Here is a 144179-nt window from a genome sequence, read left to right on the forward strand (position 1 = left end):
GTAAGACTGCTGGAACCTCATTAAGGGTGGCCTAATTCCCTCAGACATGATGTGCTTGGCGGACACGACAACCCCTCTAGACGGTGGCACCATGTCCGGTAATAAGTACAACCCCCTCAGAAAAAGACCCTTAAATCCTAATGAAAACGAAGAAACAACAGTCAGCTTCATGTAAGAAATTCTGAAGGAAACTAAGAAACAAAAGTCAGCTTCATGCGACAAACTTGCATCTGGCGAAACATCAATAGAAGTTACTAAATTTTGACCAGCTATTCGTACTCGCTCCATAGATTTATATCACTATTAAACTATTGCTGCAATTGAAACCTCTATTCTCTTACTTTTACTTGAATTTCAAATCAAGCCGGTTGAAAGTTTCACTAATGCAGAAAAGCCAAGCTATGGTGTGCCAAAAACAGCCTTGCTGACGTAGGATCTCCACGCCACCAATATGACGCCAGTGTTAAAAAATAGTGGTGGCGCTGAGTCCTACGCCAGCACTATTATGTATACCTATGGCGTTGGATTTAACCACATGCCGGCATATCAACTATAGCTATGGTGTGTGACATAGTGTAACGACAATAATAAGATAAATCTTCTCTGGCATCGCTCATTCTCCGACGCCACTACTAGGTTTTTGGAAGCTGTACAAAAAAGGTAGCAGGGCAGCAGAAAATCGCTTCCACGGCAGCGTCATTTATTACGAATTCATATAAACACGTTTTTTCCCACATTGATTTCGACAAGATACTTGCATTAACATATACACACACGTCTTTTATTCACATGTGTACATATTAACCACACACTATATAGCTAGTTCTATCGATCATGATCACTAATTAATCATTCGCTAAACTAAACCATGCGTAAATATTACATCTTGTTCGTTCAACCATCCTTACTACTAACACGGTACTTCTCTCCTTTAGGGAATTTTTTTAAGAATAGGAAACCCTTGCATGTCCATGGTGTAGGACAGAGATCCACACCGATCTCTAATCTTGAACTCGCAGTCTCTCGTCGTGGTAGCCATCCATCACGTGAGGTACAACACATAGGGAGCTTCTGTTCTTGAACTTGATAGTAACATAGTAAGCAATATATAGTAACACATACATACTATGAGTTGAAAGTAGAATGTGTATATGAAAACGATCAAAATCACGCCATGCATTTTATAAAAATGTTGTTCTTGTTCAATGTGTGCACTAGTGGCAGGTATATATGGTGCATCATTTGGACCAGCTCCGTAAGTGCTCTTAAGCATCTCAATATGCAGGGAAAACTTGTCTTGGACAAAAGGTCTCGCATGGCAAGGGATACACTTGTCAGAATGTGAAAAAACAGAAATTGCACTCTGAAGCATAGATTATTACTGTGTAATATTTGTAGTCACTTTGAAACGTGAGGGAGAAGCCACTATTGTTGTCAAGGTGAGGATTGTCGCACATTCCCCTATATTGTGGCAACAGTAGGGGCACTCTTCCATTCTGTGCGTTCATATAATTAAAATCAGCATAAAAAATCGGCATGAGCTTTGCTAAAACCTGGACATATATATTGAGTGCCAGAAATTTGACGAAACGGAACTAAATCTACCTTTCAGCAGAACATTGTCAACTCTGTAGACATTCCCTGGAAAAATGAAACATAGCGCGAGACACTTCCCGAGAGCAACGTGTAATATCACATATATCACATATATGTAAAACAATCACACACGGAAAAAGTGGATCAATTCACAATTATAACATATATATATATACATACATACATATATATATATATATATATATATATATATATATATATATATATATATACATTAAACACATTTGCACACATGCAATGCATTTCATCAATTCACAAGTACACACAATGTGTGCATTTCATCACAAAAATATCAACACTACAACAAATCTACATGAAAATAAATTGGTACAGGGATCTTATACCGTCCAGACCGAGAGGGACGCCGGCGAAGGAGATCGGACATGATGAGTTGTGAGCGGAACGACGGGGCGGTGTGGGGGTGGCGGAGGTAGCGGCGGGACATCGTTAGCACTACGGGGGGAAAGGCAGGGTGGAGGGGGGGGGCGGCCGGCAGGTGGCAAGGTGGGGGCAAGGGGGATGGGGACGGCGGCCAGTGGCAAGGCAGGGCGACTGCGGAGGGCAGGGTGGGGTGGGGCGAACGGCGGCCGGTGGCAAGGCGGGGGCGACAGCGGAGGGCAGGCGGGGCGACGACGGAGGGCCAGGCGGGCCCTACGGCAGCGGCGTGAGATGGGGGGGTCAAATTGAATGAGTTCATTTTCACTCTCAGGGGGTAATTAAGCCTAGCTGTTCATTGTTAGTGCTGGCGCAGCTGATGTTGCCAACGCCAGCAGTACATTTTTAAAATAGGGTCGGCCACATATTTGTGGATGGCGTTTCGAGTGACGACATGCATAATACAAATATTTACAACAACACAAATATGGTACGGCTATGTGCCGTGGCTTGACTGCCGCGGTACCGCGGCAGAGTTCCACCTTGCGACAGTTGCGGCCACCGAGAGGAGGCTATGTATTGCGCCTTGGATCTTGAGAAGTTGTGCATGTAGGTGGACTGGCTGGATGGACTTCTTTCGGCTGGGGATGTTCAGAGTGAAGCTGGGGGAAACCTCGTCCAGCCATGGCTGGGGCCAGCGACATCAACGTCTGTGGGCGTTGTGACCTTCTTGAAGGGGCCCTCCTCTCTTGCACCAGTTATCAGTAAATACTGCATGGTATCAACAAAGACAAGCACATGTCCGCTTATGATTGGTGGAGAGAGGAAGAGAGAGAAAAGAAAGAAACTGTAAAGAAAGAGAAAAGGTGGTCAGCGGTGGGCTAAATTCTGTGTACCGCCCTTCTTGGACACGCGTGGGCATTTCCATATTCTCGACATATATGCCTTGGATATGAGTTTTTGCTGATAGCACAAACATATGGTGGCAAAGTAGGGGTTTCGATTGGGTGGCTCTTCTATTTCTCTCTTCTGTTCTGGCAGTGACTGAGTTGTCCACAGCGTTTGGGTACGCTATGAGTGGTCTGGTAGTAGATGCTCGTAGAAATATCCATTGTGTTATTGAGTGTCATGTTCATTTTGTTTCGAAGAGTGAATTTACATCCGTGCCATGTTTATTTCGTGCAATTCCTTGTTAGAAATCAAGCACACACAATGTGTGACAAAAAGGCAGATATAATTATCTATGATGAAATAATCAGACGATGGAAGACTTTCATCATCCATGTGTGCTATTCTATGGCGGAACTCTTTGTTTCGTAAGAGATGTGATCGCTCAGCATAGTTGTTGGAATCTGAAAATTCGTAATAGAAATGCAATCCACTATCTTATCTTATCTTATATTTACTAATTGGAGGCACCTTTCAAGTCCTCTCATTAACCCACATCATTAAAATTAATTACACCGTTGGATTGTAGAATATACGTTCATGATAAAAGTAAAACTTACGTAACACATATGGTCATGTACGTCCCATAAAAAAGCCATCTGACATGTCTAATGTTATTATGTAACAAAACAATGATCTTTTTTAAGCGAAAGCCACCATTGTTTTCTCAAAATAAAAAGGAAAGCGTCCATCTCAAACAAGAAAAGGAAAAAAAGGTGGATTGATTGGCCGTGCCTCCATCCTTAAAAACACAAACAAGAAAAGGAAAAAGAATCCAAGATTGATTGCCCATAGAAGACTCCAGCAATAATCTTATGCCAATTAAGATCTCCATGCACTCCTCAAACATGGCCGCTGCCTCCTGCAACAAGGAAAGGGAAAAAAATGACTGATTGCCCGTTAAAGACTCCAGCAATAATATTCTGCTGATTAAAATCTACGTGGACTCGTAAAACATGGCCGTTGTGTCCTCCTCCCCTTCAATCTTGCTCTCCTACTTATGGCCCCTAGCGGCTATTGTTCTCACCAAAGTCATAGCCATCAGCATGGCCATGGACGAACTACAAAGGACGCAAAAATCCAGGTGATGGAAGGGACGAGGAGATCCTCTCGCCAAGTGTCACCAGATGGGTTTTGCAATTATATTTCCCCATTTTCTCACAAATCGATCTATCATACATTCAAATATATTTTTTCTATATGCTAACTAAAAAACGAATCACTCATATTCAATATTTTTTTCAAGGGAGATTGAAATGGTAGTCTATCAACTACGGACATGGAGCTGGTCGAACTGGTGGCTAGATGACTCGGGGTGCGTGACAAGGAAAAACTTGGATCGAGTCAAGAATCAAGACTAATGTACAGCCTGGAAATCAGATTAGAAGTTGAGGAGCTGAAGAACCTAGGAAATCAGATTAGAAGTAAGTGAGATGTTAGTTTGGTATTTGTTTCTTTTGAGGAATCAGCCTAATATGCCCATAACGATATGATATTTTGGTGCCCTAATGTTTTGATGACACGATTGTGTGCAGCGCGGAAATATGAAACATATAGAATCTTAAATTATAAGCAGTCATAGCAACCTGAGAGGAATCATACAAAGCAAAGGCCCTTGGAATAATTGTAGTTGATTGCAGCATCTTGCTACATAATGATCTATCGGGACTGTCTTTTGGTCGCACTTATTTAATCCGCAGAATATAATACCAGTACACCACAACACTTCATTCCAGCAGACAGGACTAAGATTAACGTTTTTAAAATAATTCTCTATGATAGAAGTCAACTGTATTAGATTACAATGTATAATACTAAGTTATTTTTTCACACCTTTTAGCTCCTTCAGTGAGAAATTACTTTGCCAATTTTGCTTGCAGTTATCTGAATGTCTTTTGTTTGTTGCAACAAAGGCTTCGCCTCTTGCACGGCTGAGCTATCAATGAATGACTTGATCAAGGCTCCGACTATCAGATTAGATCATGAAGAAGTGTTACCCGACTATGGTTATGTGTTGTTCATTAATTTGTAGTGGCAGATTTAGGAATTATTAGGCTTTAGGCTTCACATTGTATTTACAATATTCTTAGTTTTATTAGGTTTCGCTAAGTATTAGACTTCTCTTTCTGTACTGAAGTCTTACATCCTAGGTAAAGCTCACTGATATACCGTTCTCGCTTTAATAGATCTGCACTATTATTATGTTTGTAGATGTAGCTCTCATGAGTGTATCTAAACTTGCGTTAAGTTATCCGGTGTTTATCCAGCAAGGTGTTTTACGTATGATTATATGAGCAAAGTTATGTCTATGTTGTCTAACTTCATTATGGTTCGTATTATCCTGCTATGCTGATTGGTAATAGAAGGTCGATCATCGTGATTTCAGTTCATGGTGTCATAATTTTTTTCGTTCTTTACTCAAATAACCATGAATATAAATTTTATAGCTGTGAGTTTTCATTATATCACATTATTATCCTATTCTACGTGGCTATCTAACAATGTGGTCTGGACCTGGATGGATTGTCTCTGAACTAACCACCTTACCTGTCCATTTTTGGTGTTACAATAACATCCTACCGCACATTACTTTGCCATGTACTCTCTTGGTTGGTGTTCCTGTATCCCCCTTTGCAACTTAACCAATCATGTCTACAATATTTTGCTGGGTCGACTGAATGCTTCCAGTCAAAAAATTTCACTTCTTTTAGCTATATTCGTTTGATTTATCTTAGCATTAACTCCAATCAACAATATGGTTTAAGTTCACAAATATGGGATTAACATTTAGTTTGTTACCCATTTCTAGGTAAAGGGAAAACTGTGTTGGACATATAAATGCATGTGTTTGAGGTAATCAACAAAGTGTCACTTAGTAACATATTCATTCATGTGCTCTGCTACCGACATTCTCCAAGAGGATGTATCAAATATACTCGATTTTTCAAGAAATATGCATTGTAGCAGATTTTTGATATGTTTTAGTAGAGAAAGGTAGCTCCCTTATGACGCCCGCAAAACAATGGTAATCCAAAAAATACACTTAATTGGATTCCAATATTCGAATAGATCCAACCTCCAACTGGGACTGCCGATTGTATACTATAATATGGTTGTGGACGTATACACTTTTGTACGGATTCAAAAAGTCTGATTTTCACGTTGCGATTTTTTTCTATAAATGGCCCCATAAGTTTAGTGATGAATTCATGTACAATGTTTATTCAATGACCAACTTGAGCAAATGCTTTTTTCTACCATTGCAAAGTGATGCCATGTTTTAATTTTGAATGTATTTCCTAATACACCAAAAATCATGCTACCTATACAGATTTCCATGTGTATCAAATGTTATTCGAAAACATATACTATTTTAACTTCAAAATCCCTAGCCCGTGCAGGTGCACGGGTTGTTGACTAGTGTCATATAACCAAAGTGGCCTAGCCCTGCCCGTCACTTCTATGAAATTTTCTGCACTACCAACAACGAATATCCTTGACTGCTGTGTTTGAGCTGGTGACTGGCACCAAAGAGGAGCCAGTGTTCCACATATAAATACTCCACGGTGGGTCAGTCGGACGAAAGCTCACCCCAAGGGTGTCACCGTCCATGAGCCCCTATTTATTATGCAATAGAGGTTCGTTCATGAGCTGTTTTGATTTACTTTTGCATCCTTTGTATTTATCTTTGTACTTGTTCTAAATTTTATAATACTTTCTAGGTGAAGATTATGAAGATCACTAATGCTACCTTTACTGCAACTGCGCGAGACATTAAGGAGTTCGCTTGAGTGCTCCACGGTACCAAGCTGGAGACAGTGTCCGCCCAAACTATTTTATTCCACACTTGCGGGATGATAAATAGTGGTAGCCTGTGCATAGCAAACACTTCCAGTGATCCCTCACTTGACATATCGCTATTGATTGCTCATTAGCGGTACGCTGTGGTTTCCATCAAACCCGCCACTTGTGCGCTTAGTTAAAAAGCAGCCCTATAATAGTGTACCACGGTGCAAAAAAAATCCTCTCTTGATGGTATACGTACATCTTGCTTCCCTGCGGTTGGTGGGTGGTGATCCAGTTTATTTTCTTCAAGCTTGGGAGTCATCGAGGTGCATTACCTTTCTCTCATACTCTGGCTGTTAGCAAAAATAGTGCAAGAAAACAATAAAATGAACAAAGGGAGAGAATGGGAGACCTCGGGAAGGGAATCAACACTGGGAGGGCAAGAGCAAGTCAGGAGGAGGATACTGCACGTTGAGATGCTTCGGTGAGGCACCATAACTCCTCCGACCACCATCTGCACATGAATTTTGGGGAGAAACGCTCAGACAAACCAAGCAAGCTAGCCACCTCGGGCGCCATGTGCATCCTCACCAGATCGCTTTTATTCTCAGTCTAGTGGGAGGCAAGCAGCGACATCTCTACCCACCACTCTATCGCGGCCCAGATTTTCTTGCTCAGACTGTCACTCCATGGTGTTGATGAACACCATGGACACTTAGTCAACGGAGCCGCCACCCTGTGGTAAGGTATCATACGAGGGCTTGGAGGTGGAGACTGGTTATTGTGGCCCGTCCCATCTAGAAGATCAACTTATGTAGCGAAGCCTGCTGCGCATGCAGAAGGGCCTCGACCTAGATAGTCAGGTCTGGTGCTGAGGAAGTACCTCTATCCATCCCCTGAGCCTGACTGCATAGGGGAAGCTGGGGTAGCTAGGACGGAAGGTCAGGGGTGAGATCTTAGAGCAGCTTTAGTAGTTCGACCATCTCCCCATGAACGGAAGCCCGGTTGACTCCTTTGTAAACAGAACACATTTTAGTGCACTCCGAGTCTTATTAAGAGTAGAACAGTCACGGTTCAAAAATGGCAGAGAATGATTGCAGACGCTCTTATCTCATTGGTGGGGAATTTAAATAACTATGTACCAAAGAGGAAGGAACACTGCAAGATTGATCTTCATTTACAGAGGTGTCCAGGATTTAATAATTTTGTTGTGTTAGGTACCTTCAGATTCAGCAAGTTTCTCTACTGGATGGGAACTGTACCTGTCTTGTAATAGTCACCAACTCGATGTTTAAGTGGATTAATTGCACTAGTCAACAGCTCATGCGTCTGCACGGTCTAGGGAATGGTCTATCTTAACATTATTGTGAAACTTCATATAATTTTTATCATGCATTTTTTGAAGAGAGTCCATGATATGTACAAATAAATACAACATAAATTATATTATGGTAGACTGTAATGCAGATGTTATGTTTTATACTAAAATGTTGATTTTATTAGTCTAGATTTGATACAAAATGTCAAACCCTACATAGTTTAAATGGTGTCAATTTTGCGCCCAAACTTTACAAATAGGTAGATGTACATTTATGTATTGTTCTCACTTTTAGATTAAATCTTGAAATGGATGATTCCTTGCAGGGACATTGACAACTACAACAGATTTCTGACAAATAATATCAACATTTTTGGACACATATGTTGTGTTCATGAAAACACTAATATATTTTCATTGACCGAACCTTTTTGTCCAAAATAACAAAATTAGTGTCCTCCCATGGATTACAATCTAGATTAGGCACATTTGCTCAAATTTCCCCTAGATACATTAAATAAACTTAAATTATCAGAAGTGGTGCCTACTGCTTTCGAAATATTATTCTAGACATTGTTGTTAGCTGAATATGTGTTTCATTGGGTGTAAGTTTCCTTTCTCTAAGCATGCATCGGTTTGTCTCAGTCAGTGTACATATATACCATAACTACAATGCTATTTTTCTCATGTAGATAATTTCCATTTCTTTTTTAAGGAAAAATGTAAGTATTCTTTGTATGAGGTATCTGGGACGTGGACACCTCATTTTTTAAGATCAGATTCCATTTCTAGTATGGGTCGCCCTTTTTTATGCGAAACCAATTAGTTCAGGACACCTCTCTTTTTTGCCATCAACAAAATGTAATGCACGTGGAATTATTGTTTTTGAGCTCAAGGCACGTAGATTCTGTGTAGGTTGAAATTCAAGGTGGCTTTTTTAACCTCAAAAAACATATTGTGATACTTGAGGACTCTTCCCTGTACTTGCTGTTTTAATCTGTCTTATCTATGTGCCAATTTTTCTATTAAAAATCTTATAGGGTCTTCTGATAATAGATCTTAACCATTAAATCAATTTACGTATAGTATATTTTTCCATGCACGTGGATTTTATATATGTTGAAACTGAACGTGGGTGTTTCTTCAGAGGAAAAGGTAGGTGTTGGGGACTCTTTGATGTAGGTATTTTTTTTCCACCCCAAAGGAAGGAACGTGGATTTTGTAGGTTTAAGCTTAACGTAGTTGTTGAGGACTCTTCCATGTACGTGCTGGTTTAATCTCTTTGCTGTACATGCTGTTTTTTTTTATTAAAAATCATGTAGGGTTTTTGAATATATCTTGACCATTAAATTTTTAATCTGATGGCTACATTGATCTTGATGATGTGGATTAACGTGAAGGCTCGAATGGTGCCTCGAATTAGTAAATATAAGATTCTCATCAAGGCTGATTTCTACAAGTTCATGCCAAAAGCTAAACTTTTTCCTTGAGTTAGTCTAAACACTTTCCCCTTGAAGTCAAAGCCATAACGTTTACCCTTAGAGCTAAGATGTTCATATATAAGAAATATTTCGAAGTGTAGAAGCGACATTTTGAGTCATTGCTCCCAGTTGACAAAAAAAATTATTTTTTTTCTGGCTTTTATAAGAAAATCTTAGCCAGTGCCTTGCAGAGTTTGCCATAGATTAGATCGACAGGCCCGGTGCAACAAGCCAGAGCGAGAACTAAACATGCAAGTATAAGTTAGAAGGAAGCAAGCGGCTGGTGGATGGACTGCTGGGTTAGCTAGCTACGGTACATCTGATGTATTCCGCCTGCTAGACGCAACCGTCGGATACACGCCGAAGCATAGCACACAGGAGCAAAAATTTTGCCAGGTTTGCTTCTGTACGCACCAAAGTAGTCAACGCTGGTTAGCTTGACTGATCTGGACGTAGCACACATCTCGACAAAACAAACGCGCACACACGAGAACGATCTGATGGCCAACACGTGCGTGCCGCACCGGTTTGTTTTCTTTGCATTCACCTGGTCACAGCGGTATTTACTAGGCATACCTAGCTATACCACTCCTACGTTGTGATGTTTAGGAAACCTAAACCAACACAAAGTCGTGTTTATTCCCAACATCCATGACTCATAGTATGAATTAGTACTCCTATAGGACCAAACCGCCTAACATTCAAACATGTACATATAAGATTAGATCTCTAACATCACGTGCGGAAGTTTGGAATATCTAACTGTTGATACTGACATTCCGATTCTGTCTACGAAATCCATGTAGCTACTAGCTAGTAAAGGCATTCCCGGGGACAAAGTCTAGTTCCAAATGGATTTGGCTAGCACTTTTATCAACACTTCTTTTGCTGATCATCCCTTTTTAAAATTCAATTTTATGAAGGTTCTTCCTATCTTCAAGGGATTAATTAATAAATTGCATATGGGTTTGCTTCAGAAAAAAGCATATTGCCAATTGTCAGGGGCTTTAAAACCCATTTCACTTCTTAATAGTTTAGTAAAATGGAACACTAAGATGCTGGTTGCAAGATTTCGGAACACTATTGACAATTTGTTGTATTGCTGACAATTGATATGATCACTGAATATACAGCTAAGAATCCGTGTAACAAACTACGGTTTTTCCCTATAGTGAACAAACAAACAAACTACCATTCTGAAGTTAGCTACTTCAGGGGAAGTTCTGCTTTGCAATCCGAAGGATCAATGGTTTTGATAAGAGATGGGCGATGATGATGAATGTGCTGTTAAGACCTGTAGTGTTTTTAGTGGCTGTCCGCGCAACTAGATTAATGTTAAGAGAGAGTGCGCCGATGTGATGCCCTCTCCCACCTGCAGTTTACCATTTGAGAAATTTTACCATGGTCAACACTCTCCATCGCACGCGCTATCAATCTCTCTCTCTCTCTCTCTCTCTCTCTCTCTTTCTCTCTCTCTCTCTCTCTCTCACACACACACACACACACACATACACACACACACACACTCCCCAAACTGGTCTGAGGTGAATAGTAGATATCCGGACCCGAGTGAGACAGACATCAGAGAGAGCAAAGGAAGAGGACGCCGCCAGCTCGAGGGGCCGACACGGCGGCCAGGGCTGTGCCTCGCCAGAGAGGAAATAGGTTCTGGGCGCTCGCTGGATCGAATACCGAGGACTCCGACGTTGAGGACGGCCAGAACATCGCCGGATCGGCGGTGGAGGTGCCATCTCCGCCACTGTCAGACTTCGTTTCTGAATTGCTATGGGTGGGATACTCTAAAGATGAAATCACGGGCTGCAACAACGGGATCGTGCCGGCGAGTGACAAGGCGTGGGACAGACTAGGAGACACCGACAAGGTGGATGTTCTCCAGCGTGTGGTGCATCGGCGGACTGTGCCGTCAGCGGTGCAACCCTGGAAGGCCCTCTTCCGAAGGTAAGTCTTCCGTCCCTTAACTTGGTGATTTCATCGGCACTTGGAAGACGGTGCAGCGGCGCGGGAAGAAGAACGGCAGGTGGTGGGTGAGGGAGTCCTGGATAAGGCGTTATCCGGACTGCCAGACTATGTACTTTGGCCGGACTGTTGGACTATGAAGATACAAGATAGGAGACTTCGTCCCGTGTCCGGATGGGACTTTCCTTGGCGTGGAAGGCAAGCTTAGCGATTCGGATGTAGATCTCCTCCTCTATAAACCGACTCTGTGTAACCCTAGCCCCCTTCGGTGTCTATAGTAACCGGAGGGTTTAGTCCGTAGGACTCACGATCATCAACAGTCATACCATAGGTTAGCTTCTAGGGTTTAGCCTCTCTAATCTCGTGGTAGATCAACTCTTGTAATACTCATATCATCAAGATCAATCAAGCAGGAAGTAGGGTATTACCTTCATCGAGAGGGCCTGAACCTGGGTAAACATCGTGTCCCCAGTCTCCTGTTACCATTAGCCTTAGACGCACAGTTCGGGACCCCCTACCCGAGATCCGCTGGTTTTGACACCGACATTAGTGCTCTCATTGAGAGTTCCTCTGTGTCGTCGCTACAAGGCTAGATGGTTCCTCCATCCTTCAACCACGTTGTCCTCGGTGAGACTTTTCTCCCCGGACAGATCTTCGTGTTCAGCGGCTTCGCACTGCGGGCTAATTCGCTTGGCCATCTGGAGCAGATCGATAGCTACGCCCCCGGCCATCAGGTCAGGTTTGGAAACCTAAACTACACCACCGACATGCGCGGAGACTTGATCTTCGACGGATTCGGACCTGTGTCAGGAGCGTGGAACAACCACGACGTGCAGGACCTAGATCGGCAGTCGGACATAATTCGGAACATCAAACCTGCTACCGCTCCGGACTTCGCTCCAGAGCGGGCCATGCCTTCCAAGGACGGGTGGATGGACCCTGCCCCGGAGGCCGCACACTCCTCGGCCTTGGAGCCGAACACAGACTCCTCTCCTAAAAGGATCTGTGTCTCCGGACCCCCAGACTCATCTCCGGCAGTGTGTTCTGGACCGCGCGCACTCGTGCCCATTAAGTCTAACTGGGCTCCAGTAATGGAGTTCACTGCAGCGGATATCTTTCAGCACTCACCCTTCAGAGACGTGCTAGATTCTTTAAGGTCTCTCTCCCTGTCAGGAGACTCCTGGCCGAACTATGTCCGGCTCTAGTGGGAAGATGGCGATGAAGAAATTCGTTTCCCACCCGCCACCCACTTAATAGCCACGGCCGGTGACTTGACCGACGTGCTTAACTTCGACTCCGAAGACATCGACGATATAGACGACGATGCAGGAGAAGAATAGGAACCACCGCCCACAGGGCGCTGGACTGCCACCTCTTCATACGACACATACATGGTGGATACTCCCAAAGAAACCAATGGCGATGAGGAACGGAAGATAACCCCTCGGGGAAGAAAGCAAAACAAGGGCGTCATCGGCGCGGCTCCAAGCCTCGCCACAGCAATACCGGCACTTGAGAAGAAAATCCAGATGGTGCCGAAGTGGAATACAATCCTGATCAACCCACCTCGAGCAAGATGAACAGGAACACGGGCTGGCTAGCCCAGATGAACAGGCGACAGACGGATACTTGGAGGATGATAACTATATGCCTTCCTCCGAAGATGAGGTGAGCCTCGGTGACGACGAATTCGGCATACCAGAGGATCCCATAGAGCAGGAGCGCTTCAAGTGCAGGCTTATAGCCACTGCAAGAAGCCTGAAGAAGAATCAGCAGCAGCTCCAAGCGGACCAAGACCTACTCGCAGACAGATGGACCGAAGTCCTAGAGGCCGAGGAATACAGACTCGATCCCCCGAGCAAGGGATACCCAAAGCATAAACCGCTAGAGGAAGAGGCCGAAGAGTCTGAACATCCAGCGCAAGATGAGGCTGACCGGCCACCTCGTGGCCGGGATAAAACAGGCTATCGGGCCAGACACCAGCCCGCACCCCCACGCCGGTTCACCACGGCCCGGGGGAATACGCAGGACCTGCGAGAGATATTGGAAAACAATGCAGGACAACCAAGATCGATCTATGGATCATGGGGGCGCGCTACAGCTCATGACATCGATTGTCATGCCGGATACAATACTGATAAATCCGGCCAGGCCGGACATTACCGACCAGACCCAATCGGAATACGCCGCGACATAGCCCGGCACAAAGGCACCGCACACCCCCTCTGTTTCACTGATGAAGTAATAGAACATGAATTCCCAGAAAGGTTTAAACCCGTCAACATTGAGTCATATGATGGCACAACAGACCCCGCGGTGTGGATGGAGGATTTTCTTCTCCACATTCACATGGGCCGCGGTGATGACCTACATGCCATCAAGTATCTCCCACTAAAGCTTAAAGGGCCAGCTAGACACTGGCTGAATAGCCTGCCCGCAAACTCCATTGGCAGTTGGGGAAATCTTGAGGACGCATTCCTCGACAACTTCTAGGGCACCTATGTGCGACCACCGGACGCTGATGACTTAAGTCACATTACCCAATAGCCCGAAGAGTCAGCTAGGAAATTCTAGACTCAGTTTCTCACTAAAAAGAACCAAATTGTCGACTGTCCGGACGCTGAGGCCCTGGCAGCCTTTAAGCATAATATCCGTGACGAGTGGCTTGCCCGACACCTCGGCCAAGAAAAACCGAAGACCATGGCGGCCCTCACGACACTAATGACCTGATTTTGCGCGGGTGAGGACAGTTGGCTGGCTCGCAGCAACACTGTGCCTGGAAACCCTGGTACTTCAGACATCCGTGAAAGTAACGGAAAGCCACGACGCAATAGACACAAGCGTTGAAATAATGGCGACAATGCGGAGGATACGACAGTCAATGCTGGATTCAGCAACTCCAAATACGGTCCGCGGAAGAAGCCGCTCAAAAGAAACAACCCAGGATCATCCAGTCTGGACCGCATACTCGACCGCTCGTGCCAGATTCACGGCACCCCCGATAAACCAGCCAATCACACTAACAGAGATTGATGGGTGTTCAAACAGGCCAACAAGATAAATGCCGAGAACAAGGACAAGGGGCTGCACATCGATGATGATGAGGAGCCCCGACATACGAACACTGGAGGACAGAAGAAATTCCCCAAGCAGGTCAAAACATTGGACATGATTTATGCCACTCACATCCCCAAGCGGGTGCAAAAGCGTGCACTTAGGGACGTCTATGCCATGGAGCCCGTCGCCCCAAAATTCAACCCATGGTCATCCTGCCCGATCACCTTTGATTATAGGGACCATCCCACCAGCATCCGTCACGGCGGCTCAGCCGCATTGTTCCTTGACCCAATCATCGACGGATTCCACCTCACGTGAGTCCTAATGGACGGTGGCAGCAGCCTGAACCTGCTTTATCAGGATACAATGTGCAAAATGGGCATCGATCCGTCATGGATCAAACCCACCAAAACCACCTTCAAAGGTGTAATTCCACGGGTAGAGGCCCTATGCACGGGCTTAATAACACTGGAAGTGGTCTTCGGATCTCCGGATAACTTCCGAAGCGAGGAGTTAATCTTCGATATCGTCCCTTTTCATAGTGGCTATCACTCATTACTTGGACGAACCGCGTTCGCTCGCTTCAACGCGGTACCGCACTATGCATACCTCCAGCTCAAGATGCCAGGACCTCACGGGGTCATAACAGTTAATGGAAATACATACCGCTCGCTCCGTACGGAAGAACATACTGCGGCCCTCGCGCAGAAGTACAAAGCAGCCTCCTCCGACAAAACAGTCAATCCAGCAACCACATCTCCGGACACCGTCAAGCAAGTCCGGAGTACCCCGCAACAGGACAGTCAGGCACGCCAAGAGCTCGATTAACAATCCGGCCTCCACCCCAACCCCATTCAAGCAGCGTTCGTACCACGTGTGCACAATTACGCGCTCAAAATACCATGGGCATAGATGGAGGCGAGATGACAATGCAGCCAGAGTGCGGTTCAGCCGCCAGGAGGCCCGCATACCTTTTTTTTTCCTTTTTCAGGACCCCACTTTCGGGCAACCCCTTCAGTAGAGATCGGATAACCGGACTCATTATGGAGGGGTCACCAAGGAGGCTTTTGCACACAAGGGAATACTCTGGTGGTCTTCTTCAATGATCGTTATACCTGCTCTTACATACCCGCATGTAGCCTGCCCTTGGATAGGATATGTCAAATAGTCCTATTTTTTCTGCTTAATGCATCAATTTGTACACCTACGTCTTGCCATATTGTCCAAATAAATTGGAAGTAGTACGTAGCGTCAGCTTCTTATTACTATCCTCATATTTTCTGTTGAATATTTATTCAATATTGCATCCATACGTCTTGGTACGGTCAGTTTGCCAGGGGTTTCTTATCGAGCCCCATACTATGGCAAGGAAAGTCCGAACACTTTCAACAGTGCGGCACCCCGAACTTATAGCATTATATGCATCAGCTCCGAATCATGTCTTGGGTCAATAGTGTTGGGGAACGTAGCAGAAATTCAAAATTTTCCTACGTGTCACCAAGATCTATCTATGGAGAAACCAGCAACGAGGGGAAGGAGAGTGCATCTACATACCCTTGTAGATCGCTAAGCGGAAGCGTTCAAGAGAACGGGGTTGAAGGAGTCGTACTCGTCGTGATCCAAATCACCGGAGATCCTAGTGCCGAACGGACGGCACCTCCGCGTTCAACACACGTACAGCCCGGTGGCGTCTCCCATGCCTTGATCCATAAAGGAGAGAGGGAGAGGTTGAGGAAGACTCCGTCCAGCAGCAGCACAACGGCGTGGTGGTGATGGAGGAGCATGGCAATCCTGCAGGGCTTCGCCAAGCACCGCGGGAGAGGAGGACTACTTGGGAGAGGGGGAGCGCTGCGCCAGAACTGGTGGTGCGGCTGCCCTCCCATCCCCCACATATATATAGGGGCAGGGGAGAGGGGAGCCGGCCCCCTCAGATCCAATCTGAGGAGGGGGCGACGGCCAGGGGGGTTGCCTTGCCCCCCAAGGCAAGGGGGGCGCCCCCCTTTAGGGTTTCCCCCAAGCCCTAGTTGCCTTGCGCCTTGGTGGGGGGCGCACCAGCCGACCTGGGGCTGGTCCCCTCCCACACTTGGCCCATGCAGCCCTCTGGAACAGGTGGCCCCACTTGGTGGACCCCCGGGACCCTCCCGGTGGTCCCGGTACATTACCGATAGCACCCGGAACTTTTCCGATGACCAAAACAGGACTTCCCATATATAAATCTTTACCTCCGGACCATTCCAGAACTCCTCTTGACGTCCGGGATCTCATCCGGGACTCCGAACAAAATTTGGTAACCACATACAAACTTCCTTTATAACCCTAGCATCATCGAACCTTAAGTGTGTAGACCCTACGGGTTCGGGAACCATGCAGACATGACCGAGACATTCTCCGGTCAATAACCAACAGCGGGATTTGGATACCCATGTTGGCTCCCACATGTTCCACGATGATCTCATCGGATGAACCATGATGTCAAGGAATCAATCAATCCCGTATACAATTCCCTTTCTCTAACGGTATTGTACTTGGCCGAGATTCGATCATCGGTATACCGATACCTTGTTCAATCTCGTTACCGGCAAGTCTCTTTACTCGTTCCGTAACACATCATCCCGTGATCAACCCCTTGGTCACATTGTGCACATTATGATGATGTCCTACCGAGTGGGCCCAGAGATACCTCTCCGTTACATGGAGTGACAAATCCCAGTCTCGATTCGTGCCAACCCAACAGACACTTTCGGAGATACCTGTAGTGCACCTTTATAGCCACCCAGTTACGTTGTGACGTTTGGTACACCCAAAGCATTCCTACGGTATCCGGGAGTTGCAAAATCTCATGGTATAAGGAAATGATACTTGACATTAGAAAAGCTTTAGCGAACTACACGATCTTTAGTGCTAGGCTTAGGATTGGGTCTTGTCCATCACATCATTCTCCTTATGATGTGATCCCGTTATCAACGACATCCAATGTCCATGGTCAGGAAACCGTAACCATCTATTGATCAACGAGCTAGTAAACTAGAGGCTTACTAGGGACATGGTGTTGTCTATCAATACAATTATAGCATGGATACTAAACGATTATCGTGAACAAGGAAATATAATAATAACTAATTTATTATTGCCTCTAGGGCATCTTTCCAACAAATAGTTGGGTTAGCCCGGCTCCCTTGTTTTGGTACCTTACGTTCCGTTATATCGGCTAAGGTAGCACAGGGAGAACTACTGCGATTGTGTCCCGGTTATTCCGGACGAGCACCTCAGTAGAGAATGCTGAAAACTGACCGTCATGATGTGGCGAGTGCTGGTCGCTGTCCGCGAGGTACCAAAATCCCTAAATATTTTTTCCGCTTAAGGCGAGGAATTGGCTTCGTCCGATTTACGCGTGTATAACGCCCCAGTACGGCTTTTCGAATACTAGGAGCTTCGCCGAAATTTAAAATTGTAGGCTTCTATGGTCAAGTGAGAGTTATAAAGCCGAATAGTCCGATTGCATTGTTCGCTGCGCCAAACACCTCCTTAAAGGACCAAAACTTTGGATAAAGATTGTTTGGGTCTCCACGAACACCCCAGTACTAGTTACAAGGGGGGCGGAAGCCGACGACTGGCCTACTTTCATATTTTGATAAACGACCGCAGAGAAGGTAATATTTTAAATCAAACAAAGTGTTGCATAGCACAAATAAACCCGTTCTCATATTACACGGATGACATGAGTGCATTTACTTAAAAATTATGTTCTTAGGACATTCATTCGCCACAAGACGAGCGCCTTTCATATGGTTCACATTCTGGTAAGGAATACACCCCCGCGTAATTAGCTCCATATGGTTGCATTCTGATTAATGAAGCCAAATTTCCAAATGGTTCACATTCCTTCCACAGGACAATGAAAGCAGTAGAGCGGGGTGGTCCTAGAGCTCCCCTTGGGACATCACTTTAAATAGGGCGTTGAACGTAATGAAAAACAAGGATAAGTCCAGTAAGCCGTCGTCAGCTGGTCGTGTGGCCGGCAAAGGCTTGTCCACAAAATGGTTGTCGTGCTATAACGCTGGTGGGAGAAACGAGAGAAAGACCAACTTGGAAAGCCTGTCGCGCGAGGTTCAAGAACTCAGGGCACAAGTAGCATGGATTCCGGAGATGGTCCAAGAGCAAGTGCAACACCAACTGGAAGGGGCAATCACCACCATTGTGCCTACCTTGATTGAGGGGCTGCAGGCGTGGATTGTGGGTGGCCAACAGGGGCCGCCCCTGGTTCCCAGCCTCATGGCCAGCAACTCGCACAATGCGCAGGCAGCTCCATGGGTGTCTCCGGCGGAGGCATATTGGTGTCTCCGGTGTCGGCACGGGCACTGGAGCTTATTAATGCACCCGGGTGTACGAAGAATACGCCGGTCGGCACCTCGGCGGCAAGCGGCCCCTCCGTCACTTGCACGCCCGCTGTTGGCGGTGCCTCGACATTAGCCGAGCTCGACGCCATCACGGTAACTAAGCCTCTCTCGGCCGATGACTTCATCTCCTTGCCTTTGACTGGGCATCCCCTGACACCCTACATGTTTTCGCAATGCGCCGGCGCCGATGTTCCATGCACTCTCCTGCACTTCGTGGGCGGCGAGTTGATCGATGTCGCCAAGGGCAGAATCATTCAACCGGGCAACCCCGTGTTCCACGGTAATCTGATGCCACCCACCATGTATAGGGTTCAACTGGTTCGAGTGCTGCCAGGCTGCGACGACTTGTTACCTCCATTGCGACCCGCTGGGGCCGACGGAGATGATGTGATGACCCTCAACGCCTGCTTAAGCTGGCCCCTGCTTTGGCCGAAGAGCCAGATTCGTTTGGGGGCGGGGGAAGCACCCCACAGACAACACCGCCAGTTGTGTCGGCGCCAAGCCATGGCAAGACCGCCGCAACGCTGCCGGACATGCCGGACATGCATATGGCACAGGATCCGGACATGCATATGGCACAGGATCCGGACGATGACGACGACGATGGTACATTTACCAAGGTTGATAAGTACTTTGCCGAACATGGGTACGGTGACGAATTCTTGGGGCCTCCTTCTCAAGAACCCAACCCTGTAAAAGACGACCATGATCTAGGTGGTACCAAGGAGAAACCCGATTGCAACAGGCGTCGTCTAGCGTTCAGTTCTAAGGAGACGCCTCCAGCTGCCTCCTTCACCGAGCCTCAGATAGCCGAGGTGTGAAATATTATCATCCCCAACACACTCAAGAAGGTGGTCTCTGAGCAGAACTCGATCCCATTACAGCAGCAGAAGAAGAAGGGACGGAAAAGAAAGACAAACAAGGGTGCGAGCCAGCCGGCACCGATTACGATCCGTGCTCAAGACGGGCCACCTTCACCTAAGGATATCTCGAGGAGGGTGCATGTGGCGGGTAGGCCGATGCTCAATGCTGCAACCGGTGCTATGGGGAGTATGCATGACAGTGTTCTTTCTTTGGAGAAGCGGCGTCTCTCCAAGAATGATGTGGCATACCCGGTTTTCGTGGCCAAGGTGCCAGAGGGCGAGGGCTTTGTCGATAGCGCCATCGGGGGTATGATCATCCCGCGGTTTGCTGACATCTTCGCTATGTTTAACCTTCATCTGCTGCACTACAACTTCATCGGGGGTATGATCGTCCTGCGGTTTGCTGACAACTTCGCTATGTTTAACCTTCATCCGCTGCACTACAAGTTCATTCGGCTATTTTCGCTGAGTATGGAGATGCGGATCATTAGAGACAAGACCCCGGACATCGTGATAGTCAAGATCTTGGGCAGCGCTGGGGACCGGCAAGTCGCGAGTTCATACCTCGAAGGCGTCATTCTAGCAAACCCAGATAAGGATAACTTCCTCGTACCTTACTTTCCCGAGTAAGTCACCCCCTCACCGCCCCGTAACATATGATTTCTTAGATTTTGATCGTTCTTTTTTTTCTAACATTCCGTGTTTTGTGCAGTGACACACATTGCACACTCATCCTCTTAAGCCCGCAATATTCCACGGCCACGAATTTCGACTCGGACCGTCAGTCGAAAAAAGACTACACAAATATTAAGGAAGTTCTTGATGAAGCTCTTCCTGGCTACGCCAGATCTGGAGGCACCTTCAGCAGGACAATTCGTAGGTACGGCCAGCACGTGTTCACCCACAATACGACGTTTCCCTACGTCAAGCAGCCGCCTGGCGGTCAGAAGGATGCCTACTACGCCCTCCATCACATGCGGGCGATCATACGGGACCATAATCACCTTCGGCTACCAAATAATCTCAAAGATTGGGCCGCACGCTTGTCGGCAATCCAGGACGCGGACATCAGACAAGAATTCTTTCGCATCCAGTCGGAGTTTGCGGAAATCATCCATCAAGATGTCCTTCGTACCTCGGGGCAGTTCTACCTCAGATTTCAACCATCCAATAGTGGGATAGAAACAATGCTACAAATGCAGGGCGATAACGACCGCGATTTCATGACCATCACGAAAGACGGCGGCTTCATCCTGGATTGGCTCATGTCGCATCAGACAAGAATTATTTCGCATCCAGTCGTAGTTATGAAATATCGATTGGCTCATGTTGTTATATTAAACTTTAATGAACTTGTACGTCTCTTTGGTTTGGACAGTCGTTCAACTTATATGTATTGGATGCTATTTATTAGTAGGACCATGAATCGTGCTATTAATGTGTTGTTTTTCTCTTCCGATCACTTTGTTGCATACTTATACATTGCTTATGTATTTTCTGAGAATTGCTACTAACGTTTTGTTTGGCTAGTGCATAGAGATGCCGTCGTATGTCGTGTACAAGAGTAAGGTTCCCGGAGTCTACGACGACTGGGAGGAGTGTCGGAGACAGGTTCACCGTTTCAGCGGTAACAGTTACAAAGGGTACACCACTAGGGCGGAGGCGAAAGCTAGATACGCGCGCTATTTAGCGGGAGAGAGGAGGGAGTGTTGGAGGAACCGGATGAAGACCAGGTTCATCGCGATGATGCTCATCATGATGACGGCAGCTCTCTTCTATGTGATGGTAGTTTAGATGATCGATATTGACTTGTAATGTGAAGACATACTCACTACTCGCGGTCTCGAGACTTGCAATGTTCTAACTTTGTTCGGTATTTTAAATTCGAAGACTAATATGATGAATGGTATTCGGAGACTAATCTTCTATTGTATTCGATAAATCTGCTGTTCATATGTTGTGCTGTCTATATTCTGTGCAGTAATATATTTTGTAACATGTGCAAATATCAGAAAAGAAAAAAAATCCCTAATTACTAGTGGCGCACCACTCTGCACTTTAGTGGCGCACTGGAATAAGCAAACTAGTGGCGCATCATCTACAAGTGCGCCATTAGTAAGCCAGAGCACATGGGTAAATATGCCCCCCTGGGAGGCATACTAATGGCGTACTACCTGGTGCGCCATTAGTATCTGGTATACTAATGGCACACCAGGGATGTGCCATTAGTTTTAATTACTAATAGCATGATGCTAGTGGCGCACCTGTAGTGCGCCATTAGTAGCCAAAACAGGTGCGCCACTAGCAGGCCTTTTCCTAGTAGTGATGGCAAGCAAGGAAAGATAGCAAGGCAGCAAGAACTTCGTGCCAGCAACAATATAAGTATGATAGCAATAAGAATAATTAGCATGTTATTTAGAACTATGTGGCAGCGACAATACTATGGAAGCAAGATTAACAAAACTATGGCAGGAAGAACTATTACCATGGCTGCAAGGAAAAATAGCAGGGCAGCAAGAACTTCGTGGCAGCGACAATATAAGTATGATAGCAATAAGAATAATTAGCATGTTATCTAGAACTATATGGTAGCGACAATACTACGACACCAGGAAAAACAATACTATGGCAGCAAGAATAACAACACTATGGCAGCAAGAAATATTACCTGCAACCATCAATGTATTATGGTATAAATGCTCGACCCTTTTGTCGACCACCTTTAGGTAATTCTGTTGGTCTAGAGATTCTCCGGGAAAATAAGAACTCAAGTTATGCCTAGCATGCATGCATCATCCTTGTCATAAACTCAGAAAGTGACCCAAGCTTCTGTGAATCAGCATATCAAAGTATTGCATATATTGGGCCGATTACAAATAACACCATCTTGACATCATCCCACCATTTCCTACTTATCAAACAATCATATGTGTTGTCATAATCAACCTCAAAACTCCATGAACTATTTTTCCACTTGGCAGATGTCATCCACACCTTGAATTTCTCTTGCTTATCGCAAAAGCTTTCTAGGAACCTAAAGTTAGTTCCAAACATTGTGGCATTCGGTCGCACCAACTGTCCACCTATGTGCTTCTGCATTTCAGCATGCAAAGTTGAATGATTGTACATGAATCTATAGATTCTCTTACAACTGTTGACCATTGTATTAGTCTCAGGAAAAGATCCCATCTCCTTTAGCATGAGGTTAATTGTGTGAGGCGCACATGGCTGCCATGTGATGTGTGGGAAATCGACAACAAGATCAAGACATGCTTTCTTGAAGTTAGAGCCATTGTCAGTCACAAGTTGGACAACATGTTCCTGCCCGGTGTATATGTAAGGACAAGTCTCGGATGTCCTACTCCTCACCCTGTCCATTCCCATTGTCGCGTAGGACCTCATGACATATTGATGGTCCTACTATTAGTGGTTGGGTACTCTCCGCGTGTAATAGTGATGGTGGGTTTGCATTTGCGCAAGTATTTTTCCTTTGGGTTTCCACAAGTGTTTTCCATCTCCGGAGACAAGTGTTTTTCATGCGTTGCCTTGGGGACATGGATGTCGGGGCCATTGCCCTGGGTGGTATTATGCATGGTTGGGTCTCCGGAGAGCATCACATACGCGGTGGTGGTTTTGTCCCTTTGGTGTATCGGCAAAAATGGGTGGCAGGAGTCTCTGCCTAGCTTTCTTCGGGTTGGCGGTGGCGTTGCCCAGATCCGAATCTGGAGGTCCACAACCAAGGTAACATCGAACAATATATAACCATAGAAAATAATACAATAATACATTGCACATGAGATTATCAAGGACCATAACCCGGGTAACATTGAACAATATATAACCGGAGAAAATAATACAATAATACATTGCACATGAGATTATCAAGGCCCACAACCCGGGTAACATGGAATAACTAATTAGAGGGCACCCTCTCAGGGCGGAACCTAAGCATCACTTTTGGTGGGCTGGAGCATCCTAGTTGGTGCACACAACCAACGCCACATGTCGCACTAGGCTGACAATCGAGATTTTGGTTATTTTTCTCCATGTGCTTTCTAGCATAAGTTATAGGTCGGCTAGATCAATGCGTTGAGGGAAGGCTGAAGTAGTTCTGGTTTCGGAAATCAAGGCAGTAAGGCTATGGTATCATATAATCCTCCCCCCCTTGTTTTTTTTGGCTTGTCAGTTTTTGCTTTGTATTCCCTTGGTTTTGATGGATTTTTTTTCTGAAGAAGTTGTGCTTTTCAGCGAAAAGCAGAACATATGCATCTGTGAGGAGCGCAATTGTGACTCCTGAAAAAGGAAAGGCATGGATGTGCTTCCCAAAAAGGAAAAATTCATAGTTGTGCTTCCGGAAAAGGGAAAAGTACAACATGTGCCTACCCGAGAAGCACAACCGCTCTTCCTGAAAATGGAAAATCACACGTTGTTTCCCAAAACTGAAGTTAAAAGCACAACTGTTTCAGCCATTTCCCTCCTTTTGTTGGTTTTCTTCTTTTGGGCTTTAATATTATTTTGTATTTCAATTTTTTTAGTGAAAAAAATCATCAAAACCCATTAACATAGGGTGTAGTTTTGAAGATCTCGATGCGAGAAATCCAACTGTGGAAACGGATCATGATTTGGATGCAGGGTTCAAGAGAAAAACCGTTTAAAAAAATCTAGTAATAGAGACCAAACTTCAAAGTCATCACTTGTCACCACCAGAGGAGGTGGGAGTGACCTCCACAAAGTGTACTCTCTAACTAGTGAACCTGGAGGTAACATGGTTTGATCCTGATATAACGAAAATTATTCATGTAATATCTTTTCATCAATTAAGATGTGTGGGCCCACCGATTATTAATGAAAACCACTTCATGAGGAAGCGAAAATAAGCTTTTACACATATGTAGGATAAATGATTTAAGTAACTGTACCCTCCACGGCAAACACTTTATATACCACTGCAAGTCGAGTGCACCCTTTCTATGTTTCACCGATCGTTTCAGCGTCTTTTGGTGTCACACCAATTGCTACCAGAAAAAATTGCAAGGAAAAACAGTTTCTAGAAAGCTTCCAATCGAGTGTGTTATTTGTACCCTGTGGAGTCATCTATTGACGCCCAAAATAGTGCAAACAAAATATAAGGAAAGGGAGGTTATAGCTTGAGATTAGGAGACATCAGGAGGGAAGCGCTTAGTGTTGATGGGACACAAAGTCTTACTGGTCCGAGGGCGATACCACACTGCCTCTGAAAAAACATGTCATCCTGTGCAACTTCTGGTGACACAGCAGTTCCTTGAGGGCTGTCGCGACGCAATTGGACTAGCTAAGCACGGTCGCCCTCGTTGTTGCCATGTCGTCCTGTGCACCCTCTGGTAAAACAGGGTGTCGCCCAGCCCCTCTACTTCTTGACGAGAGTATAGTGAGTGCTATTCGGACGCGTTGAGCATCCTCGTCAGCACATGTACAGGACCAATACCAAGTAGCAATATACTGGAGCCGATCGTGCATGATAGTCAGCGATGCTTAACAAGACTTCTGCTAGCTCTGCGACCTGTGTGTATGGGACCTACAAATTCAACCGGATAAGGAAGTGGTATTCGGCCGAATGGAAAAATAAAATTGGCGTCAGGCCCATATGCAATTTTTTTTGTCATTTGCTACTTTAAACATTTAGATGACTCATTATTTTTTAGTTTTTTTTGCGGGGGATTAGATGACTCATTATAGACTAGTAAAACTCCACATAAATTCCATGGAACGATTCCTTCATCATCTGCAATTAATATTTCAACTACAACTTCATTTCACAATAGTACGGACAAATATAACTTCATTTTCCATGTCGACATGAACCATAATTATAGGTTAGCATAGATAGAATCAGGATAATCATGGTCAGGAAAATCATGAATAATTAACACATCATCCAATGATAAATCTTCTATTAATGCTGTGTTTTTCTGAATTTCTGAAGTTATAGAAGTGCTTTTTATTAATTATGTTTTTGCCTTCTGTGATGTTTTACAAAATAGGTTTTTTCATAAGGTTATAATAGTCCACACCTGGAGTCACATGGTTTGCTCTTGATATAATTAAAAGAAGACAAAACCAAAAATACCCCTCGCATCGCCCACCTCTGGCCCCCTTTGACACTGAATGAGTATGGGGCGGCACCGTGCACTACGTCAGGTAGTGGCTGCGCGACTGACAGCCGGAGGAGGGTCGCGGGCAATGATTGCTAGTGACGGGACGATGTGGTGGGTTTGCGTCATTGTTGGTAGAGGAGGCCGGCGGGCGTGCATGTGATGGTTGCGTCTCAGATCTGGTGTGGCGATGACCATGACATTGTGGAAGGAGGTGCCTTCCAATCTTCCTTCCATGGTTGGTGTGCTTTGATGGACAGTCTGGCGTTCCGCATGGTTGGCTCTGTGGAAAGTATCAGGTAGGCGGTGGTGGTTATCTCCCATTGTCGTGTGGGTGACAATGGGTGTTGCGCGGGTGGCTTTGTCAGCTTTCTTCTTTTGGGAGTGGCGATGCCCAGGTCCTATTCTCGAGGTATGCTCTTACCCAGAAATCATTTGTCTCTTATTGTGGCACAGGTGAGCTACCAAGTGAAAGCTCCATGCTTTGGTGCAGATAGGAGCGGCGTCTGTTGGAGCCGCTATCGTCTTGAGGGGACCATGCGATTTGTTACATGATGGCGGCTGTATTCATCAGTGGAACAAGATGGGAGGTTGACAATGTCTTGGACAGATGTGTAGCCAAATTCAGAGACATAAACCATCCAGCAGGATGTATCACCTGTGGTATGTGTTTTGCTTCTCTTGTGCTTAAGGTGCTAGTAGTGTTGGCCTGAATGCTTCATGTGGGTAGCTTTGTCTCCTTTTATTTCGCTGCATTGTATCAATGCTATCGTCTTCTTGTGCAGCACAACACAACATACATGCCAACCAATTGGGGCTGCTATTTATTCATGTATATTTGATATACGTATCTTGATTAAATACACAAAACTGGAGGTATATATATCACAGCAAAAAATGATGCAAATAGGAAAAATCAACTAGAAGTATATGTCACAGCCGAGCCGCCTAGGACAATGTAAATATGAAAAATTTACAATGGAGGTAATAATATTGTAGAACTACAATCAGTATTGGATGTAATAGGACAACTGAGTGAATGAAATAGTCTCATCTTAATAATAATACAGTACCAATATGATCTCTCGCAAATATGAAACAGTCATACAACAACAATAATAATAACAACAACAACAACAACAACAACAACAATAATAGTAGTAGTAGTAGTAATAATAATAATAATAATAATAATAATAATAATAATAGATCTCCACTTAATAATAATAAGAGTACACCCGGAAGAAAATGCCATGTTCCAATCGGTTCACTCGGTGATTACTTTGAGCCACCTGCTGGCATAATCTTGGTCCCGGTACTACGGGTGTCCTTCAGATCTTGTACAAAGAACTTTGTCATTTCATCTTCTTGACCACCAACACATAGATACATATCTTGGACACTTTTAAGAGTCCCGGCTCCATAAATCCCTTCAAATGGAAATGCCTGAAGCATGTCCGAATCATTCACTCGTCCCTCGCGGGCGACGGGCGAACCCTAGCCCACCTCCCCTCCTCCAGACCCCTCCCCTTCCCTCACCCCTGGCATCGCCGGTGCGGTCAGCTGGGCCTGCCTGGGCGGCGCTGGCGGCGCGGGTCGGTCTTTCAACATCTGCGCGGACGGTGGCGCGAGGGCTCCCGACGACGGCGGTGCAACTCGGCCAGCGGTGGTCTGGCTCGGCGGCGTGGTAACCGTAGGCCTCAGTGTTCTTCAGCGCGGTGGCGCAGCCCGTTGGCTACGGAGCAGTGTGTTGCCAATGGCATGGCTGGCAGCCACCATTCGGCCTAGATCGAAGCCCAATCTGGGTTGGAGCGGGCCGAGTGTTCCTTTCGCGGCAACACTATTCCCTTGAGGTCAAGGTGGGCAGCGGTGGTCTCTGGGAGGTGGCGACGATGGCAGTGGGCGTGCTGTAGCACGGAGGTGAGGCTTCGCGGGCCCGTCTGGGCTTGGCTGGCCAGTAGGGGCCTGTTGTGTCCCTCGCGTTCTTGCTCTATCGGTTTCCAAGATGGCAGCGGAGGATGTTCCCTCCCGCTGGACTGCCTTGGCGTTGTACCTAGTTTTCATCGTCCCCTCCTCTTTCTTCTAGGCCTCGTGCCGGTGACCATAGTGAGGCATTGCGGAGGGCGTCGTGGTCGTGGTAGCGCAACCTGGTGGGCGGCATGTTGGGTGGAGCACTCTTCATTGGCATGGGTGGTGGTCGTGTTTTGGGGTCGGGAGAAATCCCTATCGGCTTGTCCAGCTGCGATGCAGTGTCACCTACGGGTGTGGCCGTTCCTTCCTAGAGGGCCTTGGATGTACCCCTTCCCCACTTGCCTCCACGTACCAGAAGAAACCCTAGGATCTGTCCAGGCAGCAGTGGTGTCATCGTTGCTTTCCATGTTGAAGGTGCTACTCGGTACGTTATGCTTTGGAGTGCTAGGATCGCGGTGGGACTTCTCCGGCGGGCGCAGCAGCTTCGGTTGTCTTTGTTTTTGTCGATCTTCCTGTGTTGGAATTTGTTTCTCGTTTCTTTCTCTCTTTTTTCTCTTTGGGCTTGGTTTTGCTGCAGCCTCCGCGAGCTTGTTGTATAATGTGCTTGGTCGTTGGTTTATAATATAAAGCCGGGGAAACCTTTTATCATCAAATCCCTTCAAATGCATGAAACTGCATTTCAATCCTCTCTAGTGCTGGCCTTAACACTTCTATTTGTAACTGCAAAGCTCAACTTTGGCACCTGATTCGCAAACAAGCAAAGCAACTTTAGACTCTTAAATCCTACTTGTGAAACAATGTTCACCCTAATATTAAAAATTTTATTTTCCACGAGGATGTCAACTATGTCCCTATCATCTTTCATTGCACCGATAGTAAAGGTGAGAGTAAACTATTTAGGAAGGTCTTGATGAGCTAGAAAGTATCAGTCCGAAGAACTGTCCAACGATGTTGCTTGCAGGAGCGTACATGACATCCAATGAATTAATAAAATAAGAGCATTCATGATTGATTGCAAGAGACTTCCGACCAGAATCACAGAGGTACAGAATTGCGAGCAAACGGGCTACCCCACCGACCTGAAAGGGCCGTGCCCACCGGAGCTCCGAGTGTCGTGGCCAACATGAAGGTAGCTTGCTTGGACCCGGAGTGCATGCGAGATGTTTTGGGTGGAGGCGTACTGCTGTAGCAGCGCCCATGACACGCCCGCAAGGGAGCTCCCACAGACCCCTGTGGCTCTTCAAGGCCGCGTGCCCGCGTGACTAGAGCTACGCCTGTGAGGATGGGAGCGTCAACAATGTCTTCCTCGTCCTCTCACAACAACCGCTAATCTACTTCTATCACTCCTTCTCTTCTCTGTTGCACTTCCACCGTGGCCACATCGCAGATGCTCGCATCCTCTACCACGACAACCGAATTATCGGCTTCCCATCTTCAAGGCACACGATCCCTGTGCGCTGGCATCCAGGCCGTTGTTGACCATCCTCTATGCGGCCGGCTATGTCATGGAGTGCTCCACGCACGCCGAACGACCGGGTGTGCAGGACAGCGCTGCAGTCCAGCTTCTACGACGACGTGCTCTTTAGCACACTCACCCGGCCACCGGCGATACATATTGGGTGGGGGGGGGGGGGGGGGGGGGGGAGGGTTCTTAGCCAATTTTCACTCCTGGGAAAAGCCACATGAGAAGCAACTAGGCCTTATGATTTTAGCGCGGCGATGAATCTACCAGAACCATGGACAGAAGCAACAATCCAGAAAACATGGTCAAAGCGGCACCGCCAAAAAAGGCTAGGCATCTCGTATGTGGATTGCACGGAAACATATACGCAGGCAGAGGCCAACACACATCAATCCACACGTGCCTTCCAAGTCAACGATGGCCCACATACACCATGAATAGCTAAACCCACACATGAGAAACGAAATCACGTTAAGAAAATTTATCCGAGAGTTCCGCGGCCACACAAACTTTTCTGCACGGCTTCATCCAGTGTAATACACGTGTCCGCGCTGTATACGCCCATAAGTTGATATCAACCAAGTTGTAAACTGTAAGCACGTAACCTTCGTCGAAAATAGGGGCTTTGGTAAGTGGAGCGAAAGCCTTTTTCGTTAAGCAATGTGCCGATCGATTTGGTGTTGTTTTAGATCAACTAAAATGTTTTCCACAGCCATGATGATGCCGACGGAGGAGACAGATCCGTGGTGAGGGGTGAGCGGAGCAACCTCCTGGTCGGCCGGACAAGTGTTTACAACGCACTTCAGGGATCCTTCTTACAAGTAACTGCATTGCATATTTTCTGTTATTTCTTTTCTATAGCGTGGCCTAGGTTTGAGATATGATATTTACTAGATCCGGTCCAATTTTGGCTTGATCTGTATAGCGTTGGAGTTTTGCAAGTTTCCATGACAAAATGCCTGTTAACATCCTGACATCTACTTTTCTTTTTTTTTCAATATTCCTATAGAGAAACACTCCTCTCTCTACCCCTCTCCCCCCCTCTCTCTCTCTCTCCTCCATCCCTGCGGCTTGGCTAGTACTTATGAAGACATGTTCATGCCAAAATATCTCATACAATTAATTCGTGATAAGTGTGCTCAGAAACCACACCTTGCATGCCTTAGAATGCATATACGGTGACCGATCGATCGAGTGTGTTCTCACAGTATATAAGAGGTCATCTGAGCCCCATTCCATCATACAGAAACTATTAGTAGAAGCAGTGCACGAAAAACCAATTTATACAAGACCGAAAATTGAGTGAGTTCTTTTCTTTGCCAAAGTCAATTAGGGTTAACTCCTTTCTCTGATACACTATGTATTTGGTGGAGACAATTCCAAGGAAAAAAATAAGGCTAGCTTGAGAATAGAAGGCGTCGGGAAAGGAGAGCTTACGCGGAGAAGAGTATATCATACAGCATGTTATCATGCCCCAGCATGACACCACGGTGCCTACGACCACCACTTGTAATGGCATGCTTGCCTCCTATGTCGCACATGGGGAAGGTGCAATTGAAGTATTGAACTCACAAGCACTCCAACGAACAGGGTTATCAGCGCATGTTCTCTCCACTAGGCAACATTAGCGTAGCCTCAGATGATCTGTCCGTGCTTTTTTGTTTTTTTGTTGCGGGCTACTTAGCAAGTTATCATAGAAATGAGAGATAAACATTATGTGTGACCTATACATACAATGTGTATGCAAATTGGAGAGTCAGAGAGAGAGAGAGAGGGGATCGACAACGATTGTGTTCGTATGCACGCGAGAGAAAGAGAGAGTATCGGCTGACAGAACGGGAGTGCAGGAGAGCGGAGAGGTCACGCGTATCCGTAGAAGATTCATATAAGTCATGATTCAATATAAATTGCATTCAAATATTTGAATTAGAGAACATGGTGTTTGCAATTCACACATGAATGGAGATAGGTGTATCAAACAGGTTTATTAATTTGACTTTGAGCATGTGCATGGTGTCATATACTATAATAAAACATGCTCCCTGTCTTTTGAGCCCTCCTATTCAAGTGAGGTGTTCAATTTTGGATTTAGTCCATAATTTTGACCGGGTCAACGAGCTACTTCATTCAATTGAGGCATTTCATTTTGGATTTGATTCACGATATTGAGTAGGTCAACTATTTCTCAAATTAACAGGTAGCAACCAATAGGTAAACCCACAGTTGTCCCATGAATCATCTCGCCATCTAAAAAACAAGTGGCATGATGTGACACTATAGAACTAATATTTCAAAATTTCATTTGAATTTACTTAGTACGGTAGATGTGGATGCTTGTTCTCTCTAAATTTGAATGAACCGCTAATACACTCTCTACTCGGTGGGAATCACTCGAGCAAATAAACGGTAGAGGAAAATTTCCGCCATATCTGGGACACGCATCAATTGGATTATTCTATATCAAGGGTAGGTTTATAACTTTGTCCATGCGGGCATTCTCCTCATCCAACATCGAAGATGCCCAATAATTCAAAGCACGCCCTACTTGCCCGAAATCATTGGCACCCACTATTTGGGAGAAGCAAACTTACCCTACAATCCCTGATGCTCAAGATCAGACCCAAGACCACAAGTCAAAAGACAGGGGAAGAATTGTAACTTTCCACACATTTCAGACAAATGTGTGCTAAGACATGGTTCATCCTCCCAGTTCCCCATTCATACACCATGGATGACAAATCACCTTTTCCCCAGCCGTGAAACCTCAGGCTCCTTCATGGCCCCCACAACACCAGATTCACCGCATCCATCCTTTCCGAATGTCGGAGCCGCTGTACCCAGGCTTTATGCACGAGGCCGGGTGCCTCTTTATGCATCTACTGCCTCGGCGCTCGTCGCCCATAGCTGTCGACCAATGCTACATATCTGCTTTCCCGCGGCCGGGAGCCACCGCAATCACGCCGGCCTCACCAACTCGGCAGACGAAATTGTGTACTTCATTCGGCTGCGAGATAGGTCATATACTCATCTTATTCACTTTACCTAGGTGTCAGTCGCCTACATTTTTATTCTGGGTCGATCACTTCCCAATTGAAGGAAGCAGCACCCCTCGAGGAGGCGGAGCTCCTAGGCTACTGGTAGGTCGACGCATCAGTGCCTCGGTTTCTATCGTAGGGGTGCTTGGGTCCGTAGGTTCATGGTGAGGGGCCGCACAAGTTCGTCGCGGAAGGTACAACTAGTGTCAGATCTGGGTGATGGTGAGGCTTTGAGGTTGTGTGGGGTCACGGTACTGCTGGCGTCGGATCTGCATGAAGGTGAGGCTTTGAGGTATAGCCGGGGACGGCGCAACCACGACAGTGTGGTGGGTCTGGTGGCGTGGTCGAGCTCGGAGTTGTCCCGACCAGGGATGGTGGAGGCAGGCTGCTCTGCCAGTGGTCGCTGGCTATTCGAGAAAGATCCTAAACAGGGACAGCCGGGAGGCATGTGAGACGGCCATCTACCCATCCAGCCATCTGGCGCTTGGGTGCCTTTTAGTAATGATGAAGTACCTTTCCCTGCAAAATTAACCCGAGAGACTCAATTGAGATAAATATTTTCATCAACACCACCTGGTGTGACGAGCACTTTATGTACTAGAACCAATCCAGTGTATTCTCTCAAAACGCGGTCCATCAGCTCCCGACTTCAAATGCTCCTCGATGAAGATTAGAGTAAATAAAAATACTAATAAAAATAAAAATTCTTAATTATTTTGTGTCACACTTTGACAAAGGATTTGTGTGCTTGCAATAATTCATCATGAAATTACATTCGTGGAACTCGTGGCCAAACAATGATGCTCCTAATTCTATCATGAAATTAAGTACTGCACATTTTAGTAAAAAACTAAGGGCAGATAAAATAAAAGTAAAAATAGATTAAAAAACACAACTTGGCCTAGAATCCATAGGCGGTTTGAGAAGAACATGTCATATGGACTTGACCCAACCTCAGACAACCACATGAAATGAAAACCACCGCCAAGCACCACGGTGGAGCATTAAAAAGCAGGGACCGACCAGCTTTCGACCTGCCGCATGCACCTCCAACTGACACCACACCGTCCAGCAAACACTCTATTAATCCCACCATAGACCAATATAGCCGTGGGAAAATATCAGGTGATACCATGGAAGAATATCAGGTGATACCATGACTCAAATGCTCCCATGATACCATTTTGAAAATTTCAATTTTAGATGTGTAAAAAAAATCAATTTTTTAATGTTCATCACATATGTGTCTACAATCCCTAAAAATTTCTGATCAAAATCTGAAATACACAAAGAGAAACAAAAAAGAGAAATCCACATGTGAATAGTGTCGTTTTTGACACTATTCATAATTTTGTCCTTATTCACACTATTCATGTTGGTTTTTTGTTTCTCTTTGTGTATTTCAGATTTTGGTCTTAAAATAGGGGTTGCAGACACATATGTGATGAACATTCACAAAAAAAAATCGAATTTTTTTGACACGTCTAAAATTGAAATTTTCAAAATGTTATCTTAGCCGCATGCACTACACCTGTGGAAGGAAGCCCACCATCAAATCGCGCCAAATCTATAACATCATGTGGCTGAGCCGTCCAGCGCTGTTCCATACATGAAGCGGACCACACCTATAGGGGAGTGCAGGAAGAGGCAGTGAGCCTAAGACAGTAGTATACTGCCAAAGAGGATAGGTATGTCAGCGAATAAACACCGGAACGACGGCCAGAGGAGCACCCTGCTCTAGGGAAGATTGCATCCATGGGAGGAGGGCACAGTATTCACATCAGCATGTGCGCACCACCACAGGGACCTTAGGAGCACCGCCGGAACAACCAGGGACGAGGGGCAGCCCGCAAAAACACTAGCAGACAGTAGACCCTAATATACGTGAAGATAATGCGGGACCGCTTGGGGAAGATAGTTCCCGCAGTCGCGAGCTGGCAGCGGGCTTTGCCGACTACTGTGTGCCGACTACGGCAATGGAAGGAGGGGTGTCAACGGCACGGCTAGGGTGTCTGCCCTAACTGCCTCCCTAGGAGACAAATTAGAGTTTTTTTTGACCGACTTGATTTGATTTAATAAGGTCACAAAAAGGTTCATGAATAAGAAAATCACTATTGATGGATGTTTTCCGTTCCACTAAATGAAAATTCTACTTATAAAAGCATACTTCAATAACTGGTTTAAAATGTCAACCCCATCTCTCTCTAACTCTCACTATTTGTCGCCGTAAGAAATAAAATTCACCGGATATGGCCATTAATTATGAAGATGTACCTTTTGGTGCAAAATTATCATGTGAAATTTAATTGCGATAAATGCTCTCAGCAACAACACTTTGTCTGACCAACAATTTATCTAGTACCACCGCATCTAGTGAATAAGAGCCATTGCATAATTTCTCATCCATCAGCTGTCACCGAAAAGATAGCAATATTAGCTTGAGAATAGGAGGCCTCGGGATGGGAAAGCTTAGAAATATAATAAGATCACGTACTCAGCAATACTCATTAACCACGGGGAGGTGCACTCTGTTCTTCAAACCTTCCTCCTGAAGCTCGGCGTACTGGTCTCACAACTTTTCAGTTTATCCATGACGAGCTCGGCCCGCGGGGCACACATTGAGCGTATAAAGGCCCACGGTACTCGGCAATGTGTAGTGCACAGCAAGTTCAGGCTATATCCAAGTTGACAGATGTTACACCTACAAGACTGTGTGTGTTCAATCTTGAGTGCGACAACAAACTAGCTATGCCAGGTCCTACACAGGTGGGTGGCAAAGTGCGTGTAGAGGGGTGTCACCACCATGACACCTATCTCTCACTCCTTGACCGTGTTATACTCCTCGTTGTTTGCTGTGAGTTGGCGTCTCAGTCTGTCGCCTTGGCTGTTGCGCTCTTGCCAGTACACACCAACCATCATCATATAGGGTGTATCATCAAGATAAACTAACGCTTCGTTTGGGTGTAGACATTCGCACGTAGAATCGGATATTGGCATTTGCCTACCCGAATGTGGCTGTTTGGATGGTCTTGGCATTCACGCATGGAATCGCACCTCAATATCGAACCATCCCGTCCGATTTGCTTGATATTGACTCGCCCCCGCGTACACCACCTCGTCCCGAATTCAGACCTCCCCCCCTCCGATTTGCTTGATATTGCCTCGCCTCCGCGTACCCCTTCGCCTTTCCCTCGAAAAAGAAAAGGAAGCAGCGCTCGCACGGTCACCGATCGATGCAGCTGCGCGGAAAAGGCACTCCCACGGCAGTAGGCACCGGACCTTCTCCCGGACCTGCAGCAGGGCCAGGCATACGCAGTGCTCGCGCAGTCACCGGTTGGCCTTCTTCAACCCAAACGACACCGGAACTCCGCCTGGATATAGTCTGCATCAATCCCGTCGCCCCATGTCACGTGTGGTCGCCATTGCAAGATGCGAACATCTACGCCCAAGCCTGAATCCCCAGGACCTCGTAGACGAGGAACAACAAGGGGAAACGAAGATGGAGATGCACAGCCATGTTTCGTGGCAGGGCGACGCCCCCGTCGGGCTTGTGATGCTACTGTTGTCCATGGCGGCCATCGCCGCCGGCAATAACCGTTGGCCTCTGCCTCAACGTCTCACTCCTAATTGAACGACTCCGCCGCCTCTTCGACCTCACGCCTCCACCTGTGCTGCCGCGGTTGTCCTAGATCGGCCGTGTGTTTGCTTGGGTTGACCGGCAAGGACTTGTTTCCGGCTTCGTATGCGCTCGCGACTCCGGCGCGTCTCTCGTCGCTGTTGTGTGGTTTGGTTCCTCCTCAGGGACTACGTCATGGCTGGGTGTTGTGCTTGTTATCTCACGAATGAACCAATTCAATACTTTGACCATCCAAACAAGAATTAACATCGGTCTCTTTTCTTGAATTCCAAGTGCCAAATGCTTACACATCCAAACAGCATAATTCGGGTTGAATCTCAATATCAATGTCTCAGTGATTTGATATTGCAGCCAATTCAATTCCAAGGCCTCGAATGTCTACATCCAAACGGAGTGTAAGGAAAGGATTAATTTGATAGTAGCCTATTCTAACCCCTACCTCTAGTCGAGATACCACACATCTTTGATTCGTCACTAAGCACTAACTAGAATCAAACCAAGAGAATTCAGGATATCAAACCGATAGGCACCAAAAATGATAGAACTAAGCACCTCTTCCCAAACAGCATAAAAAATCCACTGTATCCCCTATGCACGTACATGTAAAACTTTTGAAATACAAACCCACAAAACTAATAAGATTTGCCTCTTTGGATCATGACCAAACAGCACAAAATCGCTAAACCTTTCCCAAATATTGGTGCGTATAAATTCACAAATACCATGAACTACTGCAGGTAGGAGGAAGAGTAATATAGGTGTACTGTTCGGCGGAGTATGGGGTTGGTAGTAGGGTGACATTTTACTTACCGGCGGCTGCACAAGAACAACATGCACTAGTACAGTTTAGGACTATTCACACTGTTCAGACCATCAATTACACATAGTTTGCTCGAGTGTGTTGGGGATGGAGGGGGCGGGGGGGGGGGGGGATCCATCGCTGGCCTATGAGAAAACGTATGCGGAACTCAGACTAAACACTGTATAGTGCTGATAGGACTGACATGTAAAGTTGGAAATACAGCAAATTTCCGATTAGTCCACTTGGAACAAAAATACTGTAATTCCTAACATATAATTTTACGGCAGTGACTTCTTTCACATGATGCCTGAACTTTGTATTATTCCTTTCTTCAATACTTGATGTAAACGAGTCACTCCAGTATCATGAAATTTCCCACATATTATAAAGTAGATAGGCAGCGCAATGGGCAAATAATTGCTTGATAGAGTATGTGGACTGTATTGCCTCAAACCAAGCTAAGCACTATTCAGTTGTGTGTATCAATTGTTTTTTCAGATAGCTGATAAGATGAATGGATGCCATGATCGATTGAATTTTGCGCATTGTTGTCACTGACTCACTTCTTTGTCCCGACGTATTACCATCTACCAGCGTTGATACACCGTAAGTCTTCATGTTGTACATGCATGTCTTGTTTGGGGGGGGGGGGGGGGGGGGGGGGTTCCATGGCTACAGAGCTTTTGCAGCGAGCGCCAACAAGAGAACTTTAGCAGGAAGTAGATGGTGTACACAACTAGGCATGCCGCTGAATAGTGTTGATGAAGACATGGCCATGAAAGCAGAAAATGCACCGAGTACGTACGAATGCTTTATGCCTACCACTGCATAAGTTCACGTGAAATTTCTGAGAGTAAATATTTTCAGCAACTGCATCATGTATGACTAACTTATATATGCTACCACCAATCATGTGTCCCTCCCACTGCTTCACAGGACATTTTAGATACAAACAACACAAAGAAAAAAAAATACACGACCATAGAGTGAGTGTTTTCTTTGCATCCTTTCTGATCGAGTGTGGGTTTTTGTTCATGGTTGAGGGTGTCATGGGCATATGCCACTTCGCCCTCATACACTTATGATAAGGAAAAGTAACTGAAGAACCAAACAATAATTGAGAAGTAGATGGGAATAGGATATGTCGGGAAGGGAAAGCTCGGTAGCAAGGTACGCGACAGTACCGCATGTTCAACTGTTCCTGTTCGAAACCATACCAGTGGCGAACACCTCATGCTCATGAGATCTGCGAAGACTCGCCGACCACTTGGGCATGCTAGCTACCTTAGGTGTCCAGTCCTCAATCGCTAAACTTCCTACTATCAAAAAAATTCCAAGAGGAGATATAATATAGTGGCGTTACATCCTGTCTTAGGGGACTTCGCCGTGCATGCACGATGGTGTCGATGAAGTCATTTGTGCATCACTTACCTGTTAAGGGGACATGTATGACCACATGATTGTCACCTTCCAAGACCTCGCTCCTACAATACTGCATGTTTGCCACGCATGTTTATGTCCCCCACCACTACATTACTAGTGGGTAGGGCCCCTCGTGTAAATCACGGCAAACCCAAATTGCTTGTGTTTGATCTCTTCTGTAAAGTTTGAAATCATAACTTTTGTCCCAAACACTTGTGAAAAATTATGGAAGAATAAATATTTTCACTTACATAGTTCTTGACCACATGGGGCTTATATATAGTACAAAATATGAGGGGCTTCAAGTACAATGCAAGATATTGTTGTTTAGACTAATTATATATCTATCTTAAGAGTATTAATAAAATACTTTGTAGTAGTATACACTATGAATTAATATTCACTCTCAATCGTAGTGAAATCGGAGCCGACAATTTCAACTGAACTGGAAGTCCTGCGATTCTATCGTGTTTGCCACTTTGTCGTCATTAACTGCCTATATGGTGTGTCAGCACTTAGGCACCGACTGTGTTTTCTTTTGGTGCCATCCATGCCTCTTTACTTTTAACTCCCGCAATCATAGTGGGAGTTGCATGTACCGGAGCTGTTGTCAATGACTAGCAATAGAAATAATCCTTGATGTAAATGTCGAGGTAGCCAATGGTGACATAGTAGCACTGATCCATGTAGTAATCACCATAGTGGGTGTACCTACACAAAACCGGAGGCGCAAATGGGTTGCACTACTTTATAGATGACATAACTACAATTGTGGCTGATGCATCTTGCAGTTCTCAAAGAATGCCATTGGTGATGAGATCATCAGATTTTCCGTAGCACACATCATTTTTGCTTAGGACCGTGTCGCCTTGTATGGGTCGTCACTAGATGGCGTCATGTCTATGTCGGCAATGCCGCCATCATCATATGGCCCTTAACTTTGCTTTGAGCGAATCAAAGAAATCATTCCCACAATCGAAATGCAGATATGCATCCACTATATTCTCTCTGATCACACTTAGAATGGCTCCCAAAAAGGCAATGGTCGCCTCCCTAAATCATTTCTTTTGATCAGGGTAATCATTCCATCAGGGGTGCTAGCAGCCACCCGAAACACATTCATGGTAGGGAGCGATTTTAATGCCACCCGAAACACATTCAGGGGTGCCAAAGTTTGAAGTGACACCTATAAATGTGCTCAATTTTAGTGCAGCGGTAAAACCTTGCATCAAAATTTACCTACAAAAATCTGGTCTTTCGATTATTGCATATATTATCATTTCCCCGACTAATCCAATCCAAAATCAAATCATGCTGACAATGCTGACAAATCGTAACCTAGTTATTAAACCAAAATTAAATCATGCATTCTAATCATGGAACATCATATCTATGATCACTCTAAGTACGTCAAAGACATGAACTAGTAAAAGTGGTTGAACGCACCATACCTTTTAGTTGAGCAAGTAAGAGATGTGATGGAAGCAAGATTGAAATCAGTAGCCTTCTTTGTGGCATCATTCCTGTCACCCATGGCGATGCCGTGGAAGTTAAGGAAGTTTCTGTGTCATAGATATTGATGAACAGAGGTGAGCAGTCATGCCAAGATGATCCCAAAAGATCATATGACCCTTCTCCCGGTGCAGGATCACAAAGGACGAGGTTTCGTAGTCCTGCACTCCTGTACAATCTTTTACATGATTACATTAATAGATTAGGAAATGAATTATCCATTTCCAACCGACAAAAATAAGTAAGGAAAGGCATGTCGTGTAAGGCATATGTTGAGGAGCACAAATGTACCACTCCTCTTCTGTTACTGCATTATAATGTGGAAGATTGTTCCTCATATGTTGGGGGCGGAACAAAACCTCATACAATGGGTCATGAAATCATAGATGGGCCTCAGTGATTTGTCGAAGAATTATTCTTTACATGGTCCTAAAGCCCATCTGTCATTGATTCATAAGTGGAGAGAATAGCAAGCTTACTTATTAGCTCCCATGGGTTCTACAATCAATACTTTCACAATGAAACAACTAATACAATAATACTTTACACATAAGGTTATCGAGGCCTACAACCAGGGTAACAAGGACCAACTAATTAGATGGTACCCTTTCCCAGCGGGAACCGAGATGTCACTTTTAGTGGGCTGGGAGCACCTCACTTGGTGCTCCCAGCCGCCATGTGTCGCGCTAGGCGGACCATCGAGAATTCGATATTTTTCTCCAGATACTTTTGGGCTTTGTTTCTTTGGTTTAAATTGGGGGCAAATGGGAGGAGAGAGCGTGTGCTGGGCTGTTTCACCTATATTGCTGCCGAAGTATCGTGGTCTGCCAAGCGTACGTTTTCGGGCACCGGCCAATTCACATTTCTATGTTTACACGGCATGTCCATTGTTTGTAGTCGTTCCTAGATGTTCTACATAATTACTTATAATTTCTCTAACTTCTGGTGATCTTTCTACTATATATCTTAGGCGTGGTCTACAGAACTACATATAATTTCTCTAATTTTTGGTGATCTTTGTACTATCTTAATGTTTGATGAATATGTTGAAACTTTTCATGCAAAAAAAAAAGAATGCCATGTTAATTTTGTGTCGGAGATCAACATTTACGTCCGTGCCATGTCTATTTTCTGCAATAGCCTTGTTAAAATCGAGTGTACGCTTAGTTCTCCACTCATTGTACCATTAAGTATTTAATTTGGAGTATAAAGGCATGTAATCCTTGGATCCGTGCCAAAACAAAGATGATAGTGATAAATATTTTTTGGCTAAACGTTAAATGAAACCCATGTGAAATTTATTAGAGATAAATGTTCTCAGCAACCGCACAGTGCAGGGCTAACAGTTTATATATCACCACCCATGGAATGTGCATCTCTACATGCTTCAAGAGTCATTTTAGCACCTTTGTCTCTAGCATCACTTGTTTGTTTAAAGAATGCAAGAAAACACCAATGCATACACGACCACTCATCGATAAGTCTTTTCTTCATGGTAGCAAGTCATTGAGGATCATGTTCATGATCTTATTCTTCTACACTGACTTATGAAAAGTAATGGAAGTGGAAAGAAAATTGAAAAGTAGGTAAGAATGGGAGACATGCTGAATGGAATATGAACAAGGACTGGCAGGACTGCTCGGCTACGGCAACACAAACTGTGCTGGTCTTCAACCCGCCAATTCCATGAAGTTCTTGGCGTGTCCAGGAATAATACGTGAGGAGCTTGTCCTACGCTTGCTTCTGCGAGAACGTATCCTATGCACCGGCCCAATCTGTGCACCAGGTGCTCCACAGGCTTTTGGGGCATTAGATGAAAAAGCGACGGACTAGATTTTGCCATAGGTTGGACTATAACATACTTACAGAAGCAACCTTATAGACTATAACATTCAATCTGCGCTTCACATCCCATCCCCAAATCAATAAATTTGTGTGTTATTTTTTGGCAAAAACACAAAAGGTCCATATATTTTGAACCGAATGTATGATTTTGAATCCGTTTTCACTGTCAACTTTTTCTTAACGAGATATTTGAAACAAGATAATGTTGAATATGCTTTAGAATTTTCTTGTGTTTATGGAACTCAAATTAAAATTCAATTTAGGCATGTGCGCGTGGGATCAACGTGTGGTGGGACAGCCAGAGTTCAAAAACACATAGAATAAATCTATGTTTCAATACAAAATGTATAAATGTCACGGTTACATTTGAAAATAAAAAATTCAAAATTTCAAAAAAAATATTTAACACTAATCTTGTTTCGAACATCTCATCGAAACAAAAGTAGTGGTCAAAGAAGAACCAAATTCGGATGTGTGGTTCAAGATATATGACCATATTTATATTTGAAGAAAGAAAGAAAGAAAGAACATAGACTCAATAACAGGAGAGGAAAGAATGAAGTGCGGGTTGTTTTCAGAATAACATGAGGTCTTTTCCGCAAATGTTCAACCAATCTAGCTTTCAGCCTACTGCCATCCCTCAGATTTATATCGAACGGCTCAAAAGCCCGCGGAGCACCCGGTGCACAGATTGGACTGGTGCACTGGATACATTCTCTTGCTTCTACAATGATCGACAGAGTTGCTGGGACCGTCGTTCTCGGTTTTATTTTGGGTCCACTCTTTCACTTCGTGAATGTACGACATGGGACAATGACCGGGCCGTGCGTGCGTGTGTTCTTTCTTCTCCAGGTCGTTATGTTCAGATGATTAGCACTTTCCCTTCAGTGTTTTTTTTTGTTGTCCTAGAGAGTTACCACACTGCTTCCGGATCCATCTCTGTTTCGTCCGTCCAGTGTCTTTCAAGCTAAGCAAGACTTGTGTATACCCGGACAAAAGATTCAGAAATCTCTTTTTTCAGTCTGAAATAAAATGGTATTTTGTACTTGACTCATCGTTAAACTTTTCTTTTATTGTGCGATCAAACTAATATTTAAGCTAAGTACTTATCCTTCCACCTAATCTATAACGAAAGTACCGTGGTCGGGCGGCGGCAAAGCCAGTTAACGTTATTCATGGACAAGATATGGTGATCGATCCTTACCGGGCCATTTGAATGTGTAAGAACGTGGCATTGCAGGACTACGGTCGCCATACCACCACCAACATTTTCTTCCGAAAAGGAGGATGACCCTCTGTCTCTGGATCAGGGTGATGCATGCAGAGATTTATTAAATATTCACCAAGACCATATAAAATCTTTACTCCTAATGAAGTAGTTGGTAGTCTCCGCCAGTCAATTTTCATCCCACCTTCACTGGTTTTTTTTCGTCCTAAAAAAATCTACGAAATTTCGTAGGTTAACCAGGGACAACTCCCACCTCCCAGGTTTTTTTCGTCCCACCTTCCATGGTTTTTTTGGTACCTCGTCCCACCTCACACTGAGCCGCCACGAACCGCAAAAACCGCCTACCTTAGCCAAATCAACAAATCTCTCTCATTAATGCAATTTTCTTTAGGAAACAAATAACAGGTTCTTTCCTACCTTAGCCAAATCAACGGATCTCTCCCATTAATGCAATCTGCTTTAGCAAACAAATAATAGATTCTTTCCTACCTTAGCCAAATCAACGGATCTCTCCCATTAATGCAATTTGTTTTAGCAAACAAATAATAGATTCTTTCCTACCTTAGCCAAATCAACGGATCTCTCCCATGAATGCAATTTGCTTTAGCAAACAAATAATAGATTCTTTCCTACCTTAGCCAAATCAACGGATCTCTCTCATTAATGCAATTTGCTTTAGGAAACAAATAATAGATTTTCAGGAAACAAATAATCTCTAATTCTAATCTTTATCTCTAATTTCTATCTCTAATCTATAATCTCTAATCTCTAATCTCTAATATCTAATCTCTAATAATAATAATAATAATCTCTACTCCTAATCACCATATCTACTCACGTTAATTTTTTTTACCCTCACAATAAAAAGTTTCCTAACCTTTCCAAAGTTTCCTAACTAGACACGTTATAAACGGGCAGGAACTGATAGCACGTTACCAATCAATAAAATTTAGTTTCATGACAATCAATTCCAAATCCTAATTTTCCTAATACGTCGATCTTTCTCAAATCCTAATAAGCCCTCTTCCTCTTTCCTTTTTCACCGCTCCACCTAGAAAAAAAACCATCAATCACGCAACCCCTCCCTGCCTCTCCCCAACTCCCCAAGCGACATCCTCTCTCCCCTCCCTGCCGTCCCCCAAGACGCCCTCGTCGGCGCACTCTTCATCGGAGCGCCGTCCGCTGGAAGCCGGAGTCAGGAAGGAGAGCAGCCACCAGCGGGGGAGACCACAATGGGAGGTGTTGGTTCTTCCTCCGATTGATGCATCCGCTCGTGGGGGCATTGCTGGTGGGGGGCGAGGAGCGATGTTGGTGGCCGTGCTGGGCCCGGCGACGTGGGCGGGCGCGCTGGAACTGGTTGTGTCGATGGCGTCGTTCCCGCCGGAGACCACGTTCGTGTGGGCGCTGGCCAACGCCGGGTGGGTGGCCGGGTAGGTGCGCGTGCCTCTCGACGGTCTGCTCGACCCGGCCGGGTCGGCGGCTGTACGGCTTCGATGTGCTGCGCACTGCAAAGGGCATTCGTCGCTCGACGAGGTCATCCAGCGGTAAGGGGAAAAACCCCCTTGGATCCCTAACACTACCCCACCACAACAATCCATTGCTAAATTTTCTATGACTGTTTGGTTAAATTTGCAGGTCGGACAAGCTCGTTGGCCACATTGGGTAGCTGCTGCCCTCTGCTGAGATTGTTCACACCATGGATGAGATCTCCAACACTGTAAGTTACTCTTCTTTGGTTACATTTTATTTAATCTGTGTAGTTTGATGTGGGTTGGCTGATGATTGGCTAGGTTTGCTCGGTCATTGATTCGGCGGAGCTGTGCAGGGACACGCACTCAGATAGGTGATTGGAATAATTTCGAAGCTCTGCAGCAAAGTGTTTTCAGTTTTCTTTTACTGAATATAAATATGTTTGTGAACTGGGGAGTTTACGAAGGAAGCAGATAAGGCATCAATGACGAATTATGAGCATCTTCAAGTAAGGTCTATAACATAAATGGCATCTGTGAAAAGGGAGAGAGCAGAGTAAAATGACCAAACCAGAACAATAACATTCATTTTCTGTGATTTTCTGCAGTACCTGAACACATATACTACTTTATAAAACGCGGTATTAAACGCTGAGAGTGAAGGTGCCCTGCCTACCAGAGGAATATGGGAAGGCAGCAAATAACTTGCGTATCAACTTTGAGAAAGGAGGGATTCATCTTCGTAACAGTTGCCATAGTGATAGTTATATTCTGTTGTGATTGTTAGCTTTGAATTTGAATTAGAATGATAGTGCTCTACCATTGCAGATAAACTCGAGCATCTTAATCAGCTGAACCTTGCAATTGCGCATCTGGATAAAAAGTACGTATTGGGCAGGCCGTTGCTAAGCTTAGTACTATCTTCACTGTCGAACTTGCATATATTGAAGTCAGTTGTAGTTCCAGTTTGGAATTTAGTACCATGCATATCAGCATATTAAGAGAAGCCTGATTGGTTCCATTGATTTGCTATAGAACATTTTATTAGACATGAAGGTGCCTGGCCTTTCTTTTACAAAAATAGGGTAAGACCTACTTTGAAGAAAAAATGCTTGTTATGTTTACGAGTGGAGCGAGAAAACAATTGCTAATCTCCTTTCATCTACTCATTTTTGTAGCTTAGTTGTCCATCTACAGATATTGGTGGTCATGCCTTGCCCCTCACTTCCCTCCAAGCTTGTCGCCCTTGCCCCCCTCTTTGAGGCAACCGCCCGCTGCTCATCTCGTGGCGTCAGGTGCGGCCGTACCCACCATGGCATCGGCGTGGCCCTCCCTGCAAGGAGCGGCGCCTCCTTGGTACGATTGGGACGCTGATTCAGCCGGATCGGCGGGGGTTAGTAGGCTCATAGGCTGGCGTTTCCTCGGATGCATTGATGTTCTAATCATGATGGCATGACCATAGATCGTATGAGTCTAGAAGACTTTGGGGCGGCTCATCTGCCTGGATGGTTGTGGCTGGGCACACAATCCATTAATAAGCCTTCAAATTTTCACACAGAAGGTCCCCTCCTTTTCCTTTTTGCATTTTTTTCTTTTTAATTTTTTTAGATTTCTTGCGTTGGCAAATGGAAGAAAGACTCAGAATCCTAGATTTCTACTTTCTATCAGAAGCTTGTAACTGATCTGTAAGCTCACCAGCCAAGCTATCCATTTGGATTTCAGTAGATATATGGAGTATATTTACTCACATTGTCCACGACTTGTTTGAAGAAATTTCTCTTCTGATTTGGTATTGCATTGCTGAGCACTTCCTGTGAATTACATGCAGCATGTGTATGTTCTATAGCTTCTATTGTACAGTTTTCCTTCTTTTTTCAGGTTGTCCAGATGAGCACTGGCCACTGGGAAATGGCAACTTGGTTGAACTGAATCAGCTCTAATCTCCTAAATTTGTGCATTTATCTTAAAAAACATTGCAGTGCTACCTCCCCGTAGTAATAAATAAGTATATTATGAAGCTCATATATGATTATTACTATTATTTTTGCACGTTCAATCAATTCCACTGATAAATAATTTATGCATTTTTAGAACAAGCATCAAGCATCATGTGGCATTATAGTCATTGGTGAAGATTGACAATGCACTCAAATACAAGACTTATGATGGTGTTTGGTGACTGATAAAAATGATTGGAAAGGTGCTTTCCAAGCATAAGGTGAATCTTCTATATTTCACCTTTTAATATAATTTGGCCGGTACGATGTATATTTTCTGAAAACTATATCGCCATTGTGGGTTATCTGACTAAAATTACATTTTCTGCTTGGCACTGATTCATATATATTACTATGGGCAAAGGAAATTCACAATATTTTATGTCAGTAAAAGACTTCTAAAACCAGTGAAGTGTCTTAGCAAGGATGACACGCCATTGTGCCTCTTGGCCTGAACAATATAGCTCATTTAGTTCATCGCCACAACTGGCTACACGGCGTGACGGAGCAGCTCCACATGTCCTGCGAGGACACGGAGTCAGCGTTGCACGGCCGCCGTAGGTGAGAGATCGTGCCATCGTGCCGCATGACCCCCGTCGGCTCTAGACTGGTTTGTTTGTTTCTCTCCTTTAGATGTGCAATTAGGAACAGAAAAGCCGGTTTGTCGCCAATTCATAGAAAAGGAATAGCCGGTTGTCAAACAAAGGAAGGATGCTGGCTGGTAATTGGGACTGGGGCATTGAGATTGAAATTAACATGTGTCGTGAATCGACGAGGGTCTCACGGGTGGAACATACGAACTGGGCACATAATTTTTTTTCCGTGAGAGAAGAGGAATAATGTGAGAGAGGAAGATGCGTCTGTGGCTCGAGGGCTACTATTGCTTGCGAAAGCAGTGGCAGGGAGCAACCCATGGAGAAGGAGAGGCTAGGAAGGAAGAAGAGAAAGTAGCACACGATCAGGATGGGTGGCTGTGCATGGGCTATTGTGTTGTGTGCCTGCGGCCAAGCCAATTGGGAGAGAGGCAACCACCGCAGAGATAGAGGAAAGTAGCAGTCCATGCATGTTGCTCAGCATCAGGGTAAGGTGGGTAGTTTCTGCCGCTATGTCGCCGCATCGGACGACTGGGAGCAGGGAAGAAAAATTAAAGGAGAAAATATCAGCGGAAGAGACTGGGCCCAAAAGTTGGCAAGTTCATCCCAAACTCGTTTTTGATGTTTCAGGGTCACCTCTCCGTCCATACACCGAACTAGGAACTCGCAATTGTTTCCTGTTATTGAACTGGACATAATCAGTCTATTTAAAACTGGTACAGAACCATGCATATTTTTGAGTTCATACAAAAAGACCAATGGTTTCTTTTTTGCATTATTGCCGTCCAGAGTGTAAGAGTTTCAGCGAAAACAAGTTTATGCCTAACATTTAGTTAGTAATGACTGAAATCTGTTTTCTGATTTAAGCAATGAGGATGTTAGAACTAAATTATAGTTCCAGCATGAAATTAGGTAATTTCTTGTAGATAATCATAGTGGTATATTTTGTTGTGTTCGGTTTACAAGAATTAAAAATATAGAGATATTGTTGAGAAAACAAGAAGTTAAGTGGATTCATGGTTGACAAGCAAAGTTATTATGGGAAAAGTTCCGTAGTAATGTTTACGAGCATTTAGCATGTGTGTCATGCTTGTTTTCAGTGGAATATTACATGATATGGTTCTATAGATTTTGGAGCTTCTACTGGTGTGGGTAGTTATTTGCTTAATGGTGTAACTTAAGCCAACTGCATAATGACCTTCATATGGTTTCGCCATTGTTTTTTCTCCCGTTGTGATTGCGTGTTCAATCTTGTTATTATTGCATCTTGTGGTCTACTCTGATAGGTCATGTTTGTTTGTAGGGTGACAGTTTATACATCTAGGGAACCAGGGCAATTTGGACATGTGATATTTCCTCGAGTAAGCAAACTTCTTTTGTATGGCCCAGCATGATGATCAACACCCATCTGGTTTTATATGGTGCCACTTTTGTTGTATACAACAAGCAACTATTCATTTTGTGTGCCTTGCAACAACATCATAATCTCATCAAACCTGCAATAGATCACACATTCAGTACATTTCAATTTCTAATTAGTCTAGACCGTGAAGTATCTGTTTTTTTAAACATAACAGGGTTATCTGATCATATAATCTGTCACAATTAGTAAGGGTGGGTAGATGAGCAAATTTTCCCAGATGGCAAGATATTTATACAAATTATGGAACTTGAATCTGAACATTGGAGAAGTGGACAGTGGACGAGACTGCCACTGTTATATATAGTTATAGTGATATTCAAAGCTATTTTTTTGTCTTAATGTAAAGTTTATCGTAGACAGACATCCACCCAGAAACACACACATGAGACATGACACACACACTTCCTTTTGGATTTGCCGGATCTATGTTACCTCAGGAGCACAAAACTTGAGTAATTATAGCAAAACAATTCAAGGATGAGACTACGAACCAACCTGTGGGTGGATGGTTAGAGGTACTGTGGTATCTCCAGCCCATGAGGGTTCAAATCCTGGTGCTCGCATTTATTCCTGGATTTATTTCAAGATTTCCGGTTATGCGCATTCAGTAGGAGGAGACGTTCCCGTCGACAACGAGGTGCCTACGGACTTCGTAAATTTCAAAATGATATGCCGGCTCAGTCTTTCGGAGGTGCTCATAGGGATAGGGTGTGCATGTGTGCGTTCATATGGGTAAGTGTGTGCGTGTGTATATGAGCGCTTGTGTTTGTACTGATATTCAAAAAAAAATTGAAGGACGAGACTACTGGACAGTGCAGAATACCTCTTTATTCCCATATAAAGGACACATATTCCTTGCGACTGTCTTTTCATATACCATGATATGTTCCTATTTGCCAAAGAGTTGGCAAGGTACCGGCCCAAAATCAAGTGCATTTTGAGCACCCCTATTCCTAGCTGCTAATCTGGATCCCTATTCCTAGCTGCTAATCTGGATCTTAATAATTAATGCCCATACCTTGTTAGACCAAAAGAAGCAATACTTCCATTGATAAACTAAACGACTCATGGCATGTGGACTAATGGACATGTCTTTTAATCCAAGGCATGGAGAACTCGGTACATGTCGAGGAAGAGGAACATAATGCCGGAGGAAGGCAATAACAAGTATCAGCTCAAGGAGTTCTTGATGGAGACGATTGGCCAGATCTTACTTATAGCTTTTTTTTGGGAAAGTCTTTGACTCCACATTGTTGAGCTAAGTTATGTTCGCATCTCTGTTTTGGATTAAATCAATTGAACCTACTGGAAAAAAAACCCTATGGGAGTGTGACATTAGCAGGCGCGACAAGAACGATGATGGGATGCTCACTGGAGATGAGGTCAAAAAGGTGAATACGCCAATGATGCATAGATTTGTATATGTACACACAAAACATACTGTGACAAGTATCTCATGCCAAGCTTTAGTTTCGGGAAGAGGTTTTGTTGCCCGTAGCAACGTATGGCCATTTAACTAGGTGTAATCCAAAATAAATAAATTAAAAGCCCGTAGCAACGCACGGGCGTTCTACTAGTAATCTATACCTACTAACTCTATACCTACTAACTCTATACCTAGTAATAAAGTAAAGTGCGTTTCTCCAATTTTTTCATCCGTTCACCCATATTATTTTTCAGATTTCTTTACTGTTCGAGGTGCTACTAATTGCAACCGTGGGATTTTTTTCCTTACGGAGAAAAAGGGCCTGTACGTCTTTTGGGCCGATTTTTTGGCATAGGCCATGAGCCGGCCTTTGCTAGAATCAAGGGAAAAAACTTGACTGCATGTGTCTCGAACTGTCTGGGCCAAATCTTTGGCATGGGCCACAAGCTAGCCTTTCCTAATATCAAGGGAAAAAAATTGGATGGTGGGGAATTGAACCCACAATCTCCTAAATTGCAGCACATAAGGCAAGTACCAGCTGAGCTACATAATTGTTGTGCTAAAACTAAGGGTTCTTTTTCTATGTAATAGTCCCACATCGTTTTTATACAAAACTTCCAACCAACTTATATACATCCACCAGCTGGTAAATCAACAAGCTGGATATAACACATAAGGGATGACGCAAACAAAAAGTACAACGAGAAAATAGGCTGACCTGAGGAAAAGCAAATGCGTGCATGCGCAATCAATGAACGAAAGAAAATAGGCGTATATAAATACCCAAGAAAAATGAGGTGTGCCAGACCAGGACAAAGAGGCGTATTTGTGTACATGCATGCACGACCACCAAACCAAGGGGAAAGCAAGGGAGCTCAGACCAGAGGAAAACCAAGCAGCATATTGCATGTATGCACGACCACAAAACCAAGGGCTTAAAAGTATCAAAGAAGAAGTACGCGCTTAAAAATTGCGTGCTAATGGAGCAATTTTTGCAACTCGCTGTCTCCCCGGCGGTATTTTCATAGGTTTCTCTTTTAATGTATGAGGGCCAGAGTGAATAAATTTTGAAAGAGTGAAATGAAATCACATATCTTAAAGAGCACTGCAATTAACCCTTTCAGAGTCAAAGTAATTGTTCAGATCTTCTAAGAGGAAAGGCAAGCGTGCTAATGAAGCAGTTTTTGCTCTTATGCATTTTACTAAGCCTCGGTGTGCCCACATATTACTGGGACAACCACATCATATACAAGGTTTGCAGAGGAAAATAAAAACTGAAGGTCCCTTTAACAAAAGGAAAATAATTTAATTTCCTCCCAAGCAGTGTGAAAAAAGCAAGCATTGCAACTTCTTAACCTCTACGATGCATGATCTGTACGACAATCGGTAGGTAGGCATGGGAATCTTGAAAAATCGTACCTCAGTCGATCCATTGTTCCACATGTTAAAATAGTCCAGTGCTTGTAGGCGTCGTTAGGTGGTCCACGGACCTGGATGTAATTTTTATTATTTATGGTTTTTTTTGGTACTGCCATGATTGAAGATGAATAGATTGAAAGTTTTCTCGCAAAAAAAGATGTCCTGGACATGTGGATGGTCTTGAGCTTGCTTATCACGCTAATTTTGTATCTCCTGTTGCAACGCACGGGTATGTGTGCTATTACTAATAAAGCAAGGTGCGTTTCTCCAAAAAAAATCATCCGTTCACTATCGAAAAGTTCTTTTTATCCGAGGTGGTATTAAACTTTTCTTTGTCTATCTGCTAGAAAAGAAAAAAAGGTTTGTCCGGTATTCCGTAACTGGGCCACGCACGCTTCAGCCCAACTAAGCCAGCCCACTTATTACTGTCCATGCAGTTTGGAAGACCTTAGCCCATGGCACGATAAATAGTTGAAGCTGCACACAGGGTGCCTAAGAGTGGTCCGGCCCGTTTCCCTTTTTTCGGTGTTCTATTTCTATTTGTTTCTGTTCCTTTCTCTTTCACTTTTATATTTCCTTTTCGCTTTTCCTTCTTTATTTTCTTTTTTGTTCCAAGTAAAAAAAATAAAAAATATTCAGAATTACATTTTTTTGTTCAAATATTCAAAAAATTGCCTGAATTCAAAAAACTATTTCCTAATTTGGAAAATATACGAATTTTTCAAAATTCCTGTTTCATCATTTTTTGGGTACGTATCTCGCATGACAACTACTGCCCTGCTCACGCGCATCTACCCCTGTTGTAGCATCGCTTGGGAAGGTGCATGGAGGCTTTGACAACAGCGATTGACGAGTACTGGATGTGCGCCTTGCTGTAGGAGTTACCAACCGCCCAAGACTGGAATGAGAGACAAGGGAGGGAGATCACAGTGAAAAGGTGTATCGTGTTGCATACTGCGGCAGTGGCAGTCCCTCGGCAGTGGAAGAGAGAGGTAAAGGAAGGGTGGTGATTGGGACAAAATGGTGGGGTTTTTTTAAGATAAGATAGGAGATGTGGTTGGAAGCCAGTAACAAATTATGCAATGTGTATTTCAATAATTCTGAACATGTATTCAGAAAAAGTGTTCAAACCATATTTGAAAAAAAATGTACATCGTGTATCAGAAAGTTGTTCTGCATATACACTAAAAATGTACATAGTGTGGTGAAATATAGACATGTGCTGAAAAATAGAAGAAACAAACATTGAAAAGGTTAGGAAAACGGGTGAAAAAAAGCAAAACAAAAAGGGGGAAATCAATCAAGAAATGAAGAGAACAAAGAAGAACCAAAATATAGATAAAAACTATGAAAACCGAAAAAAAAATAAGAGAAACATAAAATCAAAAAAATCAGTGACGGAACCAAGAAAAATACAGAAACTATTACAAACAGTACATACGAGAAAAAAGAAGTAAAAGCAGCTCCAAAAAGCTACAGTATTGGTCCCGATAATTACCAAGCGCCATAGGCGAGAGTTTCTTGGGTATCAATACGGGCAATGTATAGCCTAAGTGTGGTCTAGAAGGAAAAAATGGTGAAACACAGTCTGCACTCTTCACCTTGCCACCTTACGTCTCGGAGTTTTGCCCTCCAACCATGTGATGCCAAGCCTCCTTATGGACAGAGGACGATAAAGCTGGAGCTGGTATGGTGCTTCGTGATGATCGCGGCAATATCATCTATTCATTCTGCAGGGAACTCTTCTCATGTCGTTCTGCTAGATCAATCAATTTCTTTAATTCTCTATATACAGTACTGTGATTGGTTAGTCCCCTTGCTTTTACCATGGTAAAACGGGAAGTTCAGATAGCATGAAGATGCCTGCAGGCTCACTACACTGATGGGACCATGGCGATCTGGTCCAAGTTCTAATAGCGCGATGTAGGTGGGATGATTATAAATGGGAAGTCCTCGTCATGTTACGCTAGTAGGACTAGCGCATGCAGCTGGAGGTCAATTTGGTCCTCCTCATGTTTAGAGACCTTTTACAGTACTTCAAATCAATATAAGCTGTTTCTTTTTGTGTTTGGACGACCCAGATTTGGAAATACTATTGTAGATTTTCGGTAGTACATTTTGTGACCAGGGACAGTTTCGGTTGTACTTTGACCAAGACAGAATTAACTCGCGTAATAATAGCATCAGAGACGGAGCGGGCGGCTTTGTGCGACTGAGACGGCCGCCGGACTGCTTGGGCGGCTGATGAACTGCCTGAGAATCAAGGGCAAACCTACAAAGATGGAGGACAATTCTTTATTTCACAGATTTGATTACCTACGTTATTAATCATTACAATTAACATTAAGAAAATTCAAATCTACCCTAACAGCCAATTCCCAAAATGTCCTAGGAGAAAAACATATCAGGGATCAATAATGACCATTGGATTAGCTATGTACTGCACACTATTTCTGGAAGTACGATGCACCATAAAAGGTCTCTTGATTAGTGAGACAGTATATGTTGGCTGATCTGCACCGTAATAACTTGATCTCACTAGATGAATGACTTATTATCAGAACAATGTGGAATTTCTAGGGAGACTCTAATTAGATCTAAACTGTAGTAACCTTGTCCCACCGTATGAATCACCCTATGTTTTGACTAACGTGGAAGCTTTTAGGGAGTCCTTAATTAGTTTAGGTATAGAGGTATATATATGATATATGTTTGTGTGCATTAGTTGATTTAGAGGCCAAAGGTTATCCTACACTGGGAAAACTAACAAAGAGTTTTGTCACTAGTGCGCATATGGTATAACCCACAGCTTAGAAAAATCAAACCAGCAAGGCCGTCGGTTCCGGCTTTTACCGGTTGGACCGCCGGTTCACCGCGATGTCTGATTTTTTATACAATCATTTACATAAATCTAAGGAGAAATTAGCCTAGGCAAGGTTCACCTATATCTGGAATCCTTGCTTTGAATCCCCTTTGACACATGTTATTTTTTATTTTTGCGAGTCACGCTGGTTCAACCATCGGTTTTATACCTCCTGTTTGTGCAAAAATCTGCCGTTTTATACTGTTTTACCATTGCTATTGCTGGTCGGGTTTTTTAGCTTTAGAAACTATAAGGGTATCGTTTCTGGTTTTTTAAACTATGGTACAACCATGTGTAGGTCCACCCAAGAAATTACGTCTCTCTCTCTCTCTCTCTCTCTCTCTCTCTCTCTCTCTCTCTACATTTCATTCAATCAGCTTCACCAGAGATGGCCATTAGTTATGAAGACATATCTTTCTGTGTAAATTGTCCTGTGAAATTCAGTTCAGATGAATGGTTTCAACAAGAACACATCGTGTGGCAAACAGTATATATAGGGCCACCAATATAGTCTATTCTCTTCATACTTCCTAAATCAGGAGGCCTTGAATAAATGTCACATACATCAGGTACAGCAATACAACGCAAGAAAAAAGATGGTGAAATTAGCTTGAGAATAGGAGACGTTGGTAAGGGGAAATTTATCCATAATGGAGGAGTCAGGTCATGTGCATCCTGAGTCACCATAGGGTCGTACTCTATCCTTGGCACCTACACCTTCTGCTGTAGATGGATGCATTCACCAAGCACTTGTATTGTGGTTGTCTGTCCACGCCCAGCTCACCTCAGAGGAGCATATCAGTACGAGACTATGAAGACCCTCACTACTATGTCACAGCGTGTACACATGTTTCGGACAAGCCGGTGCTTCAGCTTATGGTAGAACGCATGTCCTAGGAAGATGTCACCACCTCGCTGTACGACGAGAGATGGTGCGTCCCACGGCATCTGCACTTTCAGCGCACCCCATTGAACATGGCTGCTCTGTTTTGGGTACCGCTCGAGATAACCGGTTACCGAGCGGTTACCCTGTTTCTCGCTGCCCTCTGGTAAATGGGCCTCTCGTGCACATAAATTCGGCCTTTTTTTGAATTGTTTGTTTGACTGCCGAACAATCCTTGGATGAAACAGAGCCAAATCACATGCACGGGAGAAGGCTAAGACCTGCACAACAAACGATATAAGCACCGCCCCTTTTTGACTAAATTCTCTCCGTGCTCTAATTTCAAGGAAGTTCAAGACCTCTCGTACACATGTACTCCCTCCGTTCCAAAATAGATGACCCAACTTTGTACTAACAGTTAGTACGAAGTTGGGTCATCTATTTTGGATCGGAGGGAGTATACTATTAGCAAAAAACTGCAGAAAAATGGGGCTGTTGAATAGGCTCACTTCCAAGGGTGCTACCACCCATGGGCCCATGTTCATTGTGCATTAGAGGTTAGGTATTGAGCTGTTTTGATTTACTATTGCCTCTCGTTCAAAAATTTATAATGCTTTCTAGGTGAAAAGTGTGAAGGTCACCAATGCTACCTTGAGTGCAACTGGGCAATACTGTAGGGAGTTCTCTTGAGTGCTGCACGGTGAAAAGGTTGTGGATAAGAACGTGGAGCTAGAGTTTCACCTAAAATGTTTTACTCAACACTTGCAGGCTGATAAATAGCCCGCCTGAGATGTTGGACATAGCAAACAATTCCAGTGACGCCTCACTTCACCATGACTGCTCATTAGTGGTAGGTTGTGGCAGTGATCACTTGTGGTTTCCACTGAGACCTGCCAGTTGTGGGGTTTAGTTAATAAATCATTCTGTAATAGTGTAGCACAGATCACAAAAATCCTCCCCCGTCAATGTACATACATCTTGCCTCCATGGGGTAAACTGGTGGTGATCCAGTGTGTTTTCTTCATGCTTGGGAGTCATCGAGGTGCATTACCTTCCTCTCATACTCTTGATGATAGCAAAAATAGTGCTAGAAAAAGGAAAATGTACAAGGGGTGAGAATGGGAGACCTCACGAAGGGAATCAACACTTGGCACCATGACTACTCCGACCACCACATGCGCACGAGTTATGCGGAGACACACTCCGATAAACCAAGCAAGTAGGTCAGCTTGGGCAACATGTCCTCCGACACAAGATCGTCTATTTTCTCATTATCTTCTAGGAGGCATGTAGTGACATCACTACCTGCCACTCCGTCGGGACCTATAAGTTCTTGTTGAGGCCCTTAAGCCACAGTGGTAAGATAGCAGATGAGGACCTGGAGTTGGGTACCCATGAATGATAGCATGTGCGAGCTTGGGGATCAGACTGCCCATAATGCAAGAAACATATAGTAGATAGTAACTAGCATGCCATATAGGCTAACAAAGATAATGTGGCAAGTAACTAAAGAAGAGGGCGAGGGAGAAATGCAGTAACATGACATGTTACCCTCACATAGCACTTTCCAATGAAAAATAATTCTACAACGTATGATAGGAAGATTTCCATGTTATCACAGATATGAAACTACCTACTATTTAAGGTGTGATATACACTAGTAACATATGCATGTTACTACTCTAAGTTACTCACAAGTACGGACAACGTTGAGTTCCATAGCGAAGTTGTGGGAGGGAATCAACCGAGGCGATCTTCCCTTATGCCACTACAGTTCCTCTATCCAGCCCAAAGGCACATCTCTCCCCCCCCCCCCCCCCCCCCGTTTGAGAGAGCTAATTGATCCGGATCACAAAAAGCCATGCCGCTAACTAACCAATGGAAATCTCATCTCATCTTGGTGCCGGTGTGCCCGCTTGTGGCGTCCTCCTGCCTGTCTGCTTCCCACACACAAGCATGCTCCCATCTATGTTGTGCTCTACTACGTTGGGCAAAGACCAATTGCCATTTGGTCATATGGTCGTGAGGCAACCTTTGGGTGGAAGAAATTGACAACATGCATGAAGTCTTGGCGGAGAAAGCCGTGGTCGTGCCTAACTAGTTGGACACAATTGCCTTGGCCCTCACACTAGAATGACTTTCCCATGCGGGCATGCAGTCCATACTGAGGGTGGCAGGTTGCAAGATTGGTGCTTAGATCTTATGAAGGAAAGTGAATGTGCAGAGGATATGGTGCACCTCCACAACGACCGAGGATAAACAATACCATGGTTTTCACCTCTTCTAGATTTTCCCTTCCCTATGCCCCCCATTCTCAAGCTAACTTCACTATCTTTCTTTGGGCATTGTTTTCTGATAGTTTCTGGATGAGACATGTACCGAATGACTCATAAATCATGAAGAGAGCACGCTAGGGGCAGGGTGCTATGTAAATCATTGGTCGTATGGAGGGTTCTTACTGAAAACATTTATATCAAATCAATTAAAAGATAATTTGTGATGGAAAGATCTTCTGAACTAATTGTCTTCTCCAATAAATGTGATTTTGAATGAAATGTGAAGAGAGAGAGAGAGAGAGAGAGAGAGAGAGAGAGAGATAGATAGAGAGAGAGAGAGAGAGAAGGGGGGGGGATTCTTGTTGGCCATAACTACTGGTCTTCTCCGACGAATCAGGCCCCCATGATTGAACAACCCTGGACTAAACTATCCCCCCACACCCTTGATTATCCTGGCAGAGTAATTCAATGAGTATGCTTACTATGAACTCTGAACTCTAGCACTTACTATATGTACACTAAGTATAGATTTGAAATGGTTTAGGTCTGTATAAGTCTGTATCTTGTTCATATATGTTCAAGGAGGTAGTGTTTTTTTTCTTAGAAGTCCTATATATGCTCTCCCTTATCAGACTTTAGAGCTGGAGAGCCTGTCAGTTAGAGATGCTCATCGCTGCCGCCCACAGCAAAGCCCATCGCTAACGGCCAACACAACGGCATGATTCTACACACACTGTATGGCATGCGTGATTTTGCCATAATAATGATTACAAAATGTTGAGTAGGGTCGCATCGAAAAATTTAACATATGTTTGTGTACTGATTATTATAAAAGTATTATTATTAAAGCATCGTCATATTAGTACATTTCCATCCACAAGATTGATAACAATTCAAAGGGCAATCGTCATGCTTGTAAGGAAGCTTCATTGTGCATTAAAAAAATATTCATTTAAATGACAATGATTTTTGAAAGCTTTGTCATTATTAAAAATTGTTCATCCGTATTAAAAGGTGTTCATCCTATTTTTTAAAAGACTCATCCATTATTAATAAATGTTCATTTTTGAAAGCTTCATCGTGTTTTTCAAAAAAAGGTTCATCGTGTACTAAGACGGGTCCTTCGCTTATTAAGAAAATGTTCATCATGTTTTTTAAAGGGTCATCATGCATTAAAAAATCATGTATTAAAAATTTAAATCATATATCTAGAAAATGTTCAGTGTGTACTTCAAAACATGTGTGTCCCTATTATCAGTTGATTATCTTATTTTAAAAAAAAGGTTTTAACATGTATTAACTATATTCATGTCTTCCCCCGTAAAAAAATTCAATATTCATGTGTTGAAAAGTTCATCGAGTTTTTAAATACAATTTCACTTATACTAAAAATACCCATTGCATATTAAAAAATGTTCTTCCTGTTTTCAAAAAAGGTTATAGTCATGTATTCGACAAATGTCCCTTGTGTAAAAAGTTGGCAATCCTGTTTTACAAGAAGGTTCGTCGTGTGCAGGCGACATGCTGTTAGCGCTCACTTTAAGCGAGACATAGATGCCCATCCTTCCATATTCTACTTTACACTAAAAACTGCCACACAGATTAGCCTCACGAGATTTAAAAAAAATGAAAATACACTGCAAGTTTGAGTAGCTCATCCGGAGTATAATTATGATGTGGAATAGCGACATATAAATACTGCAGTTAGTTCCTCACATCACAATGCTCGTATTTTTGTTTGTGTTTTCTACTCGAGTCACTCCCTTATATCCATGCCCGAACTATATGAATAGTGAAAGTTATATTTAAACACACACCGACTCAGCAACTTCAATCATTTTTGGGGTGACTAATTGCTGACAGGGTTCACTCCTCATTGTTTTCTGGAATATGTGTTGATGCCATAACGACCAGATTTGTGGCGTGATCAACTTTTGGCAAGTTTGTTGGATAATCCTGTTGCATTAGCATGCACGTGTAGTGCAGGTTCTAAATTGCATGGTTTTGTTAGCCCTGTAGCTCGGCTACTCGTTTGCTAGTTTTGTTTTTGCAAATAATCGTGACATGCAACGTGTGCATGTACACGTCTTGGCTTAGTATCTAGTAAGTTATCTCCCACTTGCTCATATCCACCGTCTGCCTGTGTGGCCCGGCCTTCGATCCAACAATATCCCCCCCCCCCCCCCCCCCACCCACACACACACACCCTCTCCCTCTCTCTCCAATCTCATACCTTATAGACAATGATACTTATGAAGACCTTTACATGTAAAACAAATCATGAAATTACTTGAAATAAATATTTGAACAAATCCTGCTGGGCTAACCATTTATATTATACCACCATAGGTTCGTCTTGTCCTGTCCATGTTCCACATATCGTTTCACAACCTTTTTCTTCTACTTCCTTGACAATTACGGACATGAACTGGCGACGTGAACTGCCAACCGCATCTTTGTTGAAGGGTCCGTGCATATCCTTCTTGAGACGACTAACGTCAACCAGTTTGCTTTTTTTTTGGTCTTGGCCTGCCTAGGAGTAAGTAGCTGAGATGCTCCTGATGGGCTGCTTGGCCTTTTTTGAGAGAGAATGTGTGGCACCCGGTTCAGAGAAACCGAAACGCACCCGTATTCCAGCCCAGAGATCGAGGTGAAGTCTTCTGGAATATGGCACTGCTTAGCATAGAACAAACCAGCTCTCTATTACAACACGAATATGAATACAAGGTCTCCGATATTACAATAAATAACACCAGCACGGCGACACTGCACCAACCACAGTTGCTCTATGCAAAGCAGCATAACAACTCGAGGCAGCGGAACCTCTATTGACAACAGAACAACTATTGGCAGCGGAACAACAAACATCTATTGGCTGAAACGTTTATCCTAGCTCGCGAACACATGAACCACACCAAACAAGCAAGCAATCCGGGCATGACCTGCAAACTGGCATGACACGCCAGGTTAGTACATTGAATGTACTTGCAAGTCACAATAAACCAAAAATAGTGAAAACAAACAATATCATGGCATTAGCAGGTTAAATCAATCATGAACATGATACTCATAGAACAACATGGCATGCACAACTTAACATGATACAATTTAGCATGGCACGATCATATGAACATGATGATACTACATGCACCAGGTTAACATTCGCATGCACCAACTTACTCTACTCGGGTTACCTCGTAACCAACACATGCTTTACCAACATTGTTATCCATGATACCACGATGATCCTCTTACGGTGACAAATATCCAACAAACTTCGGTATCCGCGATACCACCGTGATCCGCTCTCAATGACAACCAACATCTTTCTCATCATTGAACCGGGGTTATTATTAATCAGGTTACCATTATTGTTGGCTCATAGTGTGACCGACTCCGAACTGGGCCTATATCCGCGGGGGTGGCTATTGATAGATTTAACACACACTCTGCAGAGGTTAGTACACTGTACCCACACCACAGAACCCATGGCCTTGCACTCCCATTCGGGTGGACCAACAACGTTCCGAGAAAACCGCTCTATTGCCCATGACACTCTCCCAGCCACTCCGACCAACTCCCCACTGGGCTATGTCATGGGTGGCCCATGCCTACCAAAGGCATCAACGGCCACCGTTGTGGCAAAACATAAACGGTCCCAAACGGGGACAAGGATCCATACAACAACAATGGGCAAACAAGGTTCATGTCCGCCTACCTGATCAAGGTAGCGCGCGCCCATAACCTTCCCTCGTTGGAGGCACCGGCGAGAGGCATGTCAATAGACCCTGTTAGGTCCTTCCCATAAAAGCAAATGTGGTTGCACTGGTCAGCTTTATTGAGCGGCACCATGACTTAGCCAACAATTGTTCAAGTTCATTATTATCCGGTTAATCTTGAATGCAATAAGCTGAGCCATAATACACTAACATGATGCAGCTACGATGCATGAACATGATATAAACATAAGCATGGAGGTGCAACATAATCATCGAGCATAACCACAATGAAGCATATAACCAACTGAGCATGGTATACTGGCGAGCATGATTATAACATTACACAGGATCATAGCATGACTACAAGCATCATGAATAAATACCATGAAATAACATAGAAAGAACACTACCAGGTAAGCATGTAACCAACTGGGTGCAAAGTAACATGCATAGGAACGGTACTTGATAACAGACGTTAAACATCCACCAAAAAGAACACCACTGCTACCAAGATATACTACTACTACCCAGCATAACATGTGACAATGATATGAGCAGGTAGCACAGATAACAACATGCATCGGAACATAACATGAAGGTGAACATGAATCCACAAACATAATCGAAACAACGACAGTAGCAGCAAACAAGAAGACAGATAACAGGCAAACTTTTATTAAATATTCAAGTAGAAACCATGGCTATTGCATGGCTATCATGCAAGTGGCTGTTGTGGCTTTCCTGGGGGTGACAGACACTCCGGGAAGAAGTGCAGTAAAGATGTAGAGCAAAACATCGGACGGTTCCCCCTTGGAGGGGGTTGATTAGAGGAAAAGGCAAAAATATCATTTTCACTATGGGACCATGTAGTGAAAATGTTACTAACCGAAAGAGCTTGACGAGACGAAGACGTGAGCGTTGGTTTCACCTCGATCGGAGCTACGGTTGAAACATTGTGATAGGAGGAAGTTTAGGGACTAATCTGCAAAAATATCATCACAAACAAGTCCCTGAGTGGATAAGGCAGAGGCGCATATTAAGAAATATGCGTTCTGGGTAAGAAAATGTACTCTGAACCGAAGTAGAAACAAAATACGCTTTCAGCAAAATGAAAACGTCTCTCCGCAAAAGACGTCTCCACTTACGTGACGTGGCTGTGGCGGGGCCCGGCTTGTATAGCTGACAGGGGGGCCATGCAGCAGGGGAGGGGGCCAGCTAGGCGTCGTCTTCCTCCCTCTATTCTCCCACGAGGGAAACAGAGGAGAGATTGACTGAGGCAAGGGCGGGCTCAAGCGAGGGGGACGGCCGGCTCTTGCCACCTCTAGCCGAGGCGAGGCCACCTGAGGGTGCGCGGGGTCGTGCCTCCTCCATTCAGGGCCAACAGGGGTGCTAAGGCAGCCCGGGGAGGTGGCGGCGGGCGGCGCCTGGAGAGGACAGGAGGCGGCGGGCGGTGATGGGTTGCGGCGATGCGAGCAGCCCTGGCGAGGGCTGAGGGCGTGGGGCTGACCTCCAGGAGGTGGGGAGTGCGGTGGTAGAGTCGGGAGGAGGAGAGGAGCCCTGGATGGTGGAGAAGACGAGGCGACCGAGGGGAACCGACGGCTGCCGGACGAGGAGCACGTGGCCAGGGTGGGCTCCGGGGACGAACGAGGGGGTGGGGAGGACCGCGGGGAGGAGAGGAACTCGGTGGACACGTGAGGAAGCCGAGAGGAGTTTCGGGCTCTCGAGAAACAAGAAGAGACCGCAATGGCCGGGGTGAACTCCGGGGAAAAGAGGAGGGGGCCGAGGACTCTGGTGGACTAGAGAGGCAAATGAGGAGTGGGTGAGGTGCGGAAGGACTCGGTGCACACTTATATAGCTGCGGGGAAGCCTCTGGAGCATCACGAGTGAGCTCCAACATGGCTCTAATGTTGGACAGTGGCTGGGCGCGGCACGGGCATGGAGCTAGGGGTGCATTAAAGGTGAACCACGACGAGGTTGCGTCGCAGGGCGACGCAGGGCATCACGGGGAAACTCCTAGGCAAGGTTGGAGGTCGAGACAAGGAGGCAACGGACGAAAACAGGGTCGGGAACGAGCCAGAGCTTGCAATCTGCATGACGCAAGCGTGATCGCCACGCGTACCATGTCTGGTGGATAGTCCATAGTGCCCTTAGTCTAAGTGAAAAAATAATTTTGCCAGGCCGACCATGTCTGGTGGATAGTCCATAGTGCCCTTAGTCTAAGTGAAGAAATAATTTGGTCCAAGGGCAAAGAAGAGATTTGTAGATGGCCCCAAAGCATACCAGCAGCCAAGTGTTTGTGCTGTGCAGTGGGGGCACCAGCATGGGAACGAAGGAAAGGATTTTTCTGGTGATGATCACATACTAAGATGATCATCTCTGCAAATTTACAGCTCATTAGGATGAAGATAAATGGTACTTGCTGTAGAAACCACCATACTGGCCAGAATTAGGGAGTTGGATGATGAATAATGATTTGAAGATACGAAGCTCCTCAAAAAGTTTCAGGCCATTTGGATGAACCAAACTAGCACTTCCTTCACAATGCTTGATTATGACCAGAAATATGAAAAAAATCCACATGGCAAATGGAGTGATGGATTGATCCAAAACTTGGTAGAGGGAGTTTATATGGGTAAGAGAATGCACTGGTAAATTGGCAGCTTAAATGAAGCAATATAAAATATGGTTGCTTCACAAACTGAAAAATCTGACCAGATACCAAGATTTGGAGTTGGGCTCACATAAATGAGTAACATGAGATCAAATTTGGTGGAGAGTGATGATTTTATCAAATGAAGGACCTTGCAAAATTTCAAATCATTTGGATATGCCTAGCTTGTACTTCCTTCACAATGGCTTCCCTAAGAGAGGAACTTTGAAAAATTGCTCAGGAATATTAACTAATTAAGCAAGTTGAGTTGAATTTTGGCATGGGGCAATCATATGGACAGGAAAAGATGTCCAACAAGTTTGGGGTCAATTGGGCAAAGGTAAATTGAAGGAAATATGCCCTAAAGGCAATAATAAAGTTATTATTTATTTCCTTATTTCATGATAAATGTTTATTATTCATGCTAGAATTGTATTAACCGGAAACATAATACATGTGTGAATACATAGACAAACATAGTGTCACTAGTATGCCTCTACTTGACTAGCTCGTTTATCAAAGATGGTTATGTTTCCTAGCCATGGACAAAAGAGTTGTCATTTGATTAATGGGATCACATCATTGGGAGAATGATGTGATTGACTTGACCCATTCTGTTAGCTTAGCACTTGATCATTTAGTATATTGCTATTGCTTTCTTCATGACTTATACATGTTCCTGTAACTATGAGATTATGCAACTCCCGTTTACCGGAGGAACATTTTAGGTGCTACCAAACGTCACAACGTAACTGGGTGATTATAAAGGAGTACTACAGGTTTCTCCAAAGGTACATGTTGGGTTGGCGTATTTCGAGATTAGGTTTTGTCACTCCGATTGTCGGAGAGGTATCTCTGGGCCCTCTCGGTAATACACATCACTTAAGCCTTGCAAGCATTGCAACTAATGAGTTAGTTGCGAGATGATGTATTACGGAACGAGTAAAGAGACTTGCCGGTAACGAGATTGAACTAGGTATTGAGATACCGACAATCGAATCTCGGGCAAGTAACATACCGATGACAAAGGGAACAACGTATGTTGTTATGCGGTTTGACCGATAAAGATCTTCGTAGAATATGTGGGAGCCAATATGAGCATCCAGGTTCCTCTATTGGTTATTGACCGGGAACAGTTCTAGGTCATGTCTACATAGTTCTCGAACCTGTAGGATCCGGACGCTTAAAGTTTCGATGACAGTTATATTATGAGTTTATGAGTTTTGATGTACCGAAGGAGTTCGGAGTCCCGGATGAGATCGGGGACATGACGAGGAGTCTCGAAATGGTCGAGACGTAAAGATCGATATATTGGACGACTATATTCGGACTTCGGAAAGGTTCCGAGTGATTCGGGTATTTTTCGAAGTACCGGGGAGTTACGGGAATACGTATTGGGCCTTATTGGGCCGTACGGGAAAGAAGGAAAAGGGCCTCAAGGGTGGCCGCACCCCTCCCCTTGGTCTGGTCCGAATTGGACTAGGGAAGGGGGGCGCCCCCTTCCTTCCTTCTCCTTTTCCCTTCCTCTTTTCCTATTCCATATGGGAGGTGGAATCCTACTAGGACTAGGGAGTCCTAGTAGGACTCCACACTTGGTGCGCCCCCTCCTAGGGCCGGCCTCCTCCTCCCTTGCTCCTTTATATAAGGGGGCAGGGGGCACCCCAAAGATACAAAAGTTGATCTTCGTGATCGTTCCTTAGCCGTGTGAAGTGCCCCCCTCCACCATATTCCACGTCGGTCATATCGTCGCGGAGTTTAGGCGAAGCCCTGCACCGGTAGAACATCATCATCGTCATCACGCCGTCGTGCTGACGGAACTCATCCCCGACACTTTGCTGGATCGGAGTCTGGGGATCGTCATCGAGCTGAACGTGTGTTGAACTCGGAGGTGCCGTACGTTTGGTACTTGGATCTGTCGGATCGTGAAGACGTGCGACTACATCAACCGCGTTGTCATAACACTTCCGCTTACGGTCTACGAGGGTACGTGGACATTACTCTTCCCTCTCGTTGCTATGCCATCACCATGATCTTGCGTGTGCGTAGGAATTTTTTTGAAATTACTACGTTCCTCAACAGTGGTATCAGAGCCTAGGTTTTATGCGTTGATGTTATATGCACGAGTAGAACACAAGTGAGTTGTGGGCGATATAAGTCATACTGCTTACCAGCATGTCATACTTTGGTTCGGCGGTATTGTTGGATGAAGCGGCTCGGACCGACATTACGCGTACGCTTACGCGAGACTGGTTCTACCGACGTGCTTTGCACACAGGTGGCTGGCGAGTGTCAGTTTCTCCAACTTTAGTTGAACCAAGTGTGGCTACGCCCGGTCCTTGCGAAGGTTAAAACAGCACCAACTTGACAAACTATCGTTGTGGTTTTGATGCGTAGGTAAGAACGGTTCTTGCTAAGCCCATAGCAGCAACGTAAAATTTGCAACAACAAAGTAGAGGACGTCTAACTTGTTTTTGCAGGGCATGTTGTGATGTGATATGGTCAAGACATGATGCTATATTTTATTGTATGAGATGATCATGTTGTGTAACCGAGTTATCGGCAACTGACAGGAGCCATATGGTTGTTGCTTTATTGTATGCAATGTCGCCCTGTAATGCTTTACTTTATCACTAAGCGGTAGCGATAGTCGTAGAAGCATAAGATTGGCTAGACGACAACGATGCTATGATGGAGATCAAGGTGTCGCTCCAGTGACGATGGTGATCATGATGGTGCTTCGGAGATGGAGATCACAAGCACAAGATGATGATGGCCATATCATATCACTTATATTGATTGCATGTGATGTTTATCCTTTATGCACCTTATCTTGCTTTGATTGACGGTAGCATTTTAAGATGATCTCTCACTAAATTATCAAGAAGTGTTCTCCCTGAGTATGCACCGTTGCCAAAATTCGTCGTGCCCAGACACCACGTGATGATCGGGTGTGATAAGCTCAACGTCCATCTACAACGGGTGCAAGCCAGTTTTGCACACGCAGAATACTCAGGTTAAACTTGACGAGCCTAGCATATGCAGATATGGCCTCGGAACACGGAGACCGAAAGGTCGAACGTGAATCATATAATAGATATGATCAACATAATGATGTTCACCATTGAAAACTACTCCATCTCACGTGATGATCGGTTATGGTTTAGTTGATTTGGATCGCGTGATCACTTAGATGACTAGAGAGATGTCAGTCTGAGTGGGAGTTCTTAAGTAATATGATTAATTGAACTTTAATTTATCATGAACTTAGTCCTGGTAGTATTTTGCAAATTATGTTGTAGATCAATATCTCGCGTTGTTGCTTCCCTATATTTATTTTGATATGTTCCTAGAGAAAATTGTGTTGAAAAATGTTAGTAGCAATGATGCGGACTTGGTCCGTGATCTGAGGTTTATCCTCATTGCTGCACAGAAGAATTATTTCCTTGATGCACCGCTAGGTGACAGACCTATTGCAGGAGCATATGCAGACGTTATGAACGTTTGGCTAGCTCAATATGATGGCTACTTGATAGTTTTTGTGCACCATGCTTTATGGCTTAGAACCGGGACTACAGAAATGTTTTTGAAACATCATGGAACATATAAGATGTTTCAAGAGATGAAATTGGTATTTCAGACTCATACCCGTGTCAAGAGGTATGAGACCTTTGACAAATACTTCGCCTAAAAGATGGAGGAGAATTGCTCAACTAGTGAGCAAGTACTTAGACTGTCTAAGTACTACAATTGCTTGAATCAAGTGGGAGTTAATCTTCCAGATAAGATAGTGATTGGCAGAGTTCTCTAGTCACCATCACCAAGTTACTGGAACTTCATGATGAACTATAATGCAAGGGATGACGAAAACGATTCCCGATCTCTTCGTGATGTTGAAATCGACGAAGGTAGAAATGAAGAAAGAGCATCAAGTGTTGATGATTGACAAGATCACTAGTTTCAAGAAAAGGGCAAAGGGAAAGAAAGGGAACTTCAAGTAGAATGACAAGCAAGTTGTCACTCCCGCGAAGAAGCCCAAAGCTGGACCAAAGCCTGAAACTAAGTGCTTACACTGCAAAGTAAATGGTCACTGGAAGCGGAAATGCTCAGAATATTTGGTGGATAAGAAGGATGGCAAAGTGAACAAAGGTATTATTGATATACAGGTTATTGATGTGTGCCTTACTAGTGTTTATAGTAGCCCCTGAGTATTTGATACTTGTTCGGTTGCTAAGTTTAGTGACTCGAAACAGGAGTTACAGAATAAACAGAGACTAGTTGAAGGGGAAGTGACGATGAGTGTTGGAAGTGGTTCCAAGATTGATATGATCATCATCGCACACTCCCTATACTTTCGGGATAAGTGTTAAACCTAAATAAATGTTATTTGGCGTTTGTGTTTAGCATGAATATGATTTGATCATGTTTATTGCAATACGGTTATTCATTTAAAGTCAGAGAATAATTGTTGTTCTGTTTACATGAATAAAACCTTCAATGGTCATACACCCAATAAAATAGTTTGTTGGATCTCGATCGTAGTGATACTCATATTCATAATATTGATGCCAAAAGATGCAAAGTTAATAATGATAGTGCAACTTATTTGTGGCACTGCCGTTTAGGTCATATTGGTGTAAAGCACATGAAGAAACTCCATGTTGATGGGCTTTTGGAATCACTTGATGCTTGCGAACCATGCCTCATGGGCAAGATGACTAAGACTCCGTTCTCCGGAACAATGGAGCGAGCAACAGATTTGTTGGAAATAATACATACTGATGTATAAGATCCAATGAGTGTTGATGCTCGTGGCAAGTATCGTTATTTTCTGACCTTCACAAGATGAATTGAGCAGGTATGTGTATATCTACTTAATGAAGCACATGTCTGAAACATTTAAAAAGTTCAAAGAATTTCAGAGTGAGGTGGAGAATCATCGTAACAAGAAAATAAAGTTTCTGCAATTTGATCGCAGAGACAAATATTTGAGTTACGAGTTTGGTCTTCAATTAAAACAATGTGGAATAGTTTCACAAACTCATGCCACCTGGAACACCACAGCTTAATGGTGTATCCGAATGTCATAACAAGTACTTTATTGGACATAGTGCAATCTATGATGTCTCTTATCGGTTTACCACTATCGTTTTTGGGGTTATGCATTAGAGACAGTTACATTCACTTTAAAAAGGGCATCATCAAAATCTGTTGAGACGACGCCTTATGAACTGTGGTTTGGCAAGAAACCAAAGTTGTCATTTCTTAAAGTTTGGGGCTGCGATGCTTATGTGAAGAAACTTCAACCAGATAAAGCTCGAACCCAAATCGGAGAAATGTGTCTTCATAGGATACACAAAAGAGACTATTGGATACACCTTCTATCACAGATCTGAGGGCAAGATTTTCATCGCTAAATTCGGATCCTTTCTAGAGAAGCAGTTTCTCTCGAAAGAAGTGAGTGGGAGGAAAGTAGAACTTGATAAGGTAATTGTACCTTCTCCCAAATTGGAAAGTAGTTCATCACAGAAATCAGTTCCAGTGATGCCTACACCGATTAGTGAGGAAGCTAATGATGATGATCATGAAACTTCAGGATCAAGTTACTACAGAAACTCGTAGGTCTTCCAGAGTATGGTCCGCACCAGAGTGGTACGGTAATCCTGTTCATAAAGTCATGTTACTAGACCATGATAAACCTACGAACTATGAGGAAGTGATGATGAGCCCAGATTCCGCGAAATGGCTTGACGCCATAAAATCTGAGATATGATCCATGTATGAGAGCAAAGTATGGACTTTGATTGACTTGCTCGATGATCAGCAAGCCATGTTAAATAAATGGATCTTCAAGAGGAAGACAGACGCTAATAGTAGTGTTACTATCTACAAAGCTCAACTTGTCGCAAAAGGTTTTTTCGACAAGTTCAAGGTGTTGAATACGATGAGATTTTCTCACTCATATCGATGCTTAAGTCTGTCTGAATCATGTTAGAAATTGCCACATTTTATGAAATCTGGCAAATGGATGTCAAAACTACATTCCTTAATGGATTTGTTTTTTAAAGAAGAGTTGTATATAATGCAACCTGAAAGTTTTGTCAAATCCTAAAGGTACTAACAGAATGTGCAAGCTCCAGCGATCCATCTATGGACTGGTGCAAGCATCTCAGAGTTGGAATATACGCTTTGATAAGTTGATCAAAGCATATAGTTCTATACAGACTTACGCTGAAGCCTGTATTTACAATAAAGTGAGTGGGAGCACTACCGCCTTTCTGATAAATATATGTGAGTAACATATTGTTGACCAGAAATGATGTAGAATTTTTCTGGAAAGCATAAAGGAGTATTTGAAAGGAGTTCTTTAAAAGAAAGACCTCAGTAAAGCTATTTACGTATTGAGCATCAAGATCTATTGAGATAGATCAAGACGCTTGATAATTTTTTCAATAAGTACATACCTTGTCAAGATTTTGAAATAGTTCAAAATGGAACAGTCAAAGAAAGAGTTCTCGCCTGTGTTGCAAAGGTGTGAAATTGAGTAAGACTCAAATCCCGACCACGACAGAAAATAGAAAAGAGAATGAAAGTCACTCCCTATACCTCAGTCTTAGGTTCTATAAAGTATGCTATGTACCAGACCTATTGTATACCTTGCTCTGTATTTGGCAAGGGAGTACAATAGTGATCCAGAAGTAGATCACTGGACATTGGTCAAAATTATCCTTAGAGAAATAAGGAGATGTTTCTCGATTATGGAGGTGATAAAAGAGCCCGTCGTAAAAGTTTACAACGATGCAAGCTTTTACACCAATCCAGATGACTCTAAGTCTCAATCTGGATACATATTGAAAGTGGGAGCAATCAGCTAGAGTAGCTCTGTGCAGAGCATTGTGGACATAGAATATTTGCAAAATACATACGGCTCTGAATATGACAGACCCGTTGACTAAACTTCTCTCACAACCAAAACATGATCATACCTTAGTACTCTTTGGGTGTTAATCACATAAAGATGTGAACTAGATTATTGACTCTAGTAAACCCTTTGGGTGTTGATCACATGACGATGTGAAACTGTGGGTATTAACACATACAGATGTGAATATTGGTGTGACATCACATGGCGATGTGAACTAGATTATTGACTCTAGTGCAAGTGGGAGACTGAAGGAAATATGCCCTAGAGGCAATAATAAAGTTATTATTTATTTCCTTATTTCATGATAAATGTTTATTATTCATGCTAGAATTGTATTAACCGGAAATATAATACATGTTTGAATACATAGACAAACATAGTGTCACTAGTATGCCTCTACTTGACTAGCTCGTTTATCAAAGATGGTTATGTTTCCTAGCCATGGACAAAAGAGTTGTCATTTGATTAACGGGTTCACATCATTGGGAGAATGATGTGATTGATTGACCCATTCTGTTAGCTTAGCACTTGATCGTTTAGTATATTGCTATTGCTTTCTTCATGACTTATGCATGTTCCTGTAACTATGAGATTATGCAACTCCCGTTTACCGGAGGAACATTTTGGGTGCTACAAAACGTCACAACGTAACTGGGTGATTATAAAGGAGTACTACAGGTGTCTCCAAAGGTACATGTTGGGTTGGCGTATTTCGAGATTAGGTTTTGTCACTCCGATTGTCGGAGAGGTATCTCTGGGCCCTCTCGGTAATACACATCACTTAAGCCTTGCAAGCATTGCAACTAATGAGTTAGTTGCGGGATGACGTATTACGGAACGAGTAAAGAGGCTTGCCGGTAACGAGATTGAACTAGGTATTGAGATACCGACGATCGAATCTCGGGCAAGTAACATACCGATGACAAAGGGAACAACGTATGTTGTTATGCGGTTTGACCGATAAAGATCTTCGTAGAATATGTGGGAGCCAATATGAGCATCCAGGTTCCGCTATTGGTTATTGACCGGGAATAGTTCTAGGTCATGTCTACATAGTTCTCGAACCTGTAGGGTCCGCACGCTTAAAGTTTCGATGACAGTTATATTATGAGTTTATGAGTTTTGATGTACCAAAGGAGTTCGGAGTCCCGGATGAGATCGGGGACATGACGAGGAGTCTCGAAATGGTCGAGACATAAAGATCGATATATTGGACGACTATATTCGGACTTCGGAAAGGTTCCGAGTGATTCGAGTATTTTTCGGAGTACCAGAGAGTTACGGGAATACGTATTGGGCCTTATTGGGCCATACGGGAAAGAAGGAAAAGGGCCTCAACGGTGGCCGCACCCCTCCCCTTGGTCTGGTCCGAATTGGACTAGGGAAGGGGGGCGCCCCCTTCCTTCCTTCTCCTTTTCCCTTCCTCTTTTCCTATTTCATATGGGAGGTGGAATCCTACTAGGACTAGGGAGTCCTAGTAGGACTCCACATTTGGTGCGCCCCCTCCTAGGGCCGGCCTCCTCCTACCTTGCTGCTTTATATACGGGGGCAGGGGGCACCCCAAAGATACAGAAGTTGATCTTCGTGATCGTTCCTTAGCCGTGTGCGGTGCCCCCCTCCACCATATTCCACCTCGGTCATATCGTCACGGAGTTTAGGCGAAGCCCTGCGCCGGTAGAACATCATCATCGTCACCACGCCGTCGTGCTGACGGAACTCATCCCCGACACTTTGCTGGATCGGAGTCCGGGATCGTCATCGAGCTGAACGTGTGCTGAACTCGGAGGTGCCGTACATTCGGTACTTGGATCAGTCGGATCGTGAAGACGTACGACTACATCAACCGCGTTGTCATAACGCTTCCGCTTAGGGTCTACGAGGGTACGTGGACATTACTCTACCCTCTCGTTGCTATGCCATCATCATGATCTTGCGTGTGCGTAGGAAATTTTTTGAAATTACTACGTTCCCCAACATAAATAACATTTCCTTCTCAAACTAACACTTAGGGCACAATCAGAAAAGGAATATTAGAGGTAGATTTTTTATCATGGCAATGAATTTTTTTGTCATATTTCATCAAGATATGACCCAAACAATTTATGAGAATTATTTGGGAAGTTTAGGAGAGACATAAATATCAGTTGCTTCACAACCTAGGGCTAAAAGGATAATTCCTTTAATAGAAATGGAATATTCCCAATAAAAGAATATTGGTATTTTGGCTACGATGGAAACTACATGAGGTAGGGATGGTTTTGGGGATGACAAGCAACTATAAAACCTAAAAAAACATGATCTTCCCAAGTTTTGGAACCACATAGCCACAGAAACGCAAATTAAATTCAAAAATCCAAGAAAATCATCAGAAAAAGAAGAGGCAAAATCTAGGCTGTTACAGAATGCAGCTCACTACTGATGGATTTGTGTTAGCACTCTGAGTTGTGGACTGATACATATCCAACGTATCTACTTTTCCAAACACTTTTGCCCTTGTTTTGGACTCTAACTTGCATGATTTGAATGAAACTAACCCGGACAGACGTTGTTTTCAGCAGAATTACCATGATGTTGTTTCATGTGTAGAAAACAAAAGTTCTCGGAATAACATCAAAATCCTCGGAGACAAGTTACAGAAAATATAAAAAATACTGGCAAAAGATGAAGACGAGGGGGCCCACACCCTGTCCACGAGGGTGGGGGCGCGCCCACCCCCTCTGGGTGCGCCCCCCTGTCTCGTGGGCCCGCTGCAGCTCCATCGACCTCAACTCCAACTCCATATATTCCGTCTCGCAGAGAAGAAAATCATATAGAAAGTTTCATCATGTTTTACGGTACGGAGCCGCCGCCAAGCTCTAATCTCTCTCGGGAGGGCTGATCTGGAGTCCGTTCGAGGCTCCAGAGAGGGGGATTCATCGCCGTTGTCATCATCAACCATCCTCCATCACCAATTTCATGATGCTCACTCCCGTGCGTGAGTAATTCCATCGTAGGCTTACTGGACAATGATGGGTTGGATGAGATTTATCATGTAATCAAGTTAGTTTTGTTAGGGTTTGATCCCTAGTATCCACTATGTTCTGAGATTGATGTTGCTATGACTTTGCTATGCTTAATGCTTGTCACTAGGGCCCGAGTGCCATGATTTCAGATCTGAACCTATTATGTTTTCATGAATATAGGTGTGTTCTTCATCCTATCTTGCAAGTCTATAATCACCTATTATGTGTTATGATCCAACAACCCCGAAGTGACAATAATCGGGATACTTCTCGGCGATGACCGTAGTTTGAGGAGTTCATGTATTCACTATGTGTTAATGCTTTGGTCCGGTTCTCTATTAAAAGGAGGCCTTAATATCCCTTAGTTTCCACTAGGACCCCGCTACCACGGGAGGGTAGGATAAAAGATGTCATGCAAGTTCTTTTCCATAAGCACGTATGGCAATATTCGGAATACATGCCTACATTACATTGATGAATTGGAGCTAGTTCTGTGTCACCCTATGTTATAGCTATTACATGAGGAATCGCATCCGACATAATTTTCCATCACTGATCCATTGCCTACGAGCTTTTCATATACTGTGCTTCGCTTATTTACTTTTCTGTTGCTTCTGTTACAATCACTAAAAACCCCAAAAATATTACTATTGCTATCTTTATCTTTACCACTCTTACCATTACTATCATACTACTTTGCTACTAAATACCTTGCTGCAGATACTAAGTTATCCAGGTGTGGTTGAATTGACAAATCAACTGCGAATACTCAAGAATATTCTTTGGCTCCCCTTGTGTCAAATCAATAAATTTGGGTTGAATACTCTACCCTCGAAAGCTGTTGCGATCCCCTACACTTGTGTGTTATCAAGACTAATTTCTGGCGCCGTTGCCGGCGAGCATAACTCTATTCTCTGAGTCACTTGGGATTTATATCTGCTGATCACTATGAAGAACTTGAAAGTCAAAGAACTAAAATTTATCCCTCAACCACGAGGGGAGGTAAGGAACTGCCATCTAGCTCTGCACTAGATTCTGCTTCTATTATAAATAAGCATGCGACACCTAAACCTGCTACTGCTATGAATTCTGGTATGTCGCATGTTATTGATAATGCCACTTCTGCTATGCATGATACTTATGATGAAACTACTTCTATGCTTGATACTACTGTGCCATTAGGTGAATTTCTTGATGAACAACTTACTAAGGCTAGGGAGAACGAAATTATAGAGAATGAAATTATTGATGAAAGTGATGATGAAGGTTCTCCTCCTAATTATGAATTGCCTGTTGTTCCTGAGGGTTATGTTATGGATGAAGAAACTGCTAGAGATTTTCTTGCTTGCAATGATAGATCAGATCTTAAGAAATTATTAGCTAAGCTGAAACAAAAGACTTTAATTCTAGAATGAAACATGACCCTGCTTTTGCCACTTCACCTATCTTTGTTACTGATAAGGAATATGAATTCTCTGTTGATCCTGAGATCATTACTTTAGTTGAATCCGATCCTTTTTATGGCACTGAATCTGAAACTATTGTGGCACATCTTACCAAGTTAAATGATATAGCCACCCTGTTTACTAATGATGAGACGTCTCGCTATTATTATATCCTTAAGATATTTCTGTTCTCATTAAAGGGTGATGCTAAGACTTGGTTTAATTCTCTTGATCCTAGTTGTGTGCGTAGTCCCCAGGATACGATTTATTACTTCTCTGCTAAATATTTCCCTGCTCATAAGAAACAAGTTGCCTTGCGGGAAATATAACTTTGTGCAAATCAAAGAAGAGAGTCTCCCACAAGCTTGGGGGAGGCTTCTCCGATTGCTTAATGCTTTGCCTGATCATCCTCTTAAGAAAAATGAAATACTTGATATCTTTTATAATGGACTAACTGATGCTTCCAAGGACCACTTGGATAGTTGTGATGGTTGTGTTTTCAGGGAAAGAACAGTCGACGAAGCTGAATTACTATTGAATAATATGTTGACTAATGAAAATAATTGGACTCTTCCTGAGCCAATTCCTGAGGCAATTCCTGAACCAATTGAGCCAACTCATGAGCCTATTCCTAAACCCACTCCAAAGAAGAGAGGTGTTCTATTTCTCAGTCCTGAAGATATGCAAGAGGGAAAGAAATCAATGAAAGAAAAAGGTATAAAAGCTGAAGATGTTAAGAATTTACCACCTATTGAAGAAATACATGGTCTTAATATACCTCGTTTTGAAGAACCACATTGTCTTGATAACCCTACACAGGTAGTGAAGGTAAATTCTCTCTATAGATATCATAAAGTTGAAATCCCGTCTACTAAATTTCATAGCCCATGCTTAGATGAATTTGATGACTTTATGGATAAACAAGCAAATTTCAATGATTATGTTAGTAGACAATCGAAAAATAATGCTTATATGATAGGACACTTGAATGATTATATAGCTGGAGTTAAAGGTGAACTTAAACTCACTAGTAAACATGCTTCTATGGTTGCTACTCAAGCTAAAGAAGTACTTAAGGCTCAGAATGAATTGCTAGTTGAATTAAATAATAAACCTGACTTTGCTGTTAGAGTGGCTACTAGAACTGGTAAAATGACTCAGGAAACTTTGTATCCTGAAGGCCATCCTAAGAGAATTGAACAAGATTCTCAGAATAATAATCTAGATGCTCCTAGTTCTTCTAAGAAGAAGAAAAAGAAAAATGATAGGACTTTGCATGCTTCTAGTGAACCTAATGTAGAAACACCTGAGAATCCTAATGATACTTCTGTCTCTGATGCTGAAACACAATCCGGAGATGAACATGAACCTGATGAGAATGCTAATAATGATGTTCATGTAGATGCTCAACCTAGTAATAACAATGATATAGAAATTGAACCTGCTGTTGTTCTTGATAACCCACAATCAAGAAATCAACGTTATGATAAGAGAGATTTTGTTGCTAGGAAGCATGGTAGAGAAAGAGAACCATGGGTTCAGAAACCCATGCCCATTCCTCCTAAACCATCCAAGACAAAGGATGATGAGGACTTTGAGCGTTTTGCCGAAATGATTAGACCTATTTTCTTACACAAGCGCTTAACTGATATGCTTAAAACAAACCCTTATTCCAAATATATGAAAGATATCATTACTAATAAGAGGAAAATACCTGAAGCTGAGATTTCCACCATGCTTGACAACTATACCTTTAAGGGTGGAATACCTAAGAAACTTGGTGATCCTGGAGTACCCACTATACCTTGCTCTATTAAGAGAAATCATGTTAAAACTGCTTTATGTGATTTAGGAGCCGCTATTAGTGTTATGCCTCTTTCCTTGTACCGTAGACTTGAATTAAGTAAGTTGACACCCACTGAGATATCCTTGCAAATGGCTGATAAATCAACTGCTATACCTGTCGGCATTTGTGAGGACGTGCCTGTTGTTGTTGCGAACCTTACTATCTTAACAGACTTCGTCATTCTTGATATTCCTCAGGACGACAGTATGTCGATTATCCTTGGTAGACCCTTTTTAAATACTGCAGGTGCTGTTATTGATTGCAATAAAGGCAATGTCACCTTTCATGTTAATGGAAATGAGCATACGGTACATTTTCTGAGGAAACAACCTCAAGTTCACAACATAAATTCTATCGAGAAAATTCCATCAATTATTATTGGAGGTTTTGAATTTCCTCTCCCTACTGTCAAGAAAAAGTATGATATTCTTATTGTTGGGAATTTTCATATCCCCGTTGAGGTAACCTAGTGTCGCTTCGAAATTTCTAAGGTTCCGTGTTATTCGGAATGAGTTTGTTAACAAGACTTGATCAACCTTGTTAGTGGATTCATTTTGATGATCATGAGATGGATGAAACTAGAAGGCACAACCTTCTGTACTTTCTTTTTTACTTTTTGTCATTTAGAATAAATAAAGCAAAAAATAGTGTTATCTGTTGTTTCCTGAATTATCTGTGCAACAAAAAATAGCCCAAAAATAAAAGTGCTCCAAATGCCCTGCAAATTTAGTATGATTTTTATGGAATTTTTGAGGATTTTAGGCACTGAAATCACTGCAGGAGGGGCAAGCACCAGGCCACGAGAGTGGAGGGCGCGCCCACCCCACCTGGGCGCGCCCCCCTGTCTCGTGGGCCCCTGGTAGCCCCCCTCCACTTATGCCAGCACCCAAACACTCCATCTTCTACTCAAAAAAATGCCCATCCAGCTCAAGCACGAGTTCTAGCTCATTTTGCTGCGATTTTCGATCTCCTTGCTCAAAGCTCCATTTACAAAACTGCTTTGGGAGATTGTTGCTTGGTATGTGACTCCTTCATTGGTCCAATTAGGTTTTGTTCTAGTATTTTATTCATTGCAAATCCTTGCTGTCTTGGTGACCCTGTTCTTGATCTTGCATGTTAAATTTATGAGGTTCCAAGTAATTCTAATGCATGATATAGGCTCTAGGCACTTGTAGGAGTAGTTTCTACCATTCTTGTTAAGTTTTATTCACTTTTATTTTGAAGTTACTAAAATTTCAGAATTTTTTCAGAAAAGAGTTATGTTTAGGAGAATGTATCAAGGTGGTTCATCGGTAAAGAAGGGGCCCAGGATTGCTATGCGTGTGCAAGATGTTGAATTACCGAGGGATGCGGATGTACGAGCCTGTGAGTGGCCATCCGATGATTTTATGGTCAAAGCAGGCTTCAAGGAGGAATTTCACGCGTATGTACGTAATGCTGTGCTGAAGGACTTCTTACAAGATAAGTGTCCCCAGTACTATCAATTGACTAATTCCTTTGTGCGGAGGTTTAAATATAACTATACGCGTAATTCTCCCAGTGTTCTATTTGATATTTATGATACATCTTATACCATGGACTTAGAGGATTTTACAACTGCTTTCAAACTCCCGCAATGGGGTAATATTAATGATCCTCACAAATCTGAAATTAGAGATTTCCTTGCTAGTATTACCGTGGGAGAGTCCAGGGACATAACACAAGCCACCATAGGGAGCATTCATTTTCTTGCTATACATTATTTCGCTCTGTTCATTGGTAGATGCATTGACGGTAAAGATGAAGCATGTCATATGTGTGTCCCTGATCTCTGTGTCCTCAAGAGTGCTGTGTTAGGTTATAAAGATTATAACTTGGGGGCAATAGTTGCATGTAGGTTGCATAAAAATGGTAGAGTTGGAGATTTAGTTGAAGGAATTTATGCGACCCGTGTGCCCAATTATCTTGGTATAGCCCCACGAGAGGGTGATATGATGTTGCCTCCTGCTTATTTAGATTACGACGCTATGGTCAAACATTATTTTCTTAGGAGGAATGAACAATTCCTCCAGTATCGACTAATCTTTGACAGACATAGCTCTGTCCATGTTACTCTTCCTGCTCCTTTCCTTTTTGATTACCAGGAAAAAGGAAGATATGTAGTTACCAGGGAGGAAGCAGCTGAACACGAGGGGAGAGCGGAGGCGGCTCGCCAACATATGCAGCTCAAGAGGCATTTGCTGCTGCATCTCAGTACGACCCCAGTTACAACTACGGATATCAGCCAGGCTATCCATGGCCATAAACCAACTTAGGCCAAAAGCCTAAGCTTGGCGGAGTACGTATTTCTCACCGACTTTACATTCATGTTCACACACTATTCTAGTCATCGGTGCTCATACTCTTTCATTGTATTATCCTTGCTATTTTAATTTTCTTTTTCTAGTTTTCTTCTCGTGTGTTTGATAAACCCTAAGAAAAACCAAAAAAATTAGTTAGTTTAATTTCCATGCTTGTAGTAGAAATTAAAATGAAAACCCAAAAAGATTTCTCATTCTTCTTTTGCTTGTTGGGAGCTTTCCCGTGTAAATAGTTTTATTTTCTTTTCTTTCCTTTGGGGGGTGAGAGTAGGAGACCATATTGAAAATGTTTAGTGGCTCTCATTTGCATGATTGTTTATTTAACTTAGAGCCCATATTACTTTGTCTTCTGTCTTGAGTTGAATGCTTGGAGATTCCAGCTTAGTGCAATGCACGTACACTCTTATTATTATACACATCATTCGGTCATGCAAGTGAAAGGCAATAATGACGATATATGATGGACTGATTGAGATGAGAGAAGCTGGTATGAACTCGACCTCTCTTGTTTTTGTAAATATGATGAGTTCATCGTTCCTGATTCAGCTTATTATGAAGTAAACATACTAGCAATGACATTTAGAGATTATAGTTGCTTGTGCCATGCTTGATTAACTATAAGTTATAATGGTTTACCTTGCATGCCAACATGCTATTAGAATGATTATGATGTGGTATGATGGGATGGTATCCTCCTTTGAATGAATTGAGTGACTCGACTTGGCACATGTTCACGCATGTAGTTGAAACAAATCAACATAGCCTTCACAATATTTATGTTCATGTTGGATTATATCCTACTCATGCTTGTACTCGGTGTGAATTAATTTTAATGCATGTTTACGACTGTTGTCGATCTCTCAGTTGGTCGCTTCCCAGTCTTTTGCTAGCCTTCACATGTACTAAGCGGGAATACTGCTTGTGCATCCAAACTCCTTAAACTCAAAAGTTATTCCATATGAGTCCACCATACCTTCTTATGTGCGGTATCTACCTGCCGTTCCAAGTAAATTTGTATGTACCAAACTCCAAACCTTCAAATGAAATTCTATTTTGTATGCTCGAGCAGCTCATGTTTTAGCTAGAGTTGCCTATATCTTCCATGCTAGGTGGGTTATTCTCAAGAGGAGTGGACTCCGCTCCTCATTCACGAGAAAGGGCCGGTAACCGGGATGCCCAGTCCCATGATCCAAAAAGATCAAAGAAAATCAATGTAATTAAACAAAACTCCCCCAGGGCTGTTGTTAGTTGGAGGCACTCGTTGTTTCGAGCAAGCCATGGATTGATGCTTGTTGGTGTGGGGGAGTATAAACTTTTACCATTCTGCGTGGGAACTGCCTATAATGCATGTAGTATGGAAGATACAACCATCTCGTAGTTGTTGCCTTGACAGTGAAAGTATGCCGCCCAAAATGTTATTCAATCTCTATTTCAAAATCAAGCCCTAGCACCTCTACAAATCCCTGCTTCCCTCTGCGAAGGGCCTATCTATTTACTTTTATGTTGAGTCATCACCTTCTTATTAAAAAGCACCCGCTGGAGAGCACACTGTCATTTGCATTCATTATTATTGGTTTATATTGGGTATGACTTGACTGGATCTCTTTTACCATGAATTACAATGTTTAGTCAGTCCTTGATCTTTAAAAGTGCTCTACATTTATGTTTTGCGGTCTCAGAAAGGGCTAGCGAGATACCATTTTGTTATATCATGTTATGATTGTTTTGAGAAAGTGTTGTCATCCGAGTTTTATTATTATCGCTCGCTAGCTGATTATGCCATTGATATGAGTAATTGTTAGACCTAGGTGTTATTGTGAGTATGGTTAGTTCATAATATATGTTGAAACTTGAATGCTGGCTTTACATGTTTACAACAACAAGAGCAAACAGAGTTTGTAAACGTTTTTCTTTATCACTTTCAGTTTATCAACTGAAATTCTTGAGGACAAGCAAAGGTTTAAGCTTGGGGGAGTTGATACGTATCCAACGTATCTACTTTTCCAAACACTTTTGCCCTTGTTTTGGACTCTAACTTGCATGATTTGAATGAAACTAACCCGGACCGACGTTGTTTTCAGGAGAACTACCATGATGTTGTTTCATGTGTAGAAAACAAAAGTTCTCGGAATGACCTGAAAATCCTCCGAGACAAGTTTCAGTAAATATAAAAAATACTGGCAAAAGATGAAGACCAAGGGGCCCACACCTAGTCCACGAGGGTGGGGGGCGCGCCCACCCCCTCTGGGCGTGCCCCCCTGTCTCGTGGGCCCCCTGCAGCTCCGCCGACCTCAACTCCAACTCCATATATTCCTTCTCGCGGAGAAAAAAATCAGAGAGGAAGTTTCATCGTGTTTTACAATATGGAGCCGCCGCCAAGACCTAATCTCTCTCGGGAGGGCTGGTCTGGAGTCCGTTCGGGGCTCCGGAGAGGGGGATTCATCACCGTCGTCATCGTCAACCATCCTCCATCACCATTTCATGATGCTCACTGTCGTGCATGAGTAATTCCATCGTAGGCTTGCTGGACGATGATGGGTTGGATGAGATTTATCATGTAATTAAGTTAGTTTTGTTAGGGTTTGATCCCTAATATCCACTATGTTCTGAGATTGATGTTGCTATGACTTTCTACGCTTAATGCTTGTCACTAGGGCTCGAGTGCTATGATTTCAGATTTGAACCTATTATGTTTTCATGAATATATGTGTGTTCTTGATCCTATCTTGCAAGTCTATAGTCACCTATTATGTGTTATGATCCGACAACCCCGAAGTGACAATAATCGGGATACTTCTCGGTGATGACCGTAGTCTGAGGAGTTCATGTATTCACTATGTGTTAATGCTTTGGTCCGATTCTCTATTAAAAGGAGGCCTTAATATCCCTTAGTTTCCACTAGGACCCCACTGCCACGGGAGGGTAGGACAAAAGATGTCATGCAAGTTCTTTTCCATAAGCATGTATGGCTATATTCGGAATACTTGCCTGCATTACATTGATGAATTGGAGCTAGTTCTGTGTCACCCTATGTTATAGCTATTACATGAAGAATCGCATATGACATAATTATCCATCACTGATCCATTGCCTATGAGCTTCTCATATATTGTGCTTCGCTTATTTACTTTTCTGTTGCTTCTGTTACAATCACTACAAAACCCAAAAATATTACTATTGCTATCTTTATCTTTACCACTGTTACCACTACTATCATACTACTTTGCTACTAAATACCTTGTTGTAGATACTAAGTTATCCAGGTGTGGTTGAATTGACAACTCAACTGCGAATACTCAAGAATATTCTTTGGCTCCCCTTGTGTCGAATCAATAAATTTGGGTTGAATACTCTACCCTCAAAAGCTGTTGGGATCCCCTACACTTGTGGGTTATCATGGACCCATGCAAAGCTGATTGATTTCTCAATGGACAACTTTGATACGCGTTGTATGTGGATTCCGTTCGATGGCTAGGTGGAGCACCCCACAAAGCACATGCAGGAGGACACTACTAGGGAAAACCCTAGCAGTAGCGCGGGATGCTGCGTTACTGATAAGGCGCTACAGCTAACTTATAGCAGTAGCGCCTGTCGTCCCATGCTACTGCTATACATGGACAGCAGTAGCGATCTTTAAGGAACAACACTATTGCTAATATCTGCAGCGCTTTCTAGCGGGCCGCGCTACTAGTAAATGAGCGCTACTGCTAATTTTAGTCCCCTCGCTACTGCTAGTTTTATTAGTTTCTGTTTTTTTGCGTATTTGTTTTGTATTTTAATAGACTTTATAGAATAATCTTTAGCATATCATACACACACAAATGTAATCATAACATATACATACAAATAGTCTCATCAAATCATGCCATCATCATAATCATCATCCAACACAAATTGGTCTCTCGTCATCATCTCGAAAATAGCGATACAAGTCTCGATTACTTGCAACTACATCGTCATCCATCTAAGGAATGATATACGCGAGAAGAGCTATCACTATGAAACCTAAACTAACTATTGGTTGTCTCTCGGAAACCGGAAACCGGTACACCTGGGCCTGACACTCTGGCCACTCGTCGTATACTCCTGGCGTAGCACTTCTTCGCCATCGATGATCTATGCACCTGCATCGTCACATGACTCGATGATATGCAACATATATAGTTGAGCAGCAGAAAGAGACAAACTTGCCAAAATAGAAGCAACATATCATAAGCATAAATAAAAAATTTCATCGTACACAAAATGCCCTAACTAGAGTTTTGTCGTGATCTTCTCTAGTCGAGGAGGATGATTTAATTACATCCCAAATAAAGTTTCGTCTTGCATAACTCAAAGTTTTGTCATACAGAAAGTATGGAATAAACGAACACCTTGTCATATATCGACAATCACTCCAACATGCCATGTCATCCATCTAGGTCAGGGAGATAGTCCCCAAGCTTAGTGAAAGGCTTAATGTCGAGACGCTGAGAGGCTATGCATGTTCGGACGTTTTCCCGCGACATTTATCCTTCTCCGTAGAACATGCCTGTTTTTCGACGACCTCCTTTATGATGATTTGGGCAAGTTCGCGCTGGATGTTATAGAACTCAGGTCGAAGTCGATGATCCTCGATATCTCCTAAGGTCTTTGCCCATTGCAGAATATGGGCATCGCCGGATCTAGGTGACATGTGAAGGCACGAGAATCGCCTCCTTGTCCTTATTGGCGAGCATGAAATTGGCGAGGTAGTCCCTCGCATATTCACAGTGCTCTGTGCAGACTGCCAAGAAGCCCTCGTCCATGAAGTACGGGTCAGAGACACAGATGTAAGGTATCTGCTCAAACCCGATGATGTAGTTCGTGTGCAAGGCATAAAGGCGGACAAACGTAAAATCCAGCTTCTTCAAGTGAAACATGTCGAAGATGTAATCAAATCGAAGGAAGAACTTCTCCGCGGGGAATGAGTGGACGATCCGATATTTCACCCTTGCATTCCAGGAGGCCAACGCATCGCTAAACTTGGTCATAGCGTGTTTGTTTATCTTCTTCATTGCCGGGTCCTTCTCTGGATCTTCATAATCATTTTCATCCGGCCCGGGAACAAGAATATCTGGTGCAGCTTCTTTAGGAGGGAGGGCCTTATATTATATATCTTGTTTAGTTCTTCATCGTTGATGGTGGCGGTTGTCCGTATGATGCAACGTACTTGAATGCCGTAGCACGCGTGCGCTTTCGCTGGCGCGGTTGGCTCAAAATTGCCGTCGTCCACCTCCGTGACCACCAGTCTAGTAGTCCTGAGCTTGTTAGGAAGATGTTGCCTCTTTGCTTTCGGTTCTACACCGGCTCTGCTAGTCTCGGCGGCGGTCTCAGTCTCAGCGCCGGTCTCGATGTCGGTCTCAGTCTCAGTGTCGGTCTCAGTCACAGCGCCGGTCTTGATGTCGGTATCAATCTCTGATGTGACAGTTGGACCCACCAACATCAACTGTTGATCGTCGGCTTTCCTCAAAAATTATTCTACCGCAAGGTAGACGTTGTCACAGTCACCAGAACCCTGTCCTTCATCGTTGCTAGCCATGTTTCCTATGATTAAATCTAGTAAATTAATTCTAGACCTAATAAAATGAATAATGACATAAAAAAGCCTATGCTTTGCAGGAACGTTGACTCCTTCCCGATGCGGCAAATCCCGGGCACTCGATATGTCCTAGTTTTTAGCACAAGTCATGCCGAAATTCACGGAAAATTTCGGCATGACTTTTGCTAAAAAGTGGACAAATCGAGAACCTGAAATTTGCCGGAACAGAAATGAATCAACATTCCGCTAAAACATAGGCCACTCGGCTTCATTCCCTGGAAACAACAAAGACACTTGGGCACAATCGAACCACTTCAATGAAAAGATATAACATGAGCAAACACTATTGAGGAATTTGCATATAACATGGCCACTTCAATGAAAAGATATAATCAATAATAATGGAATATGCAAATGAACATCAATGACATATATCATATAACAACAATCTTGTTTTTTGTTTACATAGCAATAATTAGTTTAACCAATTTTTTGTGAAGAAAAACAATTCTGTTTTTTGTTTATAGCTAAATGCCATAGCTACTGTTTTTATTTATATCTAAGTACTTTTGTTTTTTGTCTAAAGCTAAAACTCTAGGAACTCCATTTTCTCTAACCCTTCTAACCTCACCAAAATTTCCATAGCAAGACCTTAGTACTAACATCCAATTTCTTCAAAAATATTCAGATCCAAAGTCCAAATAATTCAATTTTCATTTGAATGAAATTTGGAACAGATTCAGGTCCATAGTCCAAATACTTTTTTATAGCTAAGTGTTTTTTGTTTATAGCCTCTATTAATTTAAATCTAATGCTACTATTATTTACATACCCTCTATTAATTTAAAGCTAAATGGAATTACTATTTAGGCATTTGCATAAAAAAATTGCCCTAGCTAATTTCCTAAAAAAATTGCTAATCATTTTTCCTAAATGCTAAAAAATGCCTACTGCCTGGTTCTTATGAACACCTAGGGTTCATATGAACATCAACACAACATCAACTTATATATTAATTGCCCTAGCAGAGAGAGAGAGAGGAGGGTAGGGGAGACGAGAGACGGAGCCTCACGGTCGGCGGCGAGGGCAGGCTCTGGGTCGGGCGGCGGAGGTCCTGGGCGGGCTCAGGCGGCGGCGGCGAGGTCGAGGGCGGCGGCAGTGAGCTCGAGGGAGGCGACGGTGAGGTCGACGACGGCCTCGAGTGGTGGCTGTGAGGTCGAGGGCGGCCTCGGGTGGTGGCGGTGTGGTCAAAGGCGGCCTCAGGAGGCGGCGGTGTGGTCGAAGGCGGCAGCGGCGATGGAGCAGTTGGTGGAGAGAGGGGAGTGGAGGGGGAAGGACTTAGCGAAATTTTGAGCCCGCGTGGCCGGGGGTTAAGTCGAGCTAGCAGTAGCATGTTTTGCCGAAACGCGCTACAGCTATTCCTTTATGTTTTATTTTTCTTTTTCTTTGGTTTTCTTTACATTTACTTTTTTTGATTTCTTCTTTTTCTATTTCTTTCATTTTCATTTACTTTTCTACTTATTTTTCTAGTTATTTTATTTTCATAGCAGTAGCACTCTACAGAATAAGCGCTCCTACAAAGTTTTTAGCAGTAGCGTGCTTCAGGAAGAACCACTACAACTATTCCGAGCCTACAGGCACCAGCGAGGGAATTATAGTAGTAGCGCTTTTCCGAGCAGACGCGCTACTGCTATAGCAATGGTTGTAGCGTGCTTTTGTAACAAGCGCTATTAATAAGTAGCAATAGCGCCATGTTTGGACGCGCGCTACTGCTGTACCTCTTTGTATAAGGTTTTCCCTACTAGTGGGAGGATGGCATCGACGGAGGCGTCATTATAGTTGCCGGCTTCCATGACGGAGGCATCATGTAGTTTGATCTTCGGTACATAGAGATGGCACCCATATTTGGAACCATATTAATAGCCACATCTAGCTTCCCTCCTGTGCAAACATAACTCTCAAGAAATAATCATAGATAAATATCTTCAGCAATTATACCCTACACTATTGCCAATAATTTATACGCCGCCTCTGCCCATTGAGTTGATTTATACGCCCCTACATATATTGAGGTTTCTCAAGAAGACTATGTAGAATGTACTACACGTTGAGATGCCGCCCTCAACTAGCACGTGCCCCTCAGTCCCTCTGCGAAGCACTCCAGCCTTTCGGACGCGTTGCCATCTTCATCGCCATGTCCTCTAGAGATCGACAATGTTTTGGCTCATGTTGTGCTTGGGGCTTCAACCTCTCTGCCAACTCCTAATTTACTGCATGGGGGCTAGATAACAAAGCCATCATCGCCATGGTGCCATAAATTATAGCGATGGTTGTTGGCGATAGAGCCGCTCCATGTAGTTTAGAGAGGGGCGGGAACGTTGAGGCAGGGTCCAGCAAGAACTTACTATAGCTCGGAGAACAAGTGATGTAGGGGAGCTTGTAGAGAATGCGGGAGAACATCAACACAGGATAGTCTTCTGCATCCTTGGTCTCCTCGTCGCACACTTACATTTCCCTGCTATCATGCCCCCCCCCCCCCCCCCCCCCCCCGTATTGCCGCCATGGCCAGCCGCTATTTTTGGTGTATTTGGTCTTGATATGTCTAGTTAAGCTTTGGACCTTACCAATCTTCCCTCCAATGAATTTTCATGCAAACTATAAGTTCTTGTATTAGTGCAGTAGCGACATCTTTTTTGAAACGAGGCAAAAGCTTTGCCTCATCCATTACTATGCTTTTTAAAGAGGTAAGTGCACAATTGGAACTGGCTTTTCCACAAAAAAATAGATTATTTTTAGATGGAAATTGAGAGGTTAATGATCTACTTCCTCTAGTTATTTTCAAATTTAACTAGCTAAAATAATTTTCAGTTGTGCATGAGAAAATGAATCACAGGGAGCATCATCTACAAATTTGGTTGCACATCCATTATCACGATGTCTTTAATGCAAAGAATTTTCATGATGATTAAGGATCAATCCTTAGAAATGCTTCTTATGTCAAATTTTTGCTTTGCAGGATTGAGTGCTTTCACATAATTTTTTCTTCCTTTGCGCTTCATTCGAAACTAAAGATTTCATCCACTCAAACATCTTGGACAGAATTCTTGGGTCTCTAGGAAGCAACCAAACTCGCATCAAGTTTTGTAGGACTCAACTGGCATGCATTACATCCTTGCAATTTTGTATTCAAGTGTAATCTGAATCTAGCCAACAAACTCTCTCTCTCTCTCTCTCTCTCTATCTATCTATCTATCTATCTATCTATCTCTCTCTCTCTCTCACTCCCAAACTAACCACATTCACTTGATATGAAACCATTAAACCAAAAATATATCTAGAAATTGATTAGACGTAAATAATTTCACCAACCACACCCTGCATGATTAACTATTTAAAAATCACAGCCTATGATGGGTGGGCTCTCCATGTTCGAGCAGTCTTTTTAATATATTTCTCTCATACACCAACTATGAGCTGAAACCATACAAGATAACATTACGTGACCAACTATCAACAATTTCTGTCCATAGCTCGGAGGAATCAAGGTTTAATATTTTAATCTCATGCCCCAATTGTTTACAAGAGCTATGAAATGAAAAAGGATATTATACCTTGATAATAGGAGGTGTCAGCAAGGGAATAATCTTTGAGTTAGAAGGGGAAAAAGTGCAAGCTCCCCTTATGCTCTGACATGACGCCATGCCACATCGGATCAGCAGGCTCGTCGGATTGGGGATATGCCTTCAACCGGCTCTTGAAGCATACATTGCCTTCACTACCATGTCCTCCTCCACACACTACTAGGAAAAGAGCTATAGATGATATTGACAATAATGGCACACCACATGTGTGGTGCGCCACTGCTACACCATGTGTCGGTGCACCATTAGTGTCCATCACACTAATGGCACACCATACACACGGTGCGCCACTACTAGCAATTTTTTTTCCAAAATTAGTAATGGGGCACCAGGGCATAGTGCGCTATTACTAGTTCAAACTAGTAATGACGCACCACACACCACGTGCGCCACTACTAGCAATTTTTTTTTTGCAAAACTAGTAATGGCGCACCACCTAACAGGTGCGCCATTAGTAACCAGGGTTACTAATGGCGCATTGTTAGGTGGTGCGCCATTAGTAACCTGGGAGTAGCTAAATATTTTGGACAGCCACCTACGACACTCACTTTCCCCACTTTCATTCTCTCCACCTCCTCCTCTTGTCTCGGGTGCCTCCTCCCCCTCGCCTCATTTGCAGCATAGATTCACCCAAATTAAGTGGTTAAATTACCCTTTTTTGATAGGTAAGTAAGGGGAAAGCTTTCTTTATGTTGTAGATCTACTTTTTTCTCCTCCAACAACGTGCACATGCACTTTTTATGGCCTAGCTAGATCTATGTATGTTTGTGGTGTTGCATATGTTTGTGGTGTTGCATATATGTTTGTGTTTGCAGGTACCGGTATTTGAAATGCGATAATTTCTAATATTTTGCCAGAATGTTGATTCATTTCCGTTTCGGCGAGAATTTGGCACTATGCATTCTTTTTGGTCCTATTTTTAGGAAAAGTCATGCCAATTTTTTTTTTGTTCTAAAATATCGTTTTGCTCTACCCCGCGGGCGATCATGGTCCGCACGATGACCGAAGGCATCGTGAATAGGTTTTTGACCTCCGCGAAGGCCGAGAACCTTCAAAAGAACGAGACGGAGATAAGATGTCTGTGTCGAAGATGCAAGCTGAAGAGCCTTATGGTCCCGGATTCTGTAAAGGTACGGGACCACCTGCTCTTGCGTGATTTCATGGATGGCTATCGGCAGTGGCGGAGCCAGGATTGGCTGACGCCCCAGGCGAGAAACTTAAGAGCTAAAAACTACCCTAAAAAACTCTAGTTTCAAGGTATACAAAAGTGAATCTATGTTGCATACCTAATAAGAAAGTAATCATAATATTCGGTGGCAACATTTGTTTCATGACAGGTCAACTAATAAAGTAAGACAAACCAAAAAATAATATGTAGCATATATATAGATCAGTACCGCAAAGATTTGGAGCTAGTATATGAGCTGGATCGGTTGTACTGAACCCATTAGCCTGTTTCTACCGCCTCTCTAAATAAACTTGGAAGAATGACTAACATAGGAAGTACTGTGTAGAAGACATCCTCCTATTTGATAAAAGCGAATCCATTCAAATTAGTTAACATTGGACTACGCTGACATATTCCATCTTTATCTAACAGTGCATTACAATAAATCATCATCAACGTTTTTACAAAAACTGCAAGCTATATGATTGAATTTGTAGCTACATTTGCTTTGGTAGCAGAAAATGGGATTTGGAAATAGCTACCTTTGCTCTCTCTCTCTGCTCTGTGCTGCGGCTCGGCTGAGGACATAGACTTTCTGATTATTACCCGCTAGCTATTGAAGCGGCAGTGTGACGTCGGCCCACTGCGGAATGGGTGCCACCTAACTATGATTCGGTGAAGGTTCCACCTTCCTTCCACAGACGAGATTAGTTATTTAAAATGGGCCTTCTGCCTAGATTGGGATATATAAGCTTATTCTTCCAACTGGATTGAGTCATAGTGCAACGTTACTAATGGGGTGGGTTGCGCTTGCGCGACTCCTGGCAAATAACGACCGCCTTGCCGGACGTTGTGCAGCCTGCCGCCTCGCTGGAGAGGGCAGCAACCCGCAGAAGGGGATCAAAAGGGGAAGGTGGAGGAGCTGGGTAGGCACGCACGACGGCAGGCGGAGGAGGGTGGCGCCGGAGCGCAGTTCATGCAGCCACGCCAATGGCTCATCCAAGTTGGGGGAAGGGGCGGTTGGCGGGCGGTTTGTTCGTCCAATACGAGCACAACGGACGCGAGGCAGGCAGGCAACAAAGCCAAGCGAACGAAGGAGATGGGCCTCAGTGCCTTATGCGGTTATGCCCCAGGCGAATTGGGCCAGGCCATGAAGGAGATGGGCCGCACGGCCCAGGCCGCCGCCTGGGCTGCCTGGGGCCTGTCTCCGCCCATGGCTATCGGTGGCAAGGTGATGAAGATGATTATGATGTCGTCCATGGGGGCCGGGCAAGAAATGAGGAAGGGCATGAGCAAGACAACTGCGGCAAGGGCGGGCGAGAAGACGAAGAATCTCCAGGACAAAGTCATCATGTAGAAGATGCCGGACATGATGATGAGGAAGATGTCGGAGCAGACAAAGGGCATGATCATGAAGATGAAGATGCCGGAGCAGACCGCGATGGACCATCGATTGGCTGGGTGCAGGACCCTCATATTCAAGAGCTGCTTCTCAAGCAGACATATATAACGCAAGAGCTGCCGCCCGAGAGAAAGACAAGCTGGATCAACTGGAGATAGACGCGGTTACTCCATTGTATGAAGGATACATGCCCGAGGATACCCGCCTGAAAGTAACACCCATGGCTGTGGAGATGAATGTAAAACACAAAATGACCGACACATGCTTCGACGAGAACATGTCATTATGGCACGAACGTGTTCCCAACGGGAACAAGTGCCCGACCAGTTTCGAGGAGGCGAAGAAAATCGTGTGTCCTCTAGATTTACCGCACGTGAAATACCATGTGTGCATGAACAATTGCATTATTTATCGGGACGAGCACGCGGAGTCTACCATATGTCCGGTCTGCGGCGTCACTGGATGCAAGAAGAGGAAAGAAGCTCCTCGAAAAGTGGTGTGGTACTTTCCAATCACTCCTCGTCTGCAGCGGTATTTCGTGGACCCTAAGGTAGCAAAGCACCTTGGATAGGGAGGAGAAGAAGCGAGAAGATGACGGAAATGATCCGGAGATAAATAAAAAAGAGAAGATGCTGAGTCACCCTAAGGATGCTAGCCAGTGGCAAGCGTTGAACTTAGAACACCCAGAATTTGGGGACGATCCAATGAACATCGTGTTGGGCGCGAGCACTGATGGAGTCAATCAGTTTGGCATCCATAGAAGCACACATAGCACCTGGCCTGTGTTTGTGTGGATGTACAACCTTCCCACCTGGTTGTGCATGAAGAGAAAGTACATTGACATGAGTATGCTAATTGAAGGGCCGAAACAACCAAGGAACGACATCGATCTGTATCTGGGACTGCTGAAAGAGCAGCTAGACACGCTGTGGAAAATGCCAGCCAAAACATGGGACACTGCAGAGAAAGAATATTTCCCTATGAGAGCCGCACTGCTCACGACGGTGCACGACTATCTCGGTTACGGATATGTCGCGGGGCAGGTGGTCCATGGATTTTCTGGATGCGTCAGGTGCATGGATGACACAAGGTATTGCCAGCTAGATAGAGATCAAGGGTCTTCGAAAACTATGTTCATGGGACATCGAAGGTGGCTTCGCGATGATAACTCATGGAGAAAACACAAGGATCTGTTCGATGCTGAAACCGAACCCCGAAGACGCCCGCGTACGAGGAGCAGCAAGGAAATAGACGAGCTGTTGAAAAATTGAAAAGAGTGCCCACCACCGGGAAAGGCGCCAGAGCCGGGAAAGAAGCGAAAGGCGCTAGAGCCGCTGCTGAAGGTATGGAAAACGAGGTCTGTTTTCTGGGACTTGTCGTACTGGAAGATCCTCCGTGTGCCTCACAGCCTTGATGTCTGCATATTGCGAAGAACGTGTGCGGGAGTCTGCTTGGTACCCTACTCAACATGCCAGAGAGGACCAAAGATGGGCCAAAAGCAAGGGCATACTTGAAATCATTGGGCATCAGGGAGGAGCTTCACGCTAATAATGATGATGATGATGAGGCGAAGCAGGACACGAAAAGTCGTCGCAAAGGCAAAAAGGCCAAGAAGACCGGAAATGACTTCCCTCCCGCGTGCTTCACTCTAAGTCAGGAGGAGATCGATCAGTTTTTCACCTACCTTGTAGGAGTAAAACTTCCTTACGGTTATGCGGGGAAGATAAGCAGATACCTAGACTCAGCGAAGCAGAAGTTCAGCGGGATGAAATCTCACATCTGTCACGTGCTGATGACGCAGATACTTCCAGTTGCAATCCATGGGATCATGGATGCGCACGTCCGTCAAACGCTATTTGGCCTATGCAACTTTTTCGACGTCATCTTTCAGAAGTCGGTTGTTGTGAGGCAACTCAGAAGGCTACAGGAAGAGATCGTGGTAATACTATGCGAGCTTGAGATGTACTTCCCGCCCGCAGTCTTCGACGTTATGGTGCATCTGCTGGTTCATATCGTGGAGGATATCATCCAACTCGGGCCAACATTCCTGCACAGCATGATGCCGTTCGAAAGGATGAATGTCACGTCCAGAGGGAAGCATGGCTAGGGGCTTTCTGACCGAAGAGTGCATCTCCTACTGCATGAATTATCTAGGCATCGAGAACCCCGTTGGTCTGCCCGTCAACAGGCACCTCGGCAGGCTTGCTGGATGGAGTCACCGTGAGGGTCGCCACAAAATGCATGTTGACTTCGAGGGTTGACTCGCCGACTTTGAAAGAGCAAACCTAGTCGCGCTACAACACATAGACGTGGTCGATCTTTGGGTGGTATAGCAGAAAACCTTTATTAAGAAGACATACAATGACCGAGGCCAACAGAGGACGGACGGAGATATAATCAAAGAGCACAACCCATGTTTCACGCGTTGGTTCGAGCAGAAGCTTCTGTCGTACCCTTTACATGAGGATTCTTCCGCGGAAGAACAACTCATATTCGCCTTGTCACAGGGCGCCGAGCACAACCTAATGACATATGAGGCGTACGATATCAATGGCTACACATTCTACACCGAGGGAAAGGACATGAAGAGTGATGGTTATCAGAACTCCTGGGTAACGATGGAATCCTACACCGGTAACGACAAGGACAGATACTACGGAAGGATCGAGGAGATCTGGGAGCTGAGCTACGCTGGAGAGAAGGTCTCGATGTTCCGTGTAGGATGGGCCAATAGCGTCCTAAAATAAGACTGGTATTTCACCACCATGGTTATACCCGACGCAGAATCCAAGACCGCGGGCGCAAACTCCACCGTGAAAAATGAGCAATGGGTATAGGCTTCCCAAGTGGACCAATCGTGTTGTCGTGACGAGAGGCAAAAGGAAGATCATCGGAATGGATGGAGTCGCCAATGAGCAAGACTTCGACAAGTACGGCGACCCGAAGATGGAACATGACGACGGCAATGAAGTACCATCATACACCACAAGAAGAAGCAGGACCACCCTACCTAAAGGACGTCCGTTCAAGAGAAGAACTCCATTTGCGAAAAATAAGTGCAAGATGATCGATTGTATTTAAATTGTAGCCTTCATTTCTCGATTGTATTTCGACATTTTGAAATGATATTTCTTCTGTTCTAGTCCTCATGAATAGTGAATTTATTAATATTTTTTGAACTCATGAATATTTTTAAATTTCATTGGCACTTTTTGAATTCATGATTATTTTTTCAAATTTGATGATATTTTTTCATATTCATAAATGTTTTACCAATTCACAAATGAATGCAACTAAAATCCAAAAAAAACAAATTGATGATATTTTTAAATAACAAATTTGATGATATTTTCAATTAAAAATAAAAAAACAAATTGGATGATATTTAAAAAAACAAATTTGATGATATTTGATGATATCTTCTGTTCTAGTCCTCATGAAAATAACAACTTTGATAAAAAAACAAATTATTAGATGCAACAAAAAAGAATGATTTTTTTACTAATGGCGCACCAGAGGAGGGTACGCCCTTGCTATCAGAAAAAAAAGTTACTAAAGGCGCACCAGAGGTGGGTGCGCCATTGCTGCCAGTGTTTTTATGGCGCACCCCTAGATGGTGCGCCATTACTAACCTTCCCCCCTCTAGTTAATCCCCCCTTCACCCGATCCCCCTTCCCTCCCTCGCCAGATCCCCCTTCCCTCCCTCGCCACACCCGCTCCGACGACCCCCGCGCCCGCTCCGACGACCCCCGCACCCGCTCCACACCCGCTCCGACGACCCGCGCGCCCGCTCCGATGACCGCCGCGCCCGCTCCAACGAGGTGCTCCGACCGAACATGCGAACAACCCTCCTTCGCTCGGCTCGAACTCGAGCAGGGCCAACGCTAGGGTTCCAGCGCCGCCGCCGGCCCCGCCTCATCGTCTCGGTCCTCGCCGCCGCCGGGACCCACTCCCGCCGCAGCCCAGCTTCCTCCACGGCCCGTCTGCCCCTCCGCCCTCTGCCGCAGCCGGGACAACAGGAAGCCGCCGCCGCGCCCCTCTGCACCGGCTGCCCATGGCGCCTCCGTCACGAAGCTGCAGATCATCCAGTCCTCCACTCCTCCACGGTGAGCCATCCTCTCTCTTCCAACTCCATGTTCTTCTTTTTTTAAGCTATAAATTGTTAGGACCTTTCGGGGATCCGGCATGTTCCCCTTCTTGACGCGTTGTGGCCATGCTTGATGCAGGAGCTCAAGAACCTGCGGCCGCAGCTCTTCTTCGCCTCCAAGTACTGCGAGAAGTCCTACCTCAGCACCCACCAGAAGCAGATGTGAGTAGCCACCTCTGCTGTTCGTCCTCTCCTCCATTAGAAGTAGTCGCAGAGTTATTGAAAGGACGGACATGCTTAGATGGGCCTGGAAGATGGGAAGAACATTTAACTTGAAATGGTCATGAATTGGAACTAAGTGTGTGTAGAACAGTGACAACTTACACTAGTTTTGTAGCCTCCAGCAAGTTTACGAGCAAACAGAATTTTCCTTCTCTTTTACAAATATGTAGGCAGCTCCCTGGTCAGTGTTGTTGTTGGTTGCAGTAAAATACTAGTTACCAGTGCACAAATGAGTCTTGAGACATGCCAAGCTAAGCTACTCACCATTTGAACTTTTTGCGCAATCATGAGTTATATGGATGTTAGACGTTTGTTACTTTCTAGTTCTGGCTATCGTAATTGGTTATGACCATCATGACTGACATCACCTTGACAAAATTCTGCTCCACATTGTCAATTGGTTGCCATCTGTTACTGTACCAGCCAACTAGTGCTAATTATTTACTACTTTTCCCATATCAGTTTTCAGTGAAAAAACAAGAGAGAAAAGTGGAGCAGGAATTTGGCACTAACTGTTTTCCACTGATCCCAAAATGAATTTAAAGTGTAGTCTATCAATCATCTGCTAGCGTAACCGTATGATATTGGTAGGTGTAGATGTGAGTGAGGGGATTGATGTCCAAATGTGACTAGCTAGGCAACAAATTCTGCTAGCCGATCTGAACAAGGATATGTCATTTTGGTTTTATCTAGGATATGAGAGTGGTGATATTCAGAGTACTCTAGTACATTACTCCTATTTGTTTTCTGAAGATATCTCTTTGCTGAACGACAGACAGCCAATGTACCATGTACTGGCGACTGGATTTATTCTGGGTGTTCCCCAATCATGTGGTGTCAGTTTGTCACTTGGTTCAAATTATATGAAAGGGTTTTACCCTCCTTGTGTCTGAGAGTGCAGAAGAAAGTTCTCAAGCATGGAGTAGAGTCAATTTTGTATGGTAAATTTGGTGAATGAACAGTCCACAACTACTAGGGAAAAGCCTATACACAGAAAGTTACTAGTAGCGAGGGTTAAAAACCCTCGCTACTGCTACTTACCAGTAGCGCAGGTTTTTAAACCTCGCTACTACTAAGTTGATAGCAGTAGCGCGGGTTTTTAACCCTCGCTACTACTAAGCGGTCTCTACCGTGCCCCCCGGGACATGCCATAGTAGTAGCGCGGGTTTTTAAAACCTCACTACTACTAAGTTTGATGGCAGTAGCGTTGGTTTTTAGCCCTCGCTACTACTAAGTGGTGCCATAGTAGTAGCGAGGCGGTAAAAAACCGCGCTACTACTAAAGGTCCCATTTTCAAACTCTACCCCCCCCCCCCTTGGATCGCCTTTTTAGTTTTAAAAAAATAAAAGAAAATGATGAAAATGTCAAAAAAATAAAAGAAAATAAGTTTCCCATGTGGTATGTGGTCTAGTTGTTGGGAAAATTTGCAAATATGAATTTTGACTTTATTTGCAAAATCTCTCGAGAATTTATAAAAATGGGCATAACTTTTGCATACTAACTCGGATGAAAAAGCTTTTTATATGAAAAATCATCTACTCGAAAAGTTACATTCCCATAAACGGTCCATGCCTACCAAAGGCATCAACGGCCACCGTTGTGGCAAAACATAAACGGTCCCAAACGGGAGCAAGGATCCATACAACAACAATGGGCAAACAAGGTTCATGTCTGCCTACCTGATCAAGGTAGCGCGCGCCCATAACCTTCCCTCGTTGGAGGCACCGGTGAGAGGCATGTCAATAGACCCTGTTAGGTCCTTCCCATAAAAGCAAATGTGGTTGCACTGGTCAGCTTTATTCAGCGGCACCATGACTTAGCCAACAATTGTTCAAGTTCATTATTATCCGGGTAAACTTGAATGCAATAAGCTGAGCCATAATACACTAACATGATGCAGCTACGATGCATGAACATGATATAAACATAAGCATGGAGGTGCAACATAATCATCGAGCATAACCACAATGAAGCATATAACCAACTAAGCATGGTATACTGGCGAGCATGATCATAACATTACACAGGATCATAGCATGACTACTAGCATCATGAATAAATACCATGAAATAACATTGAAAGAACACTACCAGGTAAGCATGTAACCAACTGGGTGCAAAGTAACATGCATAGGAACGGTACTTGATAACAGACGGTAAACATCCATTAGAAAGAACACCACTGCTACCAAGATATACTACTACTACCCAGCGTAACATGTGACAGTGATATGAGCAGGTAGCACAGATAACAAGATGCATCGGAACATAACATGAAGGTGAACATGAATCCACAAACATAATCGAAACAACGTCTGTAGCAGCAAACAAGAAGACAGATAACAGGAACACTTTTATTAAATATTCAGGTAGAAACCATGGCTATTGCATGGCTATCATGGAAGTGGTTGTTGTGGCTTTCCTGGGGGTGACGGAAACTCCGGGAAGAAGTGCCGTAAAGATGTAGAGAAAAACACCGGACGAGGCAAGGGAAAAAATATCATTTTCACTATGGTACCATCTAGTGAAAATGTTACCAACCGAAAGACCTCGACGAGACGAAGACGTGAGCGTTGGTTTCACCTCGATCGGAGCTACAGTTGAAACATTGTGATAGGAGGAAGTTCAGGGACTAATCTGCAAAAATATCATCACAAACAAGTCCTTGAGTGGATAAGGCAGAGGCGCATATTAAGAAATATGCGTTCTGGGTAAGAAAATGTACTCTGAACCGAAGTAGAAACAAAATACACTTTCAGCAAAATGAAAACGTCTCTCCGCAAAAGACGTCTCCACTTACGTGACGTGGCTGTGGCGGGGCCCGGCTTGTGTAGCTGACAGGGGGGGCCATGCGGCAGGGGAGGGGGCCAGCTAGGCGTCGTCTTCCTCCCTCTATTCTCTCACGAGGGAAACAGAGGAGAGATCGACCGAGGCAAGGGCGGGCTCAAGCGAGGGGGGCGGCCGGCTCCTGCCACCTCCCGCCGAGGCGAGGCCACCTAAGGGTGCGCGGGGTCGTGCCTCCTCCATTCAGGGCCAACAGGGGTGCTAGGTCAGCCCGGGGAGGTGGCGGCGGGCGGTGCCTGGAGAGGACAGGAGGCGGGCGGCGACGCCTGGAGAGGACAGGAGGCGGCGGGCGGTGATGGGTTGCGGCGATGCGGGCAGCCCTAGCGAGGGCTGAGGGCATGGGGCTGACCTCCAGGAGGTGGGGAGTGCGGTGGTAGAGTCGGGAGGAGGAGAGGAGCCCTGGATGGTGGAGAAGACGAGGCGACCAAGGGGAACCGGCGGCTGCCGGACGAGGAGCACGTGGCCAGAGTGGGCTCCGGGGACGAACGAGGGGGTGGGGAGGACCGCGGGGAGGAGAGGAACTCGGTGGACATGTGAGGAAGCCGAGAGGAGTTTCGGGCTCTCGAGAAACAAGAAGAGACCGCAATGGCCGGGGTGAACTCCGGCGAAAAAAGGAGGGAGCCGAGGAGGGGGCCTACTAAGTTTGATAGCAGTAGCGTTGGTTTTTAGCCCGCGCTACTACTAAGTGGTGCCATAGTAGTAGCGAGGGGGTAAAAAACCGCGCTAGTACTAAAGGTCCCATTCCCAAACTCTACCCCCCCCCCCTGGGGGGATCGCCTTTTCAGTTTTAAAAAAATAAAAGAAAATGATGAAAATGTCAAAAAAATAAAAGAAAATAAGTTTCCCATGTGATATGTGGTCTAGTTGTTGGGAAAATTTGCAAATATGAATTTCGACTTTATTTGCAAAATCTCTCGAGAATTTGTAAAAATGGGCATAACTTTTGCATACTAACTCGGATGAAAAAGTTTTTTATATGAAAAATCATCTACTCGAAAAGTTACATCCCCATAAACGGTCCATGCCTACCAAAGGCATCAACGGCCACCGTTGTGGCAAAACATAAACGGTCCCAAACGGGGGCAAGAATCCATACAACAACAATGGGCAAACAAGGTTCATGTCCGCCTACCTGATCAAGGTAGCGCGCGCCCATAACCTTCCCTCGTTGGAGGCACCGGCGAGAGGCATGTCAATAGACCCTGTTAGGTCCTTCCCATAAAAGCAAATGTGGTTGCACTGGTCAGCTTTATTCAGCGGCACCATGACTTAGCCAACAATTGTTCAAGTTCATTATTATCCGGTTAAACTTGAATGCAATAAGCTGAGCCATAATACACTAACATGATGCAGCCACGATGCATGAACATGATATAAACATAAGCATGGAGGTGCAACATATAATCATCGAGCATAACCACAATGAAGCATATAACCAACTGAGCATGGTATACTGGCGAGCATGATCATAACATTACACAGGATCATAGCATGACTACTAGCATCATGAATAAATACCATGAAATAACATAGAAAGAACACTACCAGGTAAGCATGTAACCAACTGGGTGCAAAGTAACATGCATAGGAACGGTACTTGATAACATACGGTAAACATCCATCAGAAAGAACACCACTGCTACCAAGATATACTACTACAACCCAGCATAACATGTGACAGTGATATGAGTAGGTAGCACAGATAACAAGATCTATCGGAACATAACAAGAAGGTGAACATGAATCCACAAACATAATCGAAACAACGACAGTAGCAGCAAACAAGAAGACAGATAACAGGCAAACTTTTATTAAATATTCAAGTAGAAACCATGGCTATTGCATGGCTATCATGCAAGTGGCTGTTGTGGCTTTCCTGGGGGTGACGGAGACTCCGGGAAGAAGTGCGGTAAAGATGTAGAGAAAAACACCGGACGGTTCCCCCTTGGAGGGGGTTGATTAGAGGCAAGGGCAAAAATATCATTTTAACTATGGTTCCATCTAGTGAAAATGTTACCAACCGAAAGAGCTCGACGAGACGAAGACGTGAGCGTTGGTTTCACCTCGATCGGAGCTACGATTGAAACATTGTGATAGGAGGAAGTTCAGGGACTAATCTGCAAAAATATCATCACAAACAAGTCCCTGAGTGGATAAGGTAGAGGCGCATATTAAGAAATATGCGTTCTGAGTAAGAAAATGTACTCTGAACCGAAGTAGAAACAAAATACGCTTTCAGCAAAATGAAAACGTCTATCCGCAAAAGACGTCTCCACTTACGTGACGTGGCTGTGGCGGGGCCCGGCTTGTGTAGCTGACAGGGGGTGCCATGCGGCAGGGGAGGGGGCCAGCTAGGCGACGTTTTCCTCCCTCTGTTCTCTCACGAGGGAAACAGAGGAGAGATCGACCGAGGCAAGGGCGGGCTCAAGCGAGGTGGGCGGCCGGCTCCTGCCACCTCCCGCCGAGGCGAGGCCACCTGAAGGTGCACGGGGTCGTGCCTCCTCCATTCAGGGCCAACAGGGGTGCTAGGGCAGCCCGGGGAGGTGCCGGCGGGCGGCGCCTGGAGAGAACAGGAGGCGGCGGGCGGCGCCTGGAGAGGACAGGAGGCGGCGGGCGGTGATGGGTTGCGGCGATGCGGGCGGCCCTAGCGAGGGCTGAGGGCGTGGGGCTGACCTCCAGGAGGTGGGGAGTGCGGTGGTAGAGTCGGGAGGAGGAGAGGAGCCTTGGATGGTGGAGAAGACGAGGCGACCAAGGGGAACCGGCGGCTGCCGGACGAGGAGCACGTGGCCAGGGTGGGCTTCGGGGACGAACAAGGGGGTGGGGGGACCGCGGGGAGGAGAGGAACTCGGTGGACACGTGAGGAAGCCGAGAGGAGTTTCGGGCTCTCGAGAAACAAGAAGAGACCGCAATGGCCGGGGTGAACTCCGGCGAAAAGAGGAGGGGGCCGAGGAGGGGGCCTACTAAGTTTGATAGCAGTAGCGTTGGTTTTTAGCCCTCGCTACTACTAAGTGGTGCCATAGTAGTAGCGAGGGGGTAAAAAACCGCGCTACTACTAAAGGTCCCATTTCCAAACTCTACCCCCCCCCCCCCCCCGGTGGATCGACTTTTCAGTTTAAAGAAAATAAAAGAAAATGATGAAAATGTCAAAAAAATAAAAGAAAATAAGTTTCCCATGTGATATGTGGTCTAGTTGTTGGGAAAATTTGCAAATATGAATTTCGACTTTATTTGCAAAATCTCTCGAGAATTTGCAAAAATGGGCATAACTTTTGCATACTAACTCGGATGAAAAAGTTTTTATATGAAAAATCATCTACTCGAAAAGTTACATTCCCATAAACGGTCCATGCCTACCAAAGGCATCAACGCCCACCGTTGTGGCAAAACATAAAGGATCCCAAACAGGGGCAAGGATCCATACAACAACAATGGGCAAACAAGGTTCATGTCCGCCTACCTGATCAAGGTAGCGCGCGCCCATAACCTTCCCTCGTTGGAGGCACCGGCGAGAGGCATGTCAATAGACCCTGTTAGGTCCTTCCCATAAAAGCAAATGTGGTTGCACTGGTCAGCTTTATTCAGCGGCACCATGACTTAGCCAACAATTGTTCAAGTTCATTATTATCCGGTTAAACTTGAATGCAATAAGCTGAGCCATAATACACTAACATGATGCAGCCACGATGCATGAACATGATATAAACATAAGCATGGAGGTGCAACATATAATCATCGAGCATAACCACAATGAAGCATATAACCAACTGAGCATGGTATACTAGCGAGCATGATCATAACGTTACACAGGATCATAGCATGACTACTAGCATCATGAATAAATACCATGAAATAACATAGAAAGAACACTACAGGTAAGCATGTAACCAACTGGGTGCAAAGTAACATGCATAGGAACGGTACTTGATAACATACGGTAAACATCCATAAGAAAGAACACCACTGCTACCAAGATATACTACTACTACCCAGCATAACATGTGAAAGTGATATGAGCAGGTAGCACAGATAACAAGATGCATCGGAACATAACATGAAGGTGAACATGAATCCACAAACATAATCGAAACAACGACAGTAGCAGCAAACAAGAAGACAGATAACAGGCAAACTTTTATTAAATATTCAAGTAGAAACCATGGCTATTGCATGGCTATCATGCAAGTGGCTGTTGTGGCTTTCCTGGGGGTGAAGGAGACTCCGGGAAGAAGTGCGGTAAAGATGTAGAGAAAAACACCGGACGGTTCCCCCTTGGAGGGGGTTGATTAGAGGCAAGGGCAAAAATATCATTTTCACTATGGTACCATCTAGCGAAAATGTTACCATCCGAAAGAGCTCGACGAGACGAAGACGTGAGCGTTGGTTTCACCTCGATCGGAGCTACGGTTGAAACATTGTGATAGGAGGAAGTTCAGGGACTAATCTGCAAAAATATCATCACAAACAAGTCCTTGAGTGGATAAGGCAGAGGCGCATATTAAGAAATATGCGTTCTGAGTAAGAAAATGTACTCTGAACCGAAGTAGAAACAAAATACGCTTTCAGGAAAATGAAAACGTCTCTCCGCAAAAGACGTCTCCACTTACGTGACGTGGTTGTGGCGGGGCCCGGCTTGTGTAGCTGACAGGGGGGGCATGCGGCAGGGGAGGGGGCCAGCTAGGCGTCGTCTTCCTCCCTCTGTTCTCTCACGAGGGAAACTGAGGAGAGATCGACCGAGGCAAGGGCGGGCTCAAGCGAGGGGGGCGGCCGGCTCCTGCCACCTCCCGCCGAGGCAAGGCCACCTGAGGGTGCGCGGGGTCGTGCCTCCTCCATTCAGGGCCAACAGGGGTGCTAGGGCAGCCTGGGGAGGTGGCGGCGGGCGGCGCCTGGAGAGGACAGGAGGCGGCGGGCGGTGATGGGTTGCGGCGATGCGGGCAACCCTGTCGAGGGCTGAGGGCGTGGGGCTGACCTCCAGGAGGTGGGGAATGCGGTGGTAGAGTCGGGAGGAGGAGAGGAGCCCTGGATGGTGGAGAAGAAGAGGCGACCAAGGGGAACCGGCGGCTGCCGGACGAGGAGCACGTGGCCAGGGTAGGCTCCGGGGACGAACGAGGGGGTGGGGAGGACCGCGGGGAGGAGAGGAACTCGGTGGACACGTGAGGAAGCCGAGAGGAGTTTCGGGCTCTCGAGAAACAAGAAGAGACCGCAATGGCCGGGGTGAACTCCGGCGAAAAGAGGAGGGGGCCGAGGAGGGGGCCTACTAAGTTTGATAGCAGTAGCGTTGGTTTTTAGCCCTCGCTACTACTAACTGGTGACATAGTAGTAGCGAGGGCGTAAAAAACCGCGCTACTACTAAAGGTCCCATTTCCAAACTCTACCCCCCCCCCCCCGGTGGATCGCCTTTTCAGTTTAAATGAAATAAAAGAAAATGATGAAAATGTCAAAAAAATAAAAGAAAATAAGTTTCCCATGTGATATGTGGTCTAGTTGTTGGGAAAATTTGCAAATTTGATTTTCGACTTTATTTGCAAAATCTCTCGAGAATTTGTAAAAATGGGCATAACTTTTGCATACTAACTCAGATGAAAAAGTTTTTTATATGAAAAATCATCTACTCGAAAAGTTACATCCCCATAAACGGTCCATGCCTACCAAAGGCATCAACGGCCACCGTTGTGGCAAAACATAAACGGTCCCAAACGGGGGCAAGGATCCATACAACAACAATGGGCAAACAAGGTTCATGTCCGCCTACCTGATCAAGGTAGCGCGCGCCCATAACCTTCCCTCATTGGAGGCACCGGCGAGAGGCATGTCAATAGACCCTGTTAGGTCCTTCCCATAAAAGCAAATGTGGTTGCACTGGTCAGCTTTATTCAGCGGCACCATGACTTAGCCAACAATTGTTCAAGTTCATTATTATCCGGTTAAACTTGAATGCAATAAGCTGAGCCATAATACACTAACATGATGCAGCTACGATGCATGAACATGATATAAACATAAGCATGGAGGTGCAACATATAATCATCGAGCATAACCACAATGAAGCATATAACCAACTGAGCATGGTATACTGGCGAGCATGATCATAACATTACACAGGATCATAGCATGACTACTAGCATCATGAATAAATACCATGAAAGAACATAGAAAGAACACTACCAGGTAAGCATGTAACCAACTGGGTGCAAAGTAACATGCATAGGAAAGGTACTTGATAACATACGGTAAACATCCATCAGAAAGAACACCACTGCTACCAAGATATACTACTACTACCCAGCATAACATGTGACAGTGATATGAGCAGGTAGCACAGATAAAAAGATGCATCGGAACATAACATGAAGGTGAACATGAATCCACAAACATAATCGAAACAACGACAGTAGCAGCAAACAAGAAGACAGATAACAGGCAAACTTTTATTAAATATTCAAGTAGAAACCATGGCTATTGCATGGCTATCATGCAAGTGGCTGTTGTGGCTTTCCTGGGGGTGACAGAGACTCCGGGAAGAAGTGCGGTAAAGATGTAGAGAAAAACACCGGACGGTTCCCCCTTGGAGGGGGTTGATTAGAGGCAAGGGCAAAAATATCATTTTCACTATGGTACCATCTAGTGAAAATGTTACCAACCGAAAGAGCTCGACGAGACAAAGACGTGAGCGTTGGTTTCACCTCGATCGGAGCTACGGTTGAAACATTGTGATAGGAGGAAGTTCAGGGACTAATCTGTAAAAATATCATCACAAACAAGTCCCTGAGTGGATAAGGCAGAGGCGCATATTAAGAAATATGCGTTCTGAGTAAGAAAATGTACTCTGAACCGAAGTAGAAACAAAATACGCTTTCAGCAAAATGAAAACCTCGCTCCGCAAAAGACGTCTCCACTTACGTGACGTGGCTGTGGCGGGGCCCGGCTTATGTAGCTGATAGGGGGGGCCATGCGGCAGGGGAGGGGGCCAGCTAGGCGTCGTCTTCCTCCCTCTGTTCTCTCACGAGGAAAACAGAGGAGAGATCGACCGAGGCAAGGGCGGGCTCAACCGAGGGGGGCGGCCGGCTCCTGCCACCTCCCGCCGAGGCGAGGCCACCTGAGGGTGCGCGGGGTCGTGCCTCCTCCATTCAGGGCCAACAGGGTTGCTAGGGCAGCCCGGGGAGGTGGCGGCGGGCGGCGCCTGGAGAGGACAGGAGGCGGCGGGCGGTGCCTGGAGAGGACAGGAGGCGGCGGGCGGTGATGGGTTGCGGCGATGCGGGCAGCCCTAGCGAGGGCTGAGGGCGTGGGGCTGACCACCAGGAGGTGGGGAGTGCGGTGGTAGACTCGGGAGGAGGAGAGGAGCCCTGGATGGTGGAGAAGATGAGGCGACCAAGGGGAACCGGCGGCTGCCGGACGAGGAGCACGTGGCCAGGATAGGCTCCGGGGACGAACGAGGGGGTGGGGAGGACCGCGGGGAGGAGAGGAACTCGGTGGACACGTGAGGAAGCCGAGAGGAGTTTCGGCCTCTCCAGAAACAAGAGGAGACCGCAATGGCCGGGGTGAACTCCGGCGAAAAGAGGAGGGGGCCGAGGAGGGGGCCTACTAAGTTTGATAGCAGTAGCGTTGGTTTTTAGCCCTCGCTACTACTAAGTGGTGCCATTGTAGTAGCGAGGGGGTAAAAAACCGCGCTACTACTAAAGGTCCCATTTCCAAACTCTACCCCCCCCCCCCCGTGGATCGCCTTTTCAGTTTAAAAAAAATAAAAGAAAATGATGAAAATGTTAAAAAAATAAAAGAAAATAAGTTTCCCATGTGATATGTGGTCTAGTTGTTGGGAAAATTTGCAAATATGAATTTCGACTTTATTTGCAAAATCTCTCGAGAATTTGTAAAAATGGGCATAACTTTTGCATACTAACTCGGATGAAAAAGTTTTTTATATGAAAAATCATCTACTCGAAAAGTTACATCCCCATAAACAGTCCATGCCTACCAAAGGCATCAACAGCCACCGTTGTGGCAAAACATAAACGGTCCCAAACGGGGGCAAGGATCCATACAACAATAATGGGCAAACAAGGTTCATGTCCGCCTACCTGATCAAGGTAGCGCACGCCCATAACCTTCCCTCGTTGGAGGCACCGGCGAGAGGCATGTCAATAGACCCTGTTAGGTCCTTCCCATAAAAGCAAATGTGGTTGCACTGGTCAGCTTTATTCAGCGGCACCATGACTTAGCCAACAATTGTTCAAGTTCATTATTATTCGGTTAAACTTGAATGCAATAAGCTGAGCCATAATACACTAACATGATGCAGCTACGATGCATGAACATGATATAAACATAAGCATGGAGGTGCAACATATAATCATCGAGCATAACCACAATGAAGCATATAACCAACTGAGCATGGTATACTGGCGAGCATGATCATAACATTATACAGGATCATAGCATGACTACTAGCATCATGAATAAATACCATGAAATAACATAGAAAGAACACTACCAGGTAAGCATGTAACCAACTGGGTGCAAAGTAACATGCATAGGAACGGTACTTCATAACATACGGTAAACATCCATCAGAAAGAACACCACTGCTACCAAGATATACTACTACTACCCAGCATAACATGTGACAGTGATATGAGCAGGTAGCACAGATAACAAGATGCATCGGAACATAACATGAAGGTGAACATGAATCCACAAACATAATCGAAACAACGACAGTAGCAGCAAACAAGAAGACAGATAACAGGCAAACTTTTATTAAATATTCAAGTAGAAACCATGGCTATTGCATGGCTATCATGCAAGTGGCTGTTGTGGCTTTCCTGGGGGTGACGGAGACTCCGGGAAGAAGTGCAGTAAAGATGTAGAGAAAAACACCGGACGGTTCCCCCTTGGAGGGTGTTGATTAGAGGCAAGGGCAAAAATATCACTTTCACTATGGTACCATCTAGTGAAAATGTTACCAACTGAAAGAGCTCGACGAGACGAAGATGTGAGCGTTGGTTTCACCTCGATCGGAGCTACGGTTGAAACATTGTGATAGGAGGAAGTTCAGGGACTAATCTGCAAAAATATCATCACAAACAAGTCCTTGAGTGGATAAGGCAGAGGCGCATATGAAGAAATATGCGTTCTGAGTAAGAAAATGTACTTTGAACCGAAGTAGAAACAAAATACGCTTTCAGCAAAATGAAAACGTCTCTCCGCAAAAGACGTCTCCACTTATGTGATGTGGCTGTGGCGGGGCCCAGCTTGTATAGCTGACAGGGGGGCCATGCGGCAGGGGAGGGGGCCAGCTAGGCGTCGTCTTCCTCCCTCTGTTCTCTCACGAGGGAAACAGAGGAGAGATCGACCGAGGCAAGGGTGGGCTCAAGCGAGGGGGGCGGCCGGCTCCTGCCACCTGAGGGTGCGCGGGGTCGTGCCTCCTCCATTCAGGGCCAACAGGGGTGCTAGGGCAGCCCGGGGAGGTGGCGGCGGGCGGCGCCTGGAGAGGACAGGAGGCGGCGGGCGGCGCCTGGAGAGGACAGGAGGCGGTGGGCGGTGATGGGTTGCGCCGATGCGGGCAGCCCTAGCGAGGGCTGAGGGCGTGGGGCTGACCTCCAGGAGGTGGGGAGTGCGGTGGTAGAGTCGGGAGGAGGAGAGGAGCCCTGGATGGTGGAGAAGACGAGGCGACCAAGGGGAACCGGGGGCTGCCGGACGAGGAGCACGTGGCCAGGGTGGGCTCCGGGGATGAACGAGGGGGTGGGGAGGACCGCGGGGAGGAGAGGAACTCGGTGGACACGTGAGGAAGCCGAGAGGAGTTTCGGGCTCTCCAGAAACAAGAAGAGACCGCAATGGCCGGGGTGAACTCCGGCGAAAAGAGGAGGGGGCCGAGGAGGGGGCCTACTAAGTTTGATAGCAGTAGCGTTGGTTTTTAGCCCTCGCTACTACTAAGTGGTGCCTTAGTAGTAGCGAGGGGGTAAAAAACCGCGCTACTACTAAAGGTCCCATTTCCAAACTCAACCCCCCCCCCCCTGGATCACCTTTTCAGTTTAAAAAAAATAAAAGAAAATGATGAAAATGTGAAAAAAATAAAAGAAAATAAGTTTCCCATGTGATATGTGGTCTAGTTGTTGGGAAAATTTGCAAATATGAATTTCGACTTTATTTGCAAAATCTCTCGAGAATATGTAAAAATGGGCATAACTTTTGCATACTAACTCGGATGAAAAAGTTTTTTATATGAAAAATCATCTACTCGAAAAGTTACATCCAAATTTAACTGGGGGATTCGCGTTAAACATTTTCAAAATCCTCAAAAACCTAACAGAGAAAAAGTTACGGGACTTTTAAGATCTAGAGTGGAAAAAATCAAGAAAAATTCAAACTGTGTGGTCAAACTGTGGTCAAACAATGGTCAAACTATTATTCTAGAATATTAGTGTTACTAAATAATTATTTTAGTTTTTTTGAATTTTGGTCAAATCTGGTCAAACTATGGCCAAACTGTGGTCAAACTGTGGTCAAACTAATTATTCAAGAAATATTAGTGTTACTAATTTTTTAGAACAATAGTTTCAAACTTAAATAGTGAAATGTGTGACTTCATGCTCAAGCTAAATTCCTGAGGTTAATGGGATTGACATCTTACTATTGTCAGGAAAACAACAAGTGCAGACTTGGAAACGAGGGAGAATAGAACCCGGAAGTTAAGCGTGCTCAGGCTGGTGTAGTGAGAGGATGGGTTACCATCCGGGAAGTTAGATGATTTGGAATGATGAGGGGTGATTAGAGATTAAATTGAGCAGCCATGAGAGGTGATTAGAGATTTGAGGTTAAAATAATTCAAAATTTTGAATATTAGGGAAAAAATCAAAATATTTTTTCGAAAAAATTCAAAAAAAAACCCGCGCTGGTAGTAGTAGCGCGGGTTTTTACCCACGCTACTACTAAAGGACGTAGTACTAGCGCGGGTGGCACCTGCGCTACTGCTATAAGTTAGCTGTAGCGCCTTATTAGTAGCGCCGGCCCCCGCGCTGCTAATAGGCCCAAAACCCGCGCTGCTGCTAGGCTTTTCCCTAGTAGTGAACAGTGTAGTGATTTAAGGAGGAAATCATTATTTTCCATCTTCTGAACATCATTACCTTACAGTTATCCGGCTGGATTTTTTTCTTCTTAAAAGCTTCAACTTCAAAGTATAGTTTTACAAGCTTCTGCAACTTTTTCTTAAAAGCTCCAGCTATACATTCTATCACTTGTTCTTTTCTCTCAGAATATGGGACCTATTTGTGTAATCTGACCTATCTCTCCTTGATTTTGATGTTGTAGCTAGAACTACCATGAATGCTCAGTATATATAAATTTAGATGTTTATATGGTCGCTGGGTTCTCATAGTATACCGTTTGAGGGGTTCATCGTGTTGCCGTAGCTCTAGGCTGAGCATGGCATGTTACTACCATAGAGGTACCCAAATATGTAGGTGTAGTTTGTGTTTTTATTTGTTCACACTGTCGTTGTATTGCTCAGTTAGACAATTAGTGTTTATGAAGAAGAAGAATAAACCTGCTGCTGCTGCTATTATGCCTGTATTCACTGTTGCTGCTGCTGCTGTACTAGTGATGATGTTGTACTTGTGATGATGCTACTTGTGATCTTCTGAAATGACCCATTGGCCATTTCATTACGTGGGGATAATGATTTTACAGGTACCCTGAGAGGCCCTTGAGTTTGCCAGAATGTTGATTAACTTCCGTTTCGGCAAATTCGGGTACTCCATATGTCCTATTTTCTGCAAAGGTCATTGTCGGTGTCAAAACCGGTGGATCTCGGTTAGGGGGTCCCGAACTGTGCGTCTAGGCGGATGGTAACAGGAGACAAGGGACACGATGTTTTTACCCAGGTTCGGGCCCTCTCGATGGAGGTAAAACCCTACTCCTGCTTGATTAATATTGATGATATGGGTAGTACAAGAGTAGATCTACCACGAGATCGGAGTGGCTAAACCCTAGAAGCTAGCCTATGGTATGATTGTTGTTCGTCCTACGGACTAAAACTCTCCGGTTTATATAGACACCAGAGAGGGCTAGGGTTACACAAAGTCGGTTACAATGGGAGGAGATCTTCATATCGTATCGCCAAGCTTGCCTTCCACGCCAAGGAAAGTCCCATCCGGACACGGGACGGAGTCTTCAATCTTGTATCTTCATAGTCCGGGAGTCCGGCGAAAGGTCTTAGTCCGGCCATCCGGACACCCCCTAATCCAGGACTCCCTCAGTAGCCCCTGAACAAGGCTTCAATGACGACGAGTCCGGCGCGCAAGTTGTCTTCGGCATTGCAAGGCAGGTTCCTCCTCCGAATATTTCATAGAAGATGTTGAACACCAGGGTAGTGTCCGACTCTGCAAAATAAGTTCCACATTCCATCATAGAGAGAATAATATTTGCGTTAATCGGATCTGCTGATGTATTCCGCAGCGTGACATCATGCCACGGCCAGGCTTTTATTCATTTTATTGTTCCACCTCAGCGCGTTTAGCGAGGCGGTTTCCTTGGCACGTCTTGTCAAAGCAGAGATCGTGTCCCCTTATTCCGGGATTCTCATCAATACGGGCGTGGGTAACCCAACCGCGCCACTAACCGCGGCGCTTGGGAGATAAGCGAGTTTTTATTAGGCCGGTGGGGGCTCGTAGTTCTGGCTGCCCATATAAGGGGATAAGAATCCGCCCTTTCCATTCACGCCTTCTTCCTCCTCTGCTTATCCGTCCCTGCGCGCTCGAGCTCCAGCGCCCAAGCCCGCACTTCCCACCTCAACCTTCTCCAACCATGTCCGAAGCGAGAGGTAGATGGATGGCCTCCTCCGTCAAGGAGGGGCAAATCAAAAACCTAAGGAAGGCCGGATACTTGTCTAACGACATCGCGCACCGGCTTCCAGATGTGGGGCAACTCATCCCCACCCCCAAGCCCCATGAGAGGGTTGTTTTTCTTCCCCATTTCCTCCACGGACTGGGTTTTCTTCTTCACCCGTTCGTCCGGGGGCTCATGTTCTACTACGGCCTGGACTTCCACGATCTGGCCCTGAACATCATCCTCAATATCTTGGCATTTATCATCGTGTGCGAGGCCTTCTTCCGCATCCAACCCCACTTTAGCCTATGGCTGAAGATCTTCAGCGTCCAGCCGAAGGTCGTGCAAGGCCGACAGGCGGAATGCGGAGGTGCCATGGTGGGAAAGATAGCCAACGTCACCTGGCTCGAGGGTGCCTTCATGGAAACCATCAAAGGGTGGCAATCGGGGTGGTTTTATATCACCGAGCCGCGTGACCCTAAATGGGCAGCGGCCCCCGAATTTCGATCCGGCATCCCCACCCGGCTCACATCTTGGAAAGAGACGGGCCTGTCGTGGGGCAATCCGGAAGAGGTGACCGGACTCCAAACCTGCGTCCGAGACCTCGTGACCAAGAAGGTCAAGCTTGTCAACGTCATCCAGGTCATGCTCTTCCGCCGGATCCTCCCGTGTCAATGACGGGACTTCAATTTGTGGGAGTTCGACCCGGCCCAGCACCAGACTCTATCCCGGCTCTTCGAAACGAAACACGAGGACGCCTGGAAGGTGCTTTTCAAGAAATCCGAGGTCTCCCCTCCCGTCACCGAGGATCGCGGATTCCGCACCAAACGTCAAGCCTCCGAAAGCTTACATTTAGTCCCTTACGGGATACCCGAATTTCATACTGTGACTTTATGTGGGATCTAAACTCCCGTTCCTTTGACAGGACTGGAAGAGGACATCCGGACAGTCTGACTGTCCGGCCCCTTTGCCCGAAGGCCTAGTAGATGCACACTTAGCGAAGTTACTGGTTCCGGCACCTCACGTGGTGCCGGAGAAGAAGGCCAAGGAGAAGGCCACGGGGACACGAAAGAGTTCCCGGCACCCGGTGTCGTCGGATTTGCCCGACGGCCCCAACGCACCCTCCGCCTCCGAAGACGAGGAGGAGGAAGAAGAAGAAGATGCCTCTCCCCCTCCAACGGGGGGAGGAAAGAAGAGAAAGGCCACCCCAACGGGGGAAGCCGGAGGGTCCAAGAAAGGGAAGACCCTTCTGCCGGACTACGCCCCCGACGCCGAAGATGGCAGGGGGGACTGGCCATCCAGGGTCAAGCCCCTGACAAAATCGTAAGTGTCCGGCTACCCGAATGACTTATTGCACTCCTTTATTATTCGATAGCTTTTAACGCCGAAGCTAATCATGCAGTCCGCCCAGAGCTCAGCTTGGTGATTCGTCGAGCGGATCTCTGAATTCGTCGGACGTGAATAACGCTTCACTTCCGACGGCCTCCTCCCCTCTCCCTACAGACGACACTGAGGTTGAGTCCCGTAGGGGGCAAAACTAGGAGGAGGTGGTCCTGGAGGCGCCACAAGTTGACCTTCCGGACTCCAAGCCCAAAGGGGGTAAAGCCTCGGAGGGATCTAAGTCCGGCCCCGGGCCGGACACTACTCCGGAACCATCAATGGTTCCAGAGTCCAACAGGCGGCGCCTTCATAAGAAGGGCAAGCCTGCGACGCCGGCGACTTCCGTCCACCCGGAGGCGCCGGACAATTTGCTGGAGGCGCTTAACGGCGCCTCCATCGACGAAGAACACCGCACTGTTATGAGTGCGGTGATTCAGAAGGTTCTGTCCGCCAAGAGCCGGCTGACGGAAGCCTGCACAAGCCTGTTAACGGGCTTTGAGGTATGTGTTCAAAAACATATATAAAAAATATTACCACATAGACAGTAGCCCCTGATGCTCAGTTCGGTGTTTGGAAAGAAAAGCCGAGTTGAGGATCGAAAAATATATACGCAGGAGTCTAATAGAAATATGTCAATATGGGAATGCAGGCTGCGCTGCTGACCTCTGCCACACTGACTGTGGAGGAAAGCCTCGAGTGGTCCGAGAGCGAGCTCGGTCGTGCCAAGAAGCAGCTCGAGTATAAATAGGGTACATAGTACCTCCTGTAAATGTATATGGAAATACTTGGTTGCAAAATAATAACAGGACCAACATAAATGTTGCAGGAGCCAAGACCGAGGTGGCGACCCTGAAGGAGGCGGTCTCCAAGGCCGAAAAGAGTGCGGCCTTGGAGCGCACCGAGCGAGAGAAGCAGGAGGCGCGGGTGGCGGAGGTGCGGCAAGAGCTCCAGGCTCTCGTGGAAAAACACGAGAGTTTGGAGCGTGACTCGAAGACTCGAGAGTCCGAGCTTGCCTTGACTCTTGAGAATGCCAAGACCGCTAAGGCCGAAGCCCAGAAGGCCCTTCAGGAGATCGAGGCGATGAAGAAGATAGCGGTGGGTAAGGCATTCTTTATGCAAAGCAAAAATATAAAAGTTAATTATCTGCTACTTACCCGAATCTGGAGCTCTCCAGGAGCGTTCGCCGATCTACCCCGTAGTGTGTCTGATGCCTCCGCATACTACCGAGCCAAAGAGGGGAGCTCGACGGAAAAAGTATTCTGGTCTCAGTATGCTGAGGCCGAATATCCGGTGCCCCTGAGCGACCAGCTGAAGCAGCTGGTCAAGCTCCACATGGTGTCCGAACAGGCCATGAAGGGCCTCATAGCTCGGCTGTGGCCTGGAGAAGTCATGCCTGGGAGCTACTTCGGTCTGGTGCGGCGGCTGGTGGACGCGTGTCTGTGGATTGAGGTCGTCAAGCGCTCTGTTTGTATTGAAGGTGCCCGTCGGGCCCTTGCCCGTGCTAAGGTGCACTGGGGCAAGCTAGACGCGGAGAAGCTGTTGACGGACGCGCCACCGCCGGGCAAGGAGTATCGTACGCCCGAGATGTATTATAATGGCGTTCTGAAGGGTGCCCGCCATATAGCGGATGAGTGCTTCAAAGATGAAATTTTTGAGTAGACTCGCATTTGTTATCCTGTACGCTGAAGCTTTGTTCATATGCATTAAGCAATGTTTGTTAATTTAAAATATTACCTTCTGTGCGGCCGTTTATCAAATCTGAGAGATGCAAGTCGTCGGCTTCCACCCCCATGCCGCGAGTGCTGGGGTGTTTGGGATAAACCTGAGCGCTCTTGTTCCCATTCTTGGGTCCATCTAGGGAGGCGTTCAGCACAACGAACCAGGCCGTCGAACTTATAATGCTTTATCGCTCTCACTTAGCCATAGAATTCTATAATTTTAAATTTCGGTGAAGCCCCTAGTATTCGCAAGACCGAGTTCGGGGCGCTATCCACGCCTAGGCCGGATAAGTCCGGTTCCTCGCTCGAAGCGGCATAAGTCTTTAAGGACTTGAAGAAACCACGGGAACAGCGACCGGTCTCTCGCACTATCATGGCAGCCAGTTTTAGCTTTCTCTACTGAGGTGTTAACCCAGCTCAACTGGGGCACAATCGCAGTAGTTCTCCCAGCGCTACCTTAGCCAACAATGCGGAATGTAAGGTACCAAAACATGGGAGCCGGGCAAACCCAACTATTGACCAAAGACATGATTCGGAGCCAATGCATATAGTGCTATAAGTTCGGGGTGTCGCACTCGTTAGAGTGTTCGATCTTCTCACACCATGTTATGGGGTGTTGTAAGCCCCTGGTGTATTATCCGTACCAAAGTGTACGGTTGCAGAATGTCATGACTGAACATATTTGTATGTAAAAATAGATAAATACAATAATAGGTAAGAGCAATATATTGTTTATTAAAAATGGGCTGCTGCGAAAGCAGAACGATACAAGAAGTGCGGTAAGCAAGAGATGGGAGTATTGGGCATATTCCCCTCCAGGGGCAAGCTGCGGGATTGTAAGTAAAACAGGTATTAAACTCGTTATAGAGACCACCTGGACTTTTGACGTGGCTTGCTTCCTCCCTGGCTGTTGCATCGTGGGTTCGGCGAGTGTATGGCCGGACAGGCCTTCCAAATAGTTGGGTCCTAAAAGTGTGTGAAAAGGAAAACGGCGAAATAGAGAGCCCCTTAGTGCGGTTGAGCCGCATTCTGGGCGTGCCGTTGTTGTGCCCCTCCCCTTATGCCCATGGTATCTCTAAGGCGTAATTATGTACGCGCGGTACCAGTATCGCCGTTTGGCGGGGGCTAGGGTTGGGGCCGCACTGCTATGCTTGCTCGGAACGTGCCAGCCGGATTTGTTGTAGGTTACTTCGGGCTCGCTTGACGGTGTCCGCACATTTGATGCCTGGATTGGAGAACTGCCTTGAGAGGCTACTCTGTACTTCCACCGCCAGGGCTGCCGTGTGCTCCTCTGTTCGGAGAGAGCGTTCGGTGTTTCCGTTTACCGTGATGACTCCGCGAGGTCCTGGCATCTTGAGCTTGAGATATGCGTAGTGCGGCACTGCATTGAATTTTGCAAATGTGATTCGTCCGAGCAGGGCGTGATAGCCGCTGCGGAATGGGACTATGTCGAAGATTAACTCCTCGCTCCGGAAGTTATCCGGGGATCCGAAGACCACCTCGAGTGTGACCGAGCCTGTACAGCTGGCTTCTACCCCTGGTATGACACCTTTGAAGGTTGTCTTTGTGGGTTTAATCCTTGATGGATCGATGCCCATTTTTCGCACTATGTCCTGATAAAGCAGGTTCAGGCTACTGCCGCCGTCCATTAGGACTCTGGTAAGGTGAAATCCGTCGATAATTGGGTCTAGGACCACTGCGGCGAATCCGCCATGACGGATGCTGGTGGGATGGTCCCTTCGATCGAAGGTGATCGGGCAGGAGGACCATGGGTTGAACTTTTGGGCGACTGGGTCTAGCGCATAGACGTCCTTGAGAGCACGCTTCCGCTCCCTTTTGGGGATGTGGGTTGCGTATATCATATTCACCGTCCGAACTTGCTGGGGAAATCCCTTCTGTCCTTTGTTGTTCGGCCGCCGGGGCCCCTCCTCGTCATCGCTATGTAGCCCCTTGTCTCTGGTCTCGGCACTTAACTTGCCTGCCTGCTTGAACACCCAACAATCCCTGTTGGTGTGATTGGCTGGCTGTTCGGGGGTGCCGTGTATCTGGCACGAGCGATCGAGTATCCGGTCTAAGCTGGATGGGCCCTGAGGGTTTCTTTTGACTGGCTTCTTCCGCTGACCCGGTTTAGAGCCTTTGAATCCGGCATTGACTTTCGTATCTTCAGTGTTGTCACCGTTAATGCGGCGCTTATGCTTGTTGCGACGTGACCTGCCGTTGTTATCCTTGGTATCCGAATTGCCGGGGCTCTTGGTTATGTTATTGCTATGAGCTAGCCAGCTGTCTTCTCCCGCACAGAAGCGGGTCATGAGTGTCGTGAGGGCTGCCATAGACTTCGGCTTTTCCTGTCCTAGGTGCCGGGCAAGCCATTCGTCTCGGATGTTGTGTCTGAAGGCCGCAAGGGCCTCGGCGTCCGGACAATCGACTATTTGGTTTTTCTTGGTTAGGAACCGTGTCCAGAAGTGTCTGGCCGATTCCTCTGGCTGCTGGATTATGTGGCTTAGGTCATCGGCGTCTGGTGGTCACACATACGTGCCCTGGAAGTTGTCAAGGAATGCGGATTCCAGGTCCTCCCAACAACTAATTGACTCTGCTGACAGGTTGTTAAGCCAATGTCCAGCTGGTCCTTTAAGCTTGAGCAGGAGGTATTTGATGGCGTGTAGATCATCACCACGGGCCATGTGGATATGAAGGAGATAATCCTCGATTTATACCGCAGGATCTGTTGTGCCATCGTATGATTCGATGTTTACGGGTTTGAAGCCCTCGGGGATTTGATGATCCATTACTTCGTCTGTGAAGCATAGTGGGTGTGCGGCGCCCCTGTACTGGGCTATATCACGACGCAGCTCGGACAAGCTTGGTCTGTTGTATTCGGCCGGGCCATACTTATTGTGTCCGGTGTGACGGCTAGCGTCACGTGAAGCGGGGCGCCAATGCGATCCGTAGATCGATCTTGTTTGCCTTGCCTTATTCTCCAAGATGTCTCGCAGGTCTGTTGCGTCTCCCCGTACTCTGGTATGTTTTGAGAGTTGTCGGGGTGCGGCTTGGGTTGAGGGCCTGGAGGCCTCTCTATCGCGGCCACAGGGTGGCCGATCGGGCGCGTCGTACGCTGGTGATGTAGGTTTAGCTGCTTCCTCCTCAAGTTGGGGTAGCAGCCTGCGCTTTGGGTAGCTCTTGGATGGTGGTTCTAGTTTATACTCTTCGGCCGCCAGGACTTCGGTCCATCTGTCGGCTAGCAAGTCTTGGTCAGCTCTAAGCTGCTGCTGTTTCTTCTTGAGGTTGCTTGCCGTGGCTACGAGCTTGCATTTGAAACGCTCTTGTTCGACGGGATCCTCTGGCACGACGAATTCGTCGTCGTCGAGGCTTGCCTCCTCTTCGGAGGGAGGCATGTAATTGTTGTCCTCATCCTCTTTGTCGGCCGCTCTCTCATGAGGGTTGGCCCCTTCGTCCTCCTGCACTGAATCCTGCTGGAGGGGGTTGTCTTCGGCACTGTCCGACGTGTTGTTATCTCCGGTGCCGGAATCGCCGTTTTTGCTTTGGCGGGACTTAGAGCGGCGCCGCTGACGTCGGCGCTTGGGTTGCTTCTTGGAGGGGTCATCCTCCGTTTTCTCCTCGCCATCCCCTGCTTTAGGGGTGTCCACCATGTATATGTCATATGAGGAGGTGGCTTTCCAGTTCCTATGGGTGCTGGTTCTTGATCGTCTCCTTCATCGGCGTCCATGCCGTCGATATCTTCGGAGTCAAAGTCGAGCATGTCGGTTAAATCGTAGACAGTGGCTACGAAGTGGATGGTGGGTGGGCTACGAATTTCTTCGTTGTCCGCATCCCAACCGTGTTGGCTGTAGTCCGGCCGGGGCTCTCTTGACAAAGAGAGAGACTTTAACGAATTTAGGATATTGCCGAAAGGCGAGTGCTGAAAGACATCCGCGGTGGTGTACTCCATGACCGAAGCCCAGTCGGGCTTAGTCGAAAGAGGTGCGGGATTTACGGAGTCCGGATCGGAGTCCGGCACCTTGGAGTCACGGGCCTTGCGAGGGATTAGGCTGGTATCCGACTCTATCGCCGTAGAGGTTGCAGCTTTCGGGGCGGCGTCTAACCGTCCGTCCCCGACTGGCGCAGCGGGCTCCGAGCTAATGGTCGGGGCGGACACCTGAGCGACGCTCTGGATGTTGTCCGATGACAGAGCTAGATCATGCCCATCGTGGTAGTGCGGCACGCCCGGTCGTGGCTCGAATCCATCGAAGATCAAGTCCCCGCGGATGTCGGCCGTGTAGTTTAAGCTTCCAAACCTGACCTGATGGCCAGGGGCGTAGCTTTCGATCTGCTCCAGATGGCCGAATGAGTCGACACGCAGTGCAAAGCCGCCGAATACGAAGATTTGTCCGGGGAGGAAAGTCTCATCCCGGACCGCATCGCGATTGTCGAGCGAAGAAGCCATCGGGCCTAAAGGCGACGACACAGAGGAACTCTCAATAAAGCACCAATGTCGGTGTCAAAACCGGCGGATCTCGGGTAGGTGGTCCCGAACTGTGCGTCTAGGCGGATGGTAACAGGAGACAAGGGACATGATGTTTTTACCCAGGTTCGGGCCCTCTCAATGGAGGTAAAACCCTACTCCTGCTTGATTAATATTGATGATATGGGTAGTACAAGAGTAGATCTACCACGAGATCGGAGTGGCTAAACCCTAGAAGCTAGCCTATGGTATGATTGTTGTTCGTCCTACGGACTAAAACTCTCTGGTTTATATAGACATCGGAGAGGGCTAGGGTTACACAGAGTCGGTTACAATGGGAGGAGATCTTCATATCGTATCGCCAATCTTGCCTTCCACGCCTAGGAAAGTCCCATCTGGACACGGGACGGAGTCTTCAATCTTGTATCTTCATAGTCCGGGAGTCCGGCCAAAGGTCTTAGTCCGGCCATCCGGACACCCCCTAATCCAGGACTCCCTCGGTCATGCTAAAATTTTCCGTGAATTTTAGCATGACTTTGCTAAAAAATAGGACATATGGGGTACTTGCGACTAATGCATGGGCCAGAGTATCTTAGTACTTAATTAAGTAGGATCAACTGCCCCTTTATTCTTGCTGCATTAAACCATAGGTGGTAATAGAGCCAAGTGATTAGGCCCAACTTAGAATTCTCCTTCCCTTTTCTTGATAGGGCATATTATTAGAAGATACCCATATATATCAGTCAACCAAGGGTGCCTCGGCATCGATAAATCCTAAATGATGAAAACTTAACTTAGCATTTAAGGTGCCTCAGCGTTGACAAACCCTGAATTATAAAACCATGGCTTTTAGGATGCCTCGGTGTCGATAAAAACCTAAATGATGAAAGCTTAGGCTTTTAGGGTGCCTCGGCGTCGACAAACCCTAAATAATAAAAGCTTAGCTTTTAGGATGCCTCGGTGTCGACAAACCCTAGATGATGAGACCATGATCCTGTTCCTTGACAATAACCAACTTTTTGACCAAACTTTTTTCCTATCTAGAGCGAAACATGGCCCACAATGATGAGGCCGGCGGTTCAGGCAAGGCATTCTGGGAGCTGTGCCAGGAGATGGAGGAAGAACCTCACCACTATGAGGACACCGCGGAAGACACTGATCTCGACTAGACAACCCCTAGTGGCGTCGGGGATGACACCACTAATGGTTCCGCCGAGGATGCCACCACTTGTGATGGCGGCGCACACACAGATGGCAGCCAATCGAAGAGGCAACAGAAGGACCGGCGCCCGAACATGCTCGGCACCATCAAGGAGGAACTTACTAAAGTGTGCTCCGACGGGCATCCAACGGCGCCCAAAGAAATAGTCAAGGGGTACGTGGTTCAGCTCGGGTGCATTCTCCAGAGCACCGTCTCGATCAACACCGAGAACCTAAGGCATAAGGACCGAGGGAATTTGCGCAACCTCCTCTTCACGAAGCTGCACGAACGATACAAGTTCCCCGGTGACGTCGCAAACACACGTCTCTCAAGCAATAAAGTGAACAATGCCGCCCTCACGAAGATGAGCACGGCCCTGTCTACATGGAGAAGTCGGTGAAGAGAATGATTGACAAAGGTGATAGGTATGAGAAGATCAAGGCGAAAAATCCTTCGATCAACGAAGATGACTACAAGGAGTTCAAGATCAAGTGCGAGAGCAACGCAACCGTGGAATCAAGTCAGTGGGGGAAAGAAATGTAGGAGTTGAACTTAGGGGTCCATCAACTCGGTCCCGGTGGTTACAGAGTGGCAGGACCTATATGGGACAAGCAGGACGTGGAACGTGCCGAGCAAGGCCTACCACCCCGCTTCAAGAAATACCATGACAAGCAGACTAGGAACTATGTCAGGGCCTGGTATAAGGTGGACCCAGTAATAAAGGAGCTTACCACGGATGCGAAGACCAAGGCGCTTGAGCTTGTTCTGGTAAGGAATACACCCCTGCGCAATTAGCTCCATATGGTTGCATTCTAATTAATGAAGCCAAATTTCTAAATGGTTCACGTTCCTTCCGTAGGACACTGAAAGCAATAGCGCGGAGTCGTCTCAGAGCTCCCCTTGGGACAACACTTTAAATAGGGCGTTGAACGTAATGAAAAACAAGGATAAGTTCTGTAAGACGTCGTCAGCTGGTCGTGTGGCCGGCGAAGGCTTGTCCACAAAATGATCGTCATACTATAACACTGGTTGGAGAAAGGAGAGAAAGACCAACTTGGAAAGCCAGTCCCGCGAGGTTCTAGAACTCAGGGCATAAGTGGCACGGATTCCGGAGATGGTCCAAGAGCAAGTGCAACACCAACTGGGAGGGGCGATCACCGCCATTGTGCCTACCTTCATTGAGGGGCTACAGGCGTGGATTGCGGGCGGCCAACACGGGCCGCCCCCGGTTACCAGCTTCACGGCCAACAACTCGCACAATGTGCAGGCAGGCACCATTGGTGTCTCCGGTGGATGCGGTATTAGTGTCTCTGGCGCTGGCGCGGGCATTGGAGCTTATTAATGCACCCGGGTGTGCGAAGAATACGCCGGCCGGCACCTCGGCAACAAGCGGACCCTCCGTCACTTGCATGCCCGCCGTTGACGGTGCCTCGACATTAGCCGAGCTCGATGCCATCACGGTAACTAAGCCTCTCGGACGATGACTTCATATCATTTCCTTTGACTGGGCATCCCCTGATGCCCTACATGTTTTAGCAGGGCGCCGGCGCCGACGTTCCATGCACTCTCCTGCACTTCGTGGGCGGCAAGTTGATTGATGTTGCCAAGGGCAGAATCGTTCAACCGAGCAACCCCGTGTTCCACGGTAATTCGATGCCACCCACCGTGCCGGACATAAACAATATCCAAGACATAAATATGGTTGAGAAACTTACATAAAGGTAGAACTGGAGGCATCTGCACATCGACCCAGATGTCGATATTATCTTCAATATCATCTTCTGGATGAATATCAAAGGTGATAAGCATATCACGCTCAAATGCATAAGCCTTGCATAGTGCTCTCCATTGTTTACATTCAAAATGTGTGTAGGTGTCTGTATTGTATAATTTTGCGAGAAAACTATAACCATGCTCGGTCCTCAAGTTAACTTTTTTTACCTCCATAGTTTCCATAGTACTGAAACCAACCTTATCCAACACATATATTCTTGCATGGCAGGGGATACGCTAGTAGAATAGTAAAACATTTAAATTATAAGTTGAAGCAAAAGAAGCAGAAGTCATGCTTAATTACGAAAAAAGACTTGTCGTTATGACTTACTGTATGCACTTCGAAGTTCTCATCAAGCTTGACGCTGAAGCGCCTACCACCAACTAGGTGAGGCCTGTCACACAGGCCGCGCTCGTCTTCGCAGTATTCGCACATACCGAATTCCCTTTCGCTATCGTCGTCAGACATTTCCTATGTTCATATAGTTGAAACAGACGTGCATTCAATAAGCAAACTAAATCATAAAACGAATTAGTATTCAAATTAGCATGCATTCAATAAGAAAACTAAATCATCTCTTGCGTTCGTACATCGTCAAATATTATCACTAATACATCTCGAATTGTATCATACATATAACATCACTAATACAGCTAAAACCCTAGCGAACGACGGGTATCGGAGCGGGCAGACACCCAAAGAGAAGGAACCATCACAGGATCATAGCTCCAGTGAGATCCGTGAAGAACCATCCAGGTACTCTCGGACCTGCCCTCCAACGCAACCATGTAGCGACGGACGTGCTCATCCTCCTCGCTGACATGGTGAGATACCCCCTCTGTGGTGGACGAAGGCCTCCCCACCGTCACTGGCCCACGCGACCGCCACCAATTAAGATTCGGGTCGACGACGAGCTGCCTCCTCACCAAGCTGCGCGACCCAGAAGGTAGCACCTCCCAGTACCAGCCAGGTGGAGCCCAGTCCCGGACATGGCCCCTATAATCAAGCAAGCCTCCTCCACCGAGTCGACAACGAGGATGCGGGCTAGGCATCATCGACGTTGAGAACAAATGCTTAATTATGAAAACAAAATTAATAAACACTTAGCAAAATTCGGCATGACCTGTGGTAAAAATAGGACATATCGAGTTCCTAAATTTTGCCATAACGTAAAAATATGGCAAAACATAGGCCACTCGGAAAAATATGACATGTCCAAAATATGACATGTTCAAAATATGACATGTCCACTGCAAATTTGCATATAACACGAAAATTTGGTTTAACTAAAAAATGACAACAATTGCTTTAACTAAATAAATAGATAGAATTTGTTAACTACACCTAAAACAATTAAAACACCTAGAATTATGTTAAATACACCTAAAACACCTAAATTCTATTAGCTACACCTAATTAAAAACCTAGGTAAATTTCTGTCCTAATTTAAAAACCTAGATAAATTTCTGTCCTAGTTTTAAAACCTAGCTAATTTAAGAACATAGGGTTCATACAAATTAACTAGGGTTCATACTACCTAATCTCTAATTAGGATTCAAAATAACTAACTAGGGAGGAAGGGAGGAGGAGGAGGAAGGAGGGAGGAGTACCTCTCGGTGGAAGAGGGCCGGTGCGGGGGAGGATGGTCGGCGTGGGGGAGGGCGGCCGGCGGGGGAGGAGGGCCGGCACGGGGGAGGGCGGCCGGCGTAGGACACGAGGGCGGCGGGCCAGAGGGGGAAGTGTGAGTGTGAGAGTAAGAGAGTGAGAGAGAGAGAGAGCGTCGGCCGGAGGGGGAAAGCAGATGTGGGCTTAGCAGCAGCATGGGGTAGGAGGCCCAGCGCTATAGCTAGAGCTGCAACAGTGGGCCAAGTGTGTGGCCCACTAACAGTAGCGCTGGCCTGAAAAACAAGCGCTACTGCTAATGTGCGCTTGCAACGCTGGTTTTAGCTAGCCATACTGCTAAATAGCAGTAGCATGTGGTATATAACCAACGCTACTGCTAATTGTCTACCTATAAGGGCATCTCCAGCCGTTGGCCCCCCAGGGGGCGTCTAAAAGCGCCGCCTGGGGGCGAGCCGGCGACACACTCGGAGCTAGGGGCGGTTTTGCGCCCAGTCGTCGCCCCCAGCCCGCCCCCAGGGGCCGAAATTGGCCCACTTTGCAGCCCATTTTCGGCGAATAAACGGCCCATATGGGCGAGAATAGGCCCATATTCGGCGTGGTTTCGGCGTTCAATTATCAGCACACACATATTTCATCACAGAAAAATCAAATACTTCAACAAAATACTACAACAACAAATAGTTCAATACAAATTATATAGTTCAACAAATAAAACTCGTATTTCATCACGCGGCGTCCCCCTTGAGCCTCCATAGGTGCTCAATCAGATCTTTCTGCAGTTGATGATGCACCTGTGGGTCTCGGATCTCCTGACGCGTACTGAGATAGGCAGTCCAAGTTGCCGGTAGCTGGTGATCAACTTCGGCTAGAGGACCCTGCATGTAGTATGGTTCAGTGTCAAACACTGGGTCTTCTTGCTCGCTCTCGATGATCATGTTGTGCAAGATGACACAGCAAGTCATGATCTCCCACATTTGATCTTTCGACGAGGTTTGAGCGGGGTACCGAACAACAGCGAATCGAGATTGGAGCACACCAAATGCCCGCTCGACATCCTTCCTGCAAGCCTCCTGAACCTTCGTAAACCAGGCGTTCTTGCCTCCTGCCACAGGGTTTGAGATCGTCTTCACAAATGTCGACCATCTCGGATAGATGCCGTCAGCTAGATAGTACCCCTTGTTGTATTGGTGCCCATTGATCTCGAAGTTCACCGGAGGAGAATGGCCCTCAACGAGCTTGGCAAAAACAGGAGAGTACTGCAGCACGTTGATGTCATTGTGAGTTCCTGGCATACCAAAGAAGGAGTGCCAAATCCAGAGGTCCTGTGTGGCTACCGCCTCAAGCACCACACTGCAACCGCCTTTGGCGCCTTTGTACATCCCCTGCCAACCAAATGGGCAGTTCTTCCATTTCCAATGCATGCAGTCGATGCTTCCAAGCATCACAGGAAATCCTCTTGCTGCATTCTGGGCTAGGATCCGAGCAGTGTCTTCCGCATTGGGTGTTCTCAAGTATTGTGGCCCAAACACTGCCACCACTGCCCGACAGAACTTGTAGAAACACTCTATGCTGGTGGACTCGGCCATGCGCCCATAGTCGTCGAGTGAATCACTGGGAGCTCCATATGCAAGCATCCTCATCGCTGTCGTGCACTTCTGGATGGAGGTGAATCCAAGAGCGCCAGTGCAATCCATCTTGCACTTGAAGTAGTTGTCGAACTCCCGGATGGAATTCACAATCCTGAGGAAGAGCTTTCGGCTCATCCGATAACAGCGCCGAAATGTTCTCTCGCCATGAAGTGGAGCATCGGCGAAGTAGTCGGAGTAGAGCATGCAGTAGCCGTGCAGACGATGTCGGTTCTTTGCTTTAACCCGTCCCGGCGCCGAGCCACCTCGACGCGGCTTTTCATTGCTCACCAGCAGCTGGGCGAGGGCGGCGAGCACCATCAGATGCTCTTCTTCCTGGACGTCGGTCGCGGCTTCCTCCTCCAGCAGTGTGGCGAGCTCTTCCTCCTCATCCGAGTCCATCACCGGCACAGTCAAAACGCCGAACACCTTGCGCTCGGTGGGCGTGTACCCGCCGTTAAACCGTGCCTCCGCGGCCGGAAACGGCGGCCGGAAATGCTCAGCTGCTGCGGGAGGGGCTGCCGCGGCGAAGCGCTGCTATTTTCCGGCGGGGAATGGCTATCTAGCGGAGTAGGCCGGCGGCCGTCGCCGATATATAGCTAGTGGTGGCCGAGGGCGCGGGGGGTGCGAGGCGAGTCGGGGGAAGAAAACCTTGAGTTTTCCCCTGTCGGTGTGGGCCAGGCGTGCTTTTTCCTAGCGCCGGAGCCCCCAACGGCTCCCCAGCGCGCCGGGTTCGGCCTGTGACCGCCGGGCGGAAAAAAGGTTCGAACCGGCGATTTTCGGCGTCCTGGGGGCGCGACTGGGCCGTTTTTTCGGCGCCGGCGCCGAAAAAGTGGCCTGAGAGGGCCTATTGGGGGCGCGGCTGGAGATGCCCTAAGCATTTTCCTAGTAGTGGGGTACTTGCCATCTGAGATGTCGAGGATGAAGGCTCCAAAACAGTTAGTCTCTGTGCTACCCGTCTATCGGCCGAAGAGCCATGTTTGCCCCAGAGCTTATTGACCACGAACTTCCAATCTTGGGATTCGTACGGATGATCGGTGAGGACACATGCGCTGAAGCCAAAGCAAGAAGGAGAAGAAGTCAAGACACCATTACAACCATGACTGCAACAACCATGCGTGTGCATTTTTTTTTTGTGTCGAGAGTCATGAGCTTCTTATTTCTAATAGCTCACGTACACCATTGGAAGAAAAACAATGTGGATGTGCCGGTGAGTCGATACCCGATCGATCGTGCAAATGATCATGAAAAAGAAGGCCGTTTGCATAGAAAATTAATTGGGAGATTATTAATCAAGTATCGGGATTGCAATCACCAAACAGAAGGTCTTCCGTAGAATATGCTGCTTCTGCTACCACAAGGTGCCCAACTCTGGAGATATAGTCTAGATCTGCAACCCTGTTTTGAATATCGTTAATTTTAAGTAAGATCAACTGCCTCTTTCCAGTAAGCATCTCTTTCACCTCATCAATTAGATGGTCTATGTAACATACTCGCCCATCCAGGCGTCTAAGAGTATTTAGCTCATTTGCACAGTTCGTCTGTAGCACTATTGGGAAGGTAGTGTACTCCTGAGACACCCGGATACAATCTCTCGGTACGAGCAAGTCAGCCTCAAAACATCCACACAGCCCTTGATCGAAGTAGAGCTGGAAAAAAGATATTCTCCTGCGCTATGTCTTTGCACACCGGTGTTGACAACATTATAACTTATTTTAGATACCTGTACACAATAAAAAATCTTGTGGAGATCTACCATGTTTTTTTAACTGTAAGTTGTAACAATTGGGCGATATGATTTTTTTATCTAATATGGCCCTACCCACTTAATCCATTAATCTTTCCGACCAAAATCATTTGAATTATATCTTTACAGTTATAACCCACTCGGATTATTATTTTTGTCTAGCTATATTCCTCTGAATAATCCCTTTTAAATTGTGGCATTTGAAAAAAAAGGGCTTGTCTTTGATTGTCTATCGTACAAATGAACCACCCAAGATAGGCCTCATTTCTGTCCCATCGTTGATAGGATACGGTATTTGGTAATGTTATTGCTGAAAATCCTTGTGGAAATCTCACCATTGATTGAGAGAGCAGCTACCACTCGCATGTCATTTAACTTACATTATCGCAACATACTATATTATCTGTATACTAGCAATCGCCAGTCATGCCCTCCTCTGATCTTCATCCAGTTGTATGTCCTCGAGATAGCCATTATGTCATCAGACTAGGAGACAATTATCGACGAAGATTGTTCAGTGTAAACACCAAAAAAGTATGTTAGCTTGAGAATAGAAGACGTTGGGAAGGGAACACTTACCATAATGCAAAGACAGGGTGTTGCACGGTGTTATTCCTCGAGGTAACACTATGATGCTTTGCAGCCATCATATAACGGTTGTGGCAGCATCCTGTGACCTGCTATGTGGATTCCACTAACTCGCAACCATGTCCTCCACATCCACCCATGTAAGGTTGCACTCTGGCCACCACACCCTCTGCTCGTTTTTTATCTCTATGTGATTACCTCGACAACATCGAATGTAGCATCCACACATAGCTCGCTGTCGTGGCTACTCATCGCCTTGATGCTCAACACCACCACCAATAACCCTAGTGTAGCGACGTCAACAAGCAAAGTGACATAAATTCTCACCTTTAAAAGAGTTATTTTTTTAGGGAAAGCCTTCATGTCAGATTATATTACATTGGCAAATAGAGAAAGACCATCCACTATTAAATGAATGATAAAATCAAGTGGCTTTGTGTTCCATTCATTTTTTTTGTGTGCATGAGTGACCTTACTTGCAAGAATATGAGCCGCCCTATTGGCCTCACTAGGACGATGTCTAAAATGAGATGATTAAAATTGCGACATAAGAAGGAACACACCTCACAGATGGCAGCCATTTAGCTGATACAATTTCCTCCTTTTTTGCATCACCTTGACGACCTGCATACAGCTTGAATAAATCATAATATGGTTGCAGCCTAATTTTCCTGCAAGAATAAACTATTCGGAAGAACCCGAGCCTCGGTAGTTCCGAGATAATGTACAAAGAGGATATCACAGTTCCCCGTCATGAGAAAGAAGCCATGTTCATCGCGGGTAATAATGCACATCCCTCATGGACCACTTTCTTCATGAAACTAAGCATGAAAATTGTACATGACATAAATTTTCTTTCATTTTCACCAGCCATGTCTAGCTACTCTGGAGCAATGCTTCTTGAGGTATCTGGAGTGGTTCGTTACCAATGCTGAGTGACATGCACCATCATAGCTTGTGGCTGGATGCTCTCATCGCAAGGTCCACCATAGGTACCATGTTTTCGTTAAAACTTTCCTTGAAAGTAATTTTCTGTTGCAACTAAATCATTTGAAGAATTGATAGTATCTTCTGACCAAATTCTGAGCAGAGGAGCTTCACACATCAATCGTGTAGAAGGTCACTCAAAACTGATGAACTTTCACATTGAGTATCACATATTGTTGGGACAAACCCGGTCCGGCGACGAACGCCGAGTAGGCTCCAGCGACATGAACGCCGGACGAACCCCAGTCTCTCTCTCACTCAGACGTACATAGGTGGAAGAAGAAGAGGAGCGCACCGACACAAGAATTCTGGTGACAAACGCCTCACCGCACGAACGGTGCCTCGGCCGCACACACGGCTCTTCTTTTTACTCATAGCAAACTATGGCACATACCATGTACATCCAACCAACTCAGACCGGCCTCTATTTATAGGCTGGCACACATGCCACCTCCCCTATTCTGATGCATGCTAACTAACCATGGTGTCTATCTTGCCTGCTAACAACTTATCCAGCTAACTAACTACATGAATGACTATCCTATCACGCCATGAAGCTAGCTAACCAACTAACCACCTGGACTAAGCACTACGCGCTGGACTAACCAACTCGCCATGGCCACGACTGCATGCGCACACACGTACCCCATCGTGACGCACACGCACACACGTACTCTGGGTGCATATACCCATCACGGTTTATTTCTAACATTCTCCGTTTAAACTGTCACTCGTCGTCGCTGGAGTTGTTGCCGCTTCCGTCGTTGTCGTCGTCATGGCCGCCGCTGCGGCCTTCGTCACGCTTGACGCAGCCTCCATGCTCTTCCTCGGCGACACACGTCGAGCTCTTTCTCCGCCGGCGACACACGCCTGACGTTTTGGCGACATACGCCGTCGATGCCGTCGCGCTAGAACGCTTGACACCACCACGCCACCGTGCGTTTCAACGCACGACTGCACCAACACGGTCGTCGTTTCCCGGCGGCCGCGCCACGGCCGCAGCGACATCCACGCCGCCGACGGCGCTGCGCCGTACCGCGCCTTTGTGAACTCCAGGCCATCATGCAGGACTTCCGCGGCCTCCTGGCCGCACCGCGGAGGACTCACCGTGGATCGACAAGGCTCTGATACCAATTGTCGGGACAAACTCGGTCCAGCGACGAATGCTGAGTAGGCTCCAGCGACACAAATGCCGGACGAACCCCGGTCTCTCTTTCACTCGAACGTACGTAGGTGGAAGAAGAAGAGGAGCACACCAACACAAGAATTTACGGCGACAAACGCCTCGCCGCACGAACGGCGCCACGCCGCACGAACGAGGCCTCGGCCGCAGGCACGGCTGTTCTTTTTACTCATCTCAAACTATGGCACATACCACGTACATCCAACTAACTCACATCGACCTCTATTCATAGGCTGGCACACACACCACCCCCCCAATTCTGATCCATGCTAACTAACCATAGAGTCTATCCTGCCAGCTAACAACTTATCCAGCTAACTAACTACATGCATGACTATCCTATCACGCCATGAAGCTAGCTAACCAACTAACCACCTGGACTAAGCACTACGTGCTGAACTAACAAACTCGCCATGGCCACGAATGCATGCGCACGCACGTACACCATCGTGACACACACGCACACACGTACTCTGGGTGCATACTCTTCATGGTTTATTTCTAATATTCTCCCCTTAAATTGTCACTCGTCGTTGCTGGAGTTGTTGCCTCTCCCGTCATTGTCGTCGTCATGGCCGCCGCTACTGCCTCCGTCATGCTTGACGCAGGCTCCATGCTCTTCCTCGGCGGCACACGTCGAGCTCCTTCTCTGCCGGTGACACACGCCTGACGTCCTGGCGACATACGCCGTCGATGAAGTCGCGCTAGAACGCTTGACACCACCACGCCACCGTGCGTTTCAACGCAAGACTGCCCCAACACGGTCATCGTTTCCCGACGGCCGCGCCACGGCCGCAGCGGCATCCACGCCGCCGTGCAACGCCGCCACGCCGCCGCGCCGTGCCGCGCCTTCGTGAACTCCGGGCCACCATGCAGGACTTCCGCGGCCTCCTGGCCGCAATGCGGCGGACTCACTGCAGATCGACAAGGCTCCGATACCAATTGTTGGGACAAACCCGGTCCGGCGGCGAACAACGAGTAGGCTCCAGCGACACGAACGCCGGACGAACCCCAGTCTCTCTTTCACTCGGACGTACATAGGTGAAAGAAGAAGAGGAGCACACGGACACAAGAATTTACGGCGACAAACGCCTCGCCGCACGAACGGCGCCACGCCACACGAACGGCGCCTCGGCCACACGCACGGCTCTTCTTTTTACTCATCTCAAACTATGGCACATACCACGTACATCCAACCAACTCAGATCGGCCTCTATTTATAGGCTGGCACACACGCCACCTCCCCTATTCTGATGCATGCTAACTAACCATGGAGTCTATCCGGCCAGCTAACAACTTATCTAGCTAACTAACTACATGCATGACTATCCTATCATGCAATGAAGCTAGCTAACCAACTAACCACCTAGACTAAGCACTACGCGCTGGACTAACCAACTCGCCATGGCCAGGACTGCATGCGCACGCACGTACACTATCGTGACACACACGCACACACGTACTCTGGGTGCATACCCATCACGGTTTATTTCTAACACATAGGTCCTCAATTACCTTCTCTATCTTGAGGTACTTCCATAAGTCCTTCATGTGCAAACATTAAAACAAGGCATGATGAATACTATCATAGCCCGTCCAGCACAAAGGGCATTGTGAACTTATTTGCTAGTACCCCATACTTTTGACCGGGCAAAGACTTAAATCCGATTATTACTTTTCCTGGAGCACATAGATACGAAACTGTCTAGTAAACATTATTACTGCTAGAGCTTCCTAATTTATTTGAGGAGATGCAAAGTGAACGAGAAAGGAAGCATGAAGAAGATGAGAACAACACATAATCATCAGATTAACACCCCAAAACTAGATTACTATTGATTGAGGACTTTGAAATAGCTTAACTTTATATAAGGAGCTCATTGGATTCGAGAGGTCTAGGCGGACACACTAAAGTCGATTTTGCTGCAAGTTCCTTCACCCATGTGTGGTAGGCAAACACTTTTAGTGGCCTACAGTTCATATGATTTGTTCAACTGAACTTAACTATTGTTCATATTTATTTTACTTTTTGTAATTCATGGCAACTTTCGTTTGTGCCCTGGCAAATTGGTGGGACAACTCTCCACCTTAGACCACCGCCAAGACAATAGAAGGGGGACTGCCTTTACCCCATGCCGCTCCACAATGGTGCGAGACAAACTGAAGCATCTGCCATACCACCGGGGCCACTGCCTCGGTGCTACATGCTAGCTGGGAACCGTTGGTGTTCCCCAAACTCATTAGCGTCGGATGTTGCCGGTGGTGCCACAGACCTCCTCGCGTGATGGACGCTTCCCTTGCTCCAGACATAAATAGTTTTTGCGTTGTAAGCGAGTGCCCCAGCTTGCACGAGCGGTGCCGATGCCCCTAAAGTCCCACCCCTTCCACTTGTAGTGATCAGCGGAAGCAATCCTCATCCGCGGGAATGATGCATCCAACAAGTGTGGATGAGACATGACTGGCACCCACCACCATTACAAGGCTCCATAATTACAAGTCGATGCATGGAGGGGCTTGTGGAAGCGACGTGCTATGGTATGATGACCAAGCTCAACACCTTGGGACCGATCACGTTCGACCTCAATAAATGGACAAATGGTAACACAATGGGTCTCCAGAGGTGGGCGAGATTTTGTTCTCGGATTGCAATGCACATGCACATTACTAGTATATACTAGATGTTTTGGGCACTTTTAGATACAAGCTTTTGGAGCCTCCTCTAGTTCTCTAGTTCTAGTTCTAGTTGGTCAAATTAAAGCTGGATGTAGATGCTCTCTAGTTATCATAATTAGAAACTCGGTGTGGTTATGATCTCCTCCCTCTAATTCTTCGGCGAAGATTTGCTCTGCGTGGTGAAGCGCTGCCGAATCGTGAATACTGTACGCTCCAAACTGTGAAGAGATAGTGCTTCGGGCCTTCCATTCAAGAGACTATTTGTGGACAGTTTGACGGATCATTCATCTACACCTGACTCTTCTTCCGCTGCAACTCGAGTTGGTAGCAATCCGATCCAAGCCACATCTTCATAGTGTTCCCGGTTGATCGTAGGGCAAATATTTTTGTTTTCTACTACGGTTCCCAATAGTGGTATCACGAGCAGTTCTATGAGTAGATGCAGGTTTCGATGTAGATCACATGTGGATGTGAGGGCTCAATATTCTCTGTATGCTTCCCTCGAGTGTTCCCTCACGTGTTGCCCACTTGCCCCGCATGTGCAGGGAAGGTCCTCCACACCGTCCATTTGTTTTGGCCTCCCCCGCATCAAGACAGCTTTCTTCGGGGCTCAGTGATGGGTGGATAGCAAGCGTGGCTAGAAGGCCTGTACAACGAGCACGCACCACCCCTGAAGGAATTAATGGCACATGTGGTGCATATTTGGAATGTGTGGCAGAGGTAGGGCGGGAAGGAAGCCATGTGGACAACTGGGCCGTGACCATGATGTGCGTAACAATGGAAGTTACCAGTCCACCTACTAAGTAGGATTACCTTGTCGTGGCCCTCGGGTACTGGTGCTCAGAGGTGACATCTTATGCTCTTCCACGATTCAATGAAATTTATATAAAGCACTTATGTGAATAAGTTGATGAGAAATTTATGATAGTATGTTTTCAGCAACTGCGCCAGTATGAGTGGCAACTTATATATACTACCACCAATCAAGTATGTCTTTCTCCATACTTCGCTAGTCATTTTAGGAAGAGGCAACGCAAGAAAAATAAAATTAGTAAATTATACATGCCACCAATAGATTGTGTTTTGTGCATGCTTACTGGTTGTGTGTGTTTCCTTCATGCTTGAGGGAGTCATGGACATATGCTTCATTTTTACATAGAAGAAGTAACGCAAGAACACACACAAAAACAATGAAACATAGCAGGGAATAGAAGATGTCGGAAAGCAAACATTCAGCAGCAACTCGGGAGGCAGTACAGCATCTTCTGCTCTCCCAACATGACACCGTGCCACATCTGAACACCACGTGCACTACAGAACTTTGAAGACTCGGTCTGACCACTTGGCCGTGCTAACCATAGTGGGCACCAATTCCTCAATAGCTAAAGTGACTCTTTTTACAAGTTTCTGCAATACGGGTGCGATCTTTTGGCGCTCTTTCCAATCCTAGCTGACCGCATTGTGGATCATCTCATGTCCTGCTACTCATGACGGCCACATTGTCAATGAAGCCGCTCGCCACTCATGACGTACTGGATAAGGAGTCGGAGATGGGTGTCACTGATGCCCGACGATTAATGCCTAGCGAGGGCTTGTAAAATAGCGGCTCTAGAGGACTTCATTATGCAACTTCCATGGTGTCGATGAAGTCATTGATGCACGTATTCCCCTTTAAACCAACAAGTACAACCTTGTGATTGTCACCTTATGTGTCGCCCACAATCATGACCCCCTCCCCCAACCCCCCACGTCACCGATATGTAGGGTCACCGGTGTCAAGTCATGCCAAACTTAATCATGTATGCCTTTTGTCAAATTGCTTCTGTCTGATCACTTTACCCGTGAAGTTCAAAATCACAACTTTTGCTTTTGTGAGAGGCACGGTAGTGCCTTCGCAAGAGGCATGGACGTGCCTCTCGGAAACGAAAAAGATAACATGTTTTCTGTTTTTTTCTTACGCGGGAGGCACAGTTTTGCTCCACGAGAGGCACGGTGAAAACGATTCCAGATTTGGGCGGACGAATTAAGAGATAGAATGTTTTAAAAAAATGGACCTACGAGAAAAGGGAAAAGTCTCAGGTTTCGACAAGTGACGCACACAAGGTGAGAGTGATCTTTGCAAGGAGTACTCAAATAGTGATTTTCAGGATGTGTGCTCAGCGCTCTGCCGGCATACATTAGTTGTGGACCCATGAAAAGTTGATTGATGTCTCAATGGCCAGCTTCGATAGACGCTGTATGTAGATTCCGTCGACGGACAGGTGGAGCACATGATGGAGGATGACGGCGTCGATGGAGGAATCATTATAGCTGTCAGCGCCCATGATGGAGGCAGCACGTAGTTTGATCTTCGGTCCCTAGAGTGCACGTACACCCATATTTGGAACCATATAAACAGCCACATGTCCCATTTCTCCTGTGCAAACATAAATCGCTAGACGGGATCACTGATAGATATCTTCAGGAATGACACCCTACACTATGGCCAATAATTTATATATACGCCGCCACTGCCTATTGAGTTGGTTCAATCCATGCCTCACAAATATTGAGGTCCATGATCTGTCGGTCATACAACAACTACCGGAAAGAGTGGTGCAAATAAGAAAAGAAAAAAGATGTTAGCGTACGAATAGGAGATGTCAGGAAGGGTGCCCTTGGTTTATCAAGAAGATGATGCAGAATGTACTACACGTTGAGATGACCATGAGTGATAATATGCCGCCTCCGGCCACCACAGGCCCGTCTGATCCGCAGCGAGGCACTCCGGCCTCCCGGATGCACTGGCCACCTTCATCACCATGTCCGTGAGCCACCTTCATGCTCACGTTGTGCTTGGGGCTTCAACCTCTCTGCCCACTCCTAATTTACCGCATGGGAGCTAGGTGACGAGACTCTCGCCTCCAGGCCGGAAATGATCATGAATTCGTGATGGTTGTTAGAGACTCTCCGTGGGGGTGAGACAGTGGAAGGTAACAGTGAGGTAGGGTCCACGAAGAATGCACGACAGCTTCCAGAGCAGGTCATGTGCGGAAGCTAGTAGTTAATGCAGGAGTGTTAGGTTGATCTTGTTGCAATACCATTTAGTTCTCCATTAGGTGAGTCATGCACGTGTTGTAAGAATTAGTCATGTGTTAAGTACAAAAGTATTGTAAGTGCCCATCTACAAACATGCACGTAAATGCCCGAGTCGCGTGGCCGTTGCGTGAGCTTTGTTAGTGCTAAACGTGCATGTGATGTAGCTGGAGTAGTTAGCTAGGATAAGGATCCATGCAATCCTGCTTGGGTCGAGTTGTGTGGATCAAGCCGTTAGTGGCTCGACAACGAGTATGTGTACGTGCGTGTGCATGCTAAGTAGTGCAAAGCGGTGGTAGCTGTGTTTTGGTCCGGCTACTTAAGCCGTTGTAATTTAGTTCATTTGGATTGTAGAGAAGAGAGACAGTGAAAAGGGCACAAGTGTGTGCATGCGTTTCAAAAATCTGTGTGTGTGTGCTCTTCTTCTACCTCGTGCTCGTATTCCTGAGCAGCCCCAACAGGGACTACTCAAAAAATACCATGTTACAAAAATATTGCCATAGACTACTCAAAAATATTATATCTAGTTCATGGTCCCGGGTACCAATAATTCTCTCTACACGCAGCCTCACATCTCGCCAAATGTGCCATGTCAGCATATGCGCGAACACTATTTTCAACCTATGCGCAACACACCGGTATGTCTATTTTTTCTCAAGATACATTTCGAAGATTATTTTGTTTTACTTTTCATAATGTGATATGCCCCAATTTAATGCTTGGAACTAATATGGTCCAGCATACATACATACACTTTGTTCACACACAAATGCACACAATACTCCCCCCCCCCCCCCCCCCCCCCCAATATGCATTCCATATGAAACAAGTCCATGCAAAAATATATCAAGAAAATAATTAGATGTGAATTTGCACCAACCACACACTGCATGCCTAACCATTTAAAGTCCACCGCCTATCACATGTGTGCTCTCCATGCTCGACCAGTCATTTCAACATATTTCTCACATACACCAACTATGAGCTGAAACTATGCAAGAAAAACTTTATATGAATACCTATCAACATTATATGAACACCTATCAAGAATAACGAGTGAATCTACAATCTCAAATATGTCTATATAGATCAATATGTAGTCCCTCTTAAAATCTCTAAAAGATCCATTTGGATTGTAGAAACGAAGTGAGTACAAAATAATTCAAAGAAGCTAGCTTTCAAGTTGCAATGTACAGAGCTTAGCCATTTGCTGATCGATCTATTCTGGCTGGAACATGTGGTTGCCAATGGCACATGGTCCGAATTCATGAGAAATTCTCACCGAGCGAATTGATCTATGCCGATGTCCTCAGAGGGTAGCAAGAACAACTAGATGATCACAATGGCCAACGATGACAGGACAATTGACATCTCATCCTCGAAGGGGACAGAGAAGCCGCCATGGCACGCCAGCATCAAGGGGTCAGCATGTGCATAATGATGTAATGCATCCCGCCGGGCGCACTTACGCCTTGCCAAGAAAAGAATCAGCATGTTCAAGTCTCCCGTGAAAATATCGTCCACCCGGAGGCAAAGCAGACACTATGCAGTGGTATATCATAGATATGTACATTTCATGATTTTTTAATTGTTGTAGATCACCTAATTCGTTCCTCGAATTACATAGTACTGTATCCTTTTGGTCTCTTCAACTCATATTCATTCCTTCAAAAATTATCTGTCCCCTCGGTTTGTGATGTGTTTCCCAATATATATGGTTCATAGATGCCTCTAAAATTTCATCAGGCCCAACTATAAGTAGAAAAATAAAATACAACAAACATGCTATAGTCTCCTTTGAGATCATTTGACACACTCACTTTATCAATTAATATTTGGTCCTGCCGTTTCTCGGATTATTTGTTTGCAACAAACATGTCTCAAAGTATTTATTTGGCAATTTTCATCTCAAAGCGTCTTCTTAATTTTCGTGGTGAAAAATGGATGTACGTTCGGATGCCTACCCTACACATGAACACAAGACCAAGCTACATGACTCCCTTTATCTCGTCCTTCCATTGTAGTGTTGTGATCTGTGTGCCTGCTTTTCAAATTGCTATACACTGATTGTTTGCTGCAAATATAACGATGTTGTCTGTTGGTGTTCCTGACTTGTGCCATGTGGGCGACTTTGAATTTAACCAATGTGGCGGTTGCGCTAGTAGGCCAGTAGGGAACTAAATGTGTTGGATGGCCACGTTGTAGTTTCTGCTAGATGGTGCCAGGAGCGCATTTGTTTCACCAGACATCCCCTACCTATCGCACGCAATGTGGAAGTTCGTTCTCCATGGAAGGGATGGAGTTCTACTTCGAGGAGCATGAGTCAAGCCAAAGTTCTACTGGATCTGCAAGTGTTGAGTCTCCTACAATTACGGCCTGGGTTTTGGTGTTAGAGGCTACAGTTTAGGACGAGATTTTGTTCCTTAGATTTGATTGTTTGTTAATCTATAGTGGCCAGAGCTTCTTTCCTCGATTGGACGTGGAATCTGTCTCAAGGGACGAGGTTGAAGAAAAAATCGTGACATTTTTTATGTTTGCTGGTGGATTGGAAAATTTGAACCAACTGTATTTGTTTGGCCCCTATCAATCCCTAATACTTCTGGTCGTTATTGATCTGGCCCTCGTATGGGCATATATAGGACTACATGATGGGATAGAGACTGGGCAGGACAAGTAATTATTTTTTTAAACCTATTTTATCTCCTTGTATATATCTTTGAACCGGATATGTATTCTAACAGGTTTTAGCAGAAGACGAATTGAGGGGACAAGGAACATGTTTCAACATAGGTACGTAGAGGTAGGCTACACAATCGGGGGATATGGTGAGCGGAAGGTGTGAGCGCCTGTCTCTTGATAGGACTGAAGATGAAGAAGTGGCTTGGGAGAGAGACGGTGGTGTTCAAGTGCTGAGCCGTGGTGTGGTGAGTGATATAAATACGCAGCTTGGGAGAGGCTAGCATTCGTTTCATGGCTAGAATACAAATTATGTAAAGGCAAGTGTGAATGCACTCGTATATGACACACTGATTCACATGGGATAGCACAGCTAATAAAGTGAGAATACTGTGCCTAATGAATAGCTGTATGGTGAAATACAGGGGAGTAATATGAGGCTGAGTCCGATCGCTACAAAGACCGACGCGTAAGATAAAGAGTATCATGCAGCTTCGCCTGCAAACGCATTTTAGGTAAATATCTTGCTATTAATAGACATAGCACCTACCGACTAAAGAAATATAGGAGCGTTTAGATCACTATTTTTGTGATCTAAAAGCTCTTATATTTGAGGGAGTATTTGATTGTTGGTAGATAGTATGTGACGCCCCCGATTCAATCGTACACTAATCATGCACGCAAACATGTACGATCAAGATCAGGCACTCACGGGAAGATATCACAACACAACTCTAAAACATAAATAAGTCGTACAAGCATCATAATACAAGCCAGGGGCCTCGAGGGCTCGAATACAAGTGCTCGATCATAGACGAGTCAGCGGAAGCAACAATATCTGAGTACAGACATAAGTAAACAAGTTGCCATAAGATGGCTAGCACAAACTGGGATAGAGATCGAAAGAGGCGCAGGCCTCCTGCCTGGGATCCTCCTAACTACTCCTGGTCGTCGTCAGCAGGCTGCACATAGTAGTAGGCACCTCCAGAGTAGTAGTCGTCGTCGATGGTGGTGTCTGGATCCTGGGCTCCAACGTCTGGTTGCGGCATCCGAGAAGAAGAGGAAAACGGGGGAAAAGAGGGAGCAAAGCAACCGTGAGTACTCATCCAAAGTACTCGCAAGCAAGGAGCTACACTACATATGCATGGGTATATGTGTAAGGAGGCAATATGAGTAGACTGAACTGCAGAATGCCAGAATAAGAGGGGGATAGCTAGTCCTATCGAAGACTACGCTTCTGGCAGCCTCCGTCTTGCAGCATGTAGAAGAGAGTAGACTGAAGTCCTCCAAGTAGCATCGCATAGCATAATCCTACCCGGCGATCCTCCCCTCGCCGTCCTGTGGAAAAGCGATCACCGGGTTGTCTGTGGAACTTATCTGGGTGTGTTTTATTAAGTGTCTGGTTCTAGTTGTCATAAGGTCAAGGTACAACTCCAAGTCGTCCTGTTACCGAAGATCACGGATATTCGAATAGATTAACTTCCCTGTAGGGGTGCACCACATAACCCAACACGCTCGATCCCATTTGGCCGGACACACTTTCCTGGGTCATGCCCGGCCTCGGAAGATCAACACGTCGCAGCCCCACCTAGGCACGACAGAGAGGTCAGAACGCCGGTCTAAATCCTATGGCGCAGGGGTCTGGGCCCATCGCCCATTGCACACCCGCACGTTGCGAACGCGGCCGGAAGCAGAACTAGCCCCCTTAATACAAGGGCAGGCTTACGTCCCAATCCGGCGCGCGCCGCTCAGTCACTGACGTCACGAAGGCTTCGGCTGATACCACGACGTCGAGTGCCCATATCTTTCCCGCGTAGTTGGTTAGTGCGTATAGGCCAGTGGCCGGACTCAGATCAAATACCAAGATCTCGTTAAGCGTGTTATTATGAAGCAATCGCGAACGCCGACCAGGGCCAGGCCCACCTGTCTCCTAGGTGGTCTCAACCTGCCCTGTCGCTCCGCCACAAAGATCCACATAGAGGGCCGTCGGGACAAAGGTCCTTTCAGCCCCCAATCCGTGAATCACTCGCGGGTACTCCTCGAGCCGACCCGACTTTAGTCACCATCTGTAGTATGTATATATGTATAGTATATACCCATGATCACCTCCCGAGTGATCACGGCCCAATAGTATAGCAAGGCAGAGTGACAAGAATGTAGGGCCAATGATGATAAACTAGCATCCTATACTAAGCATTTAGGATTGCGGGTAAGGTATCAATGACTGTAGCAACAATGACAGGCTATACAACAGAATAGGAGTAACCGAACAGTAACATGCTACACTACTCTAATGCAAGCAGTATAGAGAAGAATAGGCGATATCTGGTGATCAAGGGGGGGCTTGCCTAGTTGCTCTGGCAAGAAGGACGAGTCGTCAACACCGTAGTCGAACTGGGGGTCGCCGGCAGTCTCGGGGTCTACCGAAAAGAAGTAGTGGAGAGGGAACACAATAAATAACAGAGCAATCAAAGCATCACAACGCGTAACAAGGCAATACGCGGTGTTCGGTGTGCCCTAACGCGGTAGTAGGTGATACCGGCGGAAGGGGGAAACATCCGGGGAAGTATCCCCGGTGTTTCGCATTTTCGGACAGATGAACCGGAGGTGAAAACTTGCAGGTTCACTATGCTAGAGACGCAGATGAACCGGAGGTGAAAACTTGCAGGTTCACTGTGCTAGAGACACGTGGTAGACGAACGGGTTGCGTATCTGGATTCGTCTCGTCGTTCTAAGCAACTTTCATGTAGAAATCATTTTCATCTGAGCTACGATTTATTTTCTATGTATTTCTAAAGTTTTAATCATTTTCTGAATTTATTTATCTATTTAATTCTAACATTATCCAGAATAGTGTATGTTGACCTCATCATGACGTCAGCAATCAATAGTCAGTTGACTTGGTCAAACTGACGCGTGGGTCCATTCTGTCATAGACTGATATCTAATTAACCGTTACTTAGTTTAATTAACTAGTCAACTATTCAGGATTTAATTAACTTAATTAATCTAGTTAGTTAATTAATTAATTAATATATTTATTTATTTATTTATTTTTAGTTCATTTTTATATCTCTTTTTTAACGTTCCAGGGCCTGGGCCCCACATGTCATAGGCACAGGGGCCTATCGGGCGCGCTTAGCGGGCGCGGGTGCAGGACGCGGCCTGAGCGGGCGCACGCCCAGGTGCGGGCGGGCCCGGCAAGGTGCCGGAGCAGGGGGCGGTGGCCACGGCAAGGCCATGGCCGGTGGAGAGGCGCCTGCGGCGAGGAGCGCTGGGCAAGGGGCGGCAGTGGCTGGACGGGGGCGTGTGCGCCAGGTAGCAGCAGTGGCGAGCAGAGGGAGTGGCAGGGCACGGCCAGATTGGCGGGGTCGAGCGCATGAGTGCGGTGAGGCTGGGGCCGACGGCCAGCACGCAGGGCTTGGAGTTTGGGGCGCGGCTGACGAGCGCGGGCACGGCCAGGGGCGGCTCGGTGAGCGCGAGGTCGTCCCAAGCTTCGGGCACGAGCGGGACAACGCCAATCGACGGTGGGATCGACGGGGAAGAGGGGAATGGACATGGCTCACTGAGAGGAGGTCGATGGAGAGCTCGGGACGGTCGTAGTGGCGTCGGAGAGGCGGGCCGACGCGGTGGTGGTGGTTGCCGAGGCGGACGGGGACGACCGGCGAAGGAGAGGCAGGGACGGGGAGTCCGGCGGGGGGGGGAGAGTTGGGGTAGCGGCGAGCGACGGCTCCGGGACGACGTGGCGGCGGACGAGGGTGAGGTGGAGGCCTCGAGCCCGATCCCGATTGGATCGGGGGAGAGGGAGAGTGGGGGCGCGAGTGGGGGGGAGTGGGTGCTGTTGGATTAGGGTTTCGGGGTCCGGGGGGATATGGGCGCGGTTGGGCCGGCCAGTTCTGACGGCGGAGGCCAGCTGCGCCACTTGGCCCAGCAGGGGGGGAGGGGTTCTTCCTTTTTTTTCTATTTGGTTCTTTCCTTTTTTTATATATTTTCTTTTCTGTTTTTTTTCATTTTAATGTATTTAGGCATTTTCTAAAAAGGTGTTTTCTGCACTATAATTACCTAGGCATTTAACTGCACACTCCGAACATTTTTGTTTTAATGTTTGAAATTTTTTATCGTTTTGACTTAATTTCAAATTTGAATTTGAATCGGTTTCGAACTAACGCGAGATTATCAACAGTAATCGAGGTGACATGGCATGATTACCAGAGGGTTACTGTAGCTTAACTATCCGGGCGTCACAATTCTCCTCCACTACAAGAAATCTCGTCCCGAGATTTAAGAGGTAGAGTAAGGGGAAAGATGTGGTAACGAAATTCTATCGAGTCTTCTCGGTCTTGGTTGCTTTTCGCAAAGAGGTCGATCCATTACGTTGAAGTCTTTATTTCTCTGCTCCAGGTCATCATGATCAATTCGCCATCCTTTCTTCGGGATCTCCATCGTCCTACGAACGCGACCAAGGGGAAAAACTCCAGAAGAACGCATCTCCACAAAGCTGGGCATCTAATGGTGAACTCAATGGGAAATACACAAGGTACCCCACGAGTTGTATTTCAGCGAATTCGTTGACTGCAATATACGATGGTACCAAAGTTTCAAATGGGTAGGCCATCATTCGATGACTAGACAGAAGCTGCAATGGGGGCTTGAACAACGAGAATAACATGGTGTTTGATTCCAGGATGAATAATTGTATAGCATTCAGCTCGTGAATCACATACGAAGCCAGGTGCAAAGGATACATTAGAATCCGGGTTATAAAGAAGAGTCAGGTTTCGATCAAGTGGACCTGTGGGTTATGGGCCCATCATGTGGATTAAAAGTAGGAGGAACAGCGACAACTTGCACGGTCATGATAGCAAGGCATGTCAGAGGGTAGCATGTCAGTTATATGTCAGCAACAACATCGGTACCAAGGGCGAGGGACGAAGAGAACCATTTTCCTGCTTGTTGAAACGAGGCGGACCAACAGGCAAAGTTCTCGTCCATCGGTGGTTACCGGAATGTCATCAACAATAGTAACAGGGTCTTACCGACAAAGTTGTACACTGATGTGTTTGCACAAGCAGGGAATTATTTCTCCTTATATCATATAGACCATAGAAAGGGTTTAAACAAACCAATGGAAGGGGAAAAGTGTCTATCAGATTTAATCAGAACAATGGAAAGAAAAATGTGTTTAAACACATAATCCAGGGGTACATCCTTCCCAAGGACAAGTAGAGCACGATATCCATGACAGGATATAATGTGGAAAACGTCTTAGGAAAGGGGAGAGAAATTTCATGACATTACCCACACAACGATGTTTGGATAATTTGATTAAGAAAATTTTGCATTGTGCTTCGAGTGTTCTTATTGATGATAGGAGTACCACATACATGCTTCGAGATAGCATTGACATGGTCTTCAAGCAAAGGACGGATACACGAAGGATCCATCAGGATACCTTATTAAACAATGCATTCAATTTCCTCATGGAAAAGTGGTTAACCTTGTTAAAAAGGAAACTATAACACTAGGTCCTCTGGTCAGGTGTGCTAGGCATGACATCACCTTACCGGGTCATATAAAGCCCAATGCTATAACTCTTGGAAAATGCGTCCCAACCATCATATCTGACCGGGATTCAGATCTGAACGGTGTTAGGATACCTAAAACTCAGGATGCCTGAGAAGAAAAGGTGCAAAACAAATTGACGAGACGATATTGTAAGATTCTCAGGAAATTGACTACGGAAGCGAGTTCTGAAACAAAAGCTCATCATTAAACCAATGAAGGGTTAAGGAGGTAGCTAATGAACTCAGCGACAATTCATCGAGACTTCCAAAAGATGGGTTTCCACAATTATGTGAACAAGGAGATAACATTAGTCAGATCAAATGATATAATGATGTATGCTCGAGGAAAACATACGTAGTTAAACATTGGTTGAAAGGTGCACCACAATATGGGCTGGGTTGCACGATCAATGTTAGAATGGTGACTTAATGAACAAAAGAATTAGAATGAAACTATCGACCATTCACTTCAAAGCAATAGGGTTGCTAGAAGTTTCGAATTCACACATCAAAGTTCAATTGCCGGTATTCCGGTTAGAAACAACACAAGGACCAAGAAAAAGAATGGAGATGGCAAGAGGTATCACTTGTATCGCGAATTATTAAATAGGTGGTGAAATTCCCATGACATTCTTGACATAAAAGATGGTAATACTTCAAGGTAACGGAGACCAAAAGCTGGATAGCAAGAATCTCAATGTATACACAAAACATGAACAAGTTTGTGTTGAACGGAAGGCAATAAAGAGGTCGATGATAACACAAATCATCGAGGGCAAAGATGGTATTTCCCATCATGAATTCAATTGATATCCTGGAAGAGCTCAAAATGTTGATGATGATCACGACACAATTGTCGAGAGATTTCATGAAGGTGTAATCGATCGGCGATGACATCAAGTCAAAGGAATGATGAAGCGAAAGGTTATTGGAGCCACGGGTACGTCACAAGCTCCAAACCAAGTTTGCTG

The sequence above is a fragment of the Triticum aestivum genome, chromosome 4A (assembly GCF_018294505.1).
Source record: "Triticum aestivum cultivar Chinese Spring chromosome 4A, IWGSC CS RefSeq v2.1, whole genome shotgun sequence".
Taxonomy (NCBI): Eukaryota; Viridiplantae; Streptophyta; class Magnoliopsida; order Poales; family Poaceae; genus Triticum; species Triticum aestivum.